At 39.9% G+C, this 144,179-nt stretch overlaps 4 protein-coding genes and 1 long non-coding RNA gene across 9 annotated transcripts; 2 read left to right on the top strand and 3 right to left on the bottom strand.

Moving 5' to 3' along the window:
* Positions 1-32,935: 32,935 nt before the first annotated feature.
* Positions 32,936-44,241, top strand: LOC124111210 (organic cation transporter protein-like). 3 transcript variants are annotated; one of them, XM_046470850.2, is made up of 11 exons: positions 32,936-33,046; positions 34,006-34,283; positions 34,659-34,896; positions 36,184-36,287; positions 36,776-36,930; positions 37,449-37,614; positions 38,242-38,445; positions 39,477-39,703; positions 41,224-41,405; positions 41,675-41,826; positions 42,050-44,241. In XM_046470850.2, exons 2-11 carry the CDS (start codon positions 34,138-34,140, stop codon positions 42,117-42,119), a joined length of 1,644 nt encoding a protein of 547 aa, XP_046326806.2. In that variant the 5' UTR covers positions 32,936-33,046; positions 34,006-34,137; the 3' UTR covers positions 42,120-44,241. The 3 variants fall into 3 exon arrangements, with proteins under 3 accessions (XP_046326806.2, XP_046326814.2, XP_048240519.1); XM_046470858.2 differs by having other exon boundaries at positions 32,947-33,046; positions 34,006-34,055; XM_048384562.1 differs by lacking the exon at positions 34,006-34,283 and having other exon boundaries at positions 33,006-33,046.
* Positions 44,242-46,207: 1,966 nt separating this feature from the next.
* On the bottom strand, positions 46,208-51,200 carry LOC124112940. 3 transcript variants are annotated; one of them, XR_006857694.2, is made up of 4 exons: positions 50,308-51,200; positions 48,420-48,481; positions 47,477-47,573; positions 46,208-46,803 (listed from the first exon to the last, which is right to left on the bottom strand). It is a non-coding gene; the product is annotated as an uncharacterized LOC124112940 (long non-coding RNA). The 3 variants fall into 3 exon arrangements; XR_006857699.2 differs by lacking the exon at positions 50,308-51,200 and adding an exon at positions 48,993-49,560; XR_006857693.2 differs by lacking the exon at positions 50,308-51,200 and adding an exon at positions 49,082-49,552.
* A 3,820-nt stretch (positions 51,201-55,020) lies between these two features.
* Positions 55,021-59,212, bottom strand: LOC124111224 (perlwapin-like). Its single transcript, XM_046470869.2, has 4 exons — positions 58,984-59,212; positions 58,448-58,513; positions 56,885-56,984; positions 55,021-55,525 (listed from the first exon to the last, which is right to left on the bottom strand). Exons 1-4 carry the CDS (start codon positions 59,005-59,007, stop codon positions 55,221-55,223), a joined length of 495 nt encoding a protein of 164 aa, XP_046326825.1. The 5' UTR covers positions 59,008-59,212; the 3' UTR covers positions 55,021-55,220.
* A 2,394-nt stretch (positions 59,213-61,606) lies between these two features.
* On the bottom strand, positions 61,607-63,832 carry LOC124112946 (perlwapin-like). Its single transcript, XM_046473160.2, has 4 exons — positions 63,712-63,832; positions 63,402-63,467; positions 62,633-62,729; positions 61,607-62,087 (listed from the first exon to the last, which is right to left on the bottom strand). Exons 1-4 carry the CDS (start codon positions 63,733-63,735, stop codon positions 61,786-61,788), a joined length of 489 nt encoding a protein of 162 aa, XP_046329116.2. The 5' UTR covers positions 63,736-63,832; the 3' UTR covers positions 61,607-61,785.
* Positions 63,833-76,697: 12,865 nt separating this feature from the next.
* Positions 76,698-88,774, top strand: LOC124111235 (mucin-17-like). Its single transcript, XM_046470881.2, has 5 exons — positions 76,698-76,818; positions 82,519-82,590; positions 83,575-83,662; positions 84,744-84,905; positions 85,530-88,774. The coding sequence occupies exons 1-5, from the start codon at positions 76,783-76,785 to the stop codon at positions 87,497-87,499; spliced, it is 2,328 nt and encodes a 775-aa protein (XP_046326837.2). The 5' UTR covers positions 76,698-76,782; the 3' UTR covers positions 87,500-88,774.
* Positions 88,775-144,179: the final 55,405 nt, after the last annotated feature.

Below are 144,179 nucleotides of genomic sequence, written 5' to 3'. Positions count from 1 at the left end.
TAAATATATAATAGCTGCAGAGGAAAGATAATGGACTATTCCATGTTAATTTTGTATAAGTTAATTAAGGTTATACTAAATGCATCTGAATCAGCTTCAATTTTACACCACTTTTCAGCATTAAACATCACTCTTTCCAAATGGGTTTCCTGGTGATACCAAACAAAAAATCACACCATGCATGTAGACCTGAAACAGCAAGCTGCATTTGAACTTGAAAATAATGGTTATGAATCTCCATAAGGGACAAGTAGAGATTGCCGCAGGGCATCTATTGTTCCCCGCCATATAGTGTCATATGCAGAGGAAGGAAGTGTAAGCAATGAGAGGAGATGATTGGGGTAAAGTACAAAGTGGTTGTTATTAATGTAGTTATCTTTGGCAAGCACAATAAAAGAAACAGTGTCTTTAAATTATCAGAACAAGGAAAACCAAGGCAAGAAAACACATACTACATGTCAGGCAGAACTTGGTATATACCCACTATTGGCACCAGTAATATATAAAATAATTGATTACAAGTCTTATATAGATAACACAAGAAATGTCACTCTACAAACATACATTGGCAGCAAATGTCAATCTTTCTGGTCAAAGTGTTGGCTGCGTTAAATAAAGCAAACTTTTGATATAGTAAACACAAAAAATGTTATGATTACACTTTGAATACACTTCAGTCCAAAGGGGGCACGGGTGGCCCAGTCGGCTAAGGCGCCGCGATTCGTTGTGCAGAGTTGCGTCCCTTGGCACGCCAAAAACCTATGATTGTGAGTTCGAATCCCGGTTCGCCCCGATTATGTTTCTAGGTTTGTCAGCACCATACCCGTGCTCGTGGGTTTCACCGAAGTGGTAAACGTCTGAGACCTGCATCACTTCGGGCTTTCCTCCCACATTAAGCTGACACGCCGCGTTAAGAACATACAGGTTGGTCAAGTCATCGTTAAATATTCAGATTTATCGTACATCTTATAAAAAACAAAGCTCATAGATCACATTTCTCACAACTTCGTTTAAGTAATCACAAACTAAAAAATAAAACTGGTAGATATACAAAAACACCAACCCATTGGAACAACGTCTCTGTGAAACATGTGATGTCTTAGAAGATGAGCAATATTAAGCAATGTCATATATAAAATACAACCGAGAAAGAGCATCATCCTCAATCATGATAAAGACTTTGGTACACTCTGTTAAAAAGAACAATTCTAAATAACTTTTAACAACATTTATCAAGAAACAATTTCCATGATCTGTTATCATATCTACAATTATAAACAAATTTCTTGTATGTACAACATTACCATAGTTTTGCTCAATTCTCATAGTGTTTCCATACCATCATAATACACTTGTTTCAAAATAAAATTGTTATAATGTACCTCTATTGTATTGTGAATGTACCTGTGTGTTTTGCACTTATTGTGCATATATTTTGAAGTTTGTGATAGTGTAATACTGCCACTGTTTCTTCATGGAATGTTACGCAATACTTATCTCATCTCAAACATCTTTGTTGTGTGATAGTTTGTTACAGTTGTGTACGGGGATACGGTTAGCCCAATGGCCTAAGGCGCTTTATTCGTCTTGCAGAGTTGTGTCCCTTGGGTAAGCCCGATCCTATGACAGTGTGCTCGAATCCCGGTTCTCCCCGATTATGTTGTCAGCATTAATACCCGTGCTCGTGGGTTTCAGCAAAGTGGTGAACGTCTAAGACCTGCTTCACTTCGGGCTTTCCTCCAAAGTGAAGCTGACACTAAGTGGGAGTTAAGTGGAATACTATTCAAAGTGGCGTTAAACCCAACTCACTCGCTCACTCATAACTCTTGTGTACAGTTCCGTTTGGTTAACTGGGTTTGTGTTGTGATTACTTGCAGTTTAGATTTGATGTATGTTTAGAAGAATGTTACTATGTTCAACCCAAACATCGTTAATATATTATGGAGTCTTATGATGTTTTAAGAAAATATTTGCAAACAACAGTCCAACCTGTTGATTTCCTATGCATTCAGAAGCAAAGCACATATACGGTTGTAAACTCTCTGTCGGAAGTTAAAAAAACTGTCAAAGCAATAAACCATGCAGAACCGTAAACCGCTGCATGAAGCGGTATATATCATAATTACATACAGTGAACTACTTGAAACAATACTGTGCCCAACTGTGCACAGCAAGCACCATACATGTGATTATGAAGACAACTAATTTACAAATTTCTCATAACAAACCCTTTTTTTACGTGTTGTTTATTGAACAAGTGTGAAGGGAGAAAGATTGAGTGCGCGTTACATGTTTGACCCTATTTCCTCGCTGAAACCTTTCTCGCTGGCTACCTGAATAGCATACGATACACTGCAAAGGTAGTGCGCAATAGAGTTATTCGGGTAAGGTAATTAATTACTCACTCTCAGTGATGCAGCTTGAATAAGATATGCTGTTCAGCATTGCAAGGTCAGTGCGTGATAAAGGTCTATACTATGCCTATAGCTAAAGGAGATAATCGCTCAAAACGAAATTGTTTTATTCTTATAAAATATATACCGGTTAACTTTAGGGAAAGGAGATATATTTCCCCTAAACATTTTGCCTCTTTTAAAAACAAAATGAACAAATTGCAACCACATAATTAGACAGGCGATTGGTTAAAAGATGTCCGGATTAAGTTACTCTCATTTCATTTTAAAAACTCCAAATCTTTTAGAGAAACCAAAATGGTCAAACTAGCCCTTTTACTTCCCCGCCTTTAGATGGTGGAAGAATAACACACCATCCTTCCTCTGCAGGTAAGCTACATTATTTAAATCTGAGAACCAAAAGTCTGAGAACCTCTAAGAGAACAAAAGGTGGGTCAACACTTGGGTGATACATTTCCTATAAGGGGGTGAAGCAATATTTATTTCCTTTGGTACCTTAAATTACTATATGCTTCAGCAGCAACCGGCTCGCTGTTGAGTCATAACTGAATATTTGAACCACGTCTAGGTCTGGTGCGTGGGTGAGTTAGTATGGTTTTACGCCGCTTTTAGCAATATTCCAGCAATATCACGGCGGGAGACACCAGAAATGGGCCTCACACATTTTACCCGGGTCTTCGGCGTGATGAGCGAACGCTTTAACCACTAGGCTACCCGACCGCCCCTCTAGGTCTGGTAGTCTTGAAATATTATCTTTAGTGGAATGTGAAATCAACTTAATAATATTGACTTTTTAATTTCAAACTCTTTACAGTAGAGATTTTCTCAACTTATTGAACTGAAACTATGGCAGTACTATATACTTGACATGTAAAGGCGAGAAGACTTTGGTCAACAATACAATTGTTTTATCAAAAAAGACTTTACCAATTTAGGTTAATGTGGTACAAATTCAATTTGTCAAACTGAACGCACAATTATTTTCATTATTTGAATGAGGAAAGAAGCATGATTTTTAATATTAGAGCAATCACTTAATCAGTTTTACCAAGCTATTACTACATGTACATGTACATTTCATATATTTTTTAAGAACATATACGTGTTGTACACAAACAAATTATGGTAATTTACATGTTAACAATACAACATATCACTCTTGATGAACGTAATCTCCATTATCTGAACTGATTATAACGAAATTGTGTAATGTATCCTAGATCCAACCCAAAAGCTCTAATTTGATAGCGTTCTCTATTTTGACACTGGCATGATTGCAAGATTTGTTTTTAATCGACGGATCGACAAGTTTACGGTGCATCTGCTCCCTTCACATAACTTTCCGTTCTCGGTCCCCTGACAATTATTTACCAGCTTAATATGTCAAAATTACCTGTTATAGATACTTACCACTGCCAAAATGCTTCAAAACACGAGATACATTTTGATTACATCCATACACCACGATGGAAATGACCAGCTTAAGTGTGTGTATGAGGTCACGTGACATCGCTCTGAAACGATCTTTTGATGAAAATACGGTGTTCCAAGACATTGGATATTAAACTAATGCTACTTAATCAAATTCAGTGAGTCAAAAGTAATTTTAGGTTATTTGGAACAGTTTTAAGATAAAAAATATAACAGCTGTCGAATGTATTGCCTAACCCCGTGTTAATCAACAGGCTGATTGGTATGTACACAGCTCTCGCTGTAGTACATAAAGTCTTTCTGGAAGTGTCTTTTTCCCGAAATTAATCTGTTTCCTTCCCATATTTCTCCATGAAGTGGAAAGTTAGCTTTGGAAGATGACATAAATCGCTGGTATACGATTTGAGCCATACTTTGAACGACTTATTTCCGGTTTCCTGCCAGCTCCGCCTCGTTTTCGATTCCCTCATGAATATTCATGAAGAAATATTAAGAATCTCGTATTAGACAAATACAAACAATCAACAGGCACTGCTAAGTATATTAATGTACAATACACAAGTTATATATAGGCATGTCAGTTTGGTGAAGCCCACGAGCACGAGCACGAGCATTGGGCACATCAGGTTTCGAACCCAGGTTTCTGGCACGTGTAAGGGTCGCAACCCTATACAGCGAGGAAGTCAAATGACTGACAAATGGAACTACATATACAGAACGACTAAGAGACAATGTTTAATGTTATTGAATCGTACCAGTTAAAACAGATTACTGTCATCCTCTTCATCAGTATAGGGGATTTCAACAGCTCCCAGAATCGCTCCATTGGTTCGTCTCCACATGTAACATTATCTAAGGTTTCATTGGAAACTGCAACTTGGTTTCATTTTGCAATTTTCAATAGTGTTGTCTTTGCGCATTTGTTCTTGCCCTTGGTAATTTGCCATCTTGGAGACTCGGGGAGAAAGCTGAAAAGGGTCAGCATACTTCTGTCGAATTATTTTATCTTCATTATTTTAAACTTTGACCATAATTATCCATTCATTTGAATAAAAAACCCAGAATCCTTTCAATAATGATAATCTGCTACAAGAGGAGTCAATATATGATTCCGACTACATGATAATAATTTGTTTATGAATCACTATCACATAATGATGACGAAAGGTTGTGCAAAGGCAAATCAAGGGTTCACCTCAAACGTGCGAATATATGGAGCATTTAGAAAGCTTTATTAAGGCCTTCATCAAACAGTTTTTGAGCAAGAATCGCATAATGCTCTTTGAAATTTTTGTAGAAGGAGCATGCTCGATTGTACCTCAAAGGTTGTGAAATGTGGACACCAAGGGATGGAGCTGATGGAAAACTGGTGTTGGAAAACAGTTGACTGTTGGAAGTTCAAGTCATCCCTCTTGTCATACATTTTTGTATTGTCATTCTAAATCCAGCGAACGAGACCCATGGTTGTAAAGAAAAGGTAGGAAAATGTTATGGTATTAGGGAATGCTGTTTATATTTTCGACCTATGAAACTGTGTCAAAAAAGGAAATTTCAACAAGATTGTTTTTGCCTTTGATCATTTGCCTTCTTTTAGAGATTCGGGGAGAACACTGAAAACATTTTGGGCACCATTAAGGCTATAGTGAAATACATGTTATTAGGACATTAACTTCAATTCTAAAACAGGTAAGTGTAATTATGACAAACTAAGTACCCATCAAGATGGGAAAGATGACAGAACGTAACATGTAAGTAAGTAAGTAAGTTTGGGATATTTTCATCCTGAGTTTCGATACTGAGTTAAGGAAACTTTGAATATACACTCACTAGAAATAGGCAAAGATGATACCAGGAATACTGATGGCGAGCTGCCTAGTCTTCCAGTCTCTCAGCAGGAAGGCCACGAGAGCCAGAATCATGTTCCCAGCACTCCAGAAGAGATTCATTGCTACCCCTGTCATCATTCTCTTTGACGGGCCGACTATCTCCATGCCTGTGGTGACAAGACTTGAAATGATATTGCATGTGGTTTATTCTGCGAGAGCAAATACATGTAGTTTTTGAAATTAACATGGTCTTTTCTGTTTTGGGTTACCAGGAAGTAAAATGCAGTTTTCTAGTAAGCATTGGTGAGTCTATGTATATATTGGGGATGTACATGTGTAATTTCAGTATATCGTTATACTTTTAATTAGATTAGAATGCTATAAACCAAATATACAGATTTGATCTGCGTACTTACTGTATACAAAACTGGATACGAACTGCACGTTGAATGTTCCTCTTACAAGGAATACACATGCTAGGAGAAGATGGAGGTTGGTGACCCAGGTGATACAGATGCTGAAGAAAACCCCGCTGGTTATACCGACAAGCATCCCTATTCTACGCCCAAACCTGGAAATAACCATACAGACATTATTCCAATATGTAGAATATGTGTCGAGTATTATAGAGATATCTACGCTGATATTTAAATATGAAACTTTAAAGTCAACGTTAGAAAACAACCATGAATGGTACACTGAAAATCTGTCCCACAGCTAGCACTCACTTACAAAATTTGCGCAAGTATGTGTTGGTTGCCCGACACTGCACGATCAGTCCTCCCTCCAAGCGATGGCGCCATGTAAACAAACGTGTGCAGCAGTGGACCAGATATCCATTGACACAATATTGAGTGAGTGAGTGAGTATTCCAGTCATATCACGGCGTGTCAGCTTAATGTAGGAGGAAAGCCCGAAGTGATGCAGGTCTCAGACGTTTACCACTTCTGTGAAACCCACGAGCACGGGTATGGTGCTGACAAACCTAGAAACATAATCGGGGCGAACCTGGATTCGAACCCACAATCATAGGTTTCTGGCGTGACAAGGGACGCAACTCTGCACAACGAATCGCGACGCCTTAGACGAATGGGCCACCCGTGCCCCCCATTGACACAATAAGTGCCTACACTAACTTTATGAAATTAAAAACTACGTCTACTGTTTACAAGCGCAGATACCCTACAAGGAATGAAAAACTTTGCAAAATTTTGGTCGTTCTGCAAGGGGGCAGGGGGCAGCCCAAACGCTTCGGCTTAAACATTTCTTCTTTCTAAAGACATGGCTTCACTCCAAACAAAGTGATTATTGATAGTACAGTGTAAACGGATGAATTATACTCTTCAGTCTGGTGATACCACCGCATATTGCCGTGTGCATCTAACAAAAAACAAATGAATCTTTCACACTTCTCTGAACAGTGTTTCAGTTATATCAAGGCGTATCTATTTTATGTGGGAAGAAAACCCGATGTCATACAAATCTAAGACGTTCATTGGTTTGGTGCTGAAAACACGATAATCTTAATCATGGCGAATCTTGAGTTCGCAAGACGCAACTTTGCAAAGCTTCGACGACTTGCCAACCGTACCATACAATAGCAACAGTAAGACACATCGCCAGCTGATTAAATCAGCTGTGATCTGGAAACATCTGGGAGTTGATGAACTCTCCATACTGCAGTGAATGAACTTGAAAGATTGCGTTGTTGCTCACGTGAATTGAGACTGGAAGATATAGAGGTACTCCACGTGAAAACAGAATTTGTCAGTGTTGCAACTTAAACAAAGTAGAAGACGAATATCATTTTGTTTTTGTTTGCCCTGCATATTCGGTGCTACGACTTAAGTATATTAATAAGTTTAACAATTCCCCTTCTCTGTTAAACTTTAGTGTACTCATGTCAACAGAAAATGGTATACATTTGCCAAACTTATCAATGCATGTATATCTAACTATGAATTTTAGAAAATATGTTGGATAAAGGTTTGTTTGTAATGCAAGACACCCACTACTGGATAACTAATAATGTACTGTAGGCCTGTGTTTGTTTGTTTGTTGTTTAAGGCCGCACTCAGCAATATTCCATCTATATGACGGCGGCCGTAAATAATCGGTCTGGACCAGACAATCCAGTAATTGACATCATGAGCACTTTAGTGTACTCATGTCAACAGAAAATGTTATACATTTGCTAAACTTATCAATGCATATATATCTAACTATGAATTTTAGAAAATATGTTGGATAAAGGTTTGTTTGTAATGCAAGACACCCACTACTGGATAACTAGAAATGTACTGTAGGCCTGTGTTTGTTTGTTTGTTTGTTTGTTTGTTTGTTTGTTGTTTAAGGCCGCACTCAGCAATTTTCCATCTATATGACGGCGGCCGTAAATAATCGGTCTGGACCAGACATTCCAGTGATTGACATCATGAGCATCGATCCACGCTCATATTTGGGATAACACTTTCTTTGTAAAGTACTAATTCTCGTACTTTATGGGTTGAGTCAGAAGTTTAAGATCAAAAGTGTCCCATAACTACCTACTGGCGAAACTAAGTTAGACCGATCACAGAGTAGCGGTACTATTAAACAAATACGTCCATGCAGGAAGCTAAAGTACTGTAAGTCCCCATGGTCCCTAGTGTGGTGATCTACCTTCAGTTGCTGGCGATCTATAGCCCGTTTATGTCGTGTGATGTTATGTATAGTGTTATCCATTATGATTCAATATTAGTTTTAAGTACATTTCTGTGATAAGTCTAGTTATTTTACTGTACTTCGTTGTTTAACCCTTGATAGTCACGATATGGCTGAAATATTGCCGATGTGACTTAAAATTTTAACTCACTCACTCACTATTAAACATATACAGCCAGATACTAGTATGTACAATGTGTAAGGTGACAATAATGACTATAAATACATTAGAAATACCTACATGGTACTATATGATCCTGCTACTGTCTGGAAATCAAAGTTACTTAAACACTTTTGATTATCCTTGCCCACACATGGGAGATAACATTCATCAAATCAACATATGAGAAGAGCATAAGATTAAAATGCTAGGCAGACAACACATTATTGCCTAACAAACACAAAGTCAAAGAACTGAAGCCAAGTGGCAAACCGCCTGACAGTGATGAGTAGGTGAGGCGCTGATATCAGTGAACCACTGAGCTGGGTTCTACGTCACTGTGACAGTTATATAATATCAAAGTGGGAAAGAGATGATTCCTCACATGTCTGAGAGAGGTCCGCTGGTTAAGACAGCAACAAGCTGACCCAACATCCCCATCATCTTAGCGTGGGTCACATAGGACTTCCGGTCACACACAAGATCCATCTGAAATATAACATTAGACTAACACATTGTCTATGAAAACATTTTTTAAAACTAATCATATTTTTTTAAACAGGACCTTTTCTCCTCTGCTGTTTTCATTGTTGTGTAATCAACAAAACTAGACTCGGTTATGTTTGATCTGGGCATGCTTTCAGTAAAACAAGATCCACAGTAATTGCGCAGGACTAATTTAATATTAACCATGAGGGTTAAATGAAGAAAATTCCTTTCTAGTCTTTTCACATTTCAACATGTAAATCAGCGTGGTAAGTTGAAACAATATGACGTCATGCTGCTGCGTTGAAGAAAACAGATATGACATCTTCGAATGTTCGCACAGTAACCAATTCAATTCATCAGTCACCAGATCAACATGTTTAACTTCCTGTGTCCCGAGTAGGATTGCCATTTTACGCATTTAACGTCAGTATCATCCCTGAAATAATAAAGGTATGGTGGATTTACCAACTCTAAACACGAAATGCGAAAATATCTGTCCCATCCATGATTGAATGATGCTTGTCCCCCAGAAGGGAATCGGGGAGTTACACCATTCAATTCATCGGGACAGACAGACATTAGTTTCTCGTAGCTCGTTGATAATATACTCATATAAAACGCATAAATATAGTTGGTGTTGGAAATAACTAACATGTACTGTACAGGCGAACATTTGATGAGTGATGACATATTGCAAACGGGACAACACTGGAAGTTTCAAATATGAAGACAAGACACGAAATAAAAGCACGGATAACGCGTTGGGTAATATAACCCTCCTCGGCATGTGGTGCAGCTGTAGTGACCGTGATCTGTCGTCTCCAAATGTTGCCTTATCTAATTTTAACCATGTTGCAGAACATGCTTTTTCATGTATCGTGATTCTCACGTAATGTTCCTTACTCTGTATGGCTAATATATAAAACAGCCTACTCGCAACGCCGAAAATTGTCCATTCTATGTGGTTCGGCAAGGCTCGGGATAATATTCACAGGAGAAAGATAATTCCAATTCCTCTTATCTGGTATTTTATTAAAGCGGTGATTGTTGCATTATTGTAAATTGACACAAGAGATAATCCACAGGAAAACAATTTCTCCATAAATTAGATATGAAACTTGAAGGACAAGAGAAAAACAATACAACAGTAAAAAGGACATTACCGTTCTTGCAGCTGACAGAAATATGATATATGTGCACGTGGTCGTCTATTAATTTTACAGATAATTTTTATGTTGCATGAATGTTCCAAAGGAATGTTAAGTATAAATGAACACTCACAACTTGTACAACTGTAGAGTCGTACACCGTCATGTCGTAGACCCATTTGTGACACGACTTAGTGACGTTCATGTGATCGCCGGAATCTGCAATTGTCCAATTGGAGGAAGTTAACACGTCACATGACGAGTACTTCCGGTCATTGTGGCCATGTGGAATAGTCCTGTTGATGAGGTCGGCGTGAGCATCATCTTGAACTGCATATGAGTCATTCGTCAATCCGGGGATGCTACACCTGTTGTACACATATATATTTGAACGAGTCCACAAAGGGAATTATGACAACCTCTGAACCGCAACTTACGAAATGCGACGGGTGGGGGTGTGGGGGTGTGTGAATAATTAAGAATATGGATTCAAATAGGAAGCTAGACCAGTTGAAATTTCGCTATATTTATTTATTTATCCAACTATTTGCTAGTGCACGAGCACAAAATGAAAGTACTGATGCCCAATGCAATTAGTGAGAAAATAATTTATGTGTCATCGATTGATCCAAGACTTTTAATAACAATAGGCTGACGATCGGTTCTATTCCGCGTATGTTTGCTTACATATAAGTAAGCCATAATTAACCCCTATGTAACTCAGAAATACAGTTTTAGGTACAACTGCCCTGAAGCACTCTATCAGACACAAACGTAATCCTATGTAAGAATAAGATAAAGCTCTATGTAAAACTACGAGGTAAAACAAGGAGGTGATGCAATATAACCCTGCACTGAAGCGCTATGTAACACGACGAGCTAATACCATATAACACGGCCATGAAGATCTATGTAACACGACGAGCTAATATTATATAACACTTCTACGAAGATCTATGTTGGTTGTTTGTTGTTGGTTTGTTGTTTAACGCCGCACACAGCAATATTCCAGCTATATGACGGCGGTCTGTAAATAATCGAGTCTGGACCAGACAATCCAGTGATTGATATCATGAGCATCGTTCCACGCACTTGGGATACGATGACATGCATCAACCAAGTCAGCGAGCCTGACCACCCGATCCCTTTAATCGCCTCTTACGACAAGCATAGTCGCCTTTTACGGCAAGCATGGGTTGCTGAAGACCTACCCTACCCAGGATCTTCACGGGTCGAAGGTCTATGTAACACGACGAGCTAATACTATATAACACAGCCATGAAGCTCTATCCCAAACGACGATGTAGCACTGTATAACACAGCCAGGGATTTGTATGTACACTACGAGGTAATACTGTAAAACACGGCCTTGAAGCACTACAACGAGGTAATTCTATATAACAGAGTAATGAAGTCCTTTGTAAAACTACAACGGTAATACGATACAAAACAGCCGTGAAACTCTATGTAAAACTACGAGGTTAAGCAATAAGGTAATATTTTACAACACAACCATGAAACAGTGAGCTAATGCCATGAAATAGAGCGGGCTGATGTCAATTTATGATAACCATATTTTCTTATCATTACAGCAATGTATGATATACATATGATATTCATTTTATATAAGAGAACATTTAAATCAACTAACTAATTGATATATTTGTCTAACCATGGTTTGATGCCATATCTCAAAACAAAAATGTAAATTTCAATGTCAACTCAATCTTGATACTCCACACAATTGCAGACGTATATTTGTTGCAAGTGCTGAGAATGCCATCTCATCGATTAGAAATTAAGTGGGACGCGATAACAATTTCATTGATGAAAAACATTTTCGTAAATAACAGCGACAAAACCCTTTGCATAATCATTGATGCGTCAAATTGGGAAACGTTAACTACATGTCACGTTACTGGATCTGGTAACGAAAGGATCGATACTCTGACATCATAAAAGCAGCACGCTTTAGTATAGTTAGATATTTTTAATCATGACCAAAATGCATATCAGTAAAGAACATTAATATGTTAACACTGGCTTACATTGAAGTGTTTTTTTTATTCTATGTATAACCAACGTCACGCTAACCAGTGTTTTGTGATGCATCCATTGTCACGCTAACCAATGTGTTGTGATGCGTCTATTGTCACACTGACCAATGTGTTGTGATGCATCTATTGTCACACTGACCAATGTGTTGTGATGCATCTATTGTCACACTGACCAATGTGTTGTGATGCATCCATTGTCACACTGCCCAATGTGTTGTGATGCATCCATTGTCACACTGACCAATGTGTTGTGATGCATCCATTGACACACTGACCAATGTGTTGTGATGCATCCATTGTCACACTAACCAATGTGTTGTGTTGCATCTATTGTCACGTTGACCAATGTGTTGTGATGTGATGCATCTAAACATTTGAAGGACGATAATACAAAATGAGTTCATCACCTGGGTCATTGGTTACTCGGGATAATCTGTTATCGGTCATTGGACACAATTTATCATTGTCCAGCTAATGCCAGGACACTTGACACCAGATGTCATTGATCAAATAATCCTATCTAAGAAACTTGACACTTTATGCCATTGTTCAACTTATCCCAGAACACTTATCACGAGGTATCATTATTCAACTAGTCCCAGGACAGGTATCATTGTACCTAGTGTCCTATGTAATCCCAGAACATTTGTCACTAGCTAAACTATCCCTCAAAATCCCAGAAATAAGCTTAAACTTACCCATCTCAAAATCAGAAATTAAAAGTGTAAACAAGCAAAAAATCACCAAAAAATGGCATAACCTATATCTAAACTCAAATAGCCAAATCAAAAAAGTGCTCAGCAAACCACTAACCAAACCAAAAATTCTCCATCCATCCAAAAAAATCGACAGAGTAATCACTAAACTCCAAACAGGACACACCAACCTAAATAACCACCTAAAAAATTTTAAAAAACACACTACAGGTAACTGCCCGCACTGCAAACAACCAGAAACCCCAGAACACGCACTCATCCACTGCACACACTACCTAACACATCGAACCGCATTACAAACCACCCTCAATCTAAACAAGGCTCTAACTCTAGAAGCAATACTAAACCCACAAAATAAACTAGAAAACTTCAAGGCCTTAGGCGTATTCTTAATCAAAACGGAACTAATAAAACGCATCTAAAAACACAATAACTCACCAAATCAAAATCACATAAACAAACAAACATCCACTATACCCAGCTCCCTTAGTTCTCCTCCCCAATCCCATCGGCATCTATTCCAAATCTCAAAATTCCCAAATTCTATATAAGCAACCCCTAAAACCCCCCTCTTGGGTTGCACAGACCACTTTCGCCCCTTTCGGAAACACATTAAATGGCCTGGCCGGGCCCGTGTGCGAAATACGCATCAGTCGGAAAGCGCACGTTAAATCTCCAAAGTAAGTAAGTAAGTAAGTAAGTCACTAGTAGGTGTCATCCTAAGACATTGGACACTATGTATCATTGCACTGGACAAGTACTATTACATTGGGCACCAGGTGTAATTGTGCAACTATTTCCAGGACATTACAATTGGCCACTCTGTAATACAGCGATGATAACGATATATAATTAATGAAGCCACGAGCCATAACTTAGCAAGTAAACATGTATATATCGCAGTGAGAGTAAACGGTATAAACACCAGACGAAGTAGCTTGTACAAAATCGAACTAGCAGCAACAAAGAAAGCATTTGTAATTTTCTTAATATACGTTTTTACCAATTAGATAAAATTGTATTCATAAAACACCTAACAACAAGAGAAGGTGCTTGGCCAGATTAATATATATTTACCTGTGTTGAGGGACGTCGAAGAGAAAGACAACCAGCAGCATACCAACGACAGCATTTTGAACCGTCGGGAGAGACAGAAGAAGGTAAAGTCGTTTCTGGTAGAGACCGAACTCGCCAACTATCACCAACAGCTCGTCAAACTTCATCTCTGCCTCGGCTGAACAGTTAATAATGAAACAATGTACGTATTACTGTCTACATCATGTATTATTTTGACCAAGGTGCTTCTCTAGTGTACAAACGTACGTTTCGTATTGGATAAGCATCGTCTTTACTAATTAAGTCGTTGAGGTAAATATAGAGATTTGCAGTTGTGCTTCGTTACAACTGATGAAGACGTTTGTTTTTTTTATATATATATTATACACATGAAAAATTAATTTCATGTAACTTACACTGTAGGAATAAGACCTTCGTCGATTAGGACTGGCGTAAAGCGAGTAAAACAAGTTTGACTATTTTGGTCTTAATCATACAGAAACAAATGTGAATTTCCTTCTATGCTGATGAAATTAACTGACACACCATGAGAGAGACACATCACGTGAGGCTTTATCTCTGCACGGCATGCAAATAATACGTGTCACAGTGAGTAAACAATGATGCCAACGCGTTTCAGAATGTGATATATAACTGTACTAGGGACTACATTTTGTTATGTGTTATGAATGTATAAGTTGTTGGAGTCACATAAAAGCTGAAATATTGCTGAGTCGAAATATTGAAACACTCACTCTCTGCGCCCTCTGGTATTACTTTCGCGATTGAATAAAAGCGACGAAAAAAACTTTCCATTGTCACACGATATCTCTGCTGAAATCAAAGTCGATTCTTCTATTCAGACTGTATCATGAGCATGACTTTAGGAATTACTATCAAATAGTGATGAGCACCAGGTGTTTGCGAAAAGGTGACCGTATCCTGCCCCGCCGGTGGAACCCGTCACAAATACATGCAAAGGAAAGTCAATTGTTCACCCCAAAAACACGGGAAAACATGATACAAGTCAAAATAGGGAATTGCATCGGACATCACTTTTGTCACTAATGCGTCAAGTTTGGAAATGTCATCCACATGTCTGCCATACAACCTTTTGAAAGCTTTATTGGGGCCTTGAATGTTGTAACTTTGATCAAACAACTTTTGAGCAAGAGTCGTATGACGCTCTTTGAAATCTTGGTAGAAAAGGAATGCTGGAATGTACCTGAAGAATTGTGAAATATAGACACCAACTGGAGCTGCTGGAATATTGCTCGAAACAAAGGGAAAGTTATTGGACAATTCATCCGATTTTGTCATACAGTCTTGTGAATATTTTTTGTCTCTCTGAATATTCGTTTCGTTCTTTCATCGTAATATATAAACCGGGTTACAGACACAAACGCAACTTTCATTCATCGAACTGATACAGAAAAAGTATTGACACTTTTTATCCTACTTTTAATGTACAATTTTATAATACTTTTTGAAAGACCATGCATTTGACATAGATACATAGTGGTTATATTTGTGTAGGTTCTGCCTGTCCTGTCATAACGTGACGAAATACAGAGTCAGATGTACACATAGCGACAAAATGAAGCAAGATAACAATTCGGTCAAATTTCGGCCAAATCTAACTGTTTTAAATTGGGGGGAAAGTCCCAAGCCGCAGACGTCTTCAAGCACCGATATGGAAACTGATCGCGGTAGGCTAGTATCCTGCTGAATTGTATTGTATTTTTTATCTCCAAGTTGCCCAAACTAGTAAAATACCTCAGCTGCGTCCCGGTTAGACACTGATTTTCTGATAATGATGACAATTATCCCAGCAGTTTCTCCAGGTTCCCGATAGTTAATTCTGACTCGATCGCCGATTGCCAAGGGCGACGCCACGTTTGTTTGCAAACACTGAAAGTAGTACCTACCTGACCTTTGGTATTTGCACGTTTGTCCCTACATGACTCCAACGTCCGTTGGCTCTATCCTGCCGAGAACCCTACGCATATGCGATAAATAGATTCTTGCGGTTGATATTTCTTGATACGATTTCAGTTATCGGCGTTTGTCATGCAGTTGATATTGTGCGGTCGGGATTAGATAATCCAATCACTTTTATAGGACACAAACACATACTTTCTGCATTCATCAAAGAAGACAAGTTGTAGTTGTCTGCGGCGCAATATTCCACCAAGACGAGTCTCGACAAGACAGAACGGAAATGAATAGTACGGGCATTGTCCATACCCCTGCTAAAAGCAGAGTCCGTTGTACGATTCCGACTATATCTTGAGACTATGTTTATACATATCCCTTAAATTACATGTTTCTCCGAGACGTGATCGTTCAAAGACATTTGATTTCCCAACAGTACTGATTTTCAAATAATGTATTTTAACTACAGTAAATTCTTCTATTAAATTGCTTTAATAATATATTTCTTATGTTTACCACAAACTCCGTACGTTACCTGTCGTGAACTAGTACTATTACATAGTATGACACTTTACACGAGAAACGATTGTGTATATATATTGAAGGAGTAAATTAATAGTTTTTAGGTGTTTGGACACTGATATTCGAAAGCTTGCAACATGGGTGTTGCATCGTTCTCGTGACAAGAGAGGAATCCATCACATAATGTTCGCCTGCAACCTGTGTCGACCTGTATGGAAGAATATTTCTCACCATAAACGTTGATTGGTTCCTTTCAGACAGATGGAACATACATATACAAACAAAACTATGCCTAATATTCACTATCGATTGTTCTGCCACAGGCATAAAGTTTGACATATGTGTCTTTGTGTCAGACCCGTACAGTTCGGTGGACAATGTTAATAGTTTTTAAAGTAACACGTCCCATTTTAATTCTGGAAAAAGTCCAGAAACTCTACGGTCCCTTGTCAAGTCTCGGTCAAGGGTATTTACAAAATTAAACATGCTGTTTTCATTGGAACATACCAAGGAAGAAAAAATGAAAAAAGAATTGTTCAAAAACTCATTATTTACACTATGTCGCCCATGGGCCTGCCCATGGGCGAAGATTGGCCCATGGGTAGGCCCATGGGCGAGAATTTGTTCCTTTACTCAAAACTCATGTTTTTGTTTCGCAAATACATAAGTGTATTTCTTTCGAGTATCATGACACAAAATTTAACTCATTTTAACTTAATTCAACTATTTTATAGCGATACTGAAATATTTCGCCCATGGACGAGAAAAAGGTTTGGTCCATGGGCGAGAATATTTTCCTTTGCTCAATAGTTTTAGTTTCGCAAATACATTAAGGGATTATAAGCATGACACATGATTCAACTCATTTTAACTTAATTCAACTAATTTTTGGCGTTATTAAAATATTTCGCCCATGTTTTCTTCAGTCCCTTTAAAGAATTAACTGACTGTGTACAAAGTATATTTTATCATGTGAAATATACTTTGTATTATATCATAACATTACTATTTAAAAAGGGCCTTTGGTTGGACGTTTCCTTTGCAGAAGTTTTACAAATTTCCGCTTTTTTTACATATTGCAACGATCTTTAATGAACCCGGCCTTATCTCTTAAAACGTTTTGACAGTTTATCATACGAATTCATGCGCGTGTACACCAATTCATTTGCGTTATTTTCCAACGAATTAAAGTTTAGTTTGTTTCTTTTTCATTTCCCATTTTATGTCTCGTTGATACATCACACTGGGAAATTAAGTGACACTAGATATGCAATAAACAGGTACACTTGAGCATATTCAATGGGGAAAAAACCCGATTCGTCTTTCATTGAATATCTCACATTCTAACGAAATCTCGAAATAATTATTTCATTATATGCGGTGCGATGTTTACAGGCGATTGAGGAAAACTTGAGCGAATATTATGATACTAAAGCAACTTTTAAATGCATTGTCAGTTTTGGTATGAAAATGGTCACAGTTCAGAAAAAACAACAGCCTTCTTATGATAATTCTCATATTCTCATTAGTACGTTGTAACTAATTACAGTGTCGGCATTATTTAAAGGTGATTCTACAATACCTGCTCTCGGTCAATTACGATCTACCACATCACGCGTGAATAAACAGTTATGCAGGTGTTGCTGTGGGCAAATACCTAGCCTGTATATGTATATTTTTTTGTGGATACATGTATTACATATTTTCGTTGATATGTGGATATATTAAGCACAAAGAACAAAAAAGTTTACGAAAGATGATTAGTGCATTGATATATTCAACGAGACTGTGTATCATCGTTAAATGGGTCATTCAATTAAAGTATGTTTGGAGGAGATATCAAAGGAGCCGCCCAATATACACAGTGTCGTCCGGTGAACTACCACCCTGTCCGTAAGAGTTATGTAATCGGTACACAAATATATGTGATGCGGTGTCAGTCGGGAAGGAGTTTGAATTATGTCCGCCACTGGCCACAGAAATCCTCAAAGTATAGTTACAATCAACAAGGTCAATGCCGTACTAATTACCTAGTGACGCACGTTACAACGACTCTCAATCTGTCTGCTACAGCTACCATACCATCATCCCTGTCACAACTGGCATATCAACGGCCCATTCAAAATATTAATTGTAGAAACGTCGTTAATAGAGAAACGCATGTCGAATACAGTCCTCATATTTGATATAAAAAAGTAAATACGTCAACTGGGAATTCAACTGGATGTTACCTTCCTTATATCAGCTAACAACCCTGTTTGTGAAAATATGTACTAGACATAAGATTTAAAGACTAATAAAATCAATTGTAAGACCGCATAGACCATAAAACCGAATTAAATATGTCTTGGTATCATCTCTTGTGTATTAGATGATGGAAATGACCTGAAATGTTTTAACGTTAGATTAGGAAGGAGAGACATTAAAGTGTTTTATAATACTTGGGAACATGAGCAATAAGATGTAGCAACATAAACATGCATGGAATGGAATAGGGAAAATGGTGAAAACAAATTGAAAAGGATTTTAATACAAAATTATTGAATTAAATAACTTGCCTGAACACAAGGGGTACCAAAACTTGTTTGACAGTTATTCGTGTAGACTGTCGAATTGGACTCATGAGTGTACGTAGGGTACACATATCTAGTGCAAGTTTTAGTACTCATACACTTGATACTGATATGATATGATTTCATTTTTATCTTTGGCTGCTCTGTTTATATATGTTCGAGTAGTTGTCTGTCCCTCATAAATGGACATTGCTGCCTCGCTATTGCATCTCTTGACTACAGGAGATCTACAACATGTAGCGGATCTAACTGCAATTCTTGTTTTAACCAAGCCCGGGTTTGACATTCCAGTAACTGGATTCAGGTGAATATCAATCGGTGTTTGTAAGCCTCTCGGTGATGCGCTAACAAGTGTAGTATCGTTGACAAGTAGGACTGTAGGAACATTCATACCATATGCACGAATGCCACATTGTGCTTGTCTAAGGACCGTAATGAGATCCTTTATGAAAACAAGAAAAAAAACAAGCAGAGATTACTCTGCCATGGTCGACACCTTGTTGAACTATATATCTGTCTGATTGTTCACCTTGGTAGGAAATATAAGCATAACTATTTGTATAACAATGATGTAGTAATTTCCATGTATTACCCCAATGCCCTGTTCATGTAGTTAGTAAAATAATCCATCGTGCCATATCATAACGAATGCTTTTTCATTATCTAAGAAAGCAGCATAGACTGCAGAGTCCCTTTGTATGCAATACTGAATGCCATCCGTGCGCAGTATATTTATACTTCTGTCACAATGGTAGGTAAACTTGAGTCTTGTGTCCAGAATTTTGGTCTCAGCAAGCCTAGAACTTAAATCCGAAGGCACTAAAGAACGAAAGCGGCTGACTGAGCATATTGACTACACTTCGTCGGAATGTGCTAGAATAAGTAGGGATGTGGATGATGTATATTACGATGTGGACTCCCTGTACCAACAACAGAGGGATATGAAAGAGGCTGTAGTGGATCTCAAAGTGAGATCAATGAGATACAACCTCCTATTTCATTGCACACCGGAGATGATTGGCGAAGAAACGAAAGATATCATAAAGGACCTCGTTAAGCGGGATATGAAGTGTAACACAGAGATTAACCTTGTGAGAGTTCGTAGAATGGGACCACGAAATGAAAACAGACCCCGTACGATAGTGGCTAAGCCCTCTGACTCTAATGAGAGATGGAACGTTCTAACCAGTATGAAGAACCTCAAGGACACCAAGTTTGGTGTTAGTGAACAGTTCCCACCTGAAATTGTGGAACGGCGACGAGAGCTTCTCCCTTTGCTGAAATAGGCTAAACGCAGAGGACTTTAGGCAAGTCTAACTGTTGATAGACTGTTTATTAACAATAAAAGGTGTTTCCCTGGTGAGAATCCGTTCGAAGATTCGAGACAGTCTATGTGGTCACTCAGACCTTCGTATGCCAATGTTCTTGAACATTCCCGAGATAAACAACCATGCAAGACGCGACGAATCGAAGAGGATAGTGACATAACACACCTCGAGGCAAACAATGAACGTGTTGGTATATCATGTGCATGTACACGAATATCGTCACAATATGATTCACATGCTTTTTGTTGATGGGTGACACATTATTGTTATTTGTAACATACACATTACAATGGTCTTCACATGGTCTAACATTTAGCGATATATTTACATTGGCATTTGCATAGGCCTAAATGTTTAATCAAGTAACTCTCCCTCTTTCTGAATTACACATATATTGCTGCCAAAGTAAATCTGTATAAATATACACGCAAACTCGGCCAAGATGTTTTTGTATATATTCTATATTTATATGTATTATGTTGTTGAAATAATTTTGTACCTCTGAGTGTAAATAAAGTTCAGTTCAGTCAGGATCTTGCGCCTTCACCCCCCAGGGATTCGTTTGGCCGTTTGTACGGGTCGGTGAGCTACGGGGTGGTCTCGTTCGAAACTCCGGTTTCGTTTTTAAGTGGGTACGGGACACCTTTGAACGACTACTGACTTACTCTGTTGTATTGAGCTACACTTAGTAGCTAGGGTTTGTTAGACTCCATTTTTCTAGTAATCAGTGGATAATTAACCTACCCGTGATTTTCTAGCTATTTGGGAATTTTAGTATAAACTTGTTTAGTGAAAGAGACTGAATCTTAAGTCAATCAGACAAGTTTGATATTCAGTCGTACCCGTCTATTTTGTAGTCCAGGTGACTTATTTTGGGGATAAGCCCTCGGTGTTTGTTTTCCGTTATTTAACCCAGTCGAGATTTGCTGATTTAATTAATCAGTGATCTTTATCAGCGCAAAAGATTGGGTCTGTCATCTATTAGTTAGCTGCTATTAATAAACCTGTGAAACAATTACCACGTTTTCATTGTTATTTTATTCTTATTTAATGATACGGTATCCCATGATCACTGGAGCACATTTCTGTGACACTCAAATATGTGACTGTGTTGTGACAACACTGATTAATTCAGAACATTCCCAGGCATCATAACTTTAACATCAGCGTAAACATGTTCGGAATAATGTCGGTTGAAGCGTTGGTCTTTTTCAAACATACCAATGCAGATTCCATACCTATTTTAACCAGTATCATTCAAGTATGAATAAAGCAATATTAGTGCATCCACCAGCATTTAGATGTTGTTGCTTCACCAGTAGTCAATTATTATAAAAAATCATTATTTTTGTCAAGAATTTTCTGGAACAATTTTTGTTGTTGATAAAATCAAAATATCAAATAGTCGGTCCCTATTCCAATGCAGACTTTGACTTAGATGTTTACATCGACATCCCTTCCCAAAAAGTGAATTTCATTTAAGTGAGTAATATTTACCTTTATGTACATTATTTCTGTGAGATCCATATATATTTGCTGATCAATCGCTCTGTAATCCGACATTGTCAAATAAGACAATAGGTGCTGGACTCAGGAGTGCTAATTTTGACCCAGATCTTTGTTTACCAACTATTTTAAAATTATGAAGCAATTAATTCACTGTTGTCAACTATGAAGAGGTCAGTGTCAATGTCACACATTTAATCAAGTATTGTTATGATTATAGATATGAAAGAACTTGTTCCGTTGCCAAAACAGTGCGATTTTACTTCGAAATAAATGTAAAAACAGTTTATGAACTTTGAGTAATATTTATGCATGTAAGTATGGAGTTACAAATATATTGCCAAATCCTCAGCAACCTGGATGTGCATGTCTGAGCGCATGTGTTTATAACACAATAAAAGTTAATTTGCATTAATGAACAAGGTAAGATAAACAGGTATACCTGTGTTGAGGGACGTCGAAGAGAAAGACAATCAGCAGCATACCACGGCAGCATTCTGAACTGCGGGGAGAGTCACACAAGGAAGTAGACCAAACTCGCCAACTGTAACCAACAACTCGTCAAAATGCATCTATAACGCCAGAACACTGTGGAGTAACCACCTGCCTGGTGCTGTGCTTGTTGTTCAAAATTTCTCTACCATTGCAAAATATTACATTTTTAATAAATGCACGTGCTGCACGAAATAATTTTGTTTGCCTGCCTCGTCGTAGACGACAGTAGATAACTGTACACCACGTGATTGTATTGTGATATCTCATTAGATTGCCTCTAACTGTGATATGAATGTGAAGATAAATCGGCACTTTGAACCTATTTTGGGAAATCGACAGTCTTTAGTGTGGTCCTAATGATGACCCGGTAAGGCTAGGTTCCCTGCAAATATATTCAGGTCGTGACAGACTATTGGATCAGATGGTCAAGCTTGATGACTTGGCTGATTGTTTATAATCGTGCCCCGTTGACGTGGATCGCTGATCTGGTGTGTCTGTTTCGCATTCCATTATATGCAAGCTGTCGGGGCTTAGTGCCTCAATACCTATGCAGTGCAAATATGGTTCTCACCTGTGTGGTCATGCTGCTCCGAGTGTCTCTCCATGTGCGCTGTATGGATAAGCATGGATAAGCATATATGCTAGCTGTGGTACGAGCATTGCCACATAAGCGTATGAAGTAGTGTGGAGTATGTTCATACCACATACATGTACATATTCATGGAGATAAGACAATCAAAGTCACAAACCCTTTCCATACTCATTAGAAAATTCTGCTTAAAGCGGAGTCCATTTTACGATTCCAACTATATCATGTAAGCATAATTATTAAATAGTGATGATACCAGATGATACCAAATTTAAATATATGTGAACCACCTCACATACTCATATTACACATAACAACAGGAATATTTAGCAGCAAGACAATATCTATGCGACGTTAAATTTTAACTCACTCACTCGCTTTAGCAAGTAACTACTGGCTCGCTGACTTGGTTGATGCATGTCATCGCATCCCAATTGCGTGGATTGATGCTCATGGCCCAGACTCAATTATTTACAGACCGCCGTCATATGGCTGGAATATTGCTGAGTGGGGCGTTAAACAACAAACAAAAAACACTGTATCATAAAGGGGTTAACAATATATTTTAGTCTAACTTTATTAGAGACTGGCTAGACTCTCATGCGCCTGGATGATGTACACTGTCAAAGTCAAGCTGGACAAGTTTAGCCCTATCACCGAGTTCGATATTCAGGAAATGTGATTATCGTAATTAAACCATACTGACAAGGGTTCTGAATAAATATATAACAAACTCCCCAAATTTTCCTATAAAAGTGAGCACACACGAGGAGAGATATTGCTTTATAAAAAAACATATATGAATGAAGCAGTCCATCCTGGGTAGAGCCTGCTGATTCGAGCTGTTCTATTCACGTTATCATACATGTGTATTGTGTTAAATCATTTCAGACTTGGTTTGACAAGTGTCTGTCTGACAAATAGGAGATAACCGTATTACACAGTTCCGATTGTCTGATTATACTAATTGTAGATGAACAGATTAACTGATGAATAAGAAATATTGTTGAATTAATTATAATCGACCTATACATCTAGTCGTAACAGCTGTATTTCAAATGATTACGTTAATAGTTGTATCTTGATAACAATTATTGTTGATTTTTGCATATTGAAAATAATATCGGCAATATGTGAAATATAAGTATAGTAAAAGGATATTTAATAATATTAACAGTTGGCTGTGTATAGTGTGAGTGATTTAGATTAAAGAAATATCGCTTAATGCGGAAGTAAAATAAGTCTTGCGAGGTGCATTTCAACACACTGTCATATGATCCTGCATAACGAATTGTAGCGCATTCGGCGGCTAGGCCCGTAGGCCCGTACCCGTACCCCGTCTTACCAATATAAACTAGTGTCCAAAAGAAACGATACCACCTGTTTGCAACGACATAAAAGAAAAACTAAACAATGCAGAAGTTTAGGATTGGTGTTATGCTTTTGAGAAATCCTTTCACAACATCTGTACAAAAATTTCATTTCAATAAAATCTGTACAACCAATATGACAAGCCTTTAAAGATGGGTGGGGTCGAAAAATGAACATTTCGTTAGAGCACTGATCACAGAAACAACGGGAAATGTCACACCACACGTCTCAAAGTCAAGTCAGTAGCGGGTATGTCCACCGTGAGCATCAATACATGCCAGAACACGCCTACGGACTGATGACGTCAAACGTCTGATGACGTTGGGAGTGATGCGTTGCCATTCCTCGAGGAGACATCGTTCCAAGTCCTGGACGTTGACTGGAGGCACACGCCGACGTCGGATTTGCCGATCGAGGTGGTCCCATAAGTGCTCGATGGGATTCATGTCCGGTGAACATGCTGGCCATGGCAAAACCTGTACGTTGGCGTTGGCAAGGAAGTTCTGTGTCAATCTTGCTGTGTGTGGCCTTGCCTTGTCATGTCGGAAAAGGAGTCCACGAATCTGTTGCTGAATAAAGGGCACCACAACAGGCCGTAGGATGTCATCAAGATAACGCTGTGCATTCAGGTTTCCACGAATTACGACAAGCATCGTTTTGACGTCACCACATATGCCACCCCAAACCATTAACCCTCCACCTCCAAACGGCCGGACCTGTTGGATACAGTTAGGCGCCAAACGTTCACCAAATCGTCGGTATACAAGCTGCCGTCCATCGTTTCTGAAGATGAGGAATCTGCTCTCATCAGAGAACATAACACGTGCCCAGTTCCGCCGTTGCCAACGTCGAACTCGCCTGGCCCAGATCAGTCTGTTGTTCCGGTGTCGAGGCGTCAGGAGCAGTCCGCGGTAGGGATGACATGGCCGGATACCATACTGCCGTAGTCTCCTGTAGACGGTCTGTCGACTGATCCTGTGTCCCAGTGCTGTAGCCGCCGTGGACGTCGCTGTTACGGTGCGGTTCCTCAGGTGTAATACCCGGATGTAACGATCTTCACGGGGCGTGGTTACTCGTGGTCTTCCACTCCTGGGCCTGTCTGACGTCTGACCTGTCTGACGTAACCGCTGCATCAACCTGGTGATAGTGATGCGTGCGCAGCCCAACCTTCTGGCGACGTCGACGTGTGACGCTCCTTGTTGGACCATTCCAACGGCTCTCTCTCTCTCGATGGCTGTCAAACGTGGCTTATCTTGTGTTCTTTTTGTTGCTGTGATATCAACGTGTCTGATCAGCCGTTTTATACAGTTTTTCTGCACGTGCAGAACATGCTAGAGAGGGAAATGTCACTTTCACGAAATTTACGTTTTTTCCCGGAAGTCATCACGTGTTCCCGGTATTTTTTATTGACTATGCTGTGTTTGGGATGTGCAATACGAATTGGCATGTTTTCATACTAGACAATTCACTTAGTAAAAAACAATTTTGAAAATAAGTTGGTATCGTTTCTTTTGGACACTAGTTTATATATTTGTGAATGGTGAACCACGCACTGTCCAATCACCTTGTGAGAGGACATGATTTACCAGGGGTACTGATGACACCATAGAACACACATTTAGTATACACAATATGTCACCTAATGGTACAAGTCAGAAGCCGAAAATAGTTGGCGTACAGCTGTATGAAACACAGGGTAGTAAACGACAAGAGACTTCACCTGTGTGTCGCTGTGCATCCATATTGCTGCGCATTAATAATGATCATCCAAAACCATGACACCAGACCTCCAAACGGTTCGACTTCCTGCTCTCATCAACCAGCCGCCGCCAACGATGATATATGAGCTAGTGTCTGAGATCTTAAAGTCAGGTCTTATTGATTTTAGTTTCCCTTTAATAACGGCAACATATTTCAGTTTAAGGACAAGCAAACATAGATACTAAATGGATGGGCATTACAATCTACTAAATGGATGAGCACTAAAATCTACTAAATGGATGAGCATTAAAATCTACTAAATGGATGAGCATTAAAATCTACTAAATGGATGAGCATTAAAATCTACTAAATGGATGAGCATTAAAATCATCTTTGACTATATTGACAGAGCAGTTACATAACTGGAATATTCATTTAGGCATGTTTTGGACATGGAAGACGCAATCGTTCGCGGCGATTCAGCTCATGTCCCCATGGCCACGTGTTTTATTGTGGTCAAATCTGGCGATTGAAGGGGCTACAGCAGGACCTGTTAGCCTGATTCATGATAGGAACAACGTGCGGCTGTAGTATTACACAGGTTGTTAACGCCAGTTAGGAATTTCTTTGTGACACTGTCACGAACAGGTTCAAAACCGGGGACGTGTCAATCGCACGGCACTACGAGTATGTTACCCAAGTGTAGTGTGTGCGTGTCTAATCATGAACCTCTCAATCTGTCGGTGAGGGGGAGGTGATATATCTGTCCAAAACTATCACAGGGATTTCTTTTATTTGTAGTGCATTGAAATACATAGTCACTCACTGCACTGCACTTACATTTCTTTCTCCTAATTATAGTCCATAATTTGAATGCTTCAGTTAATTTTTATTGCTGTATAATCTTACACTGTGATTTGGGGCATTTTAACTCCTGTTAGTTTTATTTAAGGATGTCAGCAGTGAACTTACTAACGATGGAGAGACTGTGCTCACAACCAGCTACAAAAATGTGAAAAAAACATTTCAATAATCATAAGAAATATTTGGTACCATTCCAACTATATAAAAGGTGGGTTTATGAAGAAGAAGAAGTTTTATCATGAATGAAGGCCACATGTACATGGCCCAGAGTTCATTTACATGAATAATATATGCAATGTACATTCACATATTTCCTTACAACAAACGTTCGTATTTATTTACATTTGTATTTACATAGGTAAATGTCTTTTTAAATATATGGGCAGGTTTTTAATAACAGATTCATTTCTGGTAAATAGAAGACTGTAAAAGTTTGGAACATTTTGCACATGGTATCATTTTGAAAATATATTTTCTCTACTACTTTTATGAAAAGGACAAATTAACAAAACTTTTATAGCGGTTACATTTCGTACATAAACTTAACAATGACTCTGTGGTTATATTAAATCGAGTTTTCTGTACATTTAGATTATGGCTTAAACAACGGAATTTACACAAAGCTGAAAGAAGATATCTGTCACATGCTAAAGTAGACAGATCATTATTTGTAATGATTTATAAGATGAATAAACATCAAGGAAAGAAGAATTGGTGATTTTGTAATGCCAGTTTTGGAATTCTATATCTTTGAATATAACCATGAAGCATTTCACATCGCCGCAATCCAGAGACAACCACACATATGAAAACCCAGATTGAAACAATAATTGTTTTATATAAGAAACCCAGTTAGTTTGACCATTTTCGTCAAATGCTTTTAACATATGGTAACAGGCATAAGGATATCTTGTTTCGTGTAATCTAAGGAGTCGACGCCAGCACTTTATATGACGTCTCTAATAGTGTAAACACAATGATGTTCTTCCCAGCTCTCCTAGAACTGCATTTGTTGATGTTCTTTTACCAACGGAAAGAACACTTTTAAAGAAATTTCTCTGAACCCTTTCAATGCTTTTTCTATAGGCACATCCCCAAATTTCTGAGCCATATAAAAATATCAGGAGCAATCTTTGTATCAAATATTTTAGCAGAAGTAGAAAATGGGAGAGATAGGATTTTCTTTATCATATTTAACACAGGAAAAGTCGCTTTCCTTCCTTGAATGGCTAGTGTATCACATGCTTTAGTCCAAACAAGCCTTGAAGAGAAAAGTAGACCAAGGTATTTGAAATATGATACAACTTCAATTTGCGAACCTTTATAAAACCATTTCTCAGTTTTCCTCAGATAACCACCCTTTCTAAAAACTATGACTTTTTGTATTATCTAAATTAACTTCAAGGCCCCATTTGTCACAATAAGAGTCTAAAGCATCTAGTTTTCTCTGCAGTCCAATTACACAATCATCAACAAGAGTGACATCACAAGCAAATAATAATAACATGATTTCATCAAAATTATCTTTCACAAATATGCCTCTTAGCCCAAGAATCTCCATTTCACGTGCAAACTCGTTTATAAAAAATATAAGAAGAACAGGACTCAACATGTATCCTTGTCTAACACCACTTGTTATGTTAAAAAGACTTTTTCACATCTCCAACCCGTACACATGCTTTTATATTTTCATACACATTTCAAAGGATAATAAACATTTTACCATGAACACCTCTTTTTGATATGGCACATATAACAACTTATTTCTATCAACTTAGTCGAAGGCTTTTCTAAAGTCTATGAAACAGGCATAAAATTTGTGGGTTTTTTTCTAAGATATTTCTGACTACATAGGGATTGAAGAACAAAAAATGATGAGTGGTGGAATCATCAATTCTAAATTCCGCTTATGCGTCGTGTAGCGTATCATTACCTTCAACCCAGTTTCGTATTCTCAGTTCCAGGACTGAAGTGAAAATTTTACCAACAATATTTAAAAGGGAAATTCCCCTGTAATTGTCCGAATTTCGAGCGTCACCATTTTTTATACAGTGGGACAATCATTCCTATAGTCCACCCAATCCCATTAAAATCAGATCTAAGTTCTTGCTGCCGCTAAACAAAGATCTGAGGACATCCCATTACGGGTCACTTCAGAACGACTGTCAGTACCAGGTGCTTCACATGACTTTAAACTTCTAATAGCTGCCCTTATTTCATCGTCAGTAATTGCTTTGGACAGTATATCTGTAGTATTACAATAGTCACAGTTATTATAATCATGTTTGATAATATACTGTTTCACATTTATATCAAAATCACCATGTGATTCTGCATCTTTGATATTTAGCAATTTTCTGAAGTACATGTATTTGTACCAATCAGAACTTGATACACTGCTGTGAACACTGTTAGAACACAGTAAGGATTTATCTTTCTCCAGAACACTTTACAGTTGTTTGACTGTACAGCAGATTCAATCTCGTGTACGACAGACATTTTAAAAGCTTGTTTCTTTTCATAACACAATTTATGGTATATCTTCTTTGCTGTCAGGTAATTTTCTAAATTGTCTCCAGATCTGTAAATCCTAAGAAAATCTAAACACATATGTTTCTTTCTCTTGGCACATTACATTCAGAGTTAACCCCCAAGGAGGTTGTCTCGCTCTATCGATTGATATATTTCAATTTATAACTTTAAAGTGATTGACAGCATATTGGAGTAATTCGACAATTTTAGCAGTCGCTGCATTTACATTCGTATGTACAACATCAAGAAAATCATTAACTATATGATTGCCCATAGCAGAGTTAAATCGACTTTTAAACTCTTCGTTACCGTAATAATGCCATTTGAACTTGGGAAATATATGGAAGTTTTAGCTGACATGAAACTGGTAGATGATCAGAATCTGGTCTTGAGTGAACAGCTTGATCTATGATATATTGGAATATGTTTGATGATGCGATAAAGTAGTCTACCAAGCTAGTACCCCTATTACTGAAACATGTAAAACTCCGCTCTTTGTCACTAACTGATCTCCAATTGACAATATGTATACAGAAGCTTTTACATAATTCGAAGTACTGATGATACCATCCAGTTGTTCGTGAAAAGGGGAGGTTATCCTGCTCAATCGGTCACAAACAAGTGCAAAGGCAAGTCAAAGTCGTCACCTAAAAAACACGGGGACATGAGCTACAAATTAAAATAAGGAATTACATTGTTACTGATGCGTCAAGTCTGTCTACCATAAAACCTTTTGAAAGCTTTGCTAAGACCTCGAGTTCTGTAACCCTGAACAAACGTCGTTTGACGCTCTTTGAGATCTTCGTAGGAATAGCATGTTCGATTGTACCACATGCTGTACCAAAGCCCGGACCTCCTGGAATATTGCTCGACATAAAAAGGAAGTTGACTTTGGAACGTTGAAGTCATCCCTCTTGTCATACAGTCATGGGGTAGTTTCTTGTCGCTCTTGTACTCACTATTTAGAGCTTTATGCATTGATCTAAATATGAAACATATCTCAATGGTCTCTTTTTATTTCTAGTTCACGAAGGTAAATGCGAATTCTATGTGAATATGTTATTTGGCAATTATAGAACGATAGCGGTTAAAACCTTTTTGGCCACATTCTCTTATTTTGATTTTGATAAATTATTCCAAGCAGAAATTCCTATTCATATGCATAAAGAAACATATTTGCAAGAAGTGAAGCATAATTGGCGTGGTGCCCATTGATGACTTCTTCTTGCCAAAATGTCTTGCCCCCAAATTTCACATTGATGTTGTCGATGATAAACTGCTTTCATTTTCGACTACTTGTCCTGGACATCTAAAGATATAAATGTAACTAAACTAGTGTCCAAAAGAAACGATACCAACTTATTTTCAAAATAGTTTTTTACTAAGTGAATTGTCAAGTATGAAAACATGCCAATTCGTATTGCACATCCCAAACACAGCATAGTCTATAAAAAATACCGGGAACACGTGATCACTTCCGGGAAAAAACGTAAATTTCGTGAAAGTGACATTTCCCTCTCTAGCATGTTCTGCACGTGCAGAAAAACTGTATAAAACGGCTGATCAGACACGTTGATATCACAGCAACAAAAAGAACACAAGATATGCCACGTTTGACAGCCATCGAGAGAGAGAGAGCCGTTGGAATGGTCCAACAAGGAGCGTCACACGTCGACGTCGCCAGAAGGTTGGGCTGCGCACGCATCACTATCACCAGGTTGATGCAGCGGTTACGTCAGACAGGTCAGACGTCAGACAGGCCCAGGAGTGGAAGACCACGAGTAACCACGCCCCGTGAAGATCGTTACATCCGGGTATTACACCTGAGGAACCGCACCGTAACAGCGACGTCCACGGCGGCTACAGCACTGGGACACAGGATCAGTCGACAGACCGTCTACAGGAGACTACGGCAGTATGGTATCCGGCCATGTCATCCCTACCGCGGACTGCTCCTGACGCCTCGACACCGGAACAACAGACTGATCTGGGCCAGGCGAGTTCGACGTTGGCAACGGCGGAACTGGGCACGTGTTATGTTCTCTGATTCAGAGCAGATTCCTCATCTTCAGAAACGATGGACGGCAGCTTGTATACCGACGATTTGGTGAACGTTTGGCGCCTAACTGTATCCAACAGGTCCGGCCGTTTGGAGGTGGAGGGTTAATGGTTTGGGGTGGCATATGTGGTGACGTCAAAACGATGCTTGTCGTAATTCGTGGAAACCTGAATGCACAGCGTTATCTTGATGACATCCTACGGCCTGTTGTGGTGCCCTTTATTCAGCAACAGCCTCGTGGACTCCTTTTCCAACATGACAATGCAAGGCCACACACAGCAAGATTGACACAGAACTTCCTTGCCAACGCCAACGTACAGGTTTTGCCATGGCCCGCATGTTCACCGGACATGAATCCCATCGAGCACTTATGGGACCACCTCGATCGGCAAATCTGACGTTGCCGTGTGCCTCCAGTCAACGTCCAGGACTTGGAACGATGTCTCCTCGAGGAATGGCAACGCATCACTCCCAACGTCATCAGACGTTTGACGTCATCAGTCCGTAGGCGTGTTCTGGCATGTATTGATGCTCACGGTGGACATACCCGCTACTGACTTGACTTTGAGACGTGTGGTGTGACATTTCCCGTTGTTTCTGTGATCAGTGCTCTAACGAAATGTTCATTTTTCGACCCCACCCATCTTTAAAGGCTTGTCATATTGGTTGTACAGATTTTATTGAAATGAAATTTTTGTACAGATGTTGTGAAAGGATTTCTCAAAAGCATAACACCAATCCTAAACCTCTGCATTGTTTAGTTTTTCTTTTATGTCGTTGCAAACAGGTGGTATCGTTTCTTTTGGACACTAGTTTATATCTATGGTCACCACGTTTAGTAACAAAAGCCTCATGGATCAAGGAATTATGTTTTCCCGTTAGTTTGGTGTGTGGGATAGCAGTGTAAGTTTTGACAGAATTGAATTTGGTTCTTTTCTAAGATTGCAAAAAATCAATGAAATCCTTGGACTTTCTGTGAATATACAACCTAACCAGCCTGACTGTGAATAGAAAAACCTTTCCAAAAGGTTTCTGCCAAAATACAGAGTCGATTGTACGCTTCCGATGATATCACGAGCATGTGATTATGAATCACTATCAAATAGGTGTTAGCGAAAACTAACCACTATATACCTTGGTGAATATGGTCCTTCAAGCGGACAGTCTTTAGATGTAAACGGATTGTGCTAGTATGTTATAATTGGGCAGAGTTTGGCTTTACCAGTGTGTCACTATATCTTCAGTGGATAGAGCATCTGCCCATGGTATTACCAGTATGTCGATACAGATGCAGACCCGATTACAAGTACAATTCGTCTCGGACGTGACTTATATAGAGCTATACTGATTAACTACTTTTCCACCCGTGTTTGGCATACCTTAACCCATTTAGTCACATGAAAAAGTGTGCAGGCGTCAGCAATATACGTACATAGATATTCAACATCACGCCGATTCCGCATTTTGATTGCAAAGTACGTCACTTCATGTGGACAAATGGTGGCATAATGCATTTGTTGCGCTCTCACTGCTCCTCCTTGGGTGTGTTGAGGTTGAAGTGCTCCGGGCAGGTATGTGTAAATCACTTAGTTTTGAATTATCTTATTAAAACTGTTTGTTAATAATGAATTGTTTTTGTTTTGTTTTAATCTAGCAATCGTCGGCGTAGAACCACACTGAGTTTCAAACACATAACAGTACCCATGTGGGGAATGGAACACGGGTTATCAACGTTTTCTAGTTGTTACCTCATCATTAACTTAACTGAGGAAACTGTACCTCTCAGCTCATTTTATCACATGTTTGATGTTTAAATGAAAATATCTTAAGTTCTCGATATTATATCCCAAAATGAACTGTACTGGTGCTCAGTCAACACTCTTTTAAAACTGATGTATGGTATCCGAGACATCTTAGCTAAATCAATAAATTTGATTTTTTTCGGCACAAATTTACAACATTTCAAATTAGTAATGGTCAGGTAGTTGCAAATTGATTCTTACCCAAGTCTTCATTGTACCAATGTATTTGTACATAAAATTACCTGCCACAGATTACTTTTTACAAACTGTTGCAGGAATGAATGATGGCTAAATAGACTTAATCAAATTTAACAACTGTTCTTTCAATTTTCAATCACATAAAACACAAAACTAGGTATATCTTCTTTTGCCCCTCAGTTCATTCCTTATAGTATGATGCAATTCCCTATTTTGACTTATACCATAATTATGTTCCCTTATTTGTTTAGGTCAACAATTGTTTTGCCTTTGTATTTGTTTGTGACGGGCGCCTTTTGCGGGGCAGGATATATACGCTCACCTTTTCACCCGGTATCATCACTATTTTATAGTTATTCAGAAACATATGCTCATGGTATGGTCGGAATCGTACTGAAGACTCTGTTATAAGCACTACCTGGAATAGTGCTAAATGATATTATTACACACACACACACACACACACACACACACACACACACACACACACACACACTCCCAAAGATAACTTGTTCAGTTTTCGTTGTCAGGTTTTGTATGGCCAACTCACGATTCAACATATCCAAGGCGGCACACACATGTAAGTGCATTGTATGCTCTCTTCATTGAAAGACGGTACTTTACAAGCCTCTTCTAGAAGGAACTCGCGTGACATCTAAGTGATGAAGTTCGATGACTTGCTTGTGACATTGGGGGAGTTTGGACCTTCCCAGAAACGTCTGTACCTACTGCTCAGTCTTCCGGCTATCCAGACTTCAGCTATTGGTATGGGTATATTCGTGTTTCTATTCGCTGTGCCACAGCATAGGTAAGTCCTGCAATAACAGAATAACAGCAACGTTACCTTTGATACATTTCTTTATCGGAAAAGCAACAAGGTCAGACAAACGCGACGGCGGGGCGGTGGGGTAGCTTATTGGTTAAAGTGTTAGTTCGTCACGCTAAAGGCCCTGGTTCGATTCTGTTGGAACAATATGTGAAACCCATTTCTGGCATCCTTTTCCTTGACTATTGCTAAAATCGGCATACAACCATACTCACATCGATTCAAAAACTCTTCTTCAACCTGAACACAGGAATTCTTGCGATTCCAGTTGGCGACTACCATATATCTTGTCCATACAAGATAAGAATGCAAGGAAATTGGCCCATGTTGGACACATTACCTGAATCTGAGTTGCAGGTGCGCCATTCCCGGATTGAACAATGATACCTTCAACATTCAGAACCAGGCTCATGCCGCTCTTATCAACGTGACCATACCCCACGCAAAGGGTAGCAATGGGGATTTGGAGTACTCGTCCTGCTTAGTTTTCCAAGCCTCTACGAGTGCCTCATCAGGTTATATGCATAACAACACCGAGACATGCCATAAGTGGATATATGACCGAACGGTCTACCAATCAACTGCTGCTCAATCTGTAAGTTATCTTTAGATAGACCCCATACTCATACCTCACCTATTACCCGAACAATTATGACAATGCTAAAATACCTTTACCCACATTCCGCAATCGACCGCCTCTGTGGTCTGGCGGAAAGTCTGTCCGGAGAGCGGAGGGAAGACGGCTCAATCCCCTGACCACGACATGCCAAAAGACGTTACAAGATGGTATTTGTTACCATGCCTGGCGCTTGGCATAACGGGATTATACCAAGAACTGGTCGACACGAAATCAGTATAATGTGTCTGAGTGGGGTATCCATAAAAAAACTGTCGCATGGTACCTCAGTGTGATAACACTATAAAACGTGCATAAGTCAGGACTGGCACAAACAACCACACACACACGCGCGCAGGAATGTCGTTACATCTGTATAGTGCAATAATCTTGCAACAAAATCCATTTTTGCCCCACCACAAACACTATAATCCCCAACTTGATACTAGTATGTATTTGAAAAGGACTTAATATCATTTGATCTTTTTTCCTGATTATTATCATTGATGAATTGATTACTACTAATGATGTTATATCTCGAGATCAAGAGAAGTCTGTGTCTTGGTTATTTGTTTAAGCGAAAACACACGTTCTTTTACCATATTCAAAGTGTCACGTTAAATCTGCGTTAATCAGTGTTTGTCAATTTTTTGTGAACGAATCTGGTAACAATCCCAAAATACTTCAACAGAAATGAAGATGGAGTTTGTTCTGGAGGGATCTGGTGAATTGCCTGGACGTAATATTGCGAGAGAAACGTTATACATACGAAATCAATGAAAGGCCGTGACCATTCTCTAAATACATTCATTTTCATAGTTCGCAAACTTATAAATTCTCCAATGATTATCTCGTGCATATTTTTAAGGCATATTACAGCCGTGGTAAAGCTTAAGTGAAGGTATGAACAGATCGCTGCGATAAATATTTGTAATCTAACGTCGACAGAAATGTATTCTGTAAAGTATAGAAGTGTGTGATGTTACACGACTTGGTTGGCAGCGTGTCAACGTACCCAGACGGTGTGGATCCCAATTGCTCACGATCAGTCACTGTTTCATCTGGTCCAGACACGATTACTTTCAGACTACCAGATACAGCTGGATCATTGCTGAGTGTGACGGAAAACAACAAACAACAAGGATGTCTTTCCATCAGCGTGACGTAATGGAAGAAAGTTTCAGATCACATGAAACCATAACTTAGATGTACGCGATTTGGTACCAGAAGGATTAAGATGTTTACTGTCAATTGTCTTATATTTAGATGGACCTTGTGTGCGACCGAAAGTTGTATGTAAGTCACGCCAAGATGGCCGCGTTTGTTGGACAACTGGTTGGGGTACTCATCAGCGGACCACTCTCGGATATGTAGGTTTGTTTGTTTGTTGTTTGTTTATCATTTGTTAGCGTGTTGTTTAACGCCGCCTGAATCACTGTAGCAGTTATTTGACGGCGACAGATTGAAAATCAAGAATAAACGGACATCGTTCGTTTTGTTTTGTTTAATTGTTGTTTTACGCCTGCAGCAGCCGGCGACATTCAAACTATATACAAACCAGTCGTTGATATTTTGAGCAACAACCAACACGGAAGCAAGCAAGGCACCGATATTGATAAAAAAAATACCCGGCTCCAACGACAGTCATTGTATATTTGGGGTCTGTGTTGTTGAACATTTACCAACGGGAAAAAGTAACTTTGCTTCATATAAAATTCAATAAAAATACATTTACTCTGAATCTTTCAATATATATTCATGAAGACATATCCTCGACTTTCAGGTCGTGATTCACAATTTGCACAATCCGATGTTAGCTAGGATGTGATGCATACCAAAGTATAAATGTGTGTTGCAGGTTTGGTCGGCGGAAGGTGATCCTCGTCGCCATGTTTATTGGTATCCTCCACAGCATTTGTCTCCCCTGGGTCACCAATTTCTACCTGTTCCTGACAATAGTACTCGTCATCACAGCCAGCTTCAACACACAGTACCTGACTACTTTTGTATTTAGTACGTTGTTCACTTCCTTATATTAGCATATACAGTGACACCTGGTTAACTCGAACCACCTCATATTAGCATATACAGTGACACCTGGTTAACTCGAACCACCTTATTAAAGGACGCCATCGAGCGATAAAAGTGGGAAGGAAGACCTGAAGTAACACGTGACATTTGACATTTGTTTTGCTTTCTGCACATGGCACGACTAAACAGATGTATGTATCGAAAAAAACAGTGATATTAAATGTAAGCCTCATTTGGGATTAATCAGTGGGTGAAATGACCTTTTGATGGTTGCTTTTTGGAGGCGATGTAACCCTTTTATCACGGATGTCTTCGTATCGGCACTATAGATTTAAAAGATGTATTTTTATGTTGACAGTTTGTGAGTATTTATGTCCTATGCAACAATATGTACACAAAGTAATTGTAGATGTTGTGTTCGTACAACGCAGTGATGATATTTTGTATGGTAAAAGGAAGTATGAACAACATGTTTGTAACTAGTGTAGCTTTCTCCTTAGGCATGGAGATTGTAGGCCCGTCCAAACGGATGTTGGTGGGTGTGGCCAAGAATCTGTTCTGGAGTGCGGGAAACGCGATTGTTGCTCTGGCCGTCTACTTGATCCGAGATTGGAAGATCCGACAGCTTGTCGTCAGCATCCCAGGCGTCATGTTCGTCTACCTATAGTAAGGAGGTCATCATCTGCACTTTCACCATCTACCGTGTGCTGAGTTGCGGCCCTTGGGCACACCAGAATCCTGTTACCATGGGTGCGAAACCCGGCTCGCCCTGATAATGTTTCTAGGATTGTCAGTGTGTGTGGGTTTCAACAAAGTGCTACACGTCCGAGGCCAGCATCACTTCCACAGCATTTCCTCCCACATCTAGCTGACATGCCGTGACATAACTGAATACTGTTCAAAGCTGCGTTAAACTAAGCTCACTACCTACCTCGTCCCTCACAGTCATTCACTCAATCCCGTAGGCTTAAAACATATATTGTTTATCCTTATTTACAAAATGAATAGCACATTGTTGGAGAAGAAAATCAAGCTCAGAGCTAAAGTGTTGTGGGACATAAATGTTTGACACTTTGTTTATGAAGCCATATCTAGGATAAACACCCAAAATCAGTAAATCCTAAGATTAAGAGAAACAGATCTGTACAGCCAGGTGCATCGCCATAGAAGACAGGGCACTCAATGGAAGGTTAAGACATTAATCGTATTATGCATTTTTGATAAGTAGTGTGTAAGTTCAGGCAATATAGTATCTCCACCTTAAGAAGAGCATCTCTGTTTATGGTACTGTAGTTTTCTCCCGGAATCCCCACGATGGCAGTACAGTAGAGGGAGAGTTGAGGAAGCTAACAAAATGGTGATGAAGATGGCAAAGGCGAACAAGGTCAAACTGTTAGAGGATTTCACTTACGCAAACAATGATAGAGATCAACAATTCTGGGAGTTACTGAAATCCCCCATTATGGTGAAGCGAATACTCATCATACTTTATGCTTGGTAAGTGTCATTAGTGAAATGCACGATGATTCACTGTCAAATGCAAATGAAATCAATAACTACCTCACGATAAACACGCCAGTTTACATGGTTATACAAGGCCCCGCGTGTGACATGATGATATTTTATAGACATTTCACTTGAAGATAAACATTTTTTGTTTTCCAATTTGCAGTGATTAAAAAGATTTTTTTTAGAAGATTTAATCAGAAATTTCATTTTGACCCCAAGGCGTTACAATTTCAATCAATCCAATATTCTGTAAACACACGCAAATTTTACAACACATGTCAATCTACGACATTGTAAAGTACAAAAGCTATCAGTCATTTCAAGCGCATTGACATCACTCTGGAATGCTAACACGTTACCCTTGAATGGAACGTCACGATACACATAATGTATCTCTCCTGGTTAGTATAATGTGGAAATAAAACATCGACAAACCCGCAATATCGGTAGTTGATATTGGGGAAGGGAGGTCACTCTAATTACTCTATCTCCGTTGTTTTCGGATTTGCGGATGATGTCAAACTGCACGTTGTTGTTGGTCACTCTTATTCGATAAAAAAAAGTTCTGAAAAAAGCGTTTCATTTAATTTCGATAGGCAACAGTAATGCTTTTAACATACAACAAATCATTCAAAGCATAAAGTCGTAGAATAATGTGAACGGGAAAGTTACGTGTAAACGTGAATCAAACTCAATGAACAATATATTCCGGGAACTTGTCCCATAAAAGGAATAGTTCATGATTATTAATGCGCCGAAGGCCTAGTTTGCAATGTGTGTACAAGCTCCAGCCTATAGAGCTCTGCTGTAGTTCCAGTCATGTAAATAGAAGTTCATAAAGACATGTTTTGGACGCACTTCATATTCTCTACAAGTGCGTTTAGTTTCGAATGTAGGCTCCCTTACTTTATAACCGATATCTAATAACGACTTTCTTGGTGAAAACCATAAATGAAGTGGACAGACTCGAATTTGATTCAGTCAGGGGCTGAAATAAATACAGTGTATTTTAATTTAAGGTTTGCCATAGGAATGGGATTTTATGGCCTCAGCATGAACGTCACCAACCTCTCTGGCAACGTCTACCTCAACTTCTTCCTGTTTGTCCTGTTAGAGGCATGCGCCTACGTCATCTGTCTTCTGCTTATGGGGCGCATTGGGCGGAAGACGATGCTGTGTGCTTCCATGCTAACGGCAGGAGCAACGTGTATTCTCACATTTGTCCCTATCTTGGCCATGGATAAACGTAAGATACCATTCAGTCTCATAAATCACCTTTCGGTAAATATGTTTTACATGTAATATATGGCATATTCGAATGAACGAACACAGCGATCAGCATGTCCGTCTGAACTATAAGTATTTTCTCTTTTTCGAATCATGTCCAAAAAACTTCAAAACTTTGCATTTATGTCAACGAGGTAGTGAACTCGTTAACTTCGAAGAAAGGAAATGTCGTGTTTGTCACAAAAGCGTTAACCATGATTAGGATTTTATGGAAGCAGGTTGGACAGTTCGACTTATATTAAGTTGTTAGTTGCCTATTTCCAAACGTTATCGACCTGTGAAGATTCCGGGGTAGAATAGGTCTTCAGCAACCAATGCTTGCCGTAAAAGGTGACTATGCTTGTCGTAAAAGGCGACTAACGGGATCGGGTGGTCAGGCTCGCTGACTTGGTTGATACATGTCATCGATCCCAATTGCGTGGATCGATGCTCATGTTATTAATCACTGGATTGTCTGGTCATTTTGCTGAGTGCGGAGTTTAACAACAAACCAACAAACCAAACGTTATCATTGCATAAAGTATGTATTCACGAGACTTTGTGTCAATAATGTCATGCCCTAGTGTCGTATCATGTTACAATTCCGATGTCCACCTTCAAACATAATACCTCACCACTTGAGGATTATAGATGATGATGAAGATGATGATGATGATGATGATGTTTGTTGTTTAACGCCGCACTCAGCAATATTCCAGCTGTGTGCGGCGGTCTGTAAATAATCGAGTCTGGACCAGACAATCCAGTGATTGACATCATGAGCATCGATCCACGCAATTGTGATACGATGACATGCATCAACCAAGTCAGCAAGCCTGACCACCCGATCCCGTTAGTCCCCTCTTACGACAAGCATAGTCGCCTTTTACGGCAAGTATGGGTTGCTGAAGATCAATTCTACCCCGGATCCTCACGGGTCTGAGGATTATAGGGAAGACCACATATATTCGGTACTCAAAGTAGTTAGAATGTACCATCACGATGATTATGTGATCTGACATCATACGTATCATACGTGGAACTTCCACTCGTCAACCACTAGTCCAGATGGTGGCCCCCATGTGGCCCCCATGTCGTAGAGACATATCAGTTTGCCAAAATCCACAACATCCCCTCTCCCAGTCCAAACACCAGTGCAAAATACTTGTTTTTCAGTTGCGAACGAATTCGAAGCAGGCATCACTTGATATTCTGCAATATTAAGTCTTACTAAGTAATATTTTTCAACCTTTTCCCTGAGCGTATTTCAGGGTCAGAATAGGTCACAGGTACATGACCATGCATATTGTGTCAGCCGTGGTGGTCAGATTCGGAGACTGCATGTCACCATAACCCGATTGCATGGATCGTTGCTCTTCTGTCAGCAACTAGTTACATGACCCAGACTCTGACCATTTACTGTGCGTCATGATATAGCTGCAATATTGCTGACTTCGGCGTCTTTCACTCACAGATTCACTCGTTAACTCATACTTCCAGCTAACAAATGGATCATCAACAGCTTGGCGTGTCTAGGCAACACTTGTGTGTCAGCCGGCTTCGCCTCCGTGTACGTCTTCACGGCAGAGTTGCTGCCAACCACATCGAGAAACTTTGGCATGGCCATGAGTTCTGTGTTTTGTAGAATTGGTAGTTTATCATCACCGTACATAAATGATCTGGTGAGTATGTAATCCCTCACGTCTCATTGTTTCTATGTCAAATGTGTTGAGTTGTATTCGTTAGATGCCCGGAAAATCATTCTGAAATCAGCGGTGTATACCGGTGGCTCCAAATGTTAAAATGTCCTCACAAAGGAACAGAAGACTGTCGGGCTTCGAATCCATTTAGCAACGTTTTACAACCAGTCTCGTGGCGGTACACAGTGTAATGCTTAATGTTTAATTGTAAATGAAGCATGACTGAACTAAGCATTCGTTTGCCTCTTCAGACTATGCACATCAGTGGCAGATACAGTCAGATACTAACCATGTTGGTATTTGGAGGAGTGACGGCACTATCAGGACTTCTGGCTCTTCTTCTTCCCGAAACGAAAAGTACGACACTACCGGAAACAATTAAGGAAGCAGAAGAACTCGGAACGTGAGTAAACATGATATGGATGGATAATGCATGTGAAAATATCATAATATCCAGACAGTTTGCGTTGAAATATGAACTACTAACTTAACCTGGCCCAACAGGATTACCTGTTTAGTTAAGTATGGAGTGCGTGGGTGAATTGTTTACTCAATTTTATACAATAATTCAGATTTTCTGGTCAAGACTCGATTATTCATTAGCCATCGGGCTATTTCACCCACAGGGCTGCCCATGACGATGGTACAACACGTGGACAAGACACGATTCTCCTGGACAGTAAAGATGACTGCTAATCCCCTTGAGCTGGGTTGATGCCAACATAGCGTGAAAACGTTATGGATCTATACGTTCTTAAAGTCATCTATATAGATGTATAATTAGTACTATGATGCTTAGAATAATACATGCGTTAGTCTACAGTTGCAGATGTTTCAGTAAAATAATGCGCATGGATGTATTAGTCATTTAGTTTTAACATGTATTAAAAGTATTACAATATCGATTTCTTTAAATTTTAGTACATTTAGAGCAGGTGACCATTATCAATCCGTTTCTGTTTGTTCCTGTGTGCCATATGTTCGCATTAAATCTGACCTTGAGTGCAGCGTTTCTCTCATAGAATATATATTATCATAATGTTCATTTCAGCATTATTAAAATGCATTGAGATAATAATGTAAAAAAATACATCTGGTCGGAATGAAAAAGTGCTCTTCAGTATTATATCAAACAAGTGTGTGTTCTAGTGTGTGCTAGTTTTCCAAATGTCGAGATGTCTCTGGCTAGATGTCCCGTCTAACAGACCGCCTCAGTGATCTAGTGGCTAGAGCGTCTGCACGAAGAGCGGTGGGTGTTTAGAGTAAGTAGTTCATTAAGTGGCATCTATTGGCCAGATTAATATGGATGAGAATGAGCTGGGTTCAACACCTCTTTGAACAGTATTTCAGTTACATTAAGGCATGTCAGTTTGGTGTTGAAATGAGGCTGAAGTGATGAGTGTGAAAGACTTAACAACTTCTGTAAAGGCATGAGCATAGGCCTGATGGTGCAGAAAAATCGAGAACCTACCGCATATGATAATGATGCCTGCATCTGTACTATACAGACACATGTGTCAAAGATATAACTTACAACAGAGACTTATACAAGATACTCCGTGGCACGTATGCCACTCTCTTTTCTGATTAACCAGATTCGTTTCACGAAAAGATATGTCTAAAAGATGACCAACCATTTAAAGTTTTGGGGATCTGTGATTTTTTGGGGGTGAAATATCGGTCAGGCAATTGTCACGACATTCATATTTCTTCTTTGTAACCTCTGGGTCAGTTGAGGGCTCTAATTTATTCACATCATGTGTGTCCTTTCTTTGTCGCTGAGGGTTGTGTGTGTAGATCACATTCACGACAAAGTCGTGATAATGGAATTTCACCTTGTACATGCAGATGGTTTATTCCCTAATCTAAATGCCATGTTTAACATTAGAAACAAACCCAGGCACCTTTGGGAACGTCGTTTATGTACAATGTCTATACATGGCGAGATGCAATGAGGCGGTGACTTGGATTTAACGCCTCTTTGAACAGTATTCAAGTTATATCATGGCGTGTCAGCTTGATGTGGAAGGAAAGCCCAAAGAGATGTGGGGGTCTTGGGCGTTTACCACTTTGGTGAAACCCACGACCACGAGTAAGGTGCAGACAAACCTAGAAAAAATAGTCTGGGTGAACCGGGATTCGAACCCACGTCATAGTATTCTGGCGTGCGCAAAAGACGCAACTCTGCATAGCGAATTGCGGTGTGATATTCCAGAAACTAACGATAATAATAATTATTCTTATCATAACCTGGGATAGATGAACTGATGTGTTGTGTGTTTGTTTCATGGTATAAATATAGGCACGTTGTGTGATATTCCGGAAACTTACGATAAGACCTGTTAAAGTGCTGAGCAAATGTGCCATTATTTGTATGATATTGCTCTGTGCCTTCAAACGGGTGATTAATATCTTCAGTTACACTTTGAATGTGAGGACCATTTGTAAAACTCAACTGTTTAACTCTACCATTGAAAACTCTCATCGTTACAGTAATGTACAGGATGTATGTTTTATAAATTCTAAAAGTTATAGATGTATTCGTCATTTAGTGCTTACGTTTTTAGATATGTTAGTCGCTTTGCACTAAAGTTGTAGATGCATTTTTCTTTAGTGCTAACAGTTACAGGTGCCTTCTTCTTTAGTGCTCAGATTTAAACATTCTTCTTTAGTGCTAATGAATGGCTTAATGAAGAATATATGAGTCGTTGGATTTATATAAGGAAATAATTTAGATTTAGTTCTTCTGAACGGAAATATTTGAATGCAAAACCTTATACCCAGTCCCTTTCATGCGAATAAAGTATGTTTAAAATAATCTCTTTCGTGATTGTTGTGTTTGTTTGTTGTTTAACGCAGCAGTCAGAATTATTCTGACAAAATGACGGCAGCCTGTCAATAATCGAAATTAGAACAGAACATCCAGTGATTAATAAAATGAACAGTGGGCTACGGTGACACGCAATCAACCAAGTAAAGTTACGTTACGTTACGTTACGTTACGTTACGTTATATATGTTAAATGGCTCCCATTATAGAATGTTTATTCCAAAGATATGACATTTACGATACGATTCAAAGTGGCATAACCCTTTCCATAATCATAATAACGCCAGAGAATAACCAGTCTCGATTATCCGCCGAAACAGATTTTGTAAAAGGCAATATAGCGGTGACAGTTATATGAAAATCAGTCTTGACACGAGGTGTTCGCGAAAACAGATAGCATGTCCTGTCCTACCGGTAGCACTCGTCACTCACACAATTTGCTTTAAAAAAATGTTTGTTTGTTTGCTAACGCTGCCGAGCAGTACTCCTACCATGTAACGGCGGCCTGTAAAGAGATCAGACAAACAATTGATGGGCCAGAAAATCAAGTGACATGATAGTGCGTTTACTCGTCTATTTTAAAAGTAAAAAAATGAATCACATCTGTTGTGTACAAGTGCATATCCACATATAAGAGGTAATCGGGACATGGGCCGTGTAAATAGTTCAGGGTATGAAATGCGTAAGCTTGAACATCATGTTTATTTGAAAGGGTAAATTCTAAATTGCTCTTTCTACTCGGGACACGGCTGACACAATAATTCGCTTTGCAGAGTTGCGTCCCTTAGGTATACCAGAAATGAATGAGGCCGTGGTTTCAAAACCCAGATTCGCCCTGATTATGTTTCTAGGTTTGTCAGAACCTACCCGTTCTTGTGAGTTTCATCAAAATGGTAAACATCTGAGACTCACATCTCTTCACATCCTACATCAAGGTGACATGCTGTGATATAACTGAAATGCTGTTCAAAGCGGCGTTAAAATCAAACTCACTCACTAACTCTTTCTACTGAACTATGCAGTCCCGTTAAATATTCCATCTCATAATATAACATAGCCAACAAGAACAATATCGCATCAACAATACATACACTGTTTTTAAGACACACTTATTTATCAAAAACATCACAACAGAAATCAGTTCAAAGTTCACACAGTTACAAGAGTCGAGAAAAGGTCACGATGACCCAGCTGAAGACATCATTCAGGTCAATCAGATAGAGAATGAAGTCGCCCAATTCCTAAAAAAAGCCGAAGGAAAATATTCGGCCTGAAGAACACCACACTGGAACACCTGCGTAGTGAACAATGGCTTGTGATAGGGTGTAAAGAAAACTGAAATACTTTTCATAAAGCAATGCGGGGCTGTCAAGAACAGAAATCAGATTCCAATAAACTACAAAATCGTCCAAATAATACAAGAAGTGTTCTAAAGTAAAAAGCATAGTTAGTGAGTGAGTGAGTGAGTGAGTGAGTGAGTATCCAAGCAATATATCTGCAGGGGACACCAGTAAGGGGCGTCACTAAATGTAGTCATGAAGGTATCGCTCCAGGGCCTTTGTCGTGACGATCGAACGCTTTTGTTTAACCCCTGGACAAGCCTACTGCCTCAGTAACAAGCAAAGAAAGGATAAGTCAAAGAGATAAGTGTAATAAACTCGCTTTAGAAATTTTAGAAAATCGGAATAGAGTGAGTGAGTGAGTATGGTGTTACGCCGCTTTTAGCAATATTCCAGCAATATCACCAGAACGGGGGACACCAGAAATGGGCTTCACACATTGTACCCATGTCGGGAATCGAACCCGGGTCTTCGGCGTGACGAGCGAACGCTTTAACCATTAGGCTACCCAACCGCCCCTTCTGGGTTCCGAACCCACGATCATCGGATCAATCATTATGATCATTGCGCTTGTGGTACAAGGCCTGCTTTACATGGTGACCGGAAAATGTGAACAAAGAAGACAAACCAGACAAGTGCCAGATGAAACGTTTTAGTGTCATTAATAAATTCATTTTCATGTTCTGTTTGTATCCTATTACACAAAACCCAGGAATCGTATATAAAATACAAATAAGATCGGATACACATCCAGATGAAGGGTGTCATTCAAACGACTTTTTCTGTTTAAGTACCATCTGAAATTAACTAAGCAAGCGTAGATCACACAAGCTTGTTATATTGTTAACGGTCATTGTCTGATTTACTAGATCTACTAGATCTGAAGAATGCGAAAGGACTGACACATCTCCGTGGGCAAGTTCCATAACATTTGGAGAAGCCCCTGCAGTCAAAGTCGTTACTGCACCGGTGTCGCCGGCGACAGAATTGGAATGGGAATCGGAACTGGTTACGATTCCTGTTACGATTCCTGTTACGATTCCTGGGACAGACGCCTGGCTTATCACGGGGGAGGGCGGGAGAAGTACATTGTCGGGGGCAGTTTCCGCAACACTTCAGGTCCCCCCCACAGTCAGCATCACTGGTGCACCGCACACTACAGATGCCTGTGACGGGGCTTTGCACTGGACATGATCCCGGTTTATCTGAAACTGAATTAATACAATGTAGGTATATTTTGTCCAGAACCTGTGGAAAACGGATGACGATGTTGAGTCCAATGACATTTCGGATTATACAGGGAGAGGGTAAATGGTCCATGTACTGGCAACAAAACTAGTGTATTTTTTATGAATATTATCACGATTATTCAAGATGTAAATCATGGAATACGCATTGACAACTCTGAAATATAATAGGTCCCCAGTGTGACGTAAAAGGCGGCTAGATCTAGTAGTCAGTCTTAGTTCCAAAAATTTTGCTGCCACCACGACAATAATCTAGTGGTTATTCCGGACAAAATAAGTCCCAAGTGTCCAATGCTTGTGGTGGGAAGTGACTAGAAGTAGGATCGGATGTGTGTGCGAGTGATTATGTGTCAACCAAAGGTTTCCCTGGACCGTGCTAGGTTATTTGCAGTCTTTCGTGGAATATTGCTGACAGTGGCGTAAAACAACATTCACTCTCTCATCACTGAGCTGATGAAAGGTCTAGTGGTTATGTATCCGTTGAGATCTATTGATCCCGATGCCTGGTGCACTAACCAGCAGAACGATTTCAGCCCTACCAAGTGGCTACCCAAACTGCAAGTTTACCCTGCAAGGAACATGTTCGGGCCGATCGCAACAATGAAATGAAACTACACACGCCAATATTCATACTCACTTCTTGGAACACAGCGTGCAGTTGGCCCTGGACATGGTGTTGTAAAGCAGAAAGTGGTCTCTACTTTGCAAATACTTCCTACTGGACATAGGATCGCCTGTGTTGAAGATAATATATAATAGAATGTAGAAAATATCACGAATAAGGCACCAGAATAATGAATAGAATAAGTCCCAAGCAACCTATGCGGGGCGTAAGAGGCGACTTACTGGTTTAGGTGGCCAGCATCGAAGACTTGGAGCACACCGAGGGCGTTTCAATATCGTTAATATTACGTTAAGCATTATACAAACAAACAAACACGTCCAGAGTAGTGTTCACAAGAAAGACTCTTTGAGAGAACGAACACATGTCTTACGTGATGGTTACATATTAATAACGATACCTTTTAAGCGACAATTGCCATCAACAAAGACCAACTTAGTAGACGTATCGTTGCATTAAAAGAACTAACCCTTATTCCCGTATTGGTAAACTATGTTTTAAGACTATAGAGATAGTATTGTTCTGATCCTTGTTTCGAGTCCTACCGAAAACCCGTCGAGCAAAACAGGATTTAATACAATTCACACAGAAATATTAGCCAAGGAAAAGTATTGATAATAAATTATTGGGAAGGAGTACTGCATTGATGGATGCAAAAAAGTTTGCTGAATCTTTGAAATGATGGAGTTTAGTTTAGGGGAAATCCAAGTGACTAAATGAATCGATTGAAGGAAACGCAGCACAAAAACCTTTAGAATAACCCTTCTTTCATAATAAGTCCGCCTTGAATCACTGAAGCATCTGATAAATACACTGTTTGAGGCAAAAAAAACCAACTCACTACCTAATACAATCAAACGTGTTGTTTTCAGGAATATAGGAAACATTGTGCAACACAAGCGGTATATGAGTTTCTCAAAATATTTCACTGAATAATTGCATGTTCAATCCTACTTACCGCACATGATGAAGGGTTGTTTGGGGAAAAGGCTGTAACCGCCGAGGATAGCAATGGTTAATCTGTAAATAAAATACGCATGTATACAGAATCAAGTCAGATAAACTAATATGATATGACATATCATTCTCACTACACATCGACGTTTTAATAATTTAAGTTTTTATCGCCCCCACATGTACAACTTTTATCCAGAAACTTAGTCCTCTCTTTCATAAGTGATACTGGCTTACCCTAGATGTAATAAAATATGCTTGTGTAGAATGTAGCACCTAGTGCAACAATGTACGTGTACATGTAGTCCCTATTGCAACCGTGAAAGGATATAGTGCAATTGACCTAAGACGAACAATGCAATTGACTGAAATTCACTAAAATAACTACACACTGTCATATGAAACACATGAAACATTTTTGTCGACATCTGAATTGATTTAAACAATATTTATTTCCAAGAAAAAGGAATGAGATTGGTGAACAGGTTCAACCTTTTAAAACACCTCTCCCTACATCTGAATTACCTATAGCCAATTCAACAATGAATTGCATACAATTTCAACTATAAACACTGACCTGGTGCTGAAGTAAATGGGAAAAATGGAATCCTATGAAAACAATTTGATAAACTCTGGCATTTAAAAAATAAGAAATATATTTCATACCAGATACAGCAAGAGGTAGTTCGCTCCTGCCATTTTGTTTCCTGAGCCTGATGAACTGATGAACTGATGAGGTACGGGCAACTTTAATAGGCCACAGATCTTGTTTCTTACGTAAGGGGGAATCGCTCTTTCATTTGAACACTGACACACAGGCAAGCTGTCCATGTTGTGAAGATGTATGACAATACTATAATATATTATGTCTGACAAGGTTTATCAACGACAGGGTCATTGTTTTATGTTTGTATTGTACGTTTCTTTACTCCTGTCGTTTTGTTCAAATGAATTTGCTAAGGTTATATATGTAATATCAATTTGACAATATGGTCATTCTGATTTTTTTTTCATCAAGAAGGCGAAAAACTTAACTTAATGAGGATATAGAATATTTTTAGTCATCTATTTTACATCAGTTATACTTTTTATGTGTATGTAGTGTTAGTTTCATTGTATGTGTGTGTTTTAGCTTTAATGTGTACTTACATTAGTTAACTACCTCCCTATTGTAAGTGTATCGCATATAAACACAGATTGCGCACTGTAACGCATATATATATATATATATATATATATATATATATATATATATATATATATACAGCAGGCACACATGCCCATAGAGAAGAGATCGTCGCAATGTTTCTGTTTGACCTGTGCCATTACATTTGGTTAACACACAGTTAGGTAGATATTAACAAATCTGCACAAGCTGTTAATCATAATCTATATTTCGACTGATAAAGCAATAAGGAAAAGAATTTATGGATGTCAACTTCTTTATTGTGAGAAACACAAGGTTTTGGAGACTAAGCTAACTCCTTCGTCAGGTAAATGAATGCTATGAGGGTAATTAGCACTGATAGGTAAAAGAATAGAAATACCCCCGGCCTTCCGTTGCCCATTGTCCATTGCCAATTACCAATCAGTTTCAATTTAAGTCCTGGCTTCCAGTTAAGTTGCCACCATTTGTTATCTTATTACTTTTGTTGTTCTTGCATGTACATATATATGCCCCCTGTCTCATAGCATCCATTCACCTGATGAAGGAGGAAGCATAAACTCAGAAACGTTGTGTTTCTCACAATAAAGAAGTTGACATCCATAAAGTCTCTTCCTTATGTGTATCACTTATAAATGTCTTTCAAAGACTTCATAAAGCAATGGTGTTTGTTTGCAAAGTACTCATAATAGGGTTGGGGAAAGGGTGTCGCTCATTGTACATGTACCTTCAGTGTTGATGATAAATCGAACTCGGGTCTTGGGCGTGACGAGCGAACGCCTTGACCAGTTGTCTAACCCGCCGCCCAATTGCAAGTACCCGAGGCCCTGTTTCAAATACATGACCTGACACTAATCTCATGTCCGTGAAATCTAGACAGGGATGTTTGTTCGTCCACGTGACGTGAACCTGAAGAGCAATTACAAGTTGCCCTCCAAACGCTGTCAATTTGGTCATCCCTATGTCACGTAATCTTGACGTAACACCCATCTGACTCCAGGCCGAGAAAGGACCGAGGAGAAAGCTTGAAGAAGAAGAAAATTATTTTATTATAGTGTCACACATTGTATAATATGACTATAAAAATATCCATAAAAAGTATACAATGTCAGTTCATATGGCCTGTAAGACACACAACATATATACAAAAATGCATAACATAACAAGATGCATGAATATTCCCGTGGTTAACATTCATTTTTACTTGGGACAAGGTGGGGTTATGGCGAAAGCTTGTGTTTTCTTCGCTGAATCACTTGTGGTACAAATGCGGCAAGTGGTTTAATAGACCAATCGTTCCACATTTAGAGTACGGACTAGTGTAGGGTATATTGGTATGCTAATTTTCAAAGGTCGTACCACAGGTCTGAGTAGAAGCTACTTTCAACTAGAAAATGTACTTTTGAAAATGTACAACATAGGTCACCTAAGTATCAGAATCAGAATCAGTTAAAATAGTAAAATAAAATAAATACATAAACAATTAATTCACCGAAGATTATCTTATTGTTTCATATATATTTTGTAAAGCAGATTAACCATACATGCAATACAGATTAGTTGCCTTTTAGTCATATAATTGAGTAATTAGATTAAAACTGGAGTAGAGACCTGACTCTAGAAAAATAAAATAAATACATAAACAATTAATTCACCGAAGATTATCTCATTGTTTCATATATATTGTTGTTAAGCAGATTAACCTTATATTTACTACAGATTAGTTGCCTTTTAGTCATATCACATCATTTCTCTGTGATAATCCTATCTACTCCAGTTAGGACTGGTCCATTATTCGGTACGTGTTGTCTTACTTAATCCCACCCTGGCCTCCTCTCAGGCTGTGTAACAACTAGGAATATGGAGGTGTGTGATAAATGGGACGTGTAACTAATGGGAGATAACCCCTGTTTTCATTATCTCCCAGGGACCGATGATCAGTGGTATGGCATGGCGCGTTGTACGTTGTGTTTCCGTCGCCCGTTGTCTGTTCGTTAAACTTCGTTAAACGTCTCCAAACCGATTGCAGGGATAAACCTGAAAACTACATCAGCGACAGACTATTGTGATTTTAATTTTATTATCAGTCATACGAAATTACAATTTTTAGTCATCTTTACTCTATTATGTATCATGAAGTCTCGATGTTACAATGTATGTGTCTTTAGCTTTAGTTCGCAATATAAAATCAAGAGAGAAGTCGTTACGTCCCTCCTCCTCTCCCCTCTCTCTCTTTCCTTCTTCTTTCTTTCCTTCTTTCTTTCTTTCCTTCTTTCTTTCTTTCACTATTTCAATATGATGACGGTGGACACCAGAAATTGGCTTCATACATTGTACCCAGGTGTGGAATTGAACCAGGGTCTTCGGCGCGGCGAGTGAACGCTTTAACAACTTGGCTATCCTTACCGTCCACGTCTTGATGTAAACAAATGTGTACCAAGCTACTTTTCACAATTCTTATCGAAATTGTGGAATTGAACCCATAATGGAAATCGAATCAAGGTTTTCGACGAGACGAGCAAACGTTTTAACCACTTGAGTCACAGAAACATAAAAGTGGCTTGAAACTAACGCTATGTCCAATAACTTGGCGTAACTAGTGCTGGTGTATAGTTTAAAGCGGCGTAAACCCATACTCACTTTCTCACTACTTATAAATTAAGTTTTACATGTAGCATTTACAAGATATATGGCGATGTTTAGATTGTGAGTTGGATGTACATCTTTATCAAACATTTTGTTTGCTGCCTGGTGTGTAATTCACTTGTGTTTGGTTGAAACTTTGATCGAATGATAATTAACAAACTTGACGTATGAACAAATAGTTCTACCAAGTGAACTAAACATCAACTGACCATGTGTAGCTGCTGCTGACAAAATGAATGTAACAAAATGTTCTATGTTGTACTTTAAGGAACTGAGTATGAAGATTTCGTCCTTGAGATTGGACTGACATCAATCCGTCCAAAGGTCAAATCGATTTATATAAGTTGACGTCGACGACCCGAGTTTGACAGTGACACTGATGACTGTCATGTGTCACAACATCAACGCATGAGACACTCCAATTTGCAGAAGCTGAATTACTGGTTGTTGTGATTTGTTTCACTTCGGAATCTTCACCCAGCAGTTACCAAACTTCTTGACGTTTGTCATTTTACAACCACGTTACCTTCATAATACTTCAAGGGGTGTAATATACTTGAACTATTTATGTTGTTTAATTAATATCAGTGTGCAGTTCGTCTGTGGTTTTTACATAAATTACCCTGCCGTTAATATCGTCGTAATGTAATTTCTCATGAAAAATTCTTCCTTCATAAACTGAAACGATATTTGATAATAACTATCATTTCTCGTGTCTTGTGATATTAGAAATATATGAACACTCATGACGATAGCAATTGTTTCTGATATACTCTCAAAAACCCGTTGTACTAGAAATATGTAGGATAACTATGTACCTTTGCTTCCAGTGCAAGGGGTGGGCAGCCCCACATGACCTCAGAATATCTACATCTGACAATTAATAAAAATGCCAAGATTGACAAAAGAACAGCGTCATACTGTCAGCTGACATCTGGAGTATTGATAAACCAATGATTTTATTTCCAGGACCACGAATGTGCCCAGAGCGACCATCAACATGGTGTGGAGCTGATATACCACCACCAACAACTGGATAATCGATGTTGCCCATTATCATTCCGTTTCTGGTTGTTCCTGTGTGCCATATGTTCGCATTAAATCTGACCTTGAGTGTAGCGTTTCTCTCATAAAATAAATATTATCATAATGTTCATTTCAGCATTATTAAAATGCATTGAGATAATAATGTAAAACAATACATCTGGTCGGAATGAGAAAGTGCCCTTCAGTATTATGTCAAACATGTCTGGTTCTAGTGTGTGCTAGGTGTCCAAATGTCGAGATGTCTCTGGCTAGATGTTCCGTCTAACAGACCGCCTCAGTGATCTAGTGGCTAGAGCGTCTGCCCGAAGAGCAGTAGGTCGGTGATTCGATCACCGGCCACGTGATACCAAAAGTATGTTAAAGATGGTGCTTGTTACCCTGCTTGGCGATTGGCATTAAGGGGATAAAAGGCGGATTGGTTCTCATACACTGTACATGTATGGGAAATCCATTAAAACCAGCATTATTCCGGACTAGTACAAGCAGACACAAACGCACACACGCACACACGCATACACGCATACACGCATACACGCACACACACACGCACACTCACGCGTCGCTAAATAAGTGCAATAGGCGACGTCAAACCCCATTTTACCACACCGCACCTCACTCAGCTAACACCTGACTGCTAGCTGTTATCCATGGTCAGATGTGAACACCTTCCATTTGGGAATAACCTTTTGTTCGTGACGGGTGTCACTATTGGGACAAGATACTCTCACATTTTCGCGAACACCTGGTATCATAACTCTTTGGTTGTGATTCATAACTACACATTGTCGGAATCGAACAGTGTACTCTAATTTCAGAAGATATTTTTACGAACATGGAAAGGGTTTTGTCGCTTTTAGTTAAAAGTGTAGGAAGGGCAGAGCGTTAGTAAGTATCGTATATCTGTTTGTGCAGATTGACAAGTTACCATTTATAAACTGGTATTCCGGAGAAGAGGAGACCCGTGAAGGTCCGGGGTAGAATAGGTCATCAGCAACTCATGCTTGCCGTAAAATGCGACTATGCTTGTCGTAAGAGGCGACTAACGGGATCGGGTGATCACGGTCGCTGAGATGGTTGATGCATGTCATCGTACCCCAATTAAGCGGATCGATGCTCATGATGTCAACCACTGGATTGTCTGGCCCCGACTCGATTATTTACAGGCCGCCGTCATATAGCTGTGCTATTTCTGAGTGCGGCGTTAACCACCATTCAAACATTAAATTGGATCAGGTTGCCAGCCTGCGTGACTTGGTGGATTCCCTGTACACCGACAGCTGATCATGCATTCATGCATTTTCAGTCACTTGGCACCTTGTCCAGACTCGATTATTAACACGGCGCTGTCAAAATGTGGGAATATTGCTGGCGGTAAGACGTTAAGCAATGTTTTTTTATTATCTCGTTCAGATTTCTTAGGTTTACCGAGAAATATGCAATTAAAGAATTTGCATACCCTTCAGGTTTTGAATTATACACATATTCTCAGCATTGCACTCATGAAAACACCCAAATGAAATCATTTGTAATTATAAGTAATCACATTCGCTTGCTTTTAATTACATGGGAAAAACACAATATTATTACTTTAACATAGGCTACAAGGGATATACATTTTTTCAACTATTTGTGGTGCTTCTTTTAGAATTAAAGCTACAAAACAATTAAATTAATTTTCTATAATCATAAGCAATAACAGCTAAAAGTAGACAACCTCTGTTATGGGACAGAAAGTAACAACACTAGATCACATCAATTACCTGATTGCATTAAGTTTATTTTAGAGCTCTTGGTCCCATGGTGAGATGAGGGTAAGGACTGACACATTTTCGTGGGCAGGATTCATAACACTTTGATTTGCCGCTACAGTCAAAGTCCTTCCTGCACTGGTGTCGTTTGAGACATAGCCCCGCCGGTACCAGTAGGGGATTGCATTAAGTTTATTCTTCATCCTCTGGTGAGATTGGCACATTTCCGTGGGCAAGTTCCACAACACTTTGAGTTACGGCCACAGTCAGAGTCGTTCCTGCACTTGTGTGATAGGGGACAGTTGCCTCGCTGATACCAGTTTGGGGTTGGACTCTTGGGACAGATGTCTGGTTTGACTATAGGAGGGGCCGGACGAGTACATTCTCTGGGGCAGCCTCCACAACACTTCAGGTGCCCATTACAGTCAGCATCAGTAGAGCATAGCGATACACAGATACCACCAAGGCCCGGGTCCTGCACTGGACATGATCCTGGTTTCTTAGCTAAAAAGGGGAGGAATCCAATGTAGGTACATTTGTCGGGGACTTAATACAGCTCTTACATGTAAAAATGATAGAGTAAGGTATTTCTATAATTGGATTCAATACTGCCATACCCTAGAGAATATATTACGAAAGGAATCCGATTCAAGTCTAGAATGATTTGGCAAATCTCAGCCCTGAAATTGAGCATTGTTCTGGGCTTCATTTGAATTTTACGCAATATTTTGAAGATATCTATATTTTTAAATGAGAGGACTTTATTTCTGGGAATAAAGTTAGTCGACCTATATGGTTGAGATTAATGTTAGATAAGGGATACAATGCCTCACTTTGGGATTTAACACCTCATGGTCAAATACATGTCGTGTACCAAACTAGAGACATTTTATTTTCTTTACTCACTGATTGGAACATAGCTCTTCGTGATCTTACTTAGATATTATCCGTTGTTCTTTCACGTTCAAATGTTTTTGTCAAGTTCCAAAAGCAGTGCGTATTCTCCTTGCTTTTCCTCTTAACTTCAAATGATTGTATCAATGTCATGTACATGTCATTCCCTTCACTCCTCATGATTGTATGCATGCAATGTACATGTCATTCCCTTTACTCGTCATGATTGTATTCATGTTGGGTACATGCCATTCCCTTTACTCGTCATGATTGTATACATATAATGTACATTTCATTCCCTTTACTCCTCATGATTGTATTCATGTTGTGTACATGTCATTCACTTTACTCGTCATGATTGTATTCATGTTGTGTACATGTCATTCCCTTTACTCCTCATGAATGTATTCATGTTGTGTACATGTCATTCACTTTACTATTCATGATTGTATACATATTTTGTACATGTCATTCCCTCTACTCGCCATGATTGTATACATGTTGTGTACATGTCATTCCCTTTACTCGTCATGATTGTATGCATGCAATCTACATGTCATTCCCTCTACTCGTCATGATTGTATTCATGTTGTGTACATGCCATTCCCTTTACTTATCATGATTGTATACATGTTGTGTACATGCCATTCCCTTTTCTCGTCATGATTGTATTCATGTTATGAACATGTCATTCACTTTACTCCTCATAATTGTATGCATGTTGTGTAGATGTCATTCCCTTTTCTCGTCATGATTGTATTCATGTTGTGTACATGTCATTCCCTTTACTCGTCATGATTGTATTCATGTTATGTACATGTCATTCCCTTTACTCGTCATGATTGTATGCATGTTGTGTAGATGTCATTCCCTTTACTCCTCATGATTGTATACATGTTGTGTACATGTCATTCCCTTTACTCGTCATGATTGTATACATGTTTTGTACATGTCATTCCCTTTACTCACTAGTGATTGGAACACAACGTGCAACTCGTCCTGGACATGGCGTCGTTACGCAAACATAAGTCTCTTCCCTGCAAACAGTTCCTTGTCCACAAAAGACTGCCTGTAGTGACACAAAAAATGGACCGTTGGAAATGAATTTATATTACAAATCGTTCTTTGCAATTTCCAAATGTCCTCGGTGCCATTACAAAACAGTACGTCAATTAGAAATCATTATCATGTAACTACACTATAGGGGGGGATCACAAATAGTAACTGGAAATATAGAATAGAAAGACGTTTTCATTGAATGTAGCTTCATATCCTGAACATTGAAAGAAAACAAAACAATGAGCTATTATATATATATTGATAGAAACGAACAAGCTAGGGAACAATGAAAAACATAGGGAAATAAACTTTACTTTCATTACATTTTACATATCGTGCATACAAATTCAACGTGACAGAATCAAATGTTGTTTTCAACGCGTATTTGGTAGACAAGGATGGAACCCATGATAACATATCATTTTACTGTGTCTAAAACTAAGCGTTCCCTTATTCATTGCCATCAGAAAACATAGTAGTGAGTTAGGTTTAACGCTGCTTTGAACAGCACTCCAATCATATCACGGTGTGTCAGCTGGATGTGGGATGAAAGCCTAAATGATAGAGGACATTTACCACTTTGGAAAATACAACAAGCACGGGTTGGAGGCCAGAGTTACAAGTAAACATTAAAGCCAGGTTAAAGTGAGTTTAACATACATGTATACATGTATATTGTAGTTCGTCGTAGCGGTTAACAGCAGAAAAACTTTATAAATATTTTTAGAAACTGACAGAAAGAAAGAAAGCGGAAATAATATAACACAATTAAAGCATTAATGTTTAATGTTTTACATTATGCATAAATAAATCAATTTTAAAAAGTTGATATAGTCAGGGGTATTTAAACCATGGCTCCTTTGGCTTGACTTTAAATAACTAAATTGTTATGCAAATTACTTTTTGAATTTTAAAGTTTGATGAGGGTGAGTGGATGAAATGTGTCTGTCGCCTGCGGCATTCGTACCTGTGAAGTCTATAACCGCAGGCAAACGAATATACTTTTCTGCCATGACAACATGGAACACAACACAATATTTACCAATACCAAGACAAAGATCTAAGCCGTTCATGGAATGAGACATTTGTATTTTACTGAAAGTACATGTACGTGTGATTTTGTTGATTTTCGTAAAAACAAATGACCAGAAAAAGAAAATGTACATTTTCTTGATCAGAGTTCTATTTTCTGAACATGGAACAGTGAACTGTGGAGAATGGTTGTTCAACCATTGAAGCAGCCTACATGTGATTTCTTTGAATATTAACAATGGTTTAAATATGATAGAGCATTTCGATATGAGTGTCTGAACGTTGTAAAAAGTCAACAATTTCAATAATTGGACACTGGATCATAGCGGCTCATTATATGTTCATTATATTACATGTTCAGAGAAAGATATGAAGATATTTTGAGGTTTCCTCTCGGTCAACATGTCGAAGTTGTATATGTACAATCAGATTCATACTCACGGCACAAGAAGTAGGTTGTTGTGTTGGGAAATTTGCGGAAACCACCGCAGCGAGCAACGGAATTGCCTGCGAATACAATATGAATGAATTAGATTGAAAGGGCAATGTTAGTTGTAGGCCTCATCAATAATAATTGTTAAGAGAAGTAGTGACTCAGTCAGTTTTACGCTAAATTTCATACGAAGTGTATTTCAGTTACATAACGACACATCAGTTTCATTCATCTGGGACAAACGTCAAAGTGATGCAGCTTTAACAATGTACATGGTTGGTGAAATTCACAAGCTCGGAATGGTGACAAACCTAAGATCATAGGTCAGGACGAATATTGGATTCTAACTGATGATTATTTGATTCTTGGATTGAACCGACTCTGCACAACGAATTGCTTTACATGTTGCTATGATTTTGACTGACAATAAATAATTTCTGAATTGATTCAAATTGCCAGATTTAATGGAAACTATGAAAACCTTTGGCCGAAAATCAATTTCACAACTCTTATATTTATAAGACAACAATTTAATTAAACATACCAAAGTGTAGCTAGATACGGCCATGTTGTTTCCTGGAGTTGATAGACTAGATGTGGAGCTAGGGCGGCTTATATAGCCTGGCACAGATCCTGTTTGGATGTTTACGTCATTCCCAGGAAAAGCCTGTCACAGAAGCTGTGTCAAAAGCCTTGGTCAGAAGACTGTTTCAGTGTGTACGTCCCTCCGAGGACAAGATCCAATCAAAAACCATGCGGACATACGCAATTTAAAAAGAAAAAAAGAAAAAATGATAGCTGCAGGATATGTTTCTCCGTCATCAGGATATGACAGTTCGGACGTTAACGATGTAAACGTGCGATCTTCAATACTATACATCCATCCATCCAATTGTATTCCACTGCACGAGGTTCCGTGTCTAGGAATGTAAATAGAAAACACAACGTGAGGCTGTTCGTGAAAAATGGCGGATGTTGTTGTGAGTCTTCCACAAAACACCGTCAAGCAAGATCATAAGATCACCTATTTGTCTCACGATCTCGGCATCACACACCTGGTGACCCCATTTCGTTACTTCTTAATTATGAGGAGGTCTAGGGACATGGTTATTACATGTGGCATTATATTACTTTCTTCCTCATGAAGAAAATTACATATCAAATGATGATTAATATATTTATTTCAAAGACTTGTGGGGTTGATCGGGCTATAATCTACAAAAGCCTACTGGTGTCACTTTGGTAACTTAATTGTATTTATTTGAAACGAAATTTCTCGTTATTTTAATTATTTGTTTATTTGGTCGAAATTTCTATTATTTTCTCGTTACTTTGATTGCTGAACAGCTTCCTGAGGTGCATTCGCTTCTTTTCCCCTCTGACCTGTTGTTGAATTGGACACTTTAGTTACGATTTTGATGAATTTTGCTTGGATGTTATTTGCGACCAATTGCCGTGAGCGGCATCTGGTTTTCTAATCAAGAGGTTGATGTTAATCTACATACCTGTATAAATTTATACGAAAACTGCTTATATTTACTCAGTTTTTTGCTATGCTTCTTACAATATTACAGACCGCCTCCGGCGTCTAGTGAATAGAGCGTCTGCCCGCAGAGCGGAAGGTTATGGGTCCGATCCCCGGCCGTGTCATACCAAAGACGATAAAAGATTGTACTTGTTGTTACCCTGCCTGGCGCTCGGCATTAAGGGGGTAAAACAAGGACTGGTCGGCTCGGAGTCATTATACTGAGTAAACCACGGCGTTTCAGTTTCATGTGGGAGGAAAGCCTAATCCCCAATATCCCGCTTCTAAGCAAAACGCCTCACGATTTTTCCGAGTCAATGAAAGTCAAGTGACAGAGTTAACCTGAGCACACAATCGAATAGCTGTCTTCTATCAATTTTGAATTGCTTTAAATTCTTTTACAAAGTCATATTAAAACATGTCGGTAAGAAAACAATATTGTGGCAGTATCACGCGGGATGTAGGCTTGTATGCTACGAGTGATACTGTAACAACGTATAATGTCATTTCTGAAATAAATCATTATGTCAAACCTCTAAACAAGAGTGACCAGGTAAGGACATATTTTCATACTGGAACGGTTCTCACTAATTCGTGCTAGAAAATGATAGAAAATGAAGACTTCAATGAAAAGGTGTCTGAATGAGCACGACAGAAAACATCATATCAATTTGTTAATCCCGTAATCTTCTCTGCCATATTATATATAAACTTGGTACCTATGATGTAAACTATGATTCATGACACTGATTAATGAGTGTTACTCTTGGGATTATGAGTGAGTGAGTGAGTTGGGTTTAACGCCGCTTTTCACAGTATTCCAGTTATATCACGGCATGTCAGCTTAATGTGTGAGGAAAGCCCGAAGTGATGCAGGTCTCAGATGTTTACCACTTTGACGAAACCTACGAGCACGGGTATGGTGCTGACAGACCTATAAATATAATCATGGTGAACCGGAATTCGAACCCACGATCTTAGGTTTGTCGAGTAGATGACAAAGGAGCCATGCCCCTTATTACTTTGTCGGCACATAACTATTCCAGAAAACTGTTTCCTGTACCTGAAGGGTTTTGGAGCCCCGAAATAAATAAAAGCGAATAAACTAGTTCCACAATCATAAGAAATTTGTCAGTTGTACGATTCCGACTATATGATATTCATGTGTTTGTGAATCACTACCGATTAGTGAAACACTACTCACGAAGAGTGGGCAGGAAAATTAATGATCACTTGTTTCGTTCACCTGGCTGGTCTCGCCACTGTAAGCAAGAGATGTAGATGAATCTGCGCTCCAATAACTTGTACTATCTTTCTTTTCATGCAATATACGAGCTGAGTACCTATCAGTATGGAACACTGTAAGGGACATCTTTAATCAGGCTAAATATCCCAGGGAAGAAAGCCAGAATTGAGTCATAAGAGGAAGGAAAGTATACGTTTACCACCTTGGTGAAACCACACGTAAGGCGCGAACAAACCATGGGTTATAATAAGGATGAAACTGACCATCAAACAAACGATCCTGGCACTGCTAAGGGGTACAACTATATAAAGCGAATAGCGGCGCCTTTGGAGACTGGGCAACATCTGACTCCTCAACCTTAAGAAAATATAAGATCCACTCGTGCTAGTAATTAAAACGTTTTATTGTAATTGGTAATTGCTTTTGTTTTGTTTCCTACAAAATGAAAGTAAAACAATATCAACGTATAGAGAACATGATGTTCAGCCATGTGAATTGTTGTTTTCAGAAGGCTGGTTTGACAGATAGAAAAATAACAAGGTCATTAATAATAACTAAATTGTATTTCCAGCACTTCACCCTTTGGTGAAAAAAGGGTAAGGACTAGCACATCTCCTTGGGCAAGACCCACAACACTTTGCTCGGCCATAGCAGTCAAAGTCGCTCCTGCATCGGTGTGGGACGGGACAGTACCCCGGGTAGGGGTTCACGATGTAGGGACAGAAGCCCGGTTTGTCTAAAGGAGGGGCTGGATCAGTACACTGTCGGGGACAGGATCCACAACACTTCTGGTTCCCAAAACAGTCAGCGTCATTGTTGCACCGCACTACACAAGCACCTATGAGACCGTCTTGCACTGGACATGATCCTGGTTTATCTGAAACAAACACCGTGGAGACGCTCTACATAGCTGATTTAGTTGGAGCAACTGTAGTTAAAATCTGCATAGATTTTGGGTTGGGTTGCATCTAGATCTGTAATTGATATCTGAGCAGCCATTGATGCACTACATTTGAATATTGCCGTTAAAAGAAAACTGATTATCTTCATTTTTGGATTTTATATCGGATTATGTATTATGAATCAAACAGTTAGATACGTAACTACATGTCATTACAAAGAAAAGCATGTTTTGAAAAAGGTATATAAGCATATTTTGCTACATATCTTAGCTCTTGTCTAATAATGTTGTAAAGGCACTATATAATCTTCCCTATTTTGTCCTTAAAGATTATATGGAAAACCAGCTAATGAATATTATAATGATAAAAGGTAAGAGGTCATGAATTTTTTTGGTAGTGAAAATATCATAAACCTATCCCTAGACAAATTCATGACCCCTTACTTTTTTTGCATTGTATAAGTCATTCATTTTGTTCAGTATATGTAGCAAACAAAAGCCATCTCACTCCATTTACTCACTCGTTGGGACACATCTTGCAACTGGTGGTGGGCATGGAGTTGTAATACAGAAAATGGTCTGTACCTGGCACGCAGTTCCTGGACCACAATGGATCGCCTGTACAGAAAAATGAATAATGAACCGTTGGATATGTTTTTTAAAGATTGTTATGTTTCCTTTAAAACTTGTAGCGTTTGGGAACAAGGTAAATGCTGATTATGTGATAAACTTAACAACAGTCAAATTAAATACATAGAGCTTTTCACTCAGATTTTATGTGGCTTCTAAAGCAAAGCATCTGTACTGTCAACATGCAATATATTGTCCAATTCGTTTCATGTTTTAATACAAGATGTTTAAATGATTTGGTGCACTTCACGAGGTAAGACCCGTTTTATTACAACAAATATTGATTGGTCAAAAGGGGTGACATAGAAGGGACAAAACTCGTAATAGCCACCAGTGGCGATACGATCGAGCTACGAAATTCTAGCGTAGTTCGGCAAGAATGGTAACTTGACTTTTGTAGTCAGTTAACATCCATGCCTCGGGAAGATGTGCAACAGTCTAGTTACATGACGGCGGTCTGTGAACAGTTGAGTCTGGTCAGACAATCCAGCGACCCATAGTATGAGCAACAATCAATGCTTTCGGGGTACGATGACACCGAGCCTGACCACCTGGTCGCCTCTTACATCCAGGATACGTTGCTGGGGACCAATTCTCCCCATGGCCACGGGGATAATTAATTTATGCAATTAGTTTATGTAAAGTCTGATTCTTACTTACGGCACAAGAACTAGGTGGCTGTGAAGGTAACGTTGCGGAGACCACTGTAGCGAGCAACGTAATTGCCTGTGAATACAATTGTGAGTGAGTGTTAAGGTCATATTGTAAACATTATTTCAATAAAATAGCTGTGATTTAACATATCAATAAAACCATCAAAATGTCCATGAATGATCCTTTGCAAAGATAAACTACGGACCATCAAAGCAGTGACCCACAGTTAAAACGAAATGGAAACATCGTAAGCCTATAAAAAGAAATAACTGTCCAACATAACTTTACCACATTCTAAAGATTAAATTCAACATACCAAAAGTAAGATAGGTCCTGCCATGCTGATTCGTGTAGCTGTAGAACTAATGAAGCTGCAGCTAGATAAGGCAACTTTATAGAGACTTACAGAATCCTGTCAACCTGGCATCATTCTCTCATGGAACGAGAAAGGACCCAATCAAACGTAATGCGGACGTGATAATAAGCACGCATTTTCTAAGGGCCGCAGGGTGTATGTGTATTGACGTACATTTATGGAGTCTGAAACAAGGTATTAACGTCATATGGGTATTTCAATCATATGTCGTTTTCAAGAAAACTGTACGACAGAATGATATAACATGTGTGTTGTTAGTTCGTAGTTACATTGTTGTATTATTGTATGTTTGTCCTTATTTAAGGATAGAATTGGGACAGGATGTAGACTTGTGGCGGAAGAGGCTTTCGTTTATGTAGTGTAATACACTTCCTCCATGTCAGAATAATGAGATCTGATTGGTTTGTGTGATCTTGATAAAATACTATGTATCCCGCCATGTACATTTCTCAGCGGGAAAATATATCCCTTACACCCCTCCACGAACAAGACGGGTTGCACGTGGACTTCTGAGAGGGAGAATAAATCCCTAATACCCCGCTTCTAAGCAAAAAGTCAATGAAAGTTAAGTGACAGACTTAACCACACAATCGAACAGCTGTTTTCTATCAATTTTGAATTGGTTTAAATTCTTTTACAATGTCATATTAAAACATGTCGGTAAAAAAACAATATTGTGGCAGTATCACGCGGGATGTAGCCTTGTATGCCTACCACTCGTGGTATAAAACCCAACGCGGGACGCATAAAACCACATGTACCCCGAGTGATACTGCTACAACGTATAATGTCCTTTCTGAAGTAAATCATTGTATCAAACCTTAGCAAATATTAACAAGAGTGACCAGTAAATGACATATTTTCATACTGGAACGGTTCTCACTAATTCCTGCCCCAAAATGATAGAAAAAGAAGACTTCAATGAAACAGTGTCTAAATCAAACCAATTTGTTAATCCAGTAGTCTTCTCTGCCATATTATATATAAACTTGGTACCTATGATGTAAACTATGATTCATGACACTGATTAATGAGTGTTATTCTTGGGTTTAAGAGTGAGTGAGTGAGTTGGGTTTAACGCCGCTTTTCACAGTATTCCAGTTATATCACGACGTGTCAGCTTAATGTGTGAGGAAAGCCCGAAGTGATGCAGGTCTCAGACGTTTACCACTTCGGTGAAACCCAGGAGCACGGGTATGGTGCTGACAAACCTAGAAACATAATCGGGGCGAACCGGAGTTCGAACCAAGAGGTTTCTGGCGTGCCAAAGGGACGCAACTCTGCACAGCGAATCGCGACGCCTTAGACGACTGGGCCACCCGTGCTCCCCGTGGGATTAAGAATATACATTGTATGAAACTAATGAAATCCAGAGAAGACAGCATTAAACAATGCGATATATCAACACAGCGTGTACTCCAATGTGCTTTAATCATATGATCTACCACAAATGGAAAGCTTGATTGCCTTATTGTGACTGCTAGGGTTACCATAGTCAGCGCCTTGTTCTTACACCCAGCCCCATCACCACACCTTCATTAGACTTAATTGGCTTCGTCATTATATTTTGATCTTTGCACATATATTTGTACATATGTATATGCTTACTCGTTATTCATCTTATGAATGGTCAAGAAGTAGCTCTGAAACGTCGTTATAATGAATAAAAGAAGATATTATAAAAAATGTCATGTATTCACGTTCTTCCAACTTCTAAAAGTCTATCAAACTTCATTGTATGATCATTTGTAACAAACATGCTAATTACAACAATGTCCCAGTATACATGCAGACATGCAGACTGCATGTGAATCGGGTGTTGTTGTTTTTCTTTGAAGTGTGTGTCTAGATCTTCTGCAGGATCTTAGCAACTGCAATGTAATAAGTAACTGGATAGCGGAGCTACCCGCACCGCGGGATACTAGTGCATATACAGTGCATATATTTCATTATACCTTTTTATATTTTTCACAAATTAAACTTATCCTAGGAATTGCTAAAATGTCTTTCTCGTTTTTATCCCCACTGGTCTGCCATGCCTTGGTCAGCTCATTCACGCGAACAGTAAAGTACGTAATCATAGATAATATAATAAATTCAGCGCGTACGTCCGCCCCGGCCCTTGTTCTCTTGATAAATGTTTTGTTACCAGCTGGCGCAGGTTTTGACCATCGTCAAAAACTGTAATTAAAATCAACACTTGTTACCCAATACTGAAATTGTTCTATTACCACCTGTTTTGTGTAGTCAACTTTGACAGCCTATGGCAGATAACACAGACGGAAATTACAACTTCAAAGTAATTGTTAATGTGATACGATTAGAGCTGTTGGGGTATATAACTCCTTGGGTGTTGGTCCTCGGCACACTTGCTTGAATAAACCCTAAGGACCTCACAGCTCTCTCCTCCCTCGTTTCAATATCTTTCAACATGCCAGATATTTCCGTGCAGTAGCGTAGCGAACATGTATCTTAGTCAGAAAACGGTTCCTAGAGTTAACACAACTGTTTCAAGCAAGATTTATTTTATACGTAGGTCTGTTATTCCATACTTTCCGACAGTCCAGCGATCAAAGGTTATATGAGCAGTTTTACCTTCCGTGCGCGGTTACCGAATAGGCTATAACAACGCATTCCATATTTCTTAGGTTTTATCCTCATGAAGTAAGGATTTGAATATATTGTAACTTGACCCGTCCATGATACAATTGTAGACGGTACAACACAGCCTACACAACAATTAAATACATTTATAGTCATCCTTTATACCACATAACAACGTGCATTCGAATGCGCACCGTTTAAGTATACAATTACCGTATTCACTCCTTAGTTCTTATCGTCTAGCTCCGTAGATATTAAGGACATGCGCGTAGTCAGTAGCAACTTAGCCGTCTTGATACATTACCATAGTCACCAAAATAATCACTAATCAAACTAATAATTACACTTACTAAAACCGCTATATATTCTACCTCCCACATTCATATCTTTATTTGGATCAAATATTTACCTTCCTTATTTGCCGAAATTATTATGTTGTGAAAGTTATTACTAAAACTACAAATATGAATGTTTACCGTCTTTTTAGAAGCACATGTCATGTTCCTCATCTGAACAGTTTGCGCAGTCTACCGTATATGCTCTACGTATTTATTTTCGTTAATGTGAATAGCCATAAATGGTTTACCGTAGTTACCCAAATAGGCGCGACATACCACACATAGAATTGTCATGTAGGTTTTACCGTACATACTCTATTAATTATTTACGATTACTCAATTTAGCTGTTAAGAAATGTTATTTGGCATTACCGTTATTACTCTCGTAAATATTGCATCCGTGCATACCGTGCATACTCCAATATAACATACATTGCTTTTATTCCAAGATTTAGATTGAAACTGTTAGGATATCATTATCATTATTATCATTATTATCATTGTACGTCACTATTTTATATTAATTAATGTAACTTGAATGATATAACACACTGGCTTGAATAAACCCTAAGGACCGCACAGCTCTCTCCTCTCTTGTCTCAAGGCTAGCTCGCAATAGCTAATTCCCCATATCGAGGCCTGACAGTTATTTGAATCACCTCAAAGCTGTCTTACTAGGTTGAACATGTGGTGCTACATATTCATTGCATGCCGTTCTGCGGGAGTATTTCCCTGCCAGCAGTACATCTTTCAATATATTCAATCATATTACTACTTACAGTAAGGTGCGGTGGGATAGCCTAGTCGCCAAAGCGTTCGCTCGTCACGCCAACGATCTGGGTTCGATTCCACACATGAGTACAATGTGTATAACCCATTTCTGGTGTCCCCTGTCGTAATAGCTTGAAATTGCCAATGCGACGTAAAATCATAGTCACTCACTCACTTACAATAAAAAAATGTGTGTAGTCTACCCTTATGGTCTTGTGGATAGAGAGTCTGCAGGGAGAGTTTGTTTGTCGACATCTTGGTCGTGTCATGCCAAGAGACGTTAAAGATGTACCAGCCCGGGGGTCGGCGTTAAGGGGATAAAACAAGGAGTGGTCAGCTACAGCATGGAATGTCAGTGTGTTAGCACCATAATTTTGGGACTAGTACAAGTAGCCACACATAAGTGCATGCAGGTCGCTTTACACGTGTAATAATGTCCACGCGATCTTAAATCCAAATTTACCTCACCACAAATGTGTGTGTGCTAATGACTAGTTGTCTTGCGGTTGAAGTTTCTCAGCATCCTCCTAACCAGGCGTTTCTGTTGTCATTGAATCATTGTTATTTGAACTTATTTCATCAAATAATTGACGACGCCATTGTATTCAAGGACGATGTCATCCATGTCAGGGCTGTTGAAGTACGCATAAACATACGGCGCTACTAATTAATGATAATTCAGGGACCGGGGTGCACCTGTCAGTTGTAATTGATTGAAAGACAACTATTTCCCGGAGTTGGAGGATCGTTGAATAACTTGTCCGTCGTAAAGTGACCTCGCCCTTCATTGTAGTGAGTGAGTGAGTGAGTATGGTTTTACGTCGCTTTTAGCAATATTCTAGCACTATCACGGCGGGGGACACCAGAAATGGGCTTCACACATTGTACCCATGTCGGGAATCGAACCCGGGTCTTCGGCGTGACGAGCGAACGCTTTAACCACTAGGCTACCCGACCGCCCCCTTCACTGGAGAATAACCCTCGAAAGCAGATCTTGATGGTCGTATTCAAACTCGAAACAGATGAGCATGCCATATATCAATATAGTCATTGTGTGTATTATTTGACTGATACCCATAAATACTCATGCTGAAACATTTTAGACTTCAAAATGAGATTTGTTAAATTTGGAATTTATACTGAAAATGAAAATGATGAAACGTGAAATCGTTAAGTATTATCATATCGCTTTTATCAATAATTTACTTTGAAACACCTATAGATGCCTAGATTCATTTGAACAGCAGTTGAAATTACATTTACATTTACAGATGTCTTTTGATCTATGATTAATGTGACTTCAAATATGATAAAATATTATCAACCGCCACAGAGACATCACCAATCGAATCCCGTGACGCGTCCGGGTTAGAATTGCCTTCAGCAACCCAATAGGCATGCTTGTTGTGTGAGGATCGGGTGGTCAGGCTCGCTGACTTGGTTGATGCATGTCATCGTATCCAATTAAGTAGATCGATGTTCATGTTGTCAATCACTGGTCCAGACTCGATATATTTACAGACCGCCGTCATATGACTTGAATATTGCTGAGTGTGGCGTTAAACAAACGACACAGACAAACAAAACTATTCCCGGTCATCTCCAAATGCCAGCACGCTGGATAAAGTATATCATGCAAGGAGCAAAATGCGTTGTTAAAATGCTTTTCAAACATGTAAATGTCTTTTTCCCGTGTAATTCACTGAAAGCAGAGAAAACACATTCCATCTCTGACAACGATCTTTTACACATCTTTTTTTGTGCACACATTGCAAATCCATCTAATCCTTAATCTGTATGTGGAGATTTATTATCAGTTCTTAACAAGTATAACCTACCAAACAACCTTTGTACATATATAAGCTGTGGTGTATTTCCTCAAAGAGAAACTGGAAGCAACTGGTTAATAAAACCATTCATGTATATGAAGAAAATATGTGGCGCAGAAAAGTTTCTGTCAATACAGGTCTTTCACGCTTCATGCTAATACACACAAAGCTTACTCACCATATATTATGGCAACTAGCATATCTGTACCCCGAACAGAAATCAAGTTTAAAATTTTGTGTTAGAGTTTCATCACGAAACAAGACTTCCAGGGACTGTTTATTGTGTAACAAGCATGCCTTTGATTATGATAATCACATCATATTACATTGTGAAGCTCTACTGCAGGAAAGAAATTAACTGTTTTCAACTGTTATTGATCTGCTTGATGTTGAAACCTATGTCCAGTTGGAATTACAAGATGAAGAAGATATGTTGTCATTTTTCTTTGGTGTTGATACTCACTTCTCACAATGTATTGATATAGTTACATGGGGATCTGTTATACTGATATTTTCTGCTTATGTACTTACACTAAAGCCTTACCTTGATTATGTCATCTGATCTAACCTTTTGTACTGTGTGAGTGGCATAACACTGGTGCTACTGTCTTGTATTGTATATATGTACAGGTAATATGAGTTTGTGTGAATACGTTTGATTAATTATGTATAATCTTCCGATTAACTTCTGGAGGAAATAAAGAATCTCTCTCTCTCTCTCTCTCTCTCTCTCTCTCTCTCTCTCTCTCTCTCTCTCTCTCTCTCTCTCTCTCTCTCTCTCATGTAAATGTCTTTTCCCCGTGTAATTCATTGAAAGCAGAGAAAACACATTCCATCTCTGACAACGAACATGTTACCTCCAAATTTACGTGAGAGCTGAAGGGAAAAACAAGAATCAACAAGTTGTCATTTCTTTTAACGCAGGTATTATTCCTTACCAAATTTATATCACTAAATTAAATTATCCATGATAAGTGACAGTGTTATAATGATATAATATCGTATGTATGTTTATATTAACATATCTATCAAAATCAACTCTACTAAATGTCAATGTTTCACAAATACAGATTGACGTTTGGTTCAGTGAGTGCTGACGACTGTATTTGACAACAGTCTCAAAGACCACCTGCGCCTACGATAGATGTATGAGTGTCAGAACATAAGCTCGCGGCGACTTGTCATACCCTCATTGACGCGGGTCGTATTTTTTATTTACTTCACAAATAATACTTGAATCATGTTTTATTCATTTTGCGGATAAGGAATAGCAGTTTATTCATATAATTTTCACCGCTACTTTGCCTTTAACGTGCAATGGATTCTGTTTTGGTGGATAAGGGATACTGGTTTATCTCTGGCGTTAACGTTATATATTTCCAAACGAACCACTTTTTCACATTATTATGAATACCAAGGGAGTATCTTTATGTAGATCAGTTGCCAAGGTCTATCACTTCTTTTATTCCACATTTTAGGTCTCCAAGCAGACGGTATAACATGTCAATAAATGTCGTAGACCAAGCATATTGATTCTGTAAATTTTATATGTTCTAGCCGTACCAACCAGGAGAATAAAGACGAAATTCATGTTCTTTTTATTTGTAAAAAATATACGAGTATTACACACACAATCAGTTAACGATAAATTTGTTGAATTCTAACAATGAAGATGTTGTCAAGTCGTTAAACAATGTATTTGAAGCATGTATTTACATTTGGTGTATATATACTACTCAAAAGAAGTTAAGGATCATCCGATTCTTTCATAATGGTAAAGTTAATCTGTCATGACATGAGAAATTAACTATAGTAATATGAAAGAATCAGGTGATCCTTAACTTCTTTTGAGTAGCATATTATGCTATTTTCAAAATCGCGTTGATTTTTTTTGCTTGCGTTTCTAGCCAATAGAGAGACTATTTGACTTTATGCTCTTTATGCAAATCTTTCGCATTGTCACCTTCTACGCCCAAATTCCTTGCTGGATTGACCATAATTAAGTTCTTGTGGGGTTCCTGATCAAACCATATAAATACTATGTTGAAATAAATGGACTAGAAATATTTTAAGAAAATGTGTGCATATAAATGTTAAACATCATGTATAAACCTTGGATTTTTCCAAGCAAGTTTCGTTTTGTGGTCGGTTGTTTTTTGGGGGGGTTGAATCTGGGGAGTGAATTATGTTGCAATACAACGCGTGGCTGCGAAGTTTTGACTTTTATGGACCTCGTTGGTGGAAATGGCTGCTAAATATTTTTTTCAAAACTCTGTTCCGAGATCCAAACACGTCCGTTACCTATGCTGGAGCGCCTCGGTCCCACTGATTCAAAAGGTTTCTCCCTGGTGGGGTAAAATGGTGCTGTCATCACCACTTGCATAATGCTAAAGGGACAGTTCTATCTTCAAGTTTGGGAAGAAGGTGAAATCTGGTGAATTCGGAGGATGTTCAAGTCGATCAAAGCCATTGCACTCATGGAGACTTGGAGACATTTAGCCTTGATATGCTAACGCAGAAAACCGAAGTCGTCACATTACCAGGTGCTGGAACAGGAATTGCCTTCTTTGGAGGAGACATTATAGGTTTCCACTGCTTTGCCGGTTGTTTAGTGTCTGGCTTATGGAGGTGAAACCAAGACCCATCCATGATTACAAGTTGCTAAGCAAGATCAGGTGGGTCTGCTTTGAAACGACGTAAACTATCACGAGAGATGATGAACCTGGAGAGTTTCTAATAAGGAGTCAGAAGCCTTGGAACCAGCGTGCTGAAACCTTTGTCATGCCCAGTTCATTCTTCAGAATGTTCTCAACTCTTTCATGATAGGTTCCTACTGTATTGGCTATGTGACGCGTCGATGATCATTCATAACCATAGTTGCAGCAGCTGAAGGGTTTCCTGATTTTGGATCATTCTCGAAGCACTCTCTTCCCCTTTTGTACTTCACTTCCCACATCTGAAGGATTGTGCGTCATCCGCTATAGTGGACACCGTGTCCGCATGGATGGCGGCTATCCTTTTCAGAGATACATTATGATAGCGCGGCAGCGAACGTTGTGAAGAGGGTGTATGTTAATGTTATGACGCATCCATCGCGGTGTCTTCCCATACCCAACGTTATATTTAAGAAACAAAGAATACTATGACACATACGCTTTCTTGTTAATATATTCCTTATGGTTGATTTATTTGTTCAGTTTACTGTAATACGTTTCGAATCATTTTTAACTGTCATATCACTGCTTCTTTGTCAGGCAGCCCGTCCTTAGTGTTATGTGTGTAATTACCGTGCAATATGGTTTATGCGAACCGTTAAAAGACCAGTTGTAAAATTTATATCTGTGTGTAAACTTTGTTTAAGAAATATACGACGAGTGAGGGTTGTTTATCGTCCAATAAAACACTGCAGGTAGAATAGTGAGGGGCCCAATTTTCACGCTGATTACCTGCACCTTTTCTCTCAAACCGATTTTCATATCTCGTTCACTTTTGGATGCGATCGTTCGGCCATTGCGTTTATCTTCGTTGCCCAGCTACATGTACGGGGACGAACTCACCAGTTTTCCAGTTATATCAAGGTGTGTCAGCTTATCGTGGGAGGAGAGCCCAACGTGATGCAGGTCTCAGACGTTTACCACTTTGGTGAAACGCACGAGAGCAGGTATGGTGCTGACAAATCTAGAAACATAATCGGGGTGAACCCACAATCATAGGTATCTTGCGTGCCCAATAGCCGCAACTCTGCACAGCGATTTATGGCGCCTAAGACGACTTTGCCCAAAATGGATCATATATTTTGAACTGCAAACAACATGTTAATGTTACTAAATGCAATGTGCATTGACTCACATAAATACCATCCAAAAAACATAGAGGTTGCTGGTATCTTTACTTTTCAAACAGACTGAGCCCCAAATGTCAAATTAGCACGTTATTCTACAGTTAGAGCTTGGTGTCCCAATCGTCCCCCTGTATAAGGAACAGTTGATCACCCAAACTTAGATAGGGGTAGCCTATGGCTAGTTGTTAAAGCGTTAGTTCCTCAGACTGAAGACTGGTGTCGATCTCTGATATGAGTACAATGTTATGTGAAGCCCCGGCCGGGATATTGCTGGAATAAAAACGGCGAAAAATCACAGTCACACCCCCCTTCCGGTCACTTCATCAACTGAAGTGCGACATACGGATTTGTTTATACTAGTAAATCTTTTATGGAGCCGAGCTGATCATTAACCATACGAAGTGATAATAACGTTTGACAAGACACAGAAACATATATACACTTATCTAAACTCATTTGGAAGGTAAGTCAGTCGTGAATTGAAAAAAAAGCATTGGTTGAATCATTGGGAAGGTAAATCAGTCGTAAAAGCAGAGGTTGAATCATTGGGAAGGTAAGTCAGTCGTGAATTGAAAAAGCATTGGTTGAATCATTGGGAAGGTAAATCAGTCGTGAATTGAAAAAGTATTGGTTGAATCATCGGGAAGGTAAGTCAGTCGTGAATTGAAAAAGTAGTGGTTGAATCATCGGAAAGGTAAGTCAGTTGTGAATTGAAAAAGCATTGGTTGAATCATTGGGAAGGTAAATCAGTCGTGAATTGAAAAAGTAGTGGTTGAATCATTGGAAAGGTAAGTCAGTCGTGAAAGCAGAGGTTGAATCATTGGAAAGGTAAGTCAGTCGTGAATTGAAAAAGTAGTTGTTGAATCTTTGGAAAGGTAAGTCAGTCGTGAATTGGAAAAGGAGTGGTTGAATCATTGGGAAGGTAAGTCAGTCGTGAATTTAAGAGGATTGGTTGAATCATTTGGAAGGTAAATCAGTCGTAAATTGGAAAGTAGTTGTTGAATCATTGGAAATGTAAGTCAGTCGTGAATTGGAATCATGGTGCTTGTAAGTAGTTCCTGCAATAGTTGACCTCTTTTGCATATTATCGCATTGTTGTACCAAGTTTATAGGATTGGTTTATGGCACCAATCAGACTATCTATTATGTGTGTAAATGGCCAAATATCCATCGAATCCATATTTTACACGTTGTTTCAAACTGGAAAAAACTCAGTTTTATTGTGTACAACTGGAGATAAAGTACTGAAAGTAAATATTATTTCGCAGAATATCTTGAAATAACAATGTATAAACTTGTCATTACCATGCTTAGGCAATCTTCTTCAATATGAGGGGGCGGTGGGGTAGCCTTATAGTTACAGCACTCGCTCGTCACGCCGAGGACCCGGGTTCGGTTCACCACATGGTTACAATGTGTGAAGCCCATTTCTGGTGTCCCCCGCCGTGATTATGCTGGGAAATGGCTAAACGCGGCGTAAAACTAGCATCACTCAATCTCCAATATGGCCACGAAGAAATTAGAAATCCACTTTTATTCTATCTTATAATTGTTCTAATGTGTCCCTAAATCTTACCAACCCATTAATTCACTGTCGTTTAAAGGTATATTTACTCAGAACGTCATGTTGAAGATTTATCATCAATCTTCTCTCAATAACAGATTGCCCTATGCCTGGAGCTCTACACATGGTACACACATGTGTCAGGCATATAGCAAGTGGACGTTAACTGATAGATGCTAACCCACTGATACCCTTAAACAATGCCCAGGAACATAAGGTTGTATGTATGTGCGACATGTATACTTAGATGTCTTAGAGGGCACTAATAGATTGTAACAAGGTATTGTGCATTGGGACATTGGGAATGCCTGACCCAGTGGCTTTTATGTTGACTATCTCCAGGCCACATGCACATTTATCATGCCCGAAACTCTTCCAGGATTGGCATAGAGAGAGTGTTTACCTCTATGGCATAACGGCAGCATGACTCGACGCCATTGTGTCCAGGCTGTATTCTCAAAGGTTGATTTGTGCTGAATGGACATTTTCGTTATACTGAAAATTGGCGACGAGGTTTACCTTCATTCCAAGAAAAAACTTGTCAAAGATGACAATTCTTTTAACGTACCAACCTTTAATTTAGGCATGTCTGTAGTAATTCACCGAAGTGACAGATATCACGTTCATATATTTTTTGTGATGTCAAGACAAAATGCAAAGAAAGAGGTATGGACGACAGAAAAAAAGTAATAAAACTTTGAGTTTCTGTTTCAGACTTGAAAGAGACAGAATTATATTTCTATTAGAAACATTAGCTGGGTCTGTGTTCCAATACTGAAATGTTCACAGTTGACATGAACTCAATTACCTTTTCTCCATCTCGTTGAATTTGGTATGTTCCTGTATGTGTCACATTCGACAAACTCATAAGTGTTCCCATTCAGTTCTTGATGTATTTCAGAACACGTACATGAAAGATTTTCAAATTTCGCAATCGCCTAAGTAAGTCATCCGCCCTTAATTACACCATTGGCAAACTTAAGAAAAAACCATTAATATGTTTAAGATGCTCTGGAATTTTGCTTGGGTATGTTGGTAGCCAAGACTACAATTCAGTTTTCAGTCCCGGTCATTGGATGGTTTAAACTGCTAATTAATATCATGAGCAACACCCCACATCGTAGGTGTAATGTAACACAAATCAAGTCGCCGTTTCTTTCCACCCAATCAAAGTCGTCGTCCGTACATACAGCACTAGATTAAGATACCAGGATCTGTAATTGTAACCTGGAATCTCAATTGGGGCCTTGTAGTTTTTTATTATGGTGCATCTGATATTCTTTTGAGTGTGGTGTATATGATACGGTGGGTGATTAATAAGATACACCTATATTTATGTTATAGGATGCCAACATTATCGAAAAAGGACAAACTTTGATTCTAACTTGGCGTTTAAACCCCCTAGAACCTGAGGGAAATACTCTTCAAAATCTCGGAAACATGTTGGAAGCGACATTCCATATTTGTTTTATGTTCTTTTATATTTGTAAGGGGTTATGTTTGAGCATGCTTGCTTTTCATGTATGCATATATCTGTGTGTGGATACGTGCCGGCTGAGTATCTATGTCAGTGTCTCTTAATGCCTGTGATCCATGTACACATACCATGACTAAAACCGTACCGACATCCAGGAAGTAGTGAAGAAGGTAAGATGGCTCGCTACTCCTCTGTCAGTCTCGTCGCAAATGTTGTGACAGGGTCTAAAATTATGCGTTGTTTCTGGAATCACAAAGCCGTATACTGGGGTCATCCAAGGCATAAATAATTCCCTAGTCATCATCAGAAGAACAACATACCAACAACAGTCAACCGGTCACATGTCATGCCCAGGTTAGCTTCATGATCTCCCTTCTCCATCACCTCCAGTTAACGCTATCTGTGACCAGTCACCTCCCCATACCCCGACGTTAGTCCCTCCCCGTCCCTCCCGCTTGCCCATTCGTAATGAGATGACGCGTAGACATGTGACGTCAACTTTAAGTGGATATTTGTTTCACAGCCATCACTTTCGGGACAGTCCCAAGCTTGACTAGTAGACTACACGGGTCTCCTCTGGAATAAGCATGGACATTCGCGTATTAGCAAGCGTGTTACTGATGGTACGTATGCACGATAAGTTGATGTGTCATCAGGGGGTGTCATTGATACCATGAATATGAATATAAGTTTTAATGAGATTAATATTGCCGTAACCCCCAAGACATTCATCTCAAGCCAAATACAACTCGATTATTTTTCAGAACAAATTATGTATTAATTATCAACATATGTTTATTTTGGCTGTAACTTATTGTTACTTGTTTTATTGGGGGCATGGGTGACTCAGTCGTCTATGGCGTCGCAATTCGCAGTGGAGAGTTGCATCCCTAGGGCACGCTAGAAACCTATGATTGTGGGTTCGAATCCCGGTTAGCCCCGATTGGGTTTCAAGGTTTGCTAGGGGCCAATTGTGACCCGAAATACCCACGGGCCTTTTACCGCTGGACATTTGTAAAGATGCGTTGATTAAATCATTTCATAAGAACATATAGACAAGGGTTCCTTAGGCAAATATATGCCATGTTTCTAACATTGTGTTCCAGCGGTCAACTTTTGTAAATAACCCCAAAACTTGTTTTGTAAACTTATAGACAATATATCGGCGTACGCGGATTATATCGATGACTTTATTACAAATTGTAAAATTGGATGCGCAGGAATACTTTTGAAAAGTATATGTTTTCGTTAATTTTCTCAAATTTGAAAAACGTGCCATTCTACTTTGCGGAATGGATGCCACATAAACTGAGGGGCAAAAGAAAGTACACCGTGATTTATTTTTCGTTGAAAATTGAAAGAACTGTTGTTAAATTTGATTATGTCCATTAAATTATCACTCATGCCTGCAACAGTTTGCAAAAAGTAATTTGTGGCTGAGAAATGTTGTGTAAAATGATTTGATTGGTTCAATGAAGACTGGTGTAAGAAATGAATTTGCAACCACATGTTTGCAACCACATGCAACTACCATGTTAGAAATGCTGTAAACTTTTGCCGAGAAAAGCAAATTTATTGATTTCGAAAGATAATTTGTTTGAGATACCCATTAGCAGTTGTGTATTATGCAAAACAAATTTTTGATTTTTTAAGTAATTGAAAGAAAAACCATGTAGAAGTGCTGACTAAGCGCCAGTACAGTTCATTATTCCATGATATTATATATAATATAATAACTTATATGTCCCCCCCTCCCCCCCCAAACAAGCGGTTTACGTAAGCCTATGTCATCGATTGAATCAAGACGTCATCGCATTCCAATGTTGTGCCCCACTCCTTGCCGATCTGTTTCTTTATGCATACGAGTCGGAATTCCTGCTCGGATTGGCAAATACAAAAGAAGGGAATTCGGGCCAAATAGCTTAACTTAAGTTTCAGGTACATCGTTGATCAGGTATCGTTCAATAATGGTAAATAGCCCATTCTCGGCCACTGATTTACCCACATGAACGAGAAACCAGTGAAACCGCCTAACCTGCTTCATATTTAGATCTGTAGTGTGAACATTAAAATTCAGAGTAAAAAATATATAAGAAAATATAAGATTTTGTCAAGAGGGATGACTTCATTTTTCAAATTGTTAACTTTCCCTTTATGTCGAACAATATTCCAGCAGCTCCAGAGCAAGATTCCAGCAGCTCCAGCATTTGAGTGATTCATTATCATGATATAGTCGAACTCGTACAATGGACTATGCCTTTAGCAGAAAGTTCTTGTGCATATAGAAAGGGTTTTTTCAATTTATAAATACAGCAAATTTCGTCTATCTTAATTTATCTTTTTTCATACTCGGAGGTGTTTGGAATAGCACAATCAGGGGTTTGGGTTTTTCACCAGCTATGAGTTTAACACACTGAAGGGATGAGTGCACTATCCATCATCCCGTGATGAATAATGGTTATGCGTTTGTTGTTCCTAGTTTTATAACCGCTTTGGCTATGATATATCTGAACTTCACAGCGTATGGAATGTATTTCAAGGACAAACCCAAATAATAGTATTGATGTCCAGTACTGTGTCACCACCAGAGATAAACGTACTCGTATGATTTCTGTCGACCTTTGCAGATTGTACAAGTTTTTGCCGATTCAGATATAAAAGTTGATTGGGTTTTCATTTACGTCATCATTGATTATCATTAGTTGATTTGCTCTATACTTGCTTTCATGTATGCAGCTAATACAATGTTCACTAATCATTTCACGAAACATTCAGACATATTTAGACATCTGTTTATCTATTTGCCTTCGAAACATAACAAAGGACGAGGTATGATGCAGATTTTGTTTTGCCAACCTTTTGAACGCTGGGAATAACAGTTGGTCTGAAATATTGGAAGCAGTTCGGAGCTTTAGAGGTTGCTTATATGAATTATAATATGATTGTCGTGGATACTATGTGTGAAAAGACACATTACGAAAATCAAACTATGATTAAACCCGTGACCACTATTGAATATTTTTGCACATGGAAACACCTTCATTGCCTACATCTCCCTTGAAAAAAATCACAGACTCTCCATAATCTCTGAAAATTGGCCTTTTTATTCATTTTTTAAAAAACCCCTAAATTTAATATTGTAAGTAAACTGTTTAAATGCTTTAAAAAGTAATATGTTACTTGTCAATAATGTGTCAGGCTTTTCCCTGAACATGAACTGTACAGTTCTTATGGTTCATCTTGACGTCGTAGAAGATACACATGGCTGAGACATATGTGAACGTCGACGACATAAATAATAGTTCGTGGCTTCGAGATCCGGCATCATGGAGGACAAGTATCCATCAACACGGGACGTCACTGTCACAACACTGTATCACACAGGAGGAGGTTTTTGTGCCCCGGGGGACATAGTACACGTTCCTTTCTTCCTTGAGACTATAGGCTTAGGACTCCCATACGCACTATTAAATATTGGGGTTGGTTTATAGCATGGATTGTTTTTGTGAAGGCGCTGTGAAAAGTTCATGGGGTATTGGTTCATTGTGAGTGTGTCAGTGTAATATATTGTCTTCGTTATTTGTTTAGTGAAAAAGTTGTAACACTGAATTGGGGACGGTTGTATTTATTTCATATTGTGTCTTTTATAAGCTCTCTTTATTTAAATTTCGCTTTACAAGTCTCTCTGTCGCTAGTCCAGTTTACATTTCCTCGCATTTTTCTTCTTTTTTAAAAACAATATCTGCTTGTCAGACACACTGACTTGGTTGATTGCCAATCATCTTACTCCGACGGCGTCGTCATCATCATCATCAGTGGTGGTGTTGGTGGTAGGACATTTAGTGGATGTTATTTTCTTGAGTTATTTTGACAACTGAGCAGCCTAATTTGTAGTTGTTTCACTTAGTTTTTTTATTTAGCCAAGCTAATACATTTCGTAAATAATATATAACATTCTCCGACTAAAATAATACCTATCACTATATTCGAATGTGGCACTTTTTCCTATCTAAATAAAAGTACCCATTAGCCATAAGATTTCTATCGTTTATAAGGTCTTACCGGTCTGTAAAGTGTGCTCATTGGTGTCTCCGCCGTGATATCGCTGGAATATTGCCCAAAGCGGCTTAAAGCCATACTCTCTCACTTACTCACTGTAAATTAATTACCTGCTACAGGCAACGCCACGGCCAGAATACAATAACTTCATTCCTGGTGACGCGTGTCCATCATTCCTTTGACAGGCCTGTGTAATAGAAATAGGCCCACGATGTCACGATGTTCTAAACATAGCTGCATGCTACATTCTAACTGATACTTAACGTTGCTGTTCTGTCGGGATGCTGTAAATGTTACTACGTTTGGTGTATTTTATAATCATAAAAAATGTGGAAACTTCTTCCACTCTAAAACAGAAAAAAATGTAATTGGATGAAAACCTGTTATAAAATACATTGTATACCGGAAATTATGATTGTGTAAAAAGAACATGAAAAAAAGTATATGACTGTATTACTAAAATATAAGTTCACGCCCCACGTGCTAATCTTTTTGGATCGTTTACACTGTGTGTGACCTCGCCATGTGGAAATCAACACGGGCACGGGACGTGTGCGGTTCAACATGTTTCTTAATTCCTGGCATGAAATGTGTTCCCGATGACCATCCATTTCAGAAAGATAATATTCTGTTAGCCTTGTCTGTAAACTGCTTTGTTGTACGTTTTATACATACATTGATAAGGGGAAAGTTGGGCTTTTTCAAACTTTCAGCAACTTAAAAAACAGCTTGTTCTCAATTTTTGTTATCTTTGAAGAAAACATCCGAAGAAAATGTACAATCATTTCTTGACGGAACAGTTTCAAAAACGATACATTTTCAGAAATATTCCTTAAAAGTTGAATCTTTTTGAGAAATATCTCAACAATATATCAACCTGTAAATATAATCTTTTCTTTATGTAAATGTATAATACTGTTTTGGGATATTAAACTAATGACTGAATCTGAAGTTTTTTCAGGCAACATAGATTTGATAGCGAAATTACAAATCAGACATTATTCTAAAATAAGTGACTGTCTAATGTTGCGTTGTTGAAGTTTATATTTTAAGGGGCATTGATCGCCCAGTCGTCTACGGCGCCGCAATTCACTATAAAGAGATAAGTCCCTTGTGCACGCCCAATTAGCCCCGATTATGTTTCAAGAGGTATGTCAGTTTCACCAAAGTGGTAAATGTCTGAGATCTGCATTACTTCGGGCTTTAACCCCACCTGAAGCAGACACGCTGTTATATAACTGAAATACTGTTCAAGGCGGCGTTCAACCCAACTCACGTACTCGCTTTATTTAAACTGCCCAATGAGAAAACTGTATTTACTGTGGATCTTTAAAGCAAATACTAGTATTAAAATATCCAGATAGAATCAATCAAGTGCAATGTGACATTGAGACAATCTGATTGAGTATGAATACAGTTTAACCTTCTGTTTATTAATCCAACACTAGATTCACAAACTAAACGGCCTCCGTGGTCTAGTGGATAGAGCATGTGTCCGACAGAGCGGCAGGTTGATGTATCGAACTCATGGCCGCATCGTAAAAGATGTTAAAAGATGCGTACTTCTTGTTATCCTGCCTGGCGCTCGCTTTTAAGGTTATAAAACAGGAACTGGTCAGGTCGGAGTCAGCATAATATATCTGAGTGTGATATATCCATGTTAAACGGGTGAGCTAGCACTTTACCACTTTACCACAGGTATGGGTCAGCCTAACACACACGTGCATGCATGTTTAATTAGTGCATTAAACCACATTTTACAGCAAGTTCGTGTAGTCGTCAGATTTTATAGTTCTAGCCCACTGAGATACCATGACGCAGTTTTACACGAATACCCCACTCAGACATCAATCACAATGCCAGTTCGCTTGTATTAATTTGTATTGTGTTATATCAAGTCTCCAAACGTGTATAATTTTATCAACTTAATAAGGAAATATGAATAATGAAAGTTTTGGTTCAAGAATGATATATTCAATGTGAACCTAATTCTGATCATATGACCAATAAATCTTTTATTCAATAATTACATGTCATGATTAGTGATCCTTTCATATATTTTTTTATCACGATATTTTGCCCCGAATGGAATCTGTGACGGCAGATAACTTGTGATGCTCTCTGGTGTTGAGGTATTGAATTTACTACGAAACCATCTGAAGGTTTACGCGGACCTCTTCAAGTAGTTCATGTACTCACGTTTTTGGAGATAGCATTGTTTGCATGTTAACAAACACATAACTTTTCTTTTTGTTCTTTTGCAGGGGGCGGTGGATGCCATGTTCAACATGCCCGCCAACTTCCCCATGCCACAAGGTTATCCGTGTGATATCATGGTACGTCAAACACAATCATTGCACTTGTAATCTATATAACAGATGGTATAATTCTCACATCATGGTACGTCAAACACAATCATTGCACTTGAAATCTATATAACTGATTGTATAATTCTCACATCATGGTACGTCAAACACAATCATTGCCCCGGTAATCTATATAACTGATGGTATAATTCTCACATCATGGTACGTCAAACACAATCATTGCCCCGGTAATCTATATAACTGATGGCATAATTCTCACATCATGGTACATCAAACACAATCATTGCCCCGGTAATCTATATAAATGATTGTATAATTCCCACTAACTTGGTACGTCAAGCACAACCATGTCCCCGGTAACCTATATACCTGACTGTATAATTGTCATATATTATGGCACGTCAAGCACAATCATGTCTCCGGTACTCTATATACCTTTCTGTTTAATTGTCATATATTATGGCACGTCAAACACAATCATTGCTCCGGTAACCTATATAACTGATTGTATAATTCCCACTAACTTGGTACGTCAAACACAATCATTGCCTCGATAACCTGTATAACTAATTATAACCCTCATAAAGTAATGTAGTGTTTGAGATAGATAGATACTGGAATAATTCCGTTCAATCCAATATTGAACTCACCAGTGTCAAATATGATGTCCGATGCAATTTCCTATTTTGGCTTATACCATGATGTTTCTGTGTTAGTCATCCTTTGCATGTAGTATTTGACAGGTTCCACCGGTCTGGCAGGGTACGCTTACCTATCCAAGAACATATGGTATCATCACTGACAGTGATTTATTACAACATGCTTATTATTTTGTCGGAATCGTACAATGGACTCTGTTTTAGCAGAAATTTCCCATGATTATGGAATGGGTATTGTCGCTTTTATTAACCTATATACTGCAGCTTGCTTTCCTAACGTTGTCATCACGATATTATGATGTCACGACTCCTCTACCTATTTCTCATCGCCCAGGACAAGCAGTGTCCAGGAGACATGGTTTGCCGGATGGTTGCAACCGCTTGTTTCAATCCACCCTGTGATGCTGTTATGGCGTGTGTGGGTAAGACTATATGGTTTGGTATTGTTTGTTTTTGCAGAATCCATTTAGTAGTTGCTGAAACATTTTAGTCAGGGCATTTAGAACAGGGCATTACCGTTACTTCCTACAAACAACTATGAGAAACAACTATAAGATTGTTTTCCAACAAAATATATTGTCCCATATGCCTTTGCAAGAAGTCTATTTAAGGTATCGATGACGCCTAAAGTACTCACGGAAATGGAAAAAACCTGTTTTTTCGACCTCAGATCTTAAATAAATGCAGTTAATATACAAAGTATGTAAATATTCAAACAACTAAATTAGTACTAATTGGACCGTGGCACAAATACAGCGCATCAAATGTTTTTATGCCTTTTTACACGTAAAAGTGTGTAAAAATGTGAATAAAACAGACTATTGTGAAACAGGGCATAACCAGGTGTAATTAGATCAAGGTGACCTATGGCACCTTGACGACAGGTGAGAACAGGTGAGTGCATAATGCCTATAGTCTGTTTCTGCTATGTCAATTTGGACTTAGTTTTATTTTTAAATGTTGAAAGTGCCGACAAATAACCTCCTGTAAAGTACATTTTGTATTGTTCACTGAGATCAAACCAGCAAATCCAGACTAGTACTTTTCGAGTTGTTTTGTTATTTCGTATTTACAGCTACGTAACACTTTGTGTCGATTTTAAATTGAGAAAAACAGGGTTTTTTTCATTTCCGTGAGTACTTTAGTAGTAGCAGTAGTAGTGGTAGTGGTAGTAGTAGTAGTAGTAGTAGTAGTAGTAGTAGTAGTAGTAGAAGTAGTAGTAGTAGTAGTGGTAGCAGCATTCGCATCAGTATTATTAGTATTAGTAATAGCAGCAGTATACGTAGTTGTGGTAGTGGTAATGTGGCGGTGGTTGTTGTAGAATAGTAGTAGTAGCAGCAGTAGTAATAGCAGTAGTAGTAGTGGTGATGGTTATACATTATATAGTAGAATGTAACATCGTATTTACTGTAATTATCGACAGTGCTTGAAATATACAAATTGAATATGTCATTAAATGTGACATCTCTGAGTACATGTATTCTCTGTACTCGTGTTGACCAGACCCACCTCAGACGGCACTGGCTTCATGTCCCTCCGGGTTCCCTGTGATGGCCGCTAACCGGCGGACGGAGATGACCTGCACCCCCGGGGCACGGCAGTGTCCGAAGGAGTCCACGTGTTTCTTTGATGCCTCCGAAAGCACCGCTGTGTGTTGCTGGAAAGGTATGACATGTACATGTATTGATCACATCATTCACATTAAACTTGTGCCGAAAAAGGACATTTATTGATTTTTTAAGATAAGAAGTCTAAGATAACGATCAGCAGCTGTGTATTATTTATAAACTTAAATTATATCTAAAAATACGAAAACCCACGTAGAAGTATTCCTCTAGTGCTGACAGAGTGCAATACAATTCATTTTTTGGATATAATATGACATAACGATAGTTTCAACTGAAAATCAAAGATGATAAAATCACCTGAAAGGCATAGTCTCTTTTGCTCCTCAGTATATAACGGTTTTACTTCATGATTGCATTATCGCCATCTTTTATATGACTTTTATATGAGATGATAATGCCCTACAACCGTAGTATCTGGAACAACACATTGTTTTCTGAAATCAAACGGGTTTTTTTAAAATAATATTGAAATACTGAAATTTTTCAGTCTTGTTCTTATCCATTGTAAGTAAGTGAGTGGGCTTTAGTTCCCTTTGAACCGTATCTCAGCGATATCATGGTTTGTCAGCCTCATGTGGTCCTAAGTAGTCCATTGTAAGAAGCTACTCTATACACATATATGTTATTCCATGGCTACGATACTCCCTGATATATGTTGCAGTGTACAAACAAGGACAGTGCCCCAAGCCCGAGGGTCCTGGGTTCTGTGCAAGGATGTGCCAGGACGACGGTGGTTGCCCTGGTGACCAGAAATGCTGCAGCAACGGATGTGGAACGCAGTGTATGGACCGCATGCCCCTTATGTCAGACACAAAGCCTGGCAACTGCCCCATGATGCCACCGACAATAAATGGCCCCTGTTCCTCGATGTGCATGGGTGACTTCATGTGTGGAGGTATGATGAAGTGTTGTCCCAGCTCGTGTGGCCAGACTTGTATTAATCCACAAATGGGCCTTCCCGGAATGACGTCTCTTGGAGGTCTTCCTTCAGGTCCGTCTCGGAACTTCCTCGGACGCCTTCAATCCCTGTTCAGTAATAAAAATCCTGGAGGAATAATTCAACCTTCTCAAATGGATTCATTTTTTCGTCCAATGAATTCTCCCCCAAGGCAAGCATCATGGCAGCAACAGCAAGCTTCTAACAGAATGCAGGCACCTATTCAATCTGGATCAATGCAACAAAACCAAATGCCAGGAATGCCACCGGGTTATAGTCAAGGTATGGCAAATAGTCCCCAGCCTTTCCAGTCAGGGTATTCAACAGGACCTTCACCAGGATATCCAAACAATATGCAAAATGGATATCCTACTGGACTTAAACCAGGTTTTCAGGCATCCCAACAAGGATATCAAACAGGATCAAAACCAGGGTACCCAACAGGATCTCAGTCTGGATTATCTTCAGGAACTCAATCTGGACCTCCAACAATTGCTCCACAAGGGTTCCAAACTGGAAGTCAATCCAATTTCCCGTCAGGGCCTCAGGGAGGTTTTCCAATGCAATCGCAGCCTATGTTTCCACCAGGATCCCAGTCAAGGTATCAAACAGGATCTCAACAAGGATATCCCATGATATCCCAGCAGGGATTTCAAAACAGATCCATATTCTCGCCGATGGGATTCCTCGGGGCTCAGATGGGATTACCAACAAGATCTCAACCGACATTCGGTTATCCAAATAACTTTCAGCAAGGATTCTCAAGACAACCTCAACAACAGTTTGCACAACAAGCTCAGACAGGAGGGGTTCAATCGAATCAGCCTTCTGGATTTGTCCCCGCCACAGGGTCTCAGTCAGGAATACAAACAGCTGCGCCATCAGGAATTCAGCAACCAAATCAAGTTGCTCCCCAAACTGTAAGCAATACACAAGTACCCGATTCTACAAACCAACAACCGTCAACTCCCAAATCAGCAGAACCAACATTCTTAATAGACATTCAACCTAATTCCAACATAGACCAGCAGACTGCACTTCAGACAGCCCTGGAAAGCATCATGGCTAAAAATCATCCCAAGCCTAAAAGCCAATCAACTGAACCAGGTCAACCAGCTACAACCTCCACTGAACAACCAACAGTACAATCAACAGAACCACCAACAGAAGTACCCACCAGTCAAGCAACTTCATCAGCGCCGACGTCAACGGGTACAACATATCCCACCAAAACTGCAACTGCAGGTGAATGGACACCACAGACCAACAGCACCGCTGTTGATATATCAGATACAACAACGAGCACATCAACAGCTGAGCCTGCAACATCGTCTACCAGTTCTCAAACCGAAACAACTAGCGACCCTGCCCTAGCGACACCTCTGCCATCATCACAAAATAGTCCAGTTTCATCCCAGGCAAGTTCAGCTGATCCTACGCCAGTAGCCCAACTTACCCAGCCAGATAGGCCATCGGCCACCTTCACAGCTATGCCACAAAGCGGAGGACCCCCGAAGCCAGGCACCTGTCCTGTGATGTCTGCCGTGGGAACATGTCAGAATACGTGCATGGTCGATGTTAACTGCTTGGCAAATTACAAATGTTGTAACATTGGACCATGCACTGTATGCATGCACCCCGACATGACCCCTACTACTTGCAGCTGGGAAAAGAGGATGATTGGTGGATGTTAGATTCTATTCGAACGATGTTACTCCTGTACATAGACCGGTCCTGCTGATCCTGGTGTCTTGTGGGTTATGCAAATTAAACTGCATTTCCACTGAAATGATTTGGGTAGATGTGTTCTTTTTGGTAGTTTGCTTTTGTTTTAGACTTTTATCTAGCATTATGAATATAACATGTGTACACGCCTGAAAAATGTTATCGATATAAATCCCCGTTGTTTAGGCACTTAATCAGTGTTTGCTTTTATTGTGTGCCCTCGCATGTGACCAGATTCCATTTCCCATAGCTGGATGTCTTTGCTGACAGTTCAGGAACATTCGGTTTGATAATTTTGGAGTGGTCATGCATTTGATCTTGGGCCTGTATACCTTCACAAGTGACATGAACTGAGGGGCAAAAAAAAATTTATCCTGTTTTACCGCTTACTAAGAATACTTTTACATGTGGCTTTATTTTTTAAAATATAATTATATTAAAAACTGATAAGATTAAACACATTTGCATAATACACACCTGATGATGTGCATCTTAGACATCTTATCTGAAAATCAATACATTTGCCTTTTTGGCACAAATTTACATAATTTCAAACATGGTAGGGGTCGTGTGGTTGAAAATTTATTTCTTACCCAAGTCTTCACTGAACCAATGCTACGGATTACTTTTTAGAAAGTGACAGTTAAATAGACATAGTTAACAGTTCTCTCAATTTCCAAAGTCGGATTACTGGTGTCCCCCGCCGTGATATTGCTGGAATATTGCTAAAAGCGTCGTAAAACCTCACTCACTCACTCCAAAGTCGGTATACTCAGTATTGTTACTTAGTTATTAATATCATCATCAATATTTCCGTCATATGAGGTTGTTATGGGCATATCGTCTACAATGTAAAGCTGGCTTTGCACAACAGTACTGCTGTCCATGTATGAGGTGGTTATGGGCATATCGTTTACAATGTAAAGCTGGCTTTGCACAACAGTACTGCTGTCCATGTATGAGATGGTTATGGGCATATCGTCTACAATGTAAAGCTGGCTTGGTACAACAGTACTGCTGTCCATGTATTTCAAAGGCAACAAGGTCATTCTCGGGTTGAGGCATACGTTATTGTAGTCCCGTACCGACATTTTAAGTGCCCGGGCGACACACGTCACTCAGACTTGTCGTTGAAGATTTTCTCATTCGTGAGTCTATGTCCTTCTGTATTTATGAGATGTGAAGAGGGCATGTATATCCAGTTTTATACAATCTCTGAAGCTCAATAAAATGTCAATGAGTTACTTTGTTCCATACATATTTATTCTAGCATGCCATTGGTATGATATTGCTGTATGTATTTGATGCATGTTAGAAAACACAAAGTTAACAGTCATCGAATTCTCTCCATACTGAGATTACAATAACTATTTACAATGATCTCACCTTTCCTACAATGTCTGTCCTATTAAAGAGAATACGAGTTTACCTCAAACATTCAGTAAGGTACAAATGTTATTTTTGTTTGTTTGTTTAACGCCGCACTCAGTAATATTCCAGCTATATGACGGCGGTCTGTAAATAATCAAGTTTGGACCAGACAATCCAGTGATTGACATCATAAGCATCGATCTACGCAACTAGGATACGATGACATGCATCAACCCAGCAGAAATTCTTATCAGGACATGCTGCGACCCGTGAAGATCCGGGGTAGAATGGGTCTTCAGCAACCCATGCTTGCCGTAAAAGGCGACTTTGCTTGTCGTAAGAGGCGACTAACGGGATCACTTGATTGTCTGGTCAAGACTCGATTATTTACAAACCGCCGTCATATAGCTGGCATATTGCTGAAACAACAAAAAAATCATCAATGAAAGGTCTAGTTGCCAAATTATCCATTGTCTAACGTTCCCATTTAGTTAGATACATGTAAGAGTTCCCAGGGGCCCACGTGTCGTACGTAGCGTATACATAATGCGTATGATGCTTGCAATATATATTTACTTGTTGTTTAACGTTACAGTCAGCAATATTCTGTGGCGATGGCCTGTAAATAATAGAATCTGGGCCAGTGATTTATGTTATGAGCAACGCCCCAGCCCGTCTGGGTACGATGACACGCAGTGAAACAAGTCACTGAGCCTGACCTCCGATCCATTTAGTCGCCTCTTACGACCAGCATGTGTTGTTCTGACACGGAATCTCCGCGGGGAAAAACAGTATGTCTTACTGGAAGATAGATGAGCTTGGGATATGTGGTCTCGCGACGTCACATAGCTCTAATGGATAATACTCTGCGGTTGTATCTCGCCATTGAATGACCTTGTGAGCCTTCCCGCTGACCGTCTGCCCTCGACAAGCTCTTGTGTGTATTCTGACACCGGCTCTGAACTTTAAGGTGAACTTGTGATATTTCGTGACCCCTCTGACCGAAGCTCGTCTTGTCATAAACAATGCATGTTCGTGTAGATTCTTAAAGGTGATCACCCAGTGCTCCAAAACAAGGCTCAGATTATCGCGTTGTGTTTTGCATCTCTGTGTTTGTTCTACACACAGGTCCTAAAAGAAAATAACGTACATGTGGTTATAATCCTCCCCACACAATATATACTCCGCAGTTACATGCCGTTTAAAGCGACTTTGCTTGTTGTAAGAGGCGACAAACTGGAACGGGTGGTCAGGCTCGCTGACTTGGTTGATGCATGTCATCGTAGCCCAATTGCGTAGATCAATGCACTGGATTGTCTGGTCCGGACTCGATTATTTACAGACCGTCGTCATATAGCTGGAATATTGCTGAGTTCGGCGTTGAAGAACAAACAAACAAACAAAACATCCACCATGTCGACCGTAGGTGGGCCAGACACTAATGATCGCTGGTTGGAATCCTAGATTCGCTCTGATCACGTGTCCAGGTATGTCAGCACCATACCCTGTTCGTTGGTTTCACAACTTCAGGTTTTCCTCCCACATCAAACTGAAACGCCGAGCAAACTGAAATACTGTTTAAAAAAGCATCAAAGAGGCGTGTCACCGGGAGTCTGACGTTCAATTCTGACAGCACGAAATGGAACGAAATGGTAAAAGATGTTTCCAATCATAAGCTTGTCGGAAACACAACATTTCTGAATAAACTTCCCCTGATCATCAATACACCCAGCTGTAGATTCACGAACAGATATCTAACAAATCATACGGTATGAAAATATTCTTCCTGGTACAAAACTTCCGCTTCCACAAATGATTTAGAATTAATGTGTCACTACCAGGTCGTAGCCACGGTGCTTTAAAGGTTGAACTTGATTTAGCATGCATGGTCATTGCTTCAGCAACCACCACAAACAGGCTTCCAAAATACATTTGTTTGGTACTAGGCATTACTTAGAATTTGACGGATGACAAAGTAGACACAAGTTTCGGATAACAACTTCTTTAATTACTGTAAAGCCGACGTTTCGGTATAGATCCTTATATCGTTGTCAAGCAAGACTGAATGAAGAACATGGTACAGAATATATTTAGTAGGTGGGGGGTTAACAGTAGAGGATTAACAGTGACAGCAATTGAATACATGAGTGGGAAAACATGAGAAGGTACTTTACTATGTATATTCTGTACCGTGTTTCATTCAGGCTTGCGGTCAACGTTACATGTACATTGAAATGATGTAATTGTAAATCCCTACGATTCAGAAACTGAACTACCTGAAATACAGGCCAAGCATGGGTTGCTGAAGACCTATTTTAAACCAGATCTTCACGGATGTTTTCCTCCCTGACACACCCTGATATTAAGCTCTTACTTAAAGCGTCGTTAAACCCAAACTTGCCGTTAGAAGACCTGCCTTATGTGGCAGAATTCAGTGTTATGACGAGACATTATGATTGATCTACACACAAAGGGCCATTGTACCACACAGCACTTAATTGACAGATGATTGATATTTCCTTCTTCCTGATTAGCTTGAATGAGACTTCTGAAACAAGGACATGTTTTTTATCAGCACAAGTTTTTATTGTTGTCCTGTGTGGGTGTTGGCTGGAGTATGTGGTTAAGCGCCAGTGTTACATATCATAAGTATTTCTTTCTTATCCAAAATATCACATACTTCTGCATGTTGTCAAAAGGAATGTTACCCCAGCCTTGTCCTGTATGGAAAACTGGCTTCTCAATAAAGGGAAAATAAACATTCATATTTCAAAAGTAAACGTTTTTGGATATACCTTATAAATCAATAATCCTGTAAACACCATAATAACGGTGCTGAAAAAAACGTTTCATTAAAAACAAAAGAGTGAGTAAGTTAACGCCGCTTTGAACAGTATTACAGATTTATCTTAGGCGTGTCAACTTGATGTGGAGGGAAAGCCTGAAGTGGCGCATTTTTTATACGTTTACCACTATGTTGAAATCCACGAGCTCAGGTATGGTGCTGTCAAACCTGGAAACAAAATTGGGAGGAATCGGTATTCGAACCAACGCAACTGTGAGCAGCTGTGAAGGTAGAACCACAGTGAGACACTTAAATCATTTATAATATATATGAAGCTATATTATTATTTTTGTTGTTATAATTATTATTTTGGGGGTCTAATTGATCCATACCTTTGACCTGGAACGTGGAGTTTCTGTCAATCACTGGTTTGCCTGGTCCAGATGTTTACAGACAGACATGAAAAGTAGAATAAAGCTACGGCATTAAACATCATTCACCTTTGACTTTATCCCTGGCAATACAGTCAGTGTTTTCAACTATACTGTTTTTTGATCATATGAAGATGTCATTTTACTGACGACGAGAGACGTATGAACTGTCTTAACATCGCTTCTAAGCACAAAGCTATGTCGAACAGGCACCTGCGATACAAAGCTATGTCGAACAGGCACCTGCGATACAAAGCTATGTCGAACAGGCACCTGCGATACAAAGCTATGTCGAACAGGCACCTGCGATACAAAGCTATGTCGAACAGGCACCTGCGATACAAAGCTATGACATGGCTATAATGGTATGGTGCGGTTTGGGATTTCAAATTCAAGACATTTGCCTCCACATACAAACTGTCAATGGGTGACGTCATAAATTCTCCAAAACGCAGCAGAAGACTCTGATAGTGAATGGTGTCAAGTTCTCGGATATATGTTTTACCGAGCTGAACGTAAATGAAGCAACCATAGTCCAACCAAGTTTAGACCTGATAAAAGTTCTAAAGATATGCAGAATTGTTTCTCCATCTCAACCCCATTTAGCATTTGATACCACCTTAAGAATAACAAGTGCCTTCAAGCATCTAGCTTTAAGATTTTTTTATATTATGTATAATAGATAACTTACAATCAAAGGTAATGCCCCCAAACCTGGTTTCTTTGACCAGTTTTACTGGAATATTATTCAAAGCCAATTGTGGATCTTTGTGTAATTTCCGTTTATTGCAAAAAAAATGAACACAGCAGAGAACTTAAGAGTGTTTTCAAGAGACCATTTATGTATTTTATTGAGACAAAGCTGCAACTGTCTCTCAGTGGTATTCATATTTGCTCCACGGTACGATATATTAAAATCACCAACAAATAACGAATCATCGATATTATCATTTAAAACTTTTGCAAGGATGTTGATTTTTTTGCTAGAAAGTGTCACTGATAAACTACTGCCCTGAAAGACCCCCAATTTCCCGATCATATATCTCAAGTAGTGTGGAGCCCATTATAACTTTATATAAATTTTCTATCTTCTAAAAATAATCAGATAAATTCCCATGTTGTATCTTATGCCTTCTCTAAATAAAAAAGAAGATGGATACAACGTATTTTTTATTAATAAAAACATTATGTACACATGACTCTAATCTAACGAGATGATTAATGGTGCTCCTCCGGAAACCGGACTGAATATCAGTTATCAGATTACTAGATTCCAAATACCAGACAAGACGCCCGTGGATCATTCATTCCATGGTTTTACATTTGCAACTTGGGCGGTAATTAGAAGGATTCGTGTGATACTTCCCTGGGTTTTGGCACAGGAATGATAGTAGCCTCTTGCCAAGAAGAAGGAAGATAACCCGTTGCCAAAATATTATTGAAAATGAGTGAGTGAGTTGGGTTTAAAGCCGCTGTTAACAGTATTCCAGTTATATCGCGGTGTGTCAGCTTAATGTGGGAGGAAAGCCCGAAATGATGCAGGTCTCAGACGTTTACCACTTCGGTGAAACTCTAGAGCAAGGGGATGGTGCTGACAAACCTAGAAACATAATCGGGGCGAACCGGGATTAGAACCCACAATCATAGGTTTCTGGCGTACACAAGGGACGCAACTCTGCACAGCGTCTCGCGGCGCCTTAGTCACCCGTGCCCCCGGGAAATGAACAAGAGAGTTAAAAGAGATGACTCAGGTAGATGTTTCAATAATTGATATTGGATATCATCTGACACAGATGCTGTATCGTGAGCTTTGTGTAGAGCCTCACTTGAGGAAAAAGATTCATTGTAATCTTTTGAATTATCCGATGTGAAATTCAGAATCTTTTTTTTTCCTGCTGATTTTGATACCTTTGAAATTTAGACCCATAATCGGCATAGAATGTATGTTTACTAATTGTTTCTGCAAACGTATTAGCAATGTGTTTTTTATGTTAATGCATCAGTACCAGTTTTTAAGTGTTGAACACTGCTGGTGGACCCTTTTCCTTGTATTCTCCTGAACATGTTCCATACTTTATTGAGTGGAGTTAAACAAAATGACTCCAGCTGCTACGTTTAGTTTGCTTGATTGTTCTCCGAGCCTTTGCTCATGATATTCTTAAGTGTTTTAAGTCAGTTTATTGAAAACTCTTTCAACCTTATTCCGTTTTTTAAGCGTTTGTGCAATCACCATTATACCATGCTTTACTAACACGTAGATTTGTCGAGGTCTTAGAGACAGTTCCAGTGGCAATGTTCAATAAGGTATCAGAAAACAGTTCAATTCGGTCATGATTGTTTATGAAATTATCAGCTTTCAATTTGGTACTGCACAAAGAACTGAAAGACAGCCACTCATACTCGGAAAATTGTCATTGGGGAATTATCTACAAAGGGATAGATATTTTAAGCACGGTAGGAAAGTGATCAAGAAAACAATCATTAAAGAGGTATGGATCAGAAATGGACAAATCCAACGCAGAGTATGTACCTGTTGCAAGATGGAGATAGGTGTTACTTCCATATTATGAAGACACAGACTTTGCTTATCAAGCATTTATCCAAGTACTTTGCCTTATCATAAAGTTCAGGTGAACCCCATACAGGATTGGAACCATTTACGCCTCCAATAATTATGGTTTTGGAAGCTGGTCAATGAGATTATCACGTTCCCTGATTTGGAGAGCAGGTGGTGGAGGTATATATATTAAGGAGCACAGAGTTATTGCAATATGTAATGTTGTTCGCACTGCAGCAGCTTGTAAATTAGTAGTTAGGGCAATAGGGGTATGTAGTGTACCCTGTATACGTGTGTCACCAGAGGCCTTACCATTGGTAATTCTTGTAAACGAACTATAGGTATCATACTGGCGTAAATTAAAAGAGTGATCATCTCTTTAAAACGTTTCCAGGAGCCTGAATGCCACGGGGTTAAAATATTTGGCTAGAAGTTTGATTTCTTCAAAATTAGCTCTAATTCTTCGTAGAATTCTGATTCCATCGTATTAGTGTATTAGTCATTTTGGGTGTGTTATTGGAGAACTCTCCCGACCTTTCTTCTTGGGTAGACACTCCGATGTCATCTAGAATACCAAACCTGTTGAAAATGGACGCGGGATCTCTTTGTACTTTTGGTATACGATAACTTTTTTCTTGTTTCTTTCAGTAGTCAACATTCACGTTTTTCTATTTATCAAGTGGAGAAGATGTTGTTTGAGTTTCTGTTGTTTTATATATATATTTGTTAGGAAGATTCAGGTAGTGTATTGAAAAGGTGATATCACGAACGCTCATTGGTGTCAGTTTGACAATCAATAGATTTTGTTGAAGGTTTCATGGCCTTAGCGTAGGTTGACTTACCTCTCAAGTAAATGTTGGTGGAGGGTGTAACTGAAACAGCCAACTTCCTTGCATCTGAAAAACTAATATTCTTATCTGTTTTTATGCGCAGGGTGGTCATCATTTCAAACTGCCAAACTTGACGCTCTTTAGAGGAGGACATATGTGAACCTGAGCAATGATATGGTGAACTGCACCAGATATAATCTTGCTTACATTCTCAACAGTTCCAGCAATACCTTGAATTGGTTTCTCCAATAGAAATGGAGAACAAGAAGTCAACTTTTGCTCACTTGACCCTGCAACAATTAATCGATGCCAGGTTTCACGTTCAGAATACCACTGTCTGGTTATCCAGACATTCCTCATCATCAGTATGATAACGCTTTTGTAGTTTGGTGTGTTTTGAGCCGCTATGGTGGTGTAGTTTGTGTTTCATCTTCCTGGCTCCCCACTCACCATGGAGTGTCAACAAGAACGATGCCAAATGCCCGTGGGCCTCCAACAGGCGACACTAAGTGTACTGAGAGAGTATACTCAAGGAGAAACAATAGCAATAATGTACCACCAGATCGGCCCATGCCACCGCCTTCTTGGCTTTAAGACTCTGGGCAAATATTCCAAATATTTCAACACACAAACATACACTAATGTATATTTGGGTTGAAAACAGTTTTAACAGAATTTATAAATCAAATCTGTGCTAAATAAGATAATGCATGACCAGCCGATGGATAGGACCGGGCCCATCCTACCACCTGTCTTGGAGAAGGAGGGGTCGAAGTGGCGTATTGGACAAAAGAACACTATTCCTGGAACCTAAGCCCTCAACTACCAGTCTCCCGTCCTCCACCGACGCAGGGACGCAATCCACGGCAAACAGGTTGCCCAACTCGGTCGCCTTTTACAACCAGCAATTGGGTGCTGTGGACACATTCTACCCCGGGTCCACCCCTGCATATTGAACTTACTGGGGGTTTTTTCTGCGTGCAACGAGATGACACGTGACCATACCGTTGACAATTGTTGCACCTAATAGCTGGTGGGACAAAGAGACGAACACGGAATGATTGGAAATACATTTTGACGCGTTCAGGAAAATGAGGCGTGTTAAATGTCAACAAAACAGAGGTAGTGAATTCCTTTTTCTTGCATAGCAATAAACGCTTGGCATGTGTTAAATTTTGATTTTTCAGTTGCTCAACAATTTCATTGTTATATATAACCCTTTTGCTTTGAGTCAAGCTCTTTGGGACCGAGAGGGCACGGGTGGGACAGCCGTCTAAGGCGCCGCTGCAGAGTTGCGTCCCTTGGGCACGCCAGAAATCTACGATTGTGGGTTCGAATCCCAGTTCGCCCCGATTATGTTTCTAGGTTTGTCAGCACTATATCCGTGCTCGTGGGTTTCACCGAAGTGGTAAACGTCTGAGACCTGCATCACTTCGGGCTTTCCTCCAAAATTAAGCTGACACGCCGTGATATAACTGTAATAATGTTAAAAGCGGCGTTAAACCCAACTCACCCACTCATTTTGGGACCCGACCCCTGACACGGATGTCACAAACATGGATACATTCAAGGCTACTTTCATTTGATCAAAGGATTTACATTGAAACACAAGATCACCTATTTCAAGTTTGTTCATGAACTCAACATCTTCAATACTTTTCTGAATACCACGAGCTAAAGATATGGAACTTAATTGTTGGAAGTCCAGTCTCGGGTCAACTGTCGTAAACAGCACCACAAATTTGATGGGAACATAGTCGTTTCACTTTGAGTCATGTCTTAATGTTTGCGGGGTTTTTTAAACAATGGCAGCATAATTTTCCGCAAATTCCGAATCAGCAGACGTGTCTTCAAAGTCAAATTATTATCGCTATCTATTTTTAAAGTGATTTAAAACCAACGACGTGCTCGCCAAAACACAGCCAACGAAACCTGATACCAGACACTTGGTGCGAGAAGCCCGTGCTACAATGATAATACCCAAACAATGGCAAATAGGGCAGAAAATAAGAAAATATTTGATTCTGGCAGTGACAACACGTCCGACCTCGCCGACAGCGAGACTTGTCTCCGCTGTAGCGATATATAACCTTTTATTCCTCTATAAAGAAGAGTACAAAAAAGCAGAAAATAATAGATGTACATTTAACAGAACAACATATTTTTTTGCATTAATATGCAGAATGGTTATGCTGATATATTGAGAGTTAGTTGAACACCATTTTAAACATTGGCTTGACATATTTTACACACACTCGTGCAAAGACTTTTGCATCTTTGTCACATAGTCTGTAATCTGTTCTACAAGACAACAGGCATTCAGTGAGCTTTGCTGAGTCCATACCATGCAGGTAGCAGCTAAAGTCAACATCACCGATATTGATCAACTCCATCCAGAGCTGATCCCGAATATCACACGTACATTCACACTCAGCAACTGCATGTGTCACTGGATCACGATACACAAGACCACATTTGTGGCACAGTCCTGTATCACACACATCCTTTGCGGTGGCACACCTCCTTATCACAAAGTTAGAGTTCAGTCTCAGAGTTGGGTCGTCTAAGGAGATCGGCCAGGCTGGATGGACATCATATAGTCCATGGATTCGACTAAACATCTGGAGTTCTGGATCAGCAGCAAGTCTCTGCCTCCAGGCAGATTTTAGAGCTTTACTCACTAATCGTTTCCATCTCTGTTTCCCTATGAAGATACCAAAATGTATGTAGTATTTTTATAGGGCTCATCAATGGCGAGAGGTCATTTTACATATACAATAACAGAAGGCTCATTAATGAGTGTTAAGTGCACTGGGTGGTTGTTATACAAACAATGGCATATGCAGTGGATACTGATGTGTACTATACTGATGATGACACCGTCAATTAATGTTTCCTAAATTCACGCACAGATATTTCAAGATAAGTCATAAGGAGTCGTGTGTGAAGTAGTATCTGATACATGCTAAATTGTAAAATTCTTGCCCACTAAAACATTAAATAACTACGAAATCATATTTTTTTGGTTTACATTTGGTTAAATTATCAATGCATGTGGTATATTGCCAACCACTTTTTACACTGATTTTATGATCCACCATATGTTTCAAGAAACACGCACGTAGGCACGCACAAGAGCTCTCTCTACAACATCCAAGTTATCATGCCAATCCGTATTGTATAAAGCGCCTGTAAAATCCTCAGTTCTTGTTCGCAAGGTACTATTGTTTATCGGTTAGAGCACACGTCTGATATGAAATTGATGCCTTTAACCGTTTAACGTTGCATCATCACTTTGCCATCTTTTCGTTTTGGGTTTTGAGAAATACTCAGTAAACTGTGGAAACGAGCGTCGTTATTGCTTTGTGTAGGAAACTTTTGTTATGTGTGAAACAAATTACAAGCATTTATAAGTTTCTAAATTGCAAAGCATCTTGAACTCTCACCTGTTTTCCCCTATACATGGCCACTGATGTGTGTGGATGAATAGTGTGTAACGACATACAGGTTAAAACAAATATTTTACCATTACTGAGCAGTGTATTCACCATTTCCTCCAGGTTGCTAAGAAACTGTTGTGAGTTACTATGGTAATGATAAAGTGACCTGTGACGACTCCACACACGTGCGGGTGTGTGTGTGTGTGTGCAAGTCAGAGGCGATGACTAGTCGTTCAATCGTTTGCTCGTCACGCCAAATTCCCGGGATCGATTCCTAACATGAGTAATATATGACTATAAAACGTCAGTCTCGATTATCTGCCGAAACACATTCCACTGGTCGTAAAAGGCAAAACAGTAGTAATAATTATATACATGAATCATTGACAATCAATTCATACAATGTGTGAAGCAGATTTCTGGTGTTCCCCGTAGTGATATTTCTGTAATATTGCTTAAAGCGTAAAATCATACTGAGTATGGTTTTACGCCGCTTTTAGAAATATTCCAGCAATATCACGGCGGGGGACACCAGAAATGGGCTTCACATATTGTACCCATGTAGTGAGTGAGTATGGTTTTACGCCGCTTTTAGCAATATTCCAGCAATATCACGGCGGGTACACCAGAAATGGGCTTCACACATTTGACCCATGACGGGAATCGAACCGGGTCTTCAGGGTGACGAGCGAAGGCTTTAACCACTAGGCTACCCGACAGCCCCACTCACTCTAAATGACGAAATTCACTGTATTATTATCATGTTAAATTATTGTACAATGATGAAAGGTGTTTAAGCATCTTCTGTCCGTACTTTTGCTTCAACACGTTTGTAGTTCTCAAATACACAAAAATAACCCCTGTAATACAAATCTAAACCCCGGGCAACAGAAAGTATGCACTTGAAAATTGGATGTGACCAACAAATTACAAACATTATCAAAACGTTACTTGACTGAAAACATTCGCGGAAACTCTGCAAACATCAGGTCCAAAGCACAACTATGATACCCGTATCAAATACGTCGCAATCGAAAACCATTTCTTGTTTGTTTCATTTTTAGCCGTCATCAAACATTAGTATACTTTCTTTTTCCCGGCAGTTTATGTTTTCAAACATACACACAAAATTCCCCGGTAACACAACTCCAGCTTGGGGTCAGTCTCCACTGGGACCATTCACTGCACGGTGTAAGGCGATATCAGTCTGACACCTTGACCTCACGACGAAACTCGTTTCCAAAGTAATACATTGCTCTGAATTGCTTTCGGGAAACATCTGTTTTGTGTATTTATTCGCCCTTCTTCTGTCACGGGATCTTAAGAGATACCATTCTGGCAACACAGTATACACCCTGTGTCCCAAACGTCTCCAGTTCGCCAATGACAAACAGGGGGATGGGTGGTCCAGTCATCAACAGGATGTTGTGTTGCATCCCTTACCAGAAACCGGTCGTTGGTTCGAATCTCGGTTTCTGTCTGATTATGTCTCAACATTTGTCTGCACCATACCATTGATTGTTGGGTTCACCAAAGTGGTAAATGTCTAAGACTTCCATTCGGGATTTCCTCCCACAAGCTGACAGGCCGTGACTTAACTGTAATGATAAACTCTCGTGATGAGAACAGTGCAGGAGAACACCACAAGGGAGTGCCAGACTTGCACTGAAGTATTATCATGTCGCCATTGACTTCAATCAGTATGGAAACAACTTTATCCCCCGACCCTTTAATGACCTAGGCTACATTGAGAGTATCTTCAAATACTCAAGAGTGTAAACATTTTTGTTAACAAACATACATAGCATCTGACATTTTCTTCCAGGATAGTCTTCAAGCAGTTTACCTACGCAACCAATTGCATTTTTGATATCATAATTATAATAAACCTGTTTCCCAATCTTTCATAATCTATCACCGAAAGCTTGAACCTATTATAATAATGATGCTCCCTCCTTTATTAATAACCCTCTTCAGCAATATGGGGGTCACAATTTAATTTTATAACTAATGCAAAAACAACATTTTAATAGCAATTAGCTATTTGTACACACCTTTAAGTATTAACCAAGACAATAACGCCATTCACAGAATAACATAAACATTTGGGAAAGTTTAATAAGCTGTTTAAATCACTGTCTTACATAGACTACAGTAAGTCAACAAGAGCACTCTGTGGCTATTTGTTTTCACATAAAAGAATATCTTCAGTGCAAAAATGAGCAGCACAGACCATTGGGCGATGTGTATACCCGTGCTGGAAGTTAAACAGCCGAGGCAAAAAAAAGTAAATACCGTTGTTTGATGATGGCTAACAAAGAAACAAGCATGGAATGGGTATTGGATGGCGACGTACTTGATACGGGTATTACAGCAGTGCTTTGGACCTAAAGTTTCCAGTGTAAAGTCTTGATGTTTGTATTTTGTTGGTCACATTCAAGTTTCAAGCGCATACTTTCTTTTGCCCGGGGACTTAGATTTGTATCACCCGGGTTATTTTTGTTTGTGTTTGAAACCTACAAACGTGTTGAAGAAAATCAAGTCAAATCCGATTTTTAAGTGTATACATTCTTTTGCTCAGCAGTTTAGTTGAGAATATCGGTCTAGTGCTATACGTAACCTAATGTTAAGAGGGTATAAGTAAATTCTTAATCCAAGATGCTTTGTAGCATATGTTGGAAAAGACAGTACCGAGTTTCAATAATTTATTCACAATAAGAAATCTTCAGACTATTCAGTCGTATATTTTCCTTAATGTTGTCTAAAACTTGTGAATGATGACAAGAAACTAGTTATCAGTCATATAGACCAGTAATTATTTATGGTTTCATAATAATTTAGATAATCTTGTGATTGAGTAAATCATCCAGTGGGCCCTTATAATACATCGCCCTTTCACAAGCCAAGTAAAATGTCCAAACACCGGCATCGTAGACTATTGTAACACCTACATTTTATCCGTGTCATATAGCTTGTGCCATTGTAGGTGAAAACGCGCTGCTTAGATGTGTGGGTGGGGAAAGGGCGGTTTGTAGAGGACGTAGGACGCCAAGGCAATGTTAAACGGACAAGACTGTGTGTAGTTTCCGAAGGTCTTGCACATAGTCAACACTCCTGGCTGATGACTGCCTGCCATGTTGGTACATGTGAAATTGGGAAATGGTGAAAGAAACGAAATCGAGCATAACAAGAGTTAAACTAAACAAAGAAACGAAATTAAGAGATATTTGGGCTCAAAATGTAAGGCTTTCAGACATTGCCTATAGGTTTTGTTTGCTTTGTTTGTTTGTTGTTTAACGCCGCACTCAGCAATATTCCAGCTATATGACGGCGGTCTGTAAATAATCGAATCTGGACCAGACAATCCAGTGATTGTCATCCAGAGTTGATAAAAACTGGGAAAAATTCTCCACTCTTCAAGTTGGAATAAAATATTTATAAACTGAAGCAATGATTTTGTGGATACGCTATATTATTTACGGTCACTCGTCGATATGAATAAATAAATTGCAAGAGATAAGGAAAGCAGTACAAATCTTTTCGCGACTTTTAGCAATGTTCCAAATTCATCACAGCAGGCTACACAAGGAACAGGCTTCATACATGTACCCATTTGGGGAATCGAACCCACATCTTCGGCGTGACGAGCAAACATTTAAGATTAGTCATCCTGCTGACTTGTTCCCCACTGGTATTTCCCCGTGGTGTTCTCAGCCACGGTATTCTCGTATCACCCAAACAAGTATATTCAATATTGACACGTTCGGGTTTTTTCAATAAAAAAATGATATTTGGTGATAAAAAACACCAACTTTGCATAAAACATTAACACAACTAAATCAGTCATCATAGATAGTGGTTATCTTGCCGTAATTCACGGCATTGCAGCATTACATCATTACGAAGCCAATACGGGAAGCGATGTGTCTGTATCTCTACCTGCTAATGTATTTGATTCCCAGAGGTCGGGCAGGTAATGTTCCCCAGCGAACCACGCCACATAAACACCTCACCCCCGCCACACAGCGACACTAAACCCAGATACGCAATCGCCGGTTTCTGTCTTCTTATGAGTTATCAAACTCAACTGCTTGTGTTTCGGCAATTAGCAACAGTATTCACTGAACGAGGAAAATTAACGTTGTGTGCCTGGCAATGTGAAGGTCATGCAATCGTCTCCTGGTCGGGCGTAACCTTACAATAATCTTAATCAAACACCGTGCAGCCCAACACCGGACATGAGGACGACTGTAATATCAAACCGTTGGTTGCTTAAGCTTAAAGTGGGTATTTTATCGTCCAAACCGACACAAACTGTTCCCGTGGTAATTCGGAGAGCGAAGGTTGCCTGGAGTTATCTCCCCGTGTGTCTCCAATCTGTTCTCGTGCTTGTCGCGACATGACATGAGAGCGAGGGAACATGTAACCGGTGCATTAACATGGCGGGGGAGTTGATACGGACGTTTGAGTTATAGCATATTTAACCGCCTCGGATAGACCTCCGCTCAATATGTCCAAAGCCCTGCTGTGTGTAATCGCCGAGAAGACTACACTCTTATGTTAAACCGGCAGCTTTCAAAATAGAGCGATAGCCTCGCTTGTGCTGATGCATCTACTGGGCCATCAAGCGGTTTTGGTTTCTGTTTCATCGTCTTCTTGTGGCCGAACTGTAAACAATCCGGAAACATTAATTCCTTGAGAACATATATTTCTTTGATCGTAAATGTTCCTTAGTTGATACTCTTAATTGAAGACCTATGATGGATGACATGATGAATTTCTGATGTGGTATAAATAAAGAAGACTAACTATTGGCTCGGGCCAGTTGGCAAACCTGGCTAGTTTGAATTAAGTGTTTCAGACCCACTATTCTGTTCGCTTATTTAAAATAAATAATAATAAATTAAATAAAAACAAATTCAAATTCATATTAATATGAGCGAACAATGTCTTAGGACAAACAACACAAATTTGCTCATGACCTCAAGCTTTGTCCAACAGACCCTGAAACAAATATATCCAATACTGCCTAATATTTGGCAAGTCTAGATTAATGTGGTTTTAATGAATGAAGAGAGTCCCTGGGCTCCTTTTTATTATATTTTTTATAACTATAATTTCACCACTGTTTTATCTGTAAATTGTGTTCATTAAAATCAGAGACTAGACGTCAATTTGGGGTTGTCAGTGAACACTTTTTTTTGAGTAAATCCTGTTTGTTTGTTTGTTTGTTTGTATGTTGTTTAACGCCGAACTCAGCAATATTCCAGCTATATGACGGCGGTCTGTAAATAACTGAGTCTGGACCAGACAATCCAGTCACTGACATTATGAGCGTCGTTCCATGCAATTGGGATACGATGACATGCATCAATCAAGTCAGCGAGCCTGACCACCTGATCCCGTTAGTTGCCTCTTACGACAGGCATGGGTTGCTGAAAACATATTCTACCCCGAATCTTTACGGGCCGTGAGTAAATCCCGAGGCCTTTTTGATATGTTATGGTAGTGATAAACATTATTATGTATATCACTCTAGCAGTTAATGATTATCTTAATTAAAAAGGGTATCAGTTTATCAAATGTATATTTATAAAACGTTTATACATAGATTACAAGGGACCACCATGTCACAAAGATATAGTCTCATTTTACCGTTTGAGCAGAATACATGCGATTATTACATCAGGACAACGTGTAATTTCTACACGGGAGGCAGAAACAAGTGTAAGATCGACCCACACAGTCGTGTACAACGACACAGGAACCCAGCCAGGCTTTCAATGTGGCTCTGGGTAAGTAAGTCATCTTCGAACACATCCGACATTGAGGTGATCGAGCTGATCCCCATTAAGCTCCTGTTACGAGAAACATACGGTCTCGGGGCTTCAATTACTTTCCGGAACCTAAACAAGACATCAAGTAAAGCGGTAGCCTATAGACATGTTGGGGCAAAGTCTTATGACCCTTTTGTTTCCAACTGTCAACAGCTACCTTCGCTGCTACATTAAACTCATTTTCCAACAAATACGTTCCCTCCGCAAAATGCCAGGCATGTATACATAACACTAACAGTGAGATATTCTCCCACTCATTTCAATACATCAAATAAATGTATGGTGTAGATTGTATAACCACGTCAGTAATTGCTAAAAAACGCAGGACGCCATTCTACTTGAGTTTTCCTTCGCGTATATAATGCCCATATATACTGCGTTTCTCTGGTGGCTCGACCCTATCCCCGGCCTTGATATGCGTTCAGAGGCACCAGACATACTAAAACGGTCATAATTGCATAACTCACGGCTGTATTGTCTCAGCTAGGGCGTCAGAGCTGTGGTGGGTTTCCTTTGAAGTTTGTTTATGTCGCGAGTATTGACACTGGTATGTTATTACCCCACGGATGGGTCAGCGGGCAAGCTATAACGCTGCTTGTATCGATGCAGGGATGGAGTCAGTATTCCGAGCCGAAACACGTTGTAGGCAGCCGGATGTCTTTATGTGTCGTCCGCAAGTGTGAAAAGTGTTCAATCTATTTCTTCTGATGTGTCGTCCGCAAGATGTACCACGCAATAGATGTGAGAGAAGTGTTAAACAGACCAAATTCCTTCTGATGTGTCGGGGGCGGTCGGGTAGCCTAGTGGTTAAAGCGTTCGCTCGTCACACCGAAGACTCGGGTTCGATTCCCGATTGCTGGAATATTGCTAAAAGCGGCGTAAAACCATACTCACTCTGATGTGTCGTCCGCAAAACGTAACATACGGTATAAGTGTGAGATGTGTTCAACACATCCATTTTTTCTGCTGATGCGTCGTCAGCAAGATGTTGAACACTGTAGATATGTAAGATGTGTTAAACACACACATTCATTCCTTCTGATGTGTGAAGAACTATTAATACATGGTGTTGAACTTGTTTCTACAAGCGGATATTGCAATATGTCCATTTTTATATTTAGTATAACAGGGAATTTTAATTAATATACATTTCCAAACGTCATGTATCATTAGTGTGGGAAAAACATAAGCCTGCGGAACAAGGTTTTTATAAAACAATAATATATTTAATATGTAATGTGTTTATTAAACAGGTTTCAAAAACAAGTTTAATTAAATCACTGACATCCTAAACATGATGTTACAAAACACATATTTTCTTTCTGTTTCGAGGAATGCCAAGAAGTCAGGCCATGCAGAATCATTGGTTAATTGTAAAAATAGTACTTGGATAATTAAAGCAAAACATACATTATCGCTCCTGTCGGACAAGAACAGTATAAGCTCTGTGCATCCAGCATACTGGCGATGTCAGAGACGCGATTGGCATATCGTCGATGTCTGGTAAAGTCGTACCAGCAGCAGCGAGGAATTTAGACGGGTCAAATCTTACATGGCGGAGAGGGCGAGAGGGCAAGAAGACAGAATTAGCCATAAACATCAATTTACGTCGTCTCCGCTTCTTTGTACCTGGCTATTCGCCTCGTTATGCCATGACCGGACCGGTCATCCATCAGTCGTTGTCATTCAGGTACCGATGTCCGCCATGTTGTGTCCGTCACGTTCTGACCAAAAGTTCAACTCTGTACACCTTTGTTATGAAAGTTGTTCTATTTCGTAGCTTTATCTGCTTCTAGTTTTCAAATATGTTTTTGAAAGAATATTGTAAATACACATTGTTATGTACATTCTCTTAGGAAATAATCATCCTTACGAATAAGTCAATGTGATCTATTTGGCTGCATAAAAAAAATAATGTTTCTTGAGCACATTGTTTTCAAAAGGGAGGTGGTAAACTAACGCATAGTCTCTGAAAATATATAATTCTCATGGTAACCGATATATCCATTTAATTCAAAAGGAGACCCAGGGAAATGGAAGATTCAGAACCTGAGGACAATCTAGACTTGCCCATTTAGAGCTTTAGCATCATAGAAGGGCTGGGCGGAAGAGAAAATAATTTGATTCAGGGACTGTGAGAAAGCCAAGGGAGGTGGAACGTTTTTTCAATTTATTGAAAAAAAAGCACAGCGAATCGCTGCGCCTTAGACGACTGGGACACCAGTGCCCCCTTTATTGAAAAGAAAAATACAGAATCTCTTTAGGGCCATCTGCTTTTTCTTCTTGAAATTTCAAGATACTAATAAGTTGAAATTTCAAAATGCTATGTTGAATTTTCAAGATACTAACTTGAAATTGCAAGATAACGCTACCTCGGAAAATATATGTAGTGTAATGTTTTGTTTGTTCGTTGCGCCTGTGACAGCATGTTGTAAACAAGTAGTGGTGTCAACGTATTATCCTGAAATATCAACCAAGCATCTTGAAATTTCAACTTAGTATCTTGAAAGTTCAACATAGCATTTTGAAATTTCAAAAAATGAAATAAAGAAGCAAATGGCCCTGATAGTACAAAAGTGAAAAGGGAGGAATGGGGGGTTTTCCCACTGTACCAAAAAAAACCTGTTTGAACGCAATGAACTCTGTTCTTAAGAGTGATTTTCAGAGTTCAGAATGTTTACTATTTAAAATCGAAATATTTGAAATTGCTGACGGAGAAAGGTTGAGACACAGAACTCGGTCAATAATTTCCAGTACCTCGTATTTGTCGCAGGAGTCGAACAGTGAGGAACGGGTGGTTACAGTGTGTAATTTAGTGGATTGATTTTGATGAAGATGGGATTCCTGCTATCAACCACAAGGTTCTTCTTGGAGTCCAAATACTGTTGACGTACAAGGGGGGGAGGTAAAAAAATGTACAAATGCAATTCCTGCAGTATATGTAAAAACACTCGATATTTTTCAGACGGGTGGTCATGTGCGAAAAAAGATAATTCGAGTGACATTCTCTTGGAAAGAGTAACTACCTTTTGTGGAAGGTATTTTTGTTTCGTTAACATGGTGACAGCAACAAATCCGAAAAGTACATGCTGGGTTATTATAGTAAATTCTGTGGCTAGATTTTGAAAAAGAAAGAAAACAGCAATTGTAAAATAAACTCAAATTTGCAGAGATCAAACAAAATACAATGTATGGCTCCTTGCATAATAAATGTAAACATCGACCCTCACTCACTCACTGCCAAACACAAACATGTACCTCGGTTACTAAACTGTACTCTCTACGAAACCCGCTTCCGTTTGGGTTTTCCTAGACTGACAATAATAAGCTGATCCGTTGTTATATGTCTCAAATAAAAACCCGTCTCACAAGTACTTACTCTTGCCGTGGACGTATACACTTTCAAGTTTCAGTATCAGTAAATGGCACATAGGACAGAATGGTTTGCCTGCCCTAGAGCTCGCATCACCGCACTACAAGTGTAGCCGCTAGGACAGGGTACCAGTCTACCTATAGGCAATGGACCCGTGAAGATCCGGAGAAGAATAGGTCTTCACAACCCATGTTTGCTTTAAAAGGCGACTATGCTTGTCGTAAGAGGCGACAACGGGATCGGGTGGTCAGGCTCGCTGACTTGGTTGATGAATGTCATCGATGCAAATTGCGTGGATCGATGCTTATGATGTCAGTCACTGGACTGTCTGGTCCAGACTCGATTATTTACAGACCGCCGTACTTACTTGATGTCTTGTTTAGGTTCCGGAAAGTAATTGAAGCCCCGAGACCGTATGTTTCTCGTAACAGGAGCTTAATGGGGATCAGCTCGATCACCTCAATGTCGGATGTGTTCGAAGATGACTTACTTACCCACAGCCACTTTGAAAGCCTGGCTGGGTTCCTGTGTCGTTGTACACGGCTGTGTGGATCGATCTAACACTTGTTTCTGCCTCCCGTGTAGAAATTACACGTTGTCCTGATGTAATAATCGCATGTATCCTGCTCAAACGGTAAAATGAGACTATATCTTTGTGACATGGTGGTCCTTTGTAATCTGTGTATAAACGTTTTATAAATATACACTTGATAAGCTGATACTCTTTTTAATTAAGATAAGCATTAACTGCTAGAGTGATATACATAATAATGTTTATCACTACCATAACATATCAAAAAGGCCTCGGGATTTACTCACGGCCCGTAAAGATTCGGGCTAAAATATGTCTTCAGCAACCCATGCTTGTCGTAAGAGGGAACTAACGGGATCGGGTGGTCAGGCTCGCTGACTTGATTGATGCATGTCATCGTATCCCAATTGCATGGAACGACGCTCATAATGTCAGTGACTGGATTGTCTGGTCCAGACTCAGTTATTTACAGACCGCCGTCATATAGCTGGAATATTGCTGAGTGCGGCGTTAAATAACAAACAAACAAACAAACGTACTCGTTATAATGTTAACGTCATTGCTAGCCTCATAAATAACAAACACAAATTATTTTTGCTTTGGTAAAGGTCGGCTGTTATTGTTCGCCTAACCTAGAAAAAACCCAGCCAAATGTTCTGAAACACAATCCAACCAAGCTACCCATCTTTAAGACTATTGGACTTTAAAACACGTTTCTTTAATTCCGCTGATTCCAGTGTCAATGAATTCGCCGACGTAATATACCTCGCAGAACGAATTCCTGTCGTTCATTAAAACCCTTTTTTGTCATTGATTCTTTGTTTAAATTTCCAGAATTCTAAAGACTTCAAACAACTAAGTGCATCTGGGAGCATGTCTGTGCATATGTGGTGAACGCCCGACATCCAATGTGTTACAATTACCTCCTTTTAATATACGGCCACACACACAGTTACCGAGACTTGTAGTGAAAGTCTGGTTTTATAGTTTAACTGCAGTTCATAGCCAATTTGTTTAATTCAGTCCACGTTCGGGCTATTAGGACAACGTTCTCTTCATCTACATGAAGTGAAGTAGAGCAGACTGGATCCGTCTCCGTTTTATTATAATAACATGTAAAAAATGTCTTATATAATCTTAAACAAGCAAACAAACAAATAGAAAAAATATTTAAACATGGTTTTAAAAAGTGCTACATTTTTATTTTTAAAAAGTTTCAGATAATTAGATTATTTTTTAAATTGATATTGGAAACCGGGCTTGCTTCCAGTCTACGAGAAAGAGCAGGGCCCCTTTAATCAAAGCGATCGTGACCCGTGAAGATTCGGGGAAGGATAGGTCTTCAGAAACCCATGCATGCCGTAAAAGGCGACTATGCTTGTCGTAAGGGGCGACTAACGGGATCGGGTGGTCAGGTTCACTGACTTGGTTGATGCATGTCATCGTATTCCAAGGGCGTGGATTGATGCTCATGATGTCAATCATAGGATTGTCTGGATGAGACTCGATTATTTACAGACCGCCGTCATAGAGCTTCAATATAGCTGAGTGCGGCGTTAACAACACACAAACAAACAAACAAATCAAAGCGATCGTTGCGTTACGACTTCCGTAAGCCTTTGTTGAAGAATGGCCGTTACGGTCACCTCAGTGCAACGATCGCTTTGTGGAGCGAATCCTATACGTGTTGTTTATGACCGCGTTGTGTTGACGGTGTTGTAAGGTAGATTAACTGTATTAACCAAACTTGATGCTGGATATTATCAGGATTTCACGAACACAAAATACTGAAACCTGTACCCATAAACATTGAGAATGAACGCACCTAATCTGCCCTGGGCCTCTCTTGGGATGCACGAAAAGAATGGCTGTTTGAATCATTAAGCCAATTCGTTGTAGCCAAAGTCGCATGCACATAGTATATTACTCTCCATGTCCGTTTTATAATTCTCAATCACTAAATTTGGTCCAAACAAGGAATAACTAATCCATAATTACAGTAATGCTTCGGAAATACTTCATATTTCCTCCAATGTTGGAACAGAAAAAAACTCCCATTTTTATGCATGGAAAAACACTTTCCCCTTCCCCTCCCCAAATCGTTACAAATAGAACGATCCAGGAAAATCCTGACAGAACATTAAATGTCAGCCCGGCAAAAGAAAGTATAGAACCCATGTTTGATGGTGGCTTAAATGAAACAAACAAGAGATGGGTATTCAAAGGTGATGTTTTTATACGGGTATCATAGTTGTGTTTTCGACCTGAAGTGTGCATTGTCTCGGCGACTGTTTTCAGCCGAGTATTGTTTTGATAACGTATAAACACATCCGCCCATGGTATGTAATTGTTTGGTTAAGTTTGGTCACGGCGAGTATATGAGTTCGATTACCCAAACGGTAGCATTTTAACATCTCTGAAAAGAAATATTTTAACATTTCTTTGTCACATTGTCTTTATAAATAATAGAATGGGGCCAGTTTGAAGCTGAAATGTTCTTCTTCTTGTAAACTTGCTTGGTTTATAGGGTATTTTTGTTTCAGGTTTTATGAGAGACTACAAAAGTTGCTGTGTGTGAAGCCCTTTCCCGTCGTATCCCTATTGCGTAGATCGATGCTCTTGATGTCAATCAGTGGATTGTCTGGTCCAGACTCGATTATTGTTCTTGGGGGTGAAATGGAGTTTAATGTTGCGTTCAAGATTATTGCACTGATATAGCGAAGTGCATGCATGAGTGTGTGTGTGTGTGTGTGTGTGTGTGTGTGTGTGTGTGTGTGTGTGTGTGTGTGTGTGTGTGTGTGGCTGCTTTACTAGTGCAGACCAATGCCGATTTTATAGTGCTAGTTTACTGAGATGCCAGTTTATCATGAATACCCCACTTAGACACAGTATACTGTCTCCGAGCCGACCAGTCCTTTTTTAGCCCCTTAATGGGCAGGGAAACAACAAATACCACCTTTTGACGTTTTTTTGGTATCACGCAGCCAGGGATCGAAACCACGACCTTCCGCACTCCGGGCAGACGCTCGACCCACTAGACCACAGAGGCGGTCTTTTGTGTTCTTGACTCTGAAAGAGAACATGGTTTAAATTCAGACGCCCTCTTCTCTGTCAACCGGATGATATACTGCACGTGTTTGTTCAACTCTCACTGTGACACTTCCTTGAACTCGTTTAAAATACAGTTGCCAGCTTTTGACGTTGAGCTTTTGATGTAGTTTTTAAGCAAATTTAATTAGGTGACATTTCAGCCGATGTGTATTGTTTTGAACAGATTTCAATTTCCCTTCTTCGAAATATCTGATACGCGCTGATAATGTGAGAACGCCCGAAGGAGCTCCACCTGCATGGATGTGTTAGGCGGCCCCAGAAAATTCTGACAAGGATCTATCCGAAACACCAGTCACTGTTTATGTACAAGTCCCCTGCTCTCAAGGGGATGTTTATTTCCCCAAGTTTGTAACAAACGCTCAACATTCCCAACTTGTAAGGACAACGCAACTCTCAACACAAATTGACCGGGCGAAAACGCGCCCCCTAGAATGTTCTCATCACCTTAGCTACAGCGATAACAACCCACCCTCCTCAGCCTCTTGAAGATGCTTCAACGAAGTGGTTCCAGCCCCGCACCTGCCTTCTGACGGGATGTGTGTGTCTCTTGATGATCAGTTCTTAAAGCGCGCGTGCTGCACGTGCTTGGCCATTATGTTGATGACGTCACAATGGGAGTCGATTCGGAGATGAAATGTACTTTTGTATCTGCACCTGATGAGGGTGTTTATCACTATAAGGAGGTAATTAAGTCAAACACCGTGGCTTCCTTTAATGTGTTTTTGTGTTTTAAGTTAGCTCAACGCAACCATTCAATACGCCTATGTTGAACCTGACGTAAAACCTGCCGCAGCTGTTTTCACCGTGTGTCAAGTGCCGTGCCTAATCAGTGTGTCCTTTACCGCTATCTCTCACACTAAATTAATTTCAGTTCATGCTAATTACAAACCCATGAGGAATATATGTATCTCGCAGTGGTAACATCATACAACAAAACACCCACGTGCATCCCCTGTGCTGCTGCTGCTGCTACCCCGCCATACATACGGAGCATCTCATGTACCGAGCTACGACCCGCTAGCTCTGTGGGAGTACTCGCGTGGGGGGCGGGCATTTGATCTTCGGGGAGAGGAGTGGCTGGGATATTTCTGAAAAATTATCCCGTTCCCGAAAAAGCTGAGAAATGTTTTGAATGTACGACATTGGGTGTTCCATTCTCAGATTTAAAAAATGTGTAATTGTATTGCTTGGTTAACGAATCCTCTGATTATTTACTAAGGTCTTCATAAATACGTTCGGGTACAAACTTTCGATTTTGTCTGAAAATTAAAGCGATAAACTCATTTCCATTATCCTAAGAATCATATCATAACCATGACCCGTAAATGAATCAATTAGGGATGAGTGAGTGATCGAGTATGGTTTTACGCCGCCTTTAGCAATATTCCAGCAATATCACGGCGGGGACACCAGAAATGGGCTTCACACATTGTACCCGGGTCTTCGGCGTGACGAGCGAACGCTTTAACCACTAGGCTACCTGACCGCCCAATTAGGGATGATACCAGGTGTTCGCGAAAATGTGAGCGGTGCCCGGAGTACGTGGATCGTTGCTCATGTTATCAACCACTGGTTTGCCTGGCCCAGTTCCTGGTTCCACTTGGTACAGGTAGTCGGACCTGGCTGTTCACATGCTCTTAAACGACCAGATGTTTAAAGCTACCTTGTTCTCAGTTCTTAGAGTCAGTTTGTGAGAGAAAATGAGTCTTAAAACAACAATCAATAGCATCTCTCGCTGTCTTTGTCAGCCGTACATTGGTGATGAGCAATATTTGATATAACAAATAAACGAGTTTAAGATACTAGATTACTTGCACAATACCCCTTGCCTCAGGGCAAACTTCGTACGTGCTCTGCTTTAAATTCACTTATACATTGTGTAGTACTGTGTGGTGGAGATAAGAACCGCTTTGACGCGAGTGATTGTCGCATCTTATCGCTAGTATGTTAATGTAGGGAGATAGCATCGGCCGTCCTGCCGCACGCCACCTCCCAGCAGTCGAGGCCACAGTCACAGTTGTCCCATCTTAACGCCACACAGTTCATGCGTGCAGACATATCTTAAATACAGACAAGCGTTGAATGGAACCATGTTATACATCTTTGGTAATGTACCACGGTAAATAAATTATTTTATAAAATCTCATTTGACTTCAATACACTTGATATAGTGATGCTAACGCTTTGTTAGATATTTGTACAGTGGGTGATTATATTTTACGCAGCTTTTAGCAATATGCCCGCATTATCACGGTGGCGGACAAGAGAAATGGGTTTCAAACATTGTACCCATGTTGGGAATCGAGCCTGGGTCTTCGGTGTGACGAGCGAACGCTTTAACCACTTGGCTACCCCGCCGCGCCAGATAGTTGTAGAAGAGGGTGCTAGGTCAGAAGAGTGAGGGGCACGGAATTAATTCAAGCCGCAATCTGCAGCTGCAGCCACTGCCACTTGTGACGTGTGCATTGGCACATTGCTCGGAAGCAGGAGCAACCTGACATGAGGTTTCCACAAAGTGTTTCCTTGATACCTTCTTAGTCTGGTCAAAATAACGATAGACCCACCACAAATTGCAACAGAATTGTTTTTAGTTGATTCATATTTAACAAGCCCTCCTTAACATCATATCAAATATCTAGAAAAATCTAAATTGGGAACATTTCCAATTTCAGTCATCTTTACTATAGCGATTACCTAGCATTTTCATAGAAGAAAATAAATCTTCAATTTTTGAAATTTACTCCAAGTTTACTATGTTACATATCAAATGAAATCTAATTTACAGGCTTCATTATGTTATACCTTCCATATTCTGTCTTGTTTTAGTTCAGAGAAATCAGCAAAAATCTCTTTTCAGCTTTCAATAATAGTAATCTATCGTGTTCCAAACAGCATTAAACGGTCATATGCTGACCGAAACAACCCATTAAGTTATCAATGCAGCACACACATGCATAGTAACAGGTATGCACATCACAGTTCACCTCAAATGCCTCGGGCTGTTGGCAGTTCAAACAAGACATGCCACGACATTCGCCACACAGTGAAGAACACTGCAATCCGTGACGCCTACAGCTGCATCTGTTTGAATCACACATGCTCGTTTTATAGTAGCATTGTATATTTCAATGCTCCACCACAGCAGTAGATATAACCAATAATTCTATCAATGCTCCACCACAGCAGTAGATATAACCCTTGATTGTATCAATACTCAAGTACAACAGTAGATATAACCAATAGCTGTTTCAATGCTCACGGACAGCAGTAGATATAACCAATGATTGTATAAATGTTCAAGTACAGCAGTAGATATAACCAATGATTGTTTCAATGCTCCATCACAGCAGTAGATATAACCCTTGATTGTTTCAATGCTCCATCACAGCAGTAGATATAACCAATGGTTGTTTCAATGCTCAAGTACAGCGATAGATATAACCAATGATTGTTTCAATGCTCCATCACAGCAGTAGATATAACCCTTGATTGTTTCAATGCTCCATCACAGCAGTAGATATAACCAATGGTTGTTTCAATGCTCAAGTACAGCGATAGATATAACCAATGATTGTTTCAATGCTCAAATAGTACAGCAGTAGATATAACCAATGGTTGTTCCAATGCTCAAGTACAGCAGTAGATATAACCAATGGTTGTTTCAATGCTCACGTACAGCAGTAGATATAACCAGTGGTTCTTCCAATGCTACAGCACAGCAGTAGATATAACCAATGGTTGTTCCAATGCTCAAGTACAGCAGTAGATATAACCAATGGTTGTTTCAATGCTCACGTACAGCAGTAGATATAACCAATGGTTGTTCCAATGCTCAAGTAGTACAGCAGTAGATATAACCAATGGTTGTTCCAATGCTCACGTACAGCAGTAGATATAACCAATGGTTGTTCCAATGCTCAAGTAGTACAGCAGTAGATATAACCAATGGTTGTTCCAATGCTCACGTACAGCAGTAGATATAACCAATGGTTGTTTCAATGCTCATGTACAGCAGTAGATATAACCAATGGTTGTTCCAATGCTCAAGTAGTACAGCAGTAGATATAACCAATGATTGTTTCAATTCTCAAATAGTACAGCAGTAGATATAACCAATGATTGTTTCAATGCTCCATCACAGCAGTAGATATAACCCTTGATTGTTTCAATGCTCCATCACAGCAGTAGATATAACCAATGATTGTTTCAATGCTCAAGTACAGCAGTATATATAAGCAATGATTGTTTCAATGCTCAAATAGTACAGCAGTAGATATAACCAATGGTTGTTCCAATGCTCAAGTTCTACAGCAGTAGATATAACCAATGATTGTTTCAATGCTCAAGTACAGAAGTAGATATAACCAATGGTTGTTCCAATGCTCAAGTAGTACATCGGTAGATATAACCAATGGTTCTTCAAATGCTCAAGTACTACAGCAGTAGATATAACCAATGGTTGTTCCGATGCTCCAGCACAGCAGTAGATATAACCAATGGTTGTTCCAATGCTCCAGAACAGCAGTAGATATAACCAATGATTGTATCAATACACCAGCACAGCAGTAGATATAACCAATGATTGTTTCAATGCTCAAGTAGGACAGCGGTGTATATAACCAATGGTTGTTCCAATGCTCTCAAGTACTACAGCAGTAGATATAACCAATGGTTGTTTCAATGCTCCATCACAGCAGTAGATATAACCAATGGCTGTTTCAATGCTCAAGTACAGCAGTAGATGTAACCAATGGCTGTTTCAAGCGGACAGCACTACGGCAATGGTGGCAAGAGAGAACTACAGTGTACATGTCTATTTAGCATGATCACCTTACCAGCGCACAATGGCCAGTCGTAAAACAGCTCAAATTCATAGCCTGATTGGAAACCGATTGTTAGTAATTAGAGGTTATCACATTACAGGAGCAACGACGTTAATTGGGATACGGTTGACGGCGGCGGGTGGCGTTTCCTGCCGGCATGCTGCTCTTTGATGTCGCCGCTTTCTCACCTGAGCTGCGACAGAGAATCCTATCGTGCCAGTTTTAGCGTGAAATCGCAGCCCTATCTGACGGTGTCTATCTATTGGAACCTAATTTTAAACTTGTCAGCACAACACTGGAAATATGTGCTGTGTCATTGAAGCTATCGTTTGAAGATCATATGCATTTTACATTTAGTGTCCTGAAAGGTATAGAATTGTTTGCATGTTTTTCTTGTGTTTTTTCATGTAGTTGGTACATGTTACTGGAATTCACATGTAATGTGTGGATGAACACACTAAAAATACTCCCATAATACAACAAACCTTTTTCACCTTTAAATGACTTAATGACTATTCGCTTATCTAAACTACCAGGCAAAAGAAAGCATATAATTAAAAATTACAAAGTTGTCAAAACGTTACTAGTATGAAACCAGTCACCGAACACTGCATACTTTCGGTCCATAACCTAAATGTGATACCCATATCAAATCCACCACCATTAAATAACCAGTTCTTGTTTGCTTCATTTTTAGTCAGCATCAAACATGGGTGTATACTTTCTTTCCAGGTAGTCGATCGCACACTAAAACTTCCTACAATGTAACTCCATACAGTTTATCTTTTGACATTGCCTTTATCGAAGATATCTAATTACGGTCAATACCATATCATGGTGTCCTATACGTTAAGATATATACTGATAGAGGTACGTTACACTCGACCTTCACACCGAGATGAAAGAAGCCCTGTATGACTAGTACTTTCAAGTACCGTATCCGACGTAAAAAGCGTCCCGGCCTAATAGGCGCCCACGGCGATATGTGCTAATATTTTGGCTAGTGGACAATCCCAATTAGCACCCCTTCCGATTGATCAATGTACACAAGACTTATTTTTTCGTGTATAATACGTACTCGTGTGTTGTATGCACCCTTAATTATGGGCAATTAAATTCTGGAAAAATATCTGACGTGTTTAATACGCACATACTTTTCTTTCGTATCATTTAACGAAATTTACTATATTTAAACTCTGGGTTTTTTTCAGAAAAATTATGTTCTAATAAGAGCCCTCTATTTCTAGATTTAGAACCCCCTGGGCGCTTATTAAGTCGAAAACGGTATTGGTTTTTATCAAAATGGCATCAATGAAAGTTTGATACCTCTGTCGAGTTGTTGAATGATGAAGGAGCACAATAAAGAGATCAGATGGTTGTTTCCTATCATTATTTCCTCCACTGTATTCCACAACATTAAACCAGCAGGTTAGCATGACTTCACGATGCTTGAATCTGATTGATGAATTAGAAGTTTCAAATAACGATAGCATGTCTCTTGTTCAAGAAATCATGATAAGAAATATATATATTAAAAATGTTATTTCTAATCCTGGTCGGGAAACACTGATAAACTGCCGGGCGAAAGAAAACATACACCCATGTTCGATGGTGGCTAAAAATGAAACAAAAGAAATGGTTATTCGATAGTGATGTATTTGATACGGGTATCATACGGGTATCGGGTATCATTTTTGTGTTGTGTTTTTTACCTTTAGTTTGTAGTCTTTCGGTGACTGTTTTCTGCCCAGTAACATTTTGAAAACTTTTGTATCTTTTTGGTCAAATCCAGTTTTTAGGTGAATACTTTATTTTGCCCGGCAATGTATTATCAAATTGGGGTTTTATATTGACTTGTGTGGTCTTTGGATCTTCAAGCATAACATGGCAATGCAATTGGTTTGAAATCTGAAAATGACTGAAATAATGAAAATGGAAAAGCATCTTTATGCTTTAAGATGACGAGTCAGGGTAAAAGTGTGAGATAGTTTGAACAGTATTTGAGTCCCACCACGACGTGTCCACTTCATCTGGGATCACAGGGATGTAGGTATTAGACGTTTAACATTTTATTGAAACAGACGAGCTCGGGTTTTATAGCTGACAACCAAAACTAACCGCGGCGATTCTGGAATCCGAACTCAGCGGATCCTGGTACGACTAAAGGACGCAACTATGCGGTGTTGTAGACGACTGCTCCCTCCCATCCTCCAATCCTGTCTCCGGAGAAAATGGGCCACCAAGGTTGGAGAAAAAAACAAATAAATGTTCATAAACGATTTTGTTTCTTTATACCATTTATATCAAATGGTTCAAGATTTGGCCCCGTCAAAACAACACCCAATCTATGTTTTACCAGTGTATGCAGGTGCGCGAATGTGAATGCATCACCAATATGTGATTTTTTTATTTTGTTAAGATCCACAAGACGAACGTCACATTGCACACACGCATAAACGCCTTCATTCTTTGTACAATTGCTTTACCCAGGTACATGTTGGTTTAAGGACACACGCTCGCTGCACAGGTTTCCTGTCTTCTATACAAGTATTTCTCATGTGACAAATTCACCAGAAACTCACCATAAGCGAGAAATATTTACAATTATTTGATTTTCTACATGCATGGTTCCGTTCCTTAAGCTGTCAGTGCCTCAATGCGATGAAAGATGACTTTCGACTCTCGGGGAGGCAGAGAGCTAGACTCTCACCAATTAGCTACTTAACATGTCTAATTAATGATAACTGATGGCGATCAATTTCCCTCCGAGTAGGGCCCGCGGACATCTGGATACTGAGTGTACACAGTGACCACTCACCGCTTCAAGACCGGCGTCTCCCAGCGGCACTTTCGACTGGAACTTCAATCACAACACGGATCATTCCTTTTGCGGTCTTAAACAGTCTTAAATATGGAAATAGTTCGTGAGTTGGGTTTAACACTGCTTTGGACATTATTTCAGTTACAGTAAAGTACGGTTTTAACGAACTAATTTTAGTTCGTTATAACCGTAGTTCGTTATAAGCATATATACAGCATAACTACAGCAAATAGTCGGGACCAAAAAAGTAAGTTCGTTATATCCGTCAGTTCGTAATAAGTATGTTCGTTATAACCGTAGTTTACTGTATATCATAGTGTAAACTTAATGTGGGAGGGAAGCCCGAGTGAGGATAGTTTAACGGCGCTTTTAGCAATTGTCCAGCAATATCACGACGGAGCGGGGACATCATGTGGGGAATCGAACCGACGCTTTAACTACTGGGCTACCCCACCGCCCCTATAAGAAGGAGGAAAACCCGAAGTGATACAGGTCTTGAACAATTATCATTTTGGTGAAACCCACGAGCATGGGTATGGTGCTGACAAAAATCTGGATTAATGGTGTAGTGACCAATCGCTTATTAAATTTGATTATATGCTGAGTGTATAATTATTGAAACTAAGTAAGTTGTTTTAAACAAAACGGAAAATGTGTGCTCCGAAAGAGAGGGCAGGGCTTCAACAGGAACACCTGACGTCAATGTTGATCTTTCTTGCTGACGAAGGATTGCGACCCACACTAAACCAAACCTTCTCGAACCAAACCTTCGGTCAAAAACGCCTCCTTACACAACTATCATGACATTTGCACATATATCTCGATCTTCGAGATACACAGGGCGGTTGGGTAGCCTAGTGGTTAAAGCGTCCGCTCGTCACGCCTAAGACCCGGGTTGAATTCCCCACATGGGTACAATGTGTGAAGCCCATTTCTGGTGTCTCCCGCCGTGATATTGCTGGAATATTGCTAAAAGCGGCGTAAAACCATACTCACTCACTCGAGATTCACATGTTGTGTCCTTAGAATTGGACCCCTACTCATTTATATACTGTATAATTTGCATTTTTATCTCGAACCTCAATTGAAATATTTTATATGATTCACAGGCACACACATTTCTCAGGTCACCTTACGGTGTACCAAGAACAATTTCTGAAACACACTAATAATGAGTTCATATTCAACCATTGCTATACACGCCCAATATTTCTCTTTGATGATTCTGTAAACTGTGGTCAAGTACATAAAGTTTAACCAACATGTTTTTCTCGTTTGAGAATTGAATTTAGACGGACTTTACAGCTGTGTTAGCCTCGCCGTACACGTACAACACACGTTAGGGTTAGCATCCGTAGGATGTTGGGTTCTCATGTCAGAATGAAAGTTGAGATGAGCTTTAAACAGTGTTTCAATTATATCATGGCGTGTCAGGGAGGAAAGCTCGGATGATGCAGGTCTTAGATGTTTACTACTAATATAAACTCATCAACATGGGTCTGGTGCTTACAAACAGTCACAAATTATCAGGGCGAATTTAGGATTCGAACCCATCATTATAGATGTTATCACGTCTAACGGACGCAACGCTGCTTAGCAAAATTGCGGCACTTTGACCCTAAGCTTAAGAGGTGAAAATTTATTTAAATTTTTATCATTTGAAGTTCAGTTTTTTTTCTGTTGGCAGCACACCTGGGCCGACGAAGGTGACGTTAACGGATACGTGGTTATCTCAATACATCCGGCTCATCAGTCAAACAGTACAGCACAACTCCACCTGTCACGAATATCTTGTTACATTGATATGTCCATTTTCTTTATAGCTAATATTTGGATATTGCAACAGACAGTCCATTCACGATCAGGTCGTTGAGGGGAGCACAGTAGTACGGGTAGCCTTGCTCCAAGTCTTTACTGAAAGATAGGTCCATGGCTGTGTAGTAATTCTATCCTTCTAATAGGCAAGTCTAGAGACGTTGACAGTACAATTTGTGGACGTCATTCTCTTATAGGGACAACTTGTTCTTGTCATTTATATGATATAGAAATTATTATTTCAACTAATAATGATTGCCTTAAAGATATGTGTAAGTCTATAAGGGTTCATTGTATGTATAAGCTTGGTAACATGAAGTATCTTTTATTATGTTGTAATAATTTTAGTTTAGTTTTCAGCAGAATTCTAGCTTACTTAATATGGGAACGCGCGACAGCTACAGAGATAAAACAAACAAATGTATGAAATGTATTTTGTAGTGTTTTATTCGCATTGCATTCATAGAGTTCGGGTTCAACCCCGGCAGGAAGCATATAACTCTGTAGTGATATAGGAGGCGGTAGGGTAGCCTCGTGGTTAAAGCGTTAGCTCGTCTCGCCGAAGACCCGGGTTCGATTCCCGACATGGGTACAATGTGTGAAGCCCATTTGTGGTGTCCCCCGCCGAGATTCCTGGAATATTGCTAAAAGCGGCGTAAGACCATACTCACTCACTAACTCACTCACTCACTCACTGTAGTGATATGACGAGCTCGTTTCCAGTCCTTGGACTCTGTCTGTGATTATGTTGTAGGAGTTATTTCTCTATAAACTGCCGGGCAAAGAAAGTATACACTTGAAAATTGGATTTTACCAAAGAAATTCAAACGTTATTAACCGTTTCTAGGCCGAATGTCTGGTATCCGTGAAGCACCTCCACCTGTCATTACAATGTCTGCTTTACTTTACTCTTTACATCACCTTTGCATAATCATTTCGTGTTTGTTTTATTTTAGCCGCCATCAAACATGGGCGTGAACTTTCCTTTGGCCGACAGTGTAGATCAACACACTCAGGCCAGCATAAGAGGACAGGGTTCGTGGAGTGACGTGATTCAAGAATATCGTTTTGCCACACAAATCGCTGCCTGTCCAAGTTGGGACTCCATTGGAGGTTAGATGCCATGCTTTTAGGAGCTTCAATAAAGCTCTGCTGAAATATTTGCTGGTGTACGGGTGGCCCGGATTTTTTGTGTGCAGAGTTGTGTCCCTTTGTCGGGCCAGGAACCTATGATTGTAGGTTCAACTCAGATTAACCCTGATCATGTTTCTAGGTTTGTCAGCACGACGCCTATCCTCGCGGTTTCACCAAGTGGTAAATGTCTAAACACCTGCAACACTTTCCTCCCACATCAAGCTGACACGCCGTGATATAACTGAAATACTTTTCAAAGGGGCGTTAAACCAAACCCGCTCACGCTAATCTCTGCAAGCACAGCTCGACTTCAAGCACAAGGTCATACTGAAAAAGGCCTTTTTGTCACTCCGGTAAACATGGGGTCCTTAGTGTGTTTGGGAGGAGACGGAGTGAGCCGTCACGTTTGACAAATCATCTTCTCCTCTGTCCATTCAAATGTTGAGAGACTTCGTCAGGGAATGTCTATGCGATGCTTGCTCCCGATCTCAATGGACACAGTAGCATCCTTTGTTGGTTTGAACATTTGTCAAACCAGAAATGAGTAAATAATCTAAACGGACTACAAAAGCTGTTCCCCTCGTCAACGGGTCACATATGTCCACTTCCTTGGTCACTGTTCCCGAAATAGTTGAATGTTTGCTTGTTCAACTTTATCTTGTGTCAAGTCGAATTCTTAATATCCATTGTCACACAGACATCTCGCAGATAAACCATCATTTATGAAAAGTTCAAAGAGCTTACATGTATGTATTAGCGATAGGGGGATATGTCCGGTGAATTGTTCAAATACACTGCCGTGGTCGGTCTCGATGTCATTGACATTGCTAACATATGACGTCTCCCTGGCAAGCATGCTGGTCCGTCAACTTCTGTTTGCCTCCCTTCCCTTCGCGGACGGGACACAGCGAGAGTAATTGTTCTCCATTTACAAATTCAAATACTGCTCCTTCTTTCATGTCGGGCAGATCAAAGACCTCCTAAGCTCACAGTGAAGCGTTCGTTTGCTAATTGAGCCGAACAATCGGCCTAAACGATCTCTAAATGTTTGTCGCACTAATTCATTATTATTCAAACTACGTTCTCCTCAAACAATATATTGTGCATGTTTCTATTTATAGCAAATGCGGATTTGTTACATGTCGAACAAAGGTGTTAGTTTTGATTGTTTTGATGCTGAATTTCTCATTAACGTGATAAATATATGACTATACTAACGGTGAATTTGAATTATTCTCTGATGCAATCTGGAGATAGAATGAATAGTCAATTTATTTGTGATAGTTGTAGTAACGTTTCGATAGAGGTTCTGAAACCGTTATGTAGATACTAATTAACACCGTTATTCAGCTCAATCGATTCTAACATCGTTATTAATGTGGATTATTTCACCGTTATCATCCGATGTTGATTCTAACACCGTTCTTATGCGATATAATTTCTGCGACGTTGTTTAGCTATGCAGATACTGGCACTGTTATGAATCATCAATTCTGACACTGTTATTAAGGCAAACAGACTCTAACACCGCTATAGATACCCGCTCCGTTACAAAACAGTATATATTCTGACATCGTTGTTCAGTGATATTGATTTTGACACCGTTCTTGCGCCATATCGATTCTAATACCGTTATCAGGAAAGTGATATCAACTTCAAAATTGTCGTAGAATCTACACTGAAACGTCGCTACGATTGTAACATAGAAGACGCTCCTCCATATCATTTTGTTATGAGATCCACACCCAACGTCTAAACGTCAACATCTTACCTTAATTGATATTTCTACTTTTTGCCACCTATGTATATATCTTTGAATAGTGATGCAAGAAGGGGACATATTTAATTGTTTCATGCCGCTATATCTCTGAAACGTGATCACGCCATTAATCAAAATGACATATCTATGATGAGAAATGTCTGGAATAAATGTCAGGAGTCAATATAATGATTGAAAATCAGGACGAAAGTATGCCATCGCCATCTTGTATCACATGCCACAGTCAAAAAGTTGAAATTATTACGAAACGAACAAATGTTCCCAGTTTTAATAGTACTCAACCACAATGATACACGTACAGTCAGTGGGTTCTGTAGATGAAAACCCCAATGCCAAACTTCGGAATCCCCGAGAAACGTTAACTTTTTTATTACAAAACGAACAAATGTTCCTAATTTTAGTAGTGCTCCACGACAAAGCTATATGTGTAGCCAATGGGTTCTGTATGTGAACATCCTAATGCCAAACGGCAGAATCTCCGAGAAGCGTTAGATATTCCATCTGTTAGCGATTACTGGATTGATGAGACCACTCATACTGATAAAGAATGTCGTTAACATGTAACGACCGGCTTGTAACGACAAGCACGAGTTAAGACTTGGAAGGTGTTTCTCTGCACCTGCTCTGTTTCTGTAGTTCGCCAATTTGTATTTGTCTTCCTATTGTTGAAAACATCAACCGTTTGATCTGGTTCTATGCCATCTCTGTTTCCATTTATAGTGGACATGTTTGTCTACTCGACATTTAGTATGGCTTAGATTATCTCAGTTAGGAATCATATTACCTACCTGTATACGTGATAGATCCATCACCTAAATATACACAACAGCTCTTTTAATCGTAGTATTCAGATTCAACTGAATTCGTGGAACGTAATTCAAGAATCCTTTGTAAGTAGAATATATGGTAAAAAAATTGCTTTTATCTGAATGTGACATTAAATGTTTTTTATATTCAGTTTTAATAGTTGGATTGTTTAAATGGTAAAAACGCTTTTTATCAATTTGTCCTTTTCAACTTTAAAAAAAATAAATTAACAATACTTTTAGAATAATTAAAAATCAATACCCTCCATGAGTTAATGCACAAGGACATTTGGTGTAATTTCCTCTCCGCACACAATAAAAACTTCGAGACACGTTGTGTTGTAAAAGATTTTTGTCTTCCTGGCCTTTCCCAAGCACCACGATCACCAACCCCACCCTGCCGACACCTCCCCTGAGTCCCTCTACAAATCTCTGATATGCTGGAACCCAAAACCATCCAGGCCGAATCTCCGCGAATGTCAATGACGTCACAACACGTGCTGCGTTCTGGCATAATGGCTGCTCGGAGGCGAGCCGCGGGTTAGCAGCAAATGCTTTTGATCATCATTAAAGCTAAATTGATTTCCGGAATTTCAAAGAGAATGCCGCGGAAAGGCACATTATCAGCCCCCTGGAGCTCCCGCACCTAACGCCATCCAAGGCAACGTCGGTCCCGACATGTCTTCTCAACGTAATCAAGGTGTAGAAGGCACTCGCGACGAGGCGTTAGCCATCTAGGCAAGTTATTGCCGGTGTTGGGTAATGTAGGACTTGTTGTGGTAATGTATCAATCAAGATAATGGAGGACCGACGGCATCGGTCAGGAGATGAGGATGGGAGAGTCCTATGGAGATGGAAATGATGCTGTTGCGGCTGGAACGTCTCCACGAGTGGAAGAGCATTGGTAGCTGAATGGTTAGCGCGTTTGTCCTAGCACAAAGGACCGTGGTTCGATTTCCTACATGGGTGCAATGTTTGCAATTTATTTTTGGTTTCCGACGTGCTATTGTTGAAATAGTGCCGGAGGTGGCATACAATTATATTCACGCGTTAGGGAATTTAGTCGTGAGAAAGAAGTGTTTATGTGTAAGTACGGCGATGACCTGTTGATAGAGTTCATCTACATCACTCTGATAGCGTTCATCTACATCACTCTGATAGCGTTCATCTACATCACTCTAATAGCGTTCATCTACATCACTCTGATAGCGTTCATCTACATCACTCTGATAGCGTTCATCTACATAAATCTGATAGCGTTCATCTACATAAATCCGATAGCGTTCATCTACATCACTCGGGTTCTCTGTTACCTTTTTTTTAAAAACAAAACAACATTAATTTTATTGTATCGAAACTGCTAGAACATATATTTGTCCTCAAGTTTAACAAACAAACATCGTTCACTAGACATGCTTGATGTTCTGAAACAAAGGGAGCATGGGTGTTGCGCCCCCTGGGCATGCCAGAAACCTATGATTGTGGGTTCGAATCCCGGTTCGCCACGATTATGTTTCTAGGTTTGTCAGCAACATCCCCGTGCTCGTGGGTTTCACCGAAGTGGTAATCGTCTGAGACCTGCATCACTTCGGGCTTCCCTCCCACATTAAGCTGGCACACCGCGATATAACTGGAATACTTTTCAAAGCAGTGTTAAACCCAACTCAATCACTCGGAAAAATAATATTTTTCTTCAAAGTTGAAAAGATGTTTAGCTCCATCTTTCAGATAGATAATTGTATGTCTAGAAACGCTGATAAAGAAATATCCTGTCTCAAGCCACACCCCAAGGAGCCCCCAGAATATTGAATGGTACGGACTGTTACTGTGGCGTTGAACCTGCTGTGATATGTGTGTTATCCAACACTGAGTAATGCTGGTGTTGAATCATCGATGTAACAGTTCAGGTCTTCCTTCTGGTCAGCACACTCCCCGGAAATGACACTTTAAATTCGTAATTCACTCGGAAACGTATAACATATGCTCAACTTTATAATTCCCCAGGAAAGAGAACTCACGAGACAAACCTCAAGTCTCTGAAATGAAAATATTTTACAGAAACAGAGCAATCGTTAAATCTTTATAACATTGAAATAAATACAAAGAAGCCAAGACACTTTGTTCATATAAACTGTTGTTATCAACTATATAGAGACTTACATGGTCTGTATTGTATATATTTGTTTCAGGGTCTTATGGCAGATTATGAACTCACACAGCTTTGAAAAGAGGTTTCAGAATCTGTCACTTTCCCCGACTCGTATTGCTCCGCAAGATCCCATTGAGACTCCATCATCAAGGGCCCATTATCTCCGTTATCTCCATTCTATCATGCTAAATGTCTTGGACCCATTAGTCACCATAGGTTCGCTGGCAGTGGCACCACCACCCCCATAGTCTGTTCCACAGTCCCTGAACCATATTACTTTCCCTTCCGCCCATCCCTTGAAGTAATGAAAGGGCTCTAAAAAGGCAAGTCTAGATTTGACCCAGGTTCATCTCCTATCCCACTATGGCTCCTTTTCAGTTTAATTGAGTTTATTTGTTTCTATAAAAACTATATTTTCAGAGACTAAGCGTTAGTCTATCACCACCACTGCTCCTACATTGTATGTCTAACTGAGTACGGAATCTATCTCGCTCAGAAGATAATGATTGGATGGTAACTTTTAGCAGCATATCCTACGAATCAGTCTCAAAACGAAGCTGTGATGTCGAATAGATCCAGGGTGTTATCCTGCTAGAAATGAGCTTTATTAACTGGATAATACACTAGATAATCGAGGACTGATCCCAATAAACCAATTCTCGCCTTCTGTCACCTGGTCATTTAGATAGCCCTTCATCCACGTTCTAATTCCCTATACAATTACTGAAATTTAAATAAAGCAATGTAATCATCAGCCTGATCTCCGAATGTGATACTAGTATCAGAGTATTCTCTGCTGCCAAAAAGGACCGTCAATGGTCAACAACCCACCCCTAATTACCCATCCCACGCCCAAGACCCACCCTCATCCCACCCCTTCTTGTGTGTCCAGTATTACCGCGTCACATTTCACCCCCAGCTCCACCCAGTCCTTCCCCCAACACATAAGTCACAACCAGCCATACCCAAACCTGTCACATGAGGCTGACAAACCCCTTTTGTAGTACCCGGGATTCGGGGTTCTATTTTGAGGGCATTCGGGGCTCATCAGTGCGTTACGCGGACGCAAATAAAATAGTTTAAAGGCAATACTGGTGTGTGTAACAAATTCCTTTATATAATACATTTTTGTCTATACAGTAGACTACGGTTATAACGAACACGCTTATAACGAACTGGCCAATATAACGAACATATTTTTTAGTCCCGTCCATTTGTTAAATATATGCTGTATATGTGCTTATAACGAACTACGGTTATAACGAACTAAAACTAGTGGTCCCTTTGAGTTCGTTATAACCGTAGTTTACTGTATATCTTTCAGTAATTTAATTTAACCCTTCTAAGACCTAAGAACGTGTTCTATAGGGTTTCGCCTGTAACTGACATTCTGCCTTTGTAGAGTGACTTCTACTTTTTGTACTTTTGAGATTTGTGTTAAGTAGTATTCGGGATTCAGGATTGAGCAAATGAGAGTGAAGGATTACATTGTATTCGGCATTCAGGGTAGGAGGGGGCTGACACTCTCTTACCTGTCACAGGCGTGAGCAGACCCACGGAGGACACGCGCGCCGCTGTATTCCTACACCCCGTTCTGTATCTGTGATGCGGTTTCGTTTTAGCGGGGCGGGTGAAGTAAGCGTGAAATTGGTTCCGTTGCATGGCATTTGTGTCCGTCCCCATGACACCCCGTGGATAGATTAGAATTAATATATATCATTTTCTTTGTACCCAGCAGTCTGATACTGTTTAGGAAACAGCGCGGAGTCATATTTTACAGCGGTAACGTCGGAAACGTATAAATCAATCCGCGTTACTTGAAAGCAGAAAGCTCGAGAAACACACGGCGGCGGGTTCTAACTTCAAAGTAAAATGCTGGACAAGGGAATTACAAATCGTAGGTGTTTTCTCTTTACAACACCTTCCTTGACCCCAGTGACATGGTCAGACGGTGGTCATCCGTATGTAAATATAGTCAGAGCACATAATAACATTGCTGTCACTACTGACGGATATGAAAGAAGCTGTCATAAATAACGCGCTCCCTCCCCTGTAATTTCCTGGTCTCCGTGACAGAGGACGGATCACGGGGATTAGATCGGGAGCGCTATTCAGGAGCGACTCAATAACCCCAGTCCTAGACCAAATAGTAAATAAATACCCTGGAATATACACTTAGGGACCGATATGCGTGAGGGGGGCTTGGGTGTTTTTGAAAACAATAATTAGTTCCAGAAAAATCGGAAAAAAATATATTAGGTTTTGAAAAAAACAAATTGCTGGACATGCTGGATACCCTGCCAAAAATGTGTTGTGAAGAAAATAGTACATTGTTGTGCTCATCCTTGCATAGATCAAATGCGTGTTCTGAAGCAGTGGCCCAAAAGGTCCTGTCTCTACCTAACACACACACATGCACAAAAGAGTGAGTGAGTTGGGTTTAACGCCGCTTTTAACAGTATTCCAGTTATATCACGGCGTGTCAGGTTAATGTGGGAGGAAAGCCCGAAGTGATGCAGGTCCCAGACGTTTACCACTTCGGTGAAACCCACGAGCACGGGTATGTTGCTGACAAACCTAGAAACATAATCGTGGCGAACCTGGATTCGAACCCACAATCATAGGTTTCTGGCGTGGCCAAGAGACGCAACTCTGCACAGCGAATCGCAGCGCCTTAGGCGAGTGGGCCACCCGTGCCCCCCATGCACAAAAGAATTGTGTAAAGAACTGTTCATTCAACAATGAATCTCTCCCCTTCTCTCTTTCGCACACGCGCAGGCATTCACGCACAAACGCACGAGCGCGCGCATACACACACGCACACGCAAGCACACACACACACGCACGCACACACACACACGTACACACACGCATACGCACGCACGCACACGCTGGGCATGCACGCGCACACGCACGTACGCACGCCCAAACACGTACACACACACACACACACACACACACACTCACACACACAAACGCGCACACACACACAAGCAAACGCAGGCACGCACGCACACATACGCCGGAATAATGGAATTAAATCAATACAGATAACTTGCAATAGCTAATCTGTCGATATTAATTCGACTTCCAAGTCTTTTACGGTTTAATCGACAAGGCACTTCTGTCCAAGTGAGCCTATACTCCTGTACCGCACCAGAAGCATATGTTCCTTTTTTCCATCTCACAACGTTTATCTCAACGTCTTCATAAGGACAAACTCATATCTAAACAGCGACGTCCAACTATGTATGGTATGCAGTTCTCGCTTTGAACAGTTCTTCAGAATTCATAAATCACCAGGGTTGTACTAAAATGATCTACTTTTAGATATCCATTTGAGATATTACTGCGATCCAATTATCATTTTGTTTTAAATGTCTGCCTGCAAAAAACACTACATAACATTTAGAAAGGTATTTCTAAAATCTTATTTTTTTATGAGTAAACCGAACTGTTCGTAAAAACCGGTGGATTTAAAGAATTACTAGAGTTCCTCTTTAGATGTTCTGCTATCTGAATAACGTGCATACTCTGGACGGATTTATGCCCAGTTCCGGCCTGTGATGTTTGCACGAGATGACACGCCCAGTTAATGCCTTCGAGTTAAGTGTTAAACCAGATGATGAAGCGGGTTCCTATCTACACTGCGCCTTCGTGTACGGTCCTGTGAATGATGCCATGACAGGCCACTCTGAGTTTGTTTGTTTGTTTGTTTGTTTGTTTGTTTGTCGTTAACCTTTGTACTCAGTAATATTCCAGATATATGACGGTCAGTAAATAATCGAATCTGGACCCGACAATCCAGTGACTGACATTATGAGCATCGATCTAAGATCTACGCAACTGGGATACCATGACATGCATCAACCAAGTCAGCGAGCCTGACCACCTGATCCCGTTAGTCGCCACTTACAATTAGCATGGGTTGCTGAAGACCAAATCTAACCCGGATTTCTACGGAGTCACTCTTAGAATATGCAAAGAGCATGCAGATTGGAATCCAAGTTTTTAAATAAAAACATAAACATTCCCGAATGGCAATAAACCGCTCTATTCATCTCAGCCTTGACCCAGTGAAGTGATTGCTAAACCTCATTTAGTCCAGATATGTGAGATTTATTTCCAGCATACGATAGTTGGTTTTAACAGGAACCGACCATTTGATAATCGGGGTTGGGGGGTGGCGTGGGGTAGGTGGGTGGGGTGAGGTGCCTGGGATATTGTTTGGAGACTAGATATGTTTTCAGTTGCAGCTGCAAGACCAGTTTTATTTTTTAAATTAAGCCAGTGAGCCTACGTTTATTTTTTGATTACATCTTGCATATATATAAAATGTTGTGGCAGGCAATTAACTGTTTTTCATCAGTCTATAGCAGTAATATTGTTTTCAAACTTATTCTGGGACAATCTATTTTTTTCGATCCTAGGCTTAATTAGATGTGTCAAAGTTGAACACGGGACTTTTGCGAGACTAAGAACGCACGTATTGCTATGGATGGGCTTCTACACGACCCAAGCCTCACATGTACCCCGGTATGTCGCCAAAGGCTGCTATTTGAACCTGATTAAAAAGAGTTAATTCGATATGGATGCAATGCTACATGTCGTGGGCAGTTGTGTTAGTGTCATGGTGTGAGTGTAGCAAGCTTGACTGCAGAAAGACAGCAATATTTTACACGTAATGGTAATTTTTATTACACCTTACGACTTACTTCAACAATTAATATGTACAAACTGTCGGAAGCGACAGGCGGCTCCATATACCAAAAACGACTAACTCAAACATTATCACATCACACTGTCTGACGCGACAATCGGCCTCATCGAGGCCGAGGTCACCAATATCCCCTGTAATCAACCTGCACATGTCTTACTCCAACTTATCACCTTCAAACTGTTTTACGCGACAATCGGCCTCATCTACCAATACCCGAGGTCACAAATATCCCCTGAAATCAACCTGCACATGTCTTACTCCAACTTATCACCTTCAAACTGTTTTACGCGACAATCGGCCTCATCTACCAATACCCGAGGTCACCAATATCCCCTGAAATCAACCTGCACACGTCTTACTCCAACTTATCAAATTCAAACTGTCTTACGCGACAATCGGCCTCATCTACCAATACCTGAGGTCACCAAAGTCCCCTAAAATCAACCTGCACACGTCTTACTAGAACTTATCAAATTCAAACTGTCTTACGCGACAAACGGCCTCATCTACCAATACCCGAGGTCACCAATGTCCCCTGAGGTCAACCTGCACACGTCTTACTCCAACTTATCAAATTCAAACTGTCTTACGCGACAATCGGCCTCATCTACCAATACCTGAGGTCAACCTGCATATGTCTTACTCCAACTTACCATCTTCAAACTGTTTGACGCAACAGACTATTCAATGTACCACACCTGGGGTCACCAATGCCCCCTGAGGTCAACCTGCACACGTTCCCCCCATACGACTACTCCAGACTCCCGACTCCCCCGGCATGTCGAGATGGAGAGATAGCTGTCAGAGACGGCACCTCAGACCCGTCTACAATAACCCCTCAACATCACCTTCATATCTGTTTGATGTTCAAAGACGACAACTAAGCCAACAAACGCCATGCTTGACACTGTCCCCCGCCGACTTTGCATGTAGTTTGCCCGTGTTTCATCTAGTCATTATTCATGAGCGATAAGACAGCGAGGGATTACCTCCAGATACCCGCGACTGACCCTTACTTTGATACTGTTAGGATACACAGTAAATTTAGCACATGTGCCTTTGTTATACGTCGGCTTCGTTTCAACGAGTCATTCATTGTGAATAAGGACTTGAAGGTGAAAGGTTTACAACATTTTTTCTGTTGTAATGTTTTTTTTATGCCATCGTGATATACACGTGAAGGTGTTGTACCTGGGTAATTAATTATTCATAAGTTATATTTCTAGATGTTATATGCGTAGTCGGTGTGCAGATGTCACAGCGTTTCAGCGTTGACACCAGTCAGTATTGTAAAGGGAAAACCTTGATGTTTTAGGTAGAGATATCAATGAAAGTCGAAGTAGAACCTGATACATAATGACTAAGTGAGAGAGTAAATTTAGTTTTAAGCCGCTTTGAGTGAGTGAGTGAGTGAGTGAGTGAGTGAGTGGGAACAGTATTACGCAGATTTTAGCAATATTCCAGCAATATCAGGGCAGGGGGGCACCAGAAATGGTCTTCACACATTGTACCCATGTGGGAAATCTAACCCGGGTCAACGGCGTGACGAGCGAACGCTTTAACCACTAGGCTACCCCACCTAAAAGCCGCTTTGAACAGTCGGTACTTACGCTTATAAAGGCGTGTCAGTTTAATATGCGGGGGAAAGTAGTGACGCACGAAGCAGACGTTGTTCGAAATATGCCTCTGTTCACCCAGCAGTAAAAATGGGTACCCGGTAGGATGAGACGGTTACGTGAATTATTTTAGTGGTAGTAGTAGTAGTAGTAGTAGTAGTAGTAGTAGTAGTAGTAGTAGTAGTAGTAGTTATGAATATTCCAGCAATATAAAATTGACTCACACACAGTTTTCCCGGATCTCCTAAACGTTAGGAACGACCGACAGTCTTCACGCCACCACAGCTGGTGTCCCGGGTATTAGTGAGGGAACCCGTGAGAAATGTGCGGCTTAACACTACTGTTGTTGCAGTATGTCAGCATGTCACAGCTCTCAATGTTAACGTGGGAAGGAGTCTCCAGGTGAGGCAAGGTGAAGTGAGCAGCAACATCATGAAAGGGAGTCACAGAAACAATTCCCACTGCGACAATCGAACTCATCTAGTTCCATAGGCCAGGCAATACACACGGAGCCTAGCAATACACACTGAGCCTGGAAATATACACTGAGCCTGGCAATACACACTGAGCCTGGCAATACACACTGAGCCTGGCAATATACACTGAGCCTGGCAATACACACTGAGCCTGGCAATACACACTGAGCCTGGCAATATACACTGAGCCTGGCAATACACACTGAGCCTGGCAATACACACTGAGCCTGGCAATATACAATGACACTGGTATGGTATGTCCTAAATAACGAGGTATGTCAGCCGATGGCTCATCCGAAGCAGACTCAATCTGTTTCCATGCTTCAGCTGCTGGTTAGTGGGACATGTGTGGTACTCACTGTTGTCCTATCACATCTGTGACCATGTATCCACTAAAGAATACCATCACATCTGTGATTGTGTCTCCACTATAGAAGACCATCAGATGTGACCGTGTCTCCACTATAGAAGACCATCACATCTGTGACCGTGTCTCCACTAAAGAATACCATCAAATCTGTGACTGTGTCTCTCCACTAAAGAAGACCATCACATCTGTGACTGTGTCTCTCCACTATAGAAGACCATCACATCTGTGATTGTGTCTCTCCACTATAGAAGACCATCACATCTGTGACCGTGTCTCTCCACTATAGAAGACCATCAAATCTGTGACTGTGTCTCTCCACTAAAGAAGACCATCAAATCTGTGACCGTGTCTCCACTATAGAAGACCATCAAATCTGTGACTGTGTCTCTCCACTAAAGAAGACCATCACATCTGTGATTGTGTCTCTCCACTATAGAAGACCATCACATCTGTGACCGTGTCTCTCCACTATAGAAGACCATCAAATCTGTGACTGTGTCTCTCCACTATAGAAGACCATCACATGTGACCGTGTCTCCACTATAGAAGACCATCAAATCTGTGACCGTGTCTCTCCACTATAGAAGACCATCAAATCTGTGACTGTGTCTCCACTAAAGAAGACCATCAAATCTGTGACTGTGTCTCTCCACTAAAGAAGACCATCACATCTGTGACTGTGTCTCTCCACTATAGAAGACCATCAAATCTGTGACTGTGTCTCTCCACTATAGAAGACCATCAAATCTGTGACTGTGTCTCTCCACTATAGAAGACCATCACATCTGTGACCGTGTCTCTCCACTAAAGAAGACCATCACATCTGTGACTGTGTCTCTCCACTATAGAAGACCATCAAATCTGTGACCGTGTCTCTCCACTAAAGAAGACCATCACATCTGTGACTGTGTCTCTCCACTATAGAAGACCATCACATCTGTGACTGTGTCTCTCCACTAAAGAAGACCATCAAATCTGTGACTGTGTCTCTCCACTAAAGAATACCATCACATCTGTGACCGCATTTCACCTCAGAATACCATCGAGCCGAAGACGGCGTCTCACCTACCCCACTCACCTACTCACCCACTCACCCACTCACCCACTCACCCACTCACCGATGAATAACATGACCAACCACTGCCCCTAGTACAGTCCTGTCAAGTGGAATACTGGATGTAGCGGAGGCACATTTTACTAGAAACTCACTCACCCACTCACCTACTCACCGGTGAATAACATGACCAACCAATGCCCCCAGTCATGTCATGTAGAATACTAGATACATCTTCACTAGAAACTCACTCACCCACTCACCTACTCACCCACTCACCAGGCATTCCATCTTTCACTCTTGTACACCGCCAAAACGGACACCGTATGCCCGCAGTGTAATTATCTTTCGGTCTGGACTAAAGTGTATACAAGTAACGTCTCTATGGCAATACAGGCATAGTTCCCCTTCCATTGGGACGACCTGCTCTAAGTCCCTGGGAAGTTCATCTCAGCCTTTCTCCATGTGGGAGTATCTGTTAAAGGGATAAAAGGAAAGCATGTCACTTAAATGAAATAAAACAGCCTCATTAATGTTATTTTCCTCCTTGTGAAAAGAAACTGCAAAGCCTGTATATTTATTGCCGTTGTGTAGGAGGGCGTTTCATTGCCAAAGAACATACACTCGTCGATAAACACCATGTGAAAAAACTACAAACGGCTTACAGTATTCAAACTCTAAACAAAGCTTTTGGATATTTTCATTGGCCTAGTTTCTGTTTCAAGTCTCAGTTGAAAACAAATCATAAAATTCGCAACCTCAAAAGAACCGAAAACGGAAGGCCGCGAAAAAATCCATAAAAAGACCGAAACGTTCTTCCCAGATGCGGGTTTATAGTAGTACCGTCATGTGCGGATCCACCAGGCCCGGGGATAAAATTCGGTTGTTACAAAACCTTGTCTGAGATTGCAGACATGAATACTGAAGTTTATGGCCGGTGTGTGGAATGTTCCGCTGATGCCGTTGTGTTGCCGTTACAGCCGTGGACTAGACAATGCTGTGGTAGTACGCATCTGCCATTAACACTCGCAGACACAGTCCGACTTAATGTCCAGAATTTCATGGTTCCCACTCGCCACCAATATAGCCCGAATTTGTTTTGCAATGATCGACAATCGTCCTCTTGCATGGTGATCCGGGATTGCGGAGATCAAAAGTCAGGGATTTTATGGACGGCCGAGATTGATCACATTTACCCTGAAATGATCGGCTGCGCTACAAGAGGGAATAAGCATTTCACACTCGTCTAAATCCCAACATATCACACACATGCATGTGTACTGTATATCATATGTGTAGGTAATGGTCGTGGGTGTTAAGATGACCTTATCTTGGGTGTGTGTGTGGGGGGGAGGGGGGGGGGGGGGGGGGGGGTGCTATGGTCAACACATCAATGTAAGCTTGTACCATGAATATACCCTAAGATATAACGCTGGCGTGGGAGTGTGTGCCGATTGCAGTGCGGTGGCATGAAATGTGCAAACCGCGTGATCGTCAGTGTTTCTCACTCTTCAGTGGCCATTTACATTTTAGTTAGGAAGTGGCAAGCTGTATGGATTATTCGTTAAGCGGATAATATTTTGCCATCACAGTCAGAAATAGACAAGGACATCATGACAACAGACAATGAAGTGGATGATTGTTTGTTTTTTTGTTTAACGCCCCACTCGGCTATATTCCAGATATATGACGACGGTCTATGTAATCGAGTCTGGACCAGACAATCAAGTGATTGACATCATGAGCATCGATCCACGCATTTGGGACACAATGACATGCATCCACCAAGTCAGCGAGCCTGACTACCCGATCCCGTTAGTCGCCTCTTACGGCAAGCATGGGTTCCTGAAGACCTGTTTTACCCTGGGTCTTCACGGGTGATGAAGTGAAATATGTTGGCCTTTGTGACACCTAGGTAGCGGACACCTATACTGGAATTAAAAGTAGGATTGGGTGTTAATTTATAAAACGATTGATAGTTAGATCGATAATTTGCTATAAAAATGGTAGATTATATGGACAGACAGAAAGCTAAGTAAGTGAGAGAGCTGAGTGAGTAAAAAATGTACGTCACGCTCGGCATTATTTCAGCCATATAGAGACAACAAGTTGATATATATACAATTGAGTCATGAAAACAAAGTTATATTTGAAAAAAAGAGATAGAGAATGACAGATAGGTAGATGGAGATATCGATGCATAGACGATGGATGATATAAATATAGCTGGATGAATGGGTAGATAGAAGATAGATAGGTAGATAGAGAGGTAGAAATAGATTATGCAGTTGATAGATCGATAGTTAGATAGAATATAGATACACAGATACCAATATGGTAGATATATAGATAGGGGCAAATAGATAGATGATAAAGATAGATAGAAAAGAGAGACATAAATACGAATATGGTAGATAGATAGATAGATAGACACAGAGACAAGCAGAGAGACAGATAGATAGATAGATAGATAGATAGATAGAATCCCGGTAAGATCTGTGCATCGTGTAACACCCTTCAGTCGACTGCGTCCCTCTCAACCGATTCGTTACTGATGAGGTTTTTTTCCTTCACTGTCAGATTTTTTCCCCGTGAGCCGTGCACCAGCCACTGACAGACTAGGGCTATAACAGACAGCTCGCCTATTTCCGCAATATCGGGTTAAGTGAGCTGTGGTCTGACTGCATAAATCACTTGGCACGACCAAACTGAAACAGAAGCCCTGTACCCAGCACATATCGTAACGCCGCGCAATGCTGCCTGTCCGTCACTAAACAATTATCTGTGTTTCTTTTTCTTCGTTCATCCCACGACCTGACAGATCATCATGCGAAGAGCGATGCATTCATTAACCTGATGCTGGTGAGAGAGGCAGAAGGGTAATGAGAGAAACGCTATTGTGTGAACACTGCAGCGTTGTAACGTCGGGATATGTACGTTGGTACAACTCCCAACTCCCAACAAACGCTCGTGGGGATTCCGGTTAACAATTGGTCCTCAGTGTGATTGTAGTGAGTGAGGGAGTGAATATAGTTTTACGCCGCTTTTAGAAATATTCCTGCACTACGGCCCGGGACACCAGAAATGGGTCCACACATTGTACCAATGCGAGCATGCTAAATACGAGCGATGGACCGGGTGGTCAGGCTCGGTGACTTGGTTGATTGCAAGTCTTCGTACCTTGGCGGCAAAGGTCGTGTTCGCGATATCAATCACAGGATTGTCTGGTCCAGACTCAATTATGTACGCTGAACTGTTGTTGAGTGCGGAGAAACGAAACGGAAAACATTTCGGATATATTCTTTCATTAACGATTGGAAAACGCAAAATTCCCCTTATTATGTACAGATTAAAATATAAAATACAGCAAAGAGGGTTGGGGTGATCCTGGCAGGCTGGTTAGGCTCATCATCAGCTCAGGGCCCTTGCCCCCTCTACACGCAGTCCAGACAGCGAATTGGACTTCTTCCAGGAAGCGCTGCCTAGTCAAACCCACCCAGAACCTTTCGGAGAATGTGAAGACTCCCCAACACTGCAGACTTCTGCATCACCCAGATTGTCAGAAGGGCTGTGTTCCTTGTAGCAAACCCGGGTACTCTCCCAATGTCAGTCAACAGATTGGAGGGTACCAAACCGAAGGCACCGAGAACAATGGGGAGTCGGACAACTTGGTACTTGGGATTGCAAGCGTGACATTTCGAAAGCGAAGTCCGCATATTTGCCATGTTTTTCCTGAATCTTGTCAATCACATTGGTGTCAAAAGGGACAGACAATTCAATAATATAAATGATTTCATTGGATTTATCAAAGAGGACAAGATCAGGTTTGTTGGCCTATATACGTCCGAGACTGTATCTGGGCCTATTCCAAAGAATTTTGTATTTATCATTTTCCATGACGCCCTCTACATATTCCGGATGGACCTGTGTGTCAAAACCACAAGCATGGCGAAGACGTTAATTAAATGATCGAGCCACTCCATCATGTCCATTGGACAGTCCAACATTATTAAAAAAAAATAATTTATATATTAATATTATCATTATTATTATTATTATTATTATTATCATTTTACCGCGTACTAATATGATGCAAGAGGGTGGAAATATTTTATATTCCTCTGCTGTAGCCATATTCAGAGTACTGATATTTACATATGTAGAACGACGTGCCTAGCGGTGTGTATCGGCTTTGAAAGTGTTAAAATTGCTGAAGTGACACAAGATGATGAAGATATTTTATAGCCTCTACTGTAACCATATTCAGAGTACTAATAATTTAAATATGTTTAACGACGTGCCCAATAGTGTGTACCGGCTTTCCAAGCGTTACAAATGCTGAAGCGCAAAGTGTGAAGCCAATACAAAACTGGTGGTGTTCGTTCCCTGACCAAAGCCTGGAGTTCTCATGCAGCATCCTGTGTGGGTCTGGGGAAGGCGAGTTGGCGTGATCGACTTGACGACCCGCTCGCTAGGACGATATCGGGGAGCTTTATAGGCGCTTCTCGGTTTTATCGTCATCATAAACGAGAAATGTAGTGGAAACGAGCAGGGCCGTTAGGGCAAGCAATTGGAAAACAAAGTAATCTTTGTGTACATCAGAGGGAAGGGAGATGTGGAGATGATGTATTGGTGGCAGTCAGGGCGCTTCCATACAACAGAGAGAGAGAGAGAGGGGGAGAGAGAGTTAGAGAGAGAGAGCGTGAGTGAGAGAGAGAAAGAGATATTGGAGAGAGAGAGAACGAGAGGCGAGAGTGAGGGAGTGAGGGAGAGAAAAGGAGATTGGAGAGAGAGAGAGAACGAGAAAGAGGCGAGCCAGACAGAGAGAGAAAGAGTTTGGAGAGAGAGAGAGAACGAGAGAGGCGAGCGAGCGAGAGAGAGAGAGAGAGAGAGAGAGGGGCAAACGGAACAAGATAGAGAAAGTAACTATTTAACAAAGCTGTAGATGATCTGATCACAGAAGGATATAGGGAGGGGCATTATTGCCGGGTGTCGGTGATGAGTAGCCCGAGGTTGTTGAAACAGACGCAGGTACCCCCTGCCGAGACTTCACCAAGACGTGATGCACACCGACACTGGGCCAGCAGTGACAGGAGAACTACTGACAGACTCTCAAAATGCAGGCAATCACCCCCCTATACCCACGTGGCATGCAATGTATTCGTAAATAAAGAAGCCTATCACTAACGAAGCCCGCGAGGTATTTCTTGTTTTACAATCAATCTTCGCCATAAATGATAATGACGGCAGATCACGATCTAAACAAAACTCACAAAGTATTGACTCAACGTTATCTGAGATTAAACAAAAACCAAAGCAACATGTTGAAACACTGAACGCTACATGCTACCAGTGCCATCTCTGTAAAACGATAGCACGATAAACAAGGAAAACTCCACCCAACAGAACATTTAACTCAAGACCATCCTAGAGTTCACCCCATGAGTCTGACAGCAGAAACATCCTAATATGTAGCAGGTAAAACTAGGGTCGAACGCTAACTCGTGTAATGACCCGTGTCGTTGATGCTGGTAAAGTCATTAGGTCGCACGCTTTCCGCTTAACTGTCGACAAACAATCTGCCTTCTTCTCCTCGCGATACAGACCTAGGTATCACCGCCGAACTTCCGCTGGTGTAAAGACAGAATCATTGTGTCCTGACAAAGGTTTATTGTTTATTATTGCTGTTGGGTCACTCGTACTAGAAAGCTTTCCTCGACGTGTTTTTGTACGGTATTGTTTGTTCACACGCTTTTTATTTTGTTGATGTTTTGCTTAAGTTGTGACTAATGTTACGTAAGAACGCGTATCGTGTTCCGAGGAGATGTTTATAGTGTCAGTACACATTGTTGCAACGACATCTCGTAGTAATGCGATCCAGGAAATAGGATTCCAGTGCCCTCGCTCGAACATCATTGTCATAAAGACAAAGAACATGTTGAAAGCGGGCACAATTTATATACTTTGTTAAATATAAATATAATATTTCGTTAACATTATTCAACGGAATATGTTTGAAAAAGCATGTCTATGTCCGAGTACAAAGTCCACTGTCCAGGGAAGATATATCCATATTACTTTATAAATAAAGGGGCGAATCCCTTTCCATAGTCACAAGGAATCTCTGCTAAAGGCAGAGCCGATTGTACGATTCCGAGTGTATCATGAGTATGTGTTTATGAATCACTCATATATATGATGATACAAGGTTTTTGCGAAAAGGTGAGCGCATCCTGCCCCACCCGGTACAAACGCGTGCAAAGGCACGTCAACTGTTCACCTGAATAAGACATGTCATCTTCATGCGTCCTGGAAGTGTCGCCCACGTGCGTTCACCAGATTTGCATGGAACTTGAACATTTGATATGCAGCACGATGTTGTCAATTCCGTACAACAGAACCCTGTCAATGCATCTCGGATTAACTGCATATCTGATAAATAGCTTTTACATAAATTACATATTTACTTTTTTTTCAAAATCTGTAAACGTCAAGGAAGTGTCCGGAAGTAATACAACCCGAGCCGAAAACAATCCAATATATAATCTGGTGAGTTAGTGAGTGAGTTGGGTTTCACACCACTTAGCATTGTGTAGAAATTGCATCATGGCGTGGCAGTTTGATATATGTGAAAAGACACAAAGGACGCAGATCATTGATGTTTCCAACTTGATGAAACCCACGGCCATGGGACTGGTGTTGACAAACCAAGAGCATAATGTGTGAATATCGAATTCAGACCGAGACAGCTAATCCTGACACGTCTAAGGGAAACAACTCTGCAAAACGAAATGCAGCGCTTTAGACCACTACTCCCAGAGGAATGTTCATTACTTCAGCTTGGCCACAGGGAGGATAATGTATGAAACGCATGGCTTAGGAATGCAATAAACCAATGTATTAATATTCAGGCCTGTCAAGCCATGTGTGAAAGCCGTGCACCTGGACAGGTCATTTGCGCCAGGACACACAAGTAACAACAATATACAATAATCATACAGGGCTCGCTGCATGTCCTGTAACAAAGTGTTAGGCGTGTTTGTGGACCTGCCTTGTATGGCTGGTGTAGTTTATGGGAAGATGGTATTTCCTGTAAGTCATAACCTGTCTCCCTAGGATTAAACATCTGTATGTTATTATTCTGTAACACAAACCTGATGAAATGACAGAAAAGAAACCGTCATATGGTAAGATATACCCTTGGTTAATGATGATTTATTTTATGGGCAATGTCAAAAGTTCGTGGTGGGTAATTCTACTTTCTTCGTGGGTGAACAAAGACACTATGATGTTTTGCAAAGACACTATGAGAGAGAGAGAGAGAGAGAGAGAGAGAGAGAGAGAGAGAGATAGAGACAGAGACAGAGAGAGAGAGACAGACACAGAGAGAGAGACAGACGCAGAGAGAGAGAGAATGTTGTAAGTTTCCACCAATAGTATGACAGTGGGACACCACAGTCTAACCATATGTGTAAACTTAGATGCGATGGGATCTTTCGGCCATTAGATTACCCAACTGCCAGTGGCAAAGTGAACGACATGGTGAAGTCCCACAGACACAGTTATTACAAAACCACCAATATATATTATAATAGCTGCCGAGTAACAGAGCCAGACAATCCTCTTTCAATTGATATTTTAGACTCTAGCAGTAGAGTGCTGGGGACCTTTAATTCTATTCTATCCGTAAAATCAATCGGATATGTGTGATTTTCTCGAACAACAAAATCTCATTAACCCGAAATCCTCGCGACTAGACTTCGAGTTAGCCGCAGTTCAAGACAAACGAGACCGAAATGAGAATATGTTGCCGTTAATAATTCTAACGGACCAATACAGTTCCCTTGTTTAAACCATACCTCAAGAAAATGGACTATTCACCCTATAGAGAGTACAGTGTTAGTTCGAGTGTTCCCTTATCGCAGGCATACGGCATTATAAAAACAACACGTTACATGCATTTTCTGCATTAAGCTTGTTCTAATGTTAGTTCTTAAACTGTTGAGGAGGCCCTCCCTCTGATGGCATTCAATGCTAATCTGGAAGTGTGCATGTCCGCTAAACAAACCCCTCAAGCTCTTGTTGAACTGACTGCTTTAAACCCGTCGCATTAATACTTTTAAAGCCGTTAGCTGAGGACACTAAATCTTGACCTTAGTTAAAGATTTAAAACGGCACTGCGATGCGATCTTTTCATTTGGCTTTCAAAAATTGGAACAGGTGGATTACCTATTATCAAACTGACACCATGATCATGTAATTAATTATTGATTAATTACACCCAGCACAGTATCTGCATGAGGTGATTCATTTTGGCCTTCGAGAGACCTCTCGGTTTTATTACTCTGATCCCTGAGTCACCCTAATGAACAATGGCTGCCATAATAATTAATACATGGGTAATCCAGGTTTATACCCGCTCCATTAAGTTTTTGTGGACAGAAGTCGAAAGGTCAGGTTTCTGTCAAGCGAAATCATTGATTCATTGTTGGACCTCGACAAGGCGCGTTTCCCTCTTCTTTGTTATTAACAAGATATGCCAAGGAATTAGCCGCGCTTCGAACCTGTTGAGGATATGTCGTGTTCTGAATTTAGCACTGTGTGTTTGAGCCTTTTTACATGAAGATCAAAATTAGCTGTTAATGGAAGATGTTCTCCATCTTGAAAAATACAGAAAGGATTAAATGATGTAATATTGTTTTCAGCTTAAAAGTTTGAGTGTTTTGAATATTTTTTTGTGTGTTAGAATCGTTACATTTTTATCATAAAAGTAACGTTGTTCATGTCCTGGGGAGGGAGGGTGGGACTGATGGGGGCA

Source organism: Haliotis rufescens, unplaced genomic scaffold (genome assembly GCF_023055435.1).
Source record: "Haliotis rufescens isolate VD_foot unplaced genomic scaffold, xgHalRufe1.0.p SCAF_5, whole genome shotgun sequence".
NCBI lineage: Eukaryota > Metazoa > Mollusca > Gastropoda > Lepetellida > Haliotidae > Haliotis > Haliotis rufescens.
This window is presented reverse-complemented; position numbering and strand designations above follow the sequence as displayed.

Bases quoted from the DNA above. Each gene is read 5' to 3' on its own strand.
- LOC124112946 (XM_046473160.2), bottom strand. From the start codon at position 63,735: ATGGCAGGACCTATCTTACTTTTG. The intron at 63,468-63,711 runs GTATGTTGAATT...TTGTATTCACAG, and splicing joins CAGGACCTATCTTACTTTTG to GCAATTACGTTGCTCGCTAC. The intron at 62,730-63,401 runs GTAAGTAAGAAT...TTTTCTGTACAG, and splicing joins AGCCACCTAGTTCTTGTGCC to GCGATCCATTGTGGTCCAGG.
- LOC124111224 (XM_046470869.2), bottom strand. From the start codon at position 59,007: ATGGCCGTATCTAGCTACACTTTG. The intron at 58,514-58,983 runs GTATGTTTAATT...TTGTATTCGCAG, and splicing joins CCGTATCTAGCTACACTTTG to GCAATTCCGTTGCTCGCTGC. The intron at 55,526-56,884 runs GTGAGTAAAGGG...TCCCCTTTTTAG, and splicing joins ACGTTGTGTTCCAATCACTA to CTAAGAAACCAGGATCATGT.
- LOC124111235 (XM_046470881.2), top strand. From the start codon at position 76,783: ATGGACATTCGCGTATTAGCAAGCGTGTTACTGATG. The intron at 76,819-82,518 runs GTACGTATGCAC...GTTCTTTTGCAG, and splicing joins TAGCAAGCGTGTTACTGATG to GGGGCGGTGGATGCCATGTT. The intron at 83,663-84,743 runs GTAAGACTATAT...CGTGTTGACCAG, and splicing joins TGCTGTTATGGCGTGTGTGG to ACCCACCTCAGACGGCACTG.
- LOC124111210 (XM_046470850.2), top strand. From the start codon at position 34,138: ATGAAGTTCGATGACTTGCTTGTGACATTGGGGGAGTTTGGACCTTCC. The intron at 36,931-37,448 runs GTACGTTGTTCA...CTTTCTCCTTAG, and splicing joins CCTGACTACTTTTGTATTTA to GCATGGAGATTGTAGGCCCG. The intron at 41,406-41,674 runs GTGAGTATGTAA...TTGCCTCTTCAG, and splicing joins CACCGTACATAAATGATCTG to ACTATGCACATCAGTGGCAG.